We start from the raw sequence: 144,179 nt of genomic DNA, 5'->3' as shown, positions 1-144,179 counted from the left end.
ATCCTTTGAAAACTCCAGAGGTATGCGGAGATCAGTGCCTCCAAAGGAGACGATGCCTGACTCCTCGTGAAACTTGATAGGAGACCCAGGATTCCTGTGGCACGTGGAAAGGGACACTTGGTCTCCCGTCTCAGCTGGAGAGGCGTCCCAATTGCCCTGCAAAGCCTCGAGGAGAATCCCGAGTTGTCCCTCGCAACTAGGCAGGAGTCCTGACGTCGCTGAAGAAACACGTGGGTGGAAGGGCCATTCCCGTCGTAACTCGAGAATATACCCTAGGTTCCCGCCGCAACTCGAGAAAAACCTTGAGACTTCCCCCTTGCCGCTAGATGAGGCCCGATTCCCCTGCACTGCGTGCAGAGCAATTCCGTGTTGCACATCACACATGAAAGGAGCCTTGATTTCCTTGATGGCACTCCAGAGAAACCCCAAGAACACTGTTTCAAGGATAGAGGGATCCTGAGGTCACTGTAGCAACACGAAAGAGCTCCATGGACCAAGAATCAACACGAGATGAGAGGTTAGTCCTTGGCTTCGACTCCTGAGGAATACCACCTTACCACAAGCACCTCAAGAGGAGGCTTCTCTCAGCTCTAGGTATGTGAGAGGGATCCTGAGTTTGCGGCCTCAAGTGGAATGGACACCGCGATGCCCTGACTCGAAATAAGGCCGGATATCCCTGCAGTGACTGGAATGCAGGCTCGTCTTGCATCTCCCAAGAAGAAAGGATGTCTGAATCCCCTGTGGAGACCACAGAGAAAGACCTAGGTCCCCACCTCATCGCGACCGCAGGCCTCACATCCTTTGAAAAGTCCAGAGGTACGCGGAGATCAGTGCCTCTAAAGGAGACGATGCCTGACTCCTCGTGAATCTTGATAGGAGTCCCAGGATTCTTGTGGCACGTGGAAAGGGACCCTTGGTCTCCCGCCTCAGCTGGAGAGGCGTTCCAATTGCCCTGCCAAGCCTCGAGGAGAATCCCGAGTTGTCCCTCGCAACTAGGCAGGAGTCCTGACGTGGCTGAACAAACACGTGGGTGGAAGGGCCATCCCCGTCGTAACTCGAGAATATACCCCAGGTTCCCGCCACAACTCGAGAAAAACCATGAGACTTCCCCCTCGATGCGAGATGAGGCCCGATTCCCCTGTACTGCGTGCAGAGCAATTCCGTCTTGCACATCACACATGAAAGGAGCCTTGATTTCCTTGATGGCACTCCAGAGAAACCCCAAGAACACTGTTTCAAGGCTAGAGGGATCCTGAGGTCACTGTAGCAACACGAAAGAGCTCCGTGGCCCAAGAATCAACACGAGATGAGAGGTTAGTCCCTGGCTTCGACTCCTGAGGAATACCACCTTACCACAAGCACCTCAAGAGGAGGCTTCTCTCAGCTCTAGTTATGTGAGAGGGATCCTGAGTTTGCGGCCTCAAGTGGAATGGACACCGCGATGCCCTGACTCGAAATAAGGCCGGATATCCCTGCAGTGACTTCAATGCAGGCTCGTCTTGCATCTCCCAAGATGAAAGGATGTCTGAATCCCCTGTGGAGACCACAGAGAAAGACCTAGTTCCCCACCTCATCGCGACTGGAGGCCTCACATCCTTTGAAAACTCCAGAGGTACGCGGAGATCAGTGCCTCCAAAGGAGACGATGCCTGACTCCTCGTGAAAATTGATAGGAGTCCCAGGATTCCTGTGGCACGTGGAAAGGGACCCTTGGTCTCCCGCCTCAGCTGGAGAGGCGTCCCAATTGCCTTGCCAAGCCTCGAGGAGAATCCCGAGTTGTGTCTCGCAACTAGGCAGGAGTCCTGACGTGGCTGAACAAACACGTGTGTGGAAGGGCCATCCCCGTCGTTACTCGAGAATATAACCCAGGTTCCCGCCGCAACTCGAGAAAAACCATGAGACTTCCCCCTCGCCGCGAGATGAGGCCCGATTCCCCTGCACTGCGTGCAGAGCAATTCTGTGTTGCACATCACACATGAAAGGAGCCTTGATTTCCTTCATGGCACTCCAGAGAAACCCCAAGAACACTGTTTCAAGGCTAGAGGGATCCTGAGGTCACTGTAGCAACACGAAAGAGCTCCGTGGACCAAAAATCAACTCGAGATGAGAGGTTAGTCCCTGGCTTCGACTCCAGAGGAATACCACCTTACCACAAGCACCTCAAGAGGAGGCTTCTCTCAGCTCTAGGTATGTGAGAGGGACCCTGAGTTTGCGGCCTCAAGTGGATTGGACACCACGATGCCCTGACTCGAAATAAGGCCGGATATCCCTGCAGTGACTGGAATGCAGGCTCCTCTTGCATCTCCCAAGATGAAAGGGTGTCTGAATCCCCTGTGGAGACCACAGAGAAAGACCTAGTTCCCCACCTCATCGCGACAGGAGGCCTCAAATCCTTTGAAAACTCCAGAGGTATGCGGAGATCAGTGCCTCCAAAGGAGACGATGCCTGACTCCTCGTGAATCTTTATAGGAGACCCAGGATTCCTGTGGCACGTGGAAAGGTACCCTTGGTCTCCAGTCTCAGCTGGAGAGGCGTCCCAATTGCCCTGCAAAGCCTCGAGGAGAATCCCGAGATGTCCCTCGCAACTAGGCAGGAGTCCTGACATGGCTGAACACACACGTGTGTGGAAGGGCCATCCCCGTCGTAACTCGAGAATATACCCCAGGTTCCCGCTGCAACTCGAGAAAAACCATGAGACTTCCCCCTCGCCACGAGATGAGGCCCGATTCCCCTGCACTGCGTGCAGAGCAATTCCGTGTTGCACATCACACATGAAAGGAGCCTTGATTTCCTTCATGGCACTCCAGAGAAACCCCAAGAACACTGTTTCAAGGCTAGAGGGATCCTGAGGTCACTGTAGCAACACGAAAGAGCTCCGTGGACCAAAAATCAACACGAGATGAGAGGTTAGTCCCTGGCTTCGACTCCAGAGGAATACCACCTTACCACAAGCACCTCAAGAGGAGGCTTCTCTCAGCTCTAGGTATGTGAGAGGGACCCTGAGTTTGCGGCCTCAAGTGGAATGGACACCGCGATGCCCTGACTCGAAATAAGGCCGGATATCCCTGCAGTGACTGGAATGCAGGCTCGTCTTGCATCTCCCAAGACGAAAGGGTGTCTGAAGCCCCTGTGAAGACCGCAGATAAAGACCTAGTTCCCCACCTCATCGCGACAGGAGGCCTCAAATCCTTTGAAAACTCCAGAGGTATGCGGAGATCAGTGCCTCCAAAGGAGACGATGCCTGACTCCTCGTGAAACTTGATAGGAGACCCAGGATTCCTGTGGCACGTGGAAAGGGACACTTGGTCTCCCGTCTCAGCTGGAGAGGCGTCCCAATTGCCCTGCAAAGCCTCGAGGAGAATCCCGAGTTGTCCCTCGCAACTAGGCAGGAGTCCTGACGTCGCTGAAGAAACACGTGGGTGGAAGGGCCATTCCCGTCGTAACTCGAGAATATACCCTAGGTTCCCGCCGCAACTCGAGAAAAACCATGAGACTTCCCCCTTGCCGCTAGATGAGGCCCGATTCCCCTGCACTGCGTGCAGAGCAATTCCGTGTTGCACATCACACATGAAAGGAGCCTTGATTTCCTTGATGGCACTCCAGAGAAACCCCAAGAACACTGTTTCAAGGCTAGAGGGATCCTGAGGTCACTGTAGCAACACGAAAGAACTCTGTGGACCAAAAATCAACTCGAAAAGATAGGTTAGTCCCTGGATTCGTCTCCAGAGGAATACCACCTTACCACAAGCACCTCAAGAGGAGGCTTCTCTCAGCTCTAGGTATGTGAGAGGGACCCTGAGTTTGCGGCCTCAAGTGGAATGGACACCGCGATGCCCTGACTCGAAATAAGGCCGGATATCCCTGCAGTGACTTCAATGCAGGCTTGTCTTGCATCTCCCAGGACGAAAGGATGGCTGAATCCCCTGTGGAAAGCACAGAGAAAGACTTAGTTCCCCACCTCATCGCGACCGATAGCCTCACATCCTTTGAAAGCTCCAGAGGTACGCGGAGATCAGTGCCTCCAAAGGAGACGATGCCTGACTCCTCGTGAAACTTGATAGGAGTCCCAGGATTCCTGTGGCACTTGGAAAGGGACACTTGGTCTCCCGCCTCAGCTGGAGAGGCGTCCCAATTGCCCTGCCAAGCCTCGAGGAGAATCCAGAGTTGTCCCTCGCAACTAGGCAGGAGTCCTGACGTCGCTGAAGAAACACGTGGGTGGAAGGGCCATCCCCGTCGTAACTCGAGAATATACCCCAGGTTCCCGCCGCAACTCGAGAAAAACCATGAGACTTCCCCCTCGACGCGAGATGAGACCCGATTCCCCTGCACTGCGTGCAGAGCAATTCCGTGTTGCACATCACACATGAAAGGAGCCTTGATTTCCTTGATGGCACTCCAGAGAAACCCCAAGAACACTGTTTCAAGGCTAGAGGGATCCTGAGGTCACTGTAGCAACACGAAAGAGCTCCGTGGGCCAAAAATCAACTCGAGATGAGAGGTTAGTCCCTGGCTTCGACTCCAGAGGAATACCACCTTACCAGAAGCACCTCAAGAGGAGGCTTCTCTCAGCTCTAGGTATGTGAGAGGGACCCTGAGTTTGTGGCCTCAAGTGGAATGGACACCGCGATGCCCTGACGCGAAATAAGGCTTGATATCCCTGCAGTGACTTGAATGCAGGCTCGTCTTGCATCTCCCAAGATGAAAGGATGTCTGAATACCCTGTGGAGACCACAGAGAAAGACCTAGTTCCCCACCTCATCGCGACCGGAGGCCTCACATCCTTTGAAAACTCCAGAGGTACACGGAGATCAGTGCCTCCAAAGGAGATGATGCCTGACTCCTCGTGAAACTTGATAGGAGTCCCAGGATTCCTGTGGCACGTGGAAAGGGACCCTTGGTCTCCCGCCTCAGCTGGAGAGGCGTCCCAATTGCCTTGCCAAGCCTCGAGTAGAATCCCGAGTTGTGTCTCGCAATTAGGCAAAAGTCCTGACGTGGCTGAACAAACACGTGTGTGGAAGGGCCATCCCCGTCGTAACTCGAGAATATACCCCAGGTTCCCGCCGCAACTCGAAAAAACCATGAGACTTCCCCCTCGCCGCGAGATGAGGCCCGATTCCCCTGCACTGCGTGCAGAGCAATTCTGTGTTGCACATCACACATGAAAGGAGCCTTGATTTCCTTCATGGCACTCCAGAGAAACCCCAAGAACACTGTTTCAAGGCTAGAGGGATCCTGAGGTCACTGTAGCAACACGAAAGAGCTCCGTGGACCAAAAATCAACACGAGATGAGAGGTTAGTCCCTGGCTTCGACTCCAGAGGAATACCACCTTACCACAAGCACCTCAAGAGGAGGCTTCTCTCAGCTCTAGGTATGTGAGAGGGACCCTGAGTTTGCGGCCTCAAGTGGAATGGACACCGCGATGCCCTGACTCGAAATAAGGCCGGATATCCCTGCAGTGACTGGAATGCAGGCTCGTCTTGCATCTCCCAAGAAGAAAGGATGTCTGAATCCCCTGTGGAGACCACAGAGAAAGACCTAGTTCCCCACCTCATCGCGACCGGAGGCCTCACATCCTTTGAAAACTCCAGAGGTACGCGGAGATCAGTGCCTCCAAAGGAGACGATGCCTGACTCCTCGTGAATCTTGATAGGAGTCCCAGGATTCTTGTTGCACGTGGAAAGGGACCCTTGGTCTCCCGCCTCAGCTGGAGAGGCGTTCCAATTGCCCTGCCAAGCCTCGAGGAGAATCCCGAGTTGTCCCTCGCAACTAGGCAGGAGTCCTGACGTGGCTGAACAAACACGTGGGTGGAAGGGCCATCCCCGTCGTAACTCGAGAATATACCCCAGGTTCCCGCCACAACTCGAGAAAAACCATGAGACTTCCCCCTCGATGCGAGATGAGGCCCGATTCCCCTGTACTGCGTGCAGAGCAATTCCGTCTTGCACATCACACATGAAAGGAGCCTTGATTTCCTTGATGGCACTCCAGAGAAACCCCAAGAACACTGTTTCAAGGCTAGAGGGATCCTGAGGTCACTGTAGCAACACGAAAGAGCTCCGTGGACCAAGAATCAACACGAGATGAGAGGTTAGTCCCTGGCTTCGACTCCTGAGGAATACCACCTTACCACAAGCACCTCAAGAGGAGGCTTCTCTCAGCTCTAGTTATGTGAGAGGGATCCTGAGTTTGCGGCCTCAAGTGGAATGGACACCGCGATGCCCTGACTCGAAATAAGGCCGGATATCCCTGCAGTGACTTGAATGCAGGCTCGTCTTGCATCTCCCAAGATGAAAGGATGTCTGAATCCCCTGTGGAGACCACAGAGAAAGACCTAGTTCCCCACCTCATCGCGACTGGAGGCCTCACATCCTTTGAAAACTCCAGAGGTACGCGGAGATCAGTGCCTCCAAAGGAGACGATGCCTGACTCCTCGTGAAAATTGATAGGAGTCCCAGGATTCCTGTGGCACGTGGAAAGGGACCCTTGGTCTCCCGCCTCAGCTGGAGAGGCGTCCCAATTGCCTTGCCAAGCCTCGAGGAGAATCCCGAGTTGTGTCTCGCAACTAGGCAGGAGTCCTGACGTGGCTGAACAAACACGTGTGTGGAAGGGCCATCCCCGTCGTTACTCGAGAATATAACCCAGGTTCCCGCCGCAACTCGAGAAAAACCATGAGACTTCCCCCTCGCCGCGAGATGAGGCCCGATTCCCCTGCACTGCGTGCAGAGCAATTCTGTGTTGCACATCACACATGAAAGGAGCCTTGATTTCCTTCATGGCACTCCAGAGAAACCCCAAGAACACTGTTTCAAGGCTAGAGGGATCCTGAGGTCACTGTAGCAACAAGAAAGAGCTCCGTGGACCAAAAATCAACTCGAGATGAGAGGTTAGTCCCTGGCTTCGACTCCAGAGGAATACCACCTTACCACAAGCACCTCAAGAGGAGGCTTCTCTCAGCTCTAGGTATGTGAGAGGGACCCTGAGTTTGCGGCCTCAAGTGGATTGGACACCACGATGCCCTGACTCGAAATAAGGCCGGATATCCCTGCAGTGACTGGAATGCAGGCTCCTCTTACATCTCCCAAGATGAAAGGGTGTCTGAATCCCCTGTGGAGACCACAGAGAAAGACCTAGTTCCCCACCTCATCGCGACAGGAGGCCTCAAATCCTTTGAAAACTCCAGAGGTATGCGGAGATCAGTGCCTCCAAAGGAGACGATGCCTGACTCCTCGTGAATCTTTATAGGAGACCCAGGATTCCTGTGGCACGTGGAAAGGTACCCTTGGTCTCCAGTCTCAGCTGGAGAGGCGTCCCAATTGCCCTGCAAAGCCTCGAGGAGAATCCCGCGATGTCCCTCGCAACTAGGCAGGAGTCCTGACGTGGCTGAACAAACACGTGGGTGGAAGGGCCATCCCCGTCGTAACTCGAGAATATACCCCAGGTTCCCGCCACAACTCGAGAAAAACCATGAGACTTCCCCCTCGATGCGAGATGAGGCCCGATTCCCCTGTACTGCGTGCAGAGCAATTCCGTCTTGCACATCACACATGAAAGGAGCCTTGATTTCCTTGATGGCACTCCAGAGAAACCCCAAGAACACTGTTTCAAGGCTAGAGGGATCCTGAGGTCACTGTAGCAACACGAAAGAGCTCCGTGGACCAAGAATCAACACGAGATGAGAGGTTAGTCCCTGGCTTCGACTCCTGAGGAATACCACCTTACCACAAGCACCTCAAGAGGAGGCTTCTCTCAGCTCTAGTTATGTGAGAGGGATCCTGAGTTTGCGGCCTCAAGTGGAATGGACACCGCGATGCCCTGACTCGAAATAAGGCCGGATATCCCTGCAGTGACTTGAATGCAGGCTCGTCTTGCATCTCCCAAGATGAAAGGATGTCTGAATCCCCTGTGGAGACCACAGAGAAAGACCTAGTTCCCCACCTCATCGCGACTGGAGGCCTCACATCCTTTGAAAACTCCAGAGGTACGCGGAGATCAGTGCCTCCAAAGGAGACGATGCCTGACTCCTCGTGAAAATTGATAGGAGTCCCAGGATTCCTGTGGCACGTGGAAAGGGACCCTTGGTCTCCCGCCTCAGCTGGAGAGGCGTCCCAATTGCCTTGCCAAGCCTCGAGGAGAATCCCGAGTTGTGTCTCGCAACTAGGCAGGAGTCCTGACGTGGCTGAACAAACACGTGTGTGGAAGGGCCATCCCCGTCGTTACTCGAGAATATAACCCAGGTTCCCGCCGCAACTCGAGAAAAACCATGAGACTTCCCCCTCGCCGCGAGATGAGGCCCGATTCCCCTGCACTGCGTGCAGAGCAATTCTGTGTTGCACATCACACATGAAAGGAGCCTTGATTTCCTTCATGGCACTCCAGAGAAACCCCAAGAACACTGTTTCAAGGCTAGAGGGATCCTGAGGTCACTGTAGCAACACGAAAGAGCTCCGTGGACCAAAAATCAACTCGAGATGAGAGGTTAGTCCCTGGCTTCGACTCCAGAGGAATACCACCTTACCACAAGCACCTCAAGAGGAGGCTTCTCTCAGCTCTAGGTATGTGAGAGGGACCCTGAGTTTGCGGCCTCAAGTGGATTGGACACCACGATGCCCTGACTCGAAATAAGGCCGGATATCCCTGCAGTGACTGGAATGCAGGCTCCTCTTACATCTCCCAAGATGAAAGGGTGTCTGAATCCCCTGTGGAGACCACAGAGAAAGACCTAGTTCCCCACCTCATCGCGACAGGAGGCCTCAAATCCTTTGAAAACTCCAGAGGTATGCGGAGATCAGTGCCTCCAAAGGAGACGATGCCTGACTCCTCGTGAATCTTTATAGGAGACCCAGGATTCCTGTGGCACGTGGAAAGGTACCCTTGGTCTCCAGTCTCAGCTGGAGAGGCGTCCCAATTGCCCTGCAAAGCCTCGAGGAGAATCCCGAGATGTCCCTCGCAACTAGGCAGGAGTCCTGACATGGCTGAACACACACGTGTGTGGAAGGGCCATCCCCGTCGTAACTCGAGAATATACCCCAGGTTCCCGCTGCAACTCGAGAAAAACCATGAGACTTCCCCCTCGCCACGAGATGAGGCCCGATTCCCCTGCACTGCGTGCAGAGCAATTCCGTGTTGCACATCACACATGAAAGGAGCCTTGATTTCCTTGATGGCACTCCAGAGAAACCCCAAGAACACTGTTTCAATGCTAGAGGGATCCTGAGGTCACTGTAGCAACACGAAAGAGCTCCGTGGACCAAGAATCAACACGAGATGAGAGGTTAGTCCCTGGCTTCGACTCCTGAGGAATACCACCTTACCACAAGCACCTCAAGAGGAGGCTTCTCTCAGCTCTAGGTATGTGAGAGGGATCCTGAGTTTGCGGCCTCAAGTGGAATGGACACCGCGATGCCCTGACTCGAAATAAGGCCGGATATCCCTGCAGTGACTTCAATGCAGGCTCGTCTTGCATCTCCCAAGAAGAAAGGATGTCTGAATCCCCTGTGGAGACCACAGAGAAACACCTAGGTCCCCACCTCATCGCGACCGCAGGCCTCACATCCTTTGAAAACTCCAGAGGTACGCGGAGATCAGTGCCTCCAAAGGAGACGATGCCTGACTCCTCGTGAAAATTGATAGGAGTCCCAGGATTCCTGTGGCACGTGGAAAGGGACCCTTGGTCTCCCGCCTCAGCTGGAGAGGCGTCCCAATTGCCTTGCCAAGCCTCGAGGAGAATCCCGAGTTGTGTCTCGCAACTAGGCAGGAGTCCTGACGTGGCTGAACAAACACGTGTGTGGAAGGGCCATCCCCGTCGTTACTCGAGAATATAACCCAGGTTCCCGCCGCAACTCGAGAAAAACCATGAGACTTCCCCCTCGCCGCGAGATGAGGCCCGATTCCCCTGCACTGCGTGCAGAGCAATTCTGTGTTGCACATCACACATGAAAGGAGCCTTGATTTCCTTCATGGCACTCCAGAGAAACCCCAAGAACACTGTTTCAAGGCTAGAGGGATCCTGAGGTCACTGTAGCAACACGAAAGAGCTCCGTGGACCAAAAATCAACTCGAGATGAGAGGTTAGTCCCTGGCTTCGACTCCAGAGGAATACCACCTTACCACAAGCACCTCAAGAGGAGGCTTCTCTCAGCTCTAGGTATGAGAGAGGGACCCTGAGTTTGCGGGCTCAAGTGGATTGGACACCACGATGCCCTGACTCGAAATAAGGCCGGATATCCCTGCAGTGACTGGAATGCAGGCTCCTCTTGCATCTCCCAAGATGAAAGGGTGTCTGAATCCCCTGTGGAGACCACAGAGAAAGACCTAGTTCCCCACCTCATCGCGACAGGAGGCCTCAAATCCTTTGAAAACTCCAGAGGTATGCGGAGATCAGTGCCTCCAAAGGAGACGATGCCTGACTCCTCGTGAAACTTTATAGGAGACCCAGGATTCCTGTGGCACGTGGAAAGGACCCTTGGTCTCCCGTCTCAGCTTGAGAGGCGTCCCAATTGCCCTGTAAAGCCTCGAGGAGAATCCCGAGATGTCCCTCGCAACTAGGCAGGAGTCCTGACATGGCTGAACACACACGTGTGTGGAAGGGCCATCCCCGTCGTAACTCGAGAATATACCCCAGGTTCCCGCTGCAACTCGAGAAAAACCATGAGACTTCCCCCTCGCCACGAGATGAGGGCCGATTCCCCTGCACTGCGTGCAGAGCAATTCCGTGTTGCACATCACACATGAAAGGAGCCTTGATTTCCTTGATGGCACTCCAGAGAAACCCCAAGAACACTATTTCAATGCTAGAGGGATCCTGAGGTCACTGTAGCAACAAGAAAGAGCTCCGTGGACCAAGAATCAACATGAGATGAGAGATTAGTCCCTGGCTTCGACTCCTGAGGAATACGACCTTACCACAAGCACCTCAAGAGGAGGCTTCTCTCAGCTCTAGGTATGTGAGAGGGATCCTGAGTTTGCGGCCTCAAGTGGAATGGACACCGCGATGCCCTGACTCGAAATAAGGCCAGATATCCCTGCAGTGACTTCAATGCAGGCTCGTCTTGCATCTCCCAAGAAGAAAGGATGTCTGAATCCCCTGTGGAGACCACAGAGAAACACCTAGGTCCCCACCTCATCGCGACCGCAGGCCTCACATCCTTTGAAAACTCCAGAGGTACGCGGAGATCAGTGCCTCCAAAGGAGACGATGCCTGACTCCTCGTGAAACTTGATAGGAGTCCCAGGATTCTTGTGGCACGTGGAAAGGGACCCTTGGTCTCCCGCCTCAGCTGGAGAGGCGTTCCAATTGCCCTGCCAAGCCTCGAGGAGAATCCCGAGTTGTCCCTAGCAACTAGCTAGGAGTCCTGACGTGGCTGAACAAACACGTGGGTGGAAGGGCCATCCCCGTCGTAACTCGAGAATATACCCCAGGTTCCCGCTGCAACTCGAGAAAAACCATGAGACTTCCCAGTCGACGCGAGATGAGGCCCGATTCCCCTGTACTGCGTGCAGAGCAATTCCGTCTTGCACATCACACATGAAAGAAGCCTTGATTTCCTTGATGGCACTCCAGAGAAACCCCAAGAACACTGTTTCAAGGCTAGAGGGATCCTGAGGTCACTGTAGCAACACGAAAGAACTCTGTGGACCAAAAATCAACTCGAAAAGAGAGGTTAGTCCCTGGATTCGTCTCCAGAGGAATACCACCTTACCACAAGCACCTCAAGAGGAGGCTTCTCTCAGCTCTAGGTATGTGAGAGGGACCCTGAGTTTGCGGCCTCAAGTGGAATGGACACCGCGATGCCCTGACTCGAAATAAGGCCGGATATCCCTGCAGTGACTTCAATGCAGGCTCGTCTTGCATCTCCCAGGACGAAAGGATGTCTGAATCCCCTGTGGAGACCACAGAGAAAGACTTAGTTCCCCTCCTCATCGCGACCGATAGCCTCACATCCTTTGAAAACTCCAGAGGTACGCTTAGATCAGTGCCTCCAAAGGAGACGATGCCTGACTCCTCGTGCAACTTGATAGGAGTCCCAGGATTCCTGTGGCACTTGGAAAGGGACACTTGGTCTCCCGCCTCAGCTGAAGAGGCGTCCCAATTGCCCTGCCAAGCCTCGAGGAGAATCCAGAGTTGTCCCTCGCAACTAGGCAGGAGTCCTGACGTCGCTGAAGAAACACGTGGGTGGAAGGGCCATCCCCGTCGTAACTCGAGAATATACCCCAGGTTCCCGCCGCAACTCGAGAAAAACCATGAGACTTCCCCCTCGCCGTGAGATGAGGCCCGATTCCCCTGCACTGCGTGCAGAGCAATTCCGTGTTGCACATCACACATGAAAGGAGCCTTGATTTCCTTGATGGCACTCCAGAGAAACCCCAAGAACACTGTTTCAAGGCTAGAGGGATCCTGAGGTCACTGTAGCAACACGAAAGAGCTCCGTGGGCCAAAAATCAACTCGAGATGAGAGGTTAGTCCCTGGCTTCGACTCCTGAGGAATACCACCTTACCACAAGCACCTCAAGAGGAGGCTTCTCTCAGCTCTAGGTATGTGAGAGGGACCCTGAGTTTGCGGCCTCAAGTGGAATGGACACCACGATGCCCTGACTCGAAATAAGGCCGGATATCCCTGCAGTGACTGGAGTGCAGGCTCGTCTTGCATCTCCCAAGACGAAAGGTTGTCTGAATCCCCTGTGGAGACCACAGAGAAAGACCTAGTTCCCCACCTCATCGCGACAGGAGGCCTCAAATCCTTTGAAAACTCCAGAGGTATGCGGAGATCAGTGCCTCCAAAGGAGACGATGCCTGACTCCTCGTGAAACTTGATAGGAGACCCAGGATTCCTGTGGCACGTGGAAAGGGACCCTTGGTCTCCCGTCTCAGCTGGAGAGGCGTCCCAATTGCCCTGCCAAGCCTCGAGGAGAATCCCGAGTTGTCCCTCGCAACTAGGCAGGAGTCCTGACATGGCTGAACACACAAGTGTGTGGAAGGGCCATCCCCGTCGTAACTCGAGAATATACCCCAGGTTCCCGCCGCAACTCGAGAAAAACCATGAGACTTCCCCCTCGCCGCGAGATGAGGCCCGATTCCTCTGCACTGCGTGCAGAGCAATTCCGTGTTGCACATCACACATGAAAGGAGCCTTGATTTCCTTGATGGCACTCCAGAGAAACCCCAACAACACTGTTTCAAGGATAGAGGGATCCTGAGGTCACTGTAGCAACACGAAAGAGCTCCGTGGACCAAGAACAACACGAGATGAGAGGTTAGTCCCTGGCTTCGAATCCTGAGGAATACCACCTTACCACAAGCACCTCAAGAGGAGGCTTCTCTCAGCTCTAGGTATGTGAGAGGGATCCTGAGTTTGCGGCCTCAAGTGGAATGGACACCACGATGCCCTGACTCGAAATAAGGCCGGATATCCCTGCAGTGACTTGAATGCAGGCTCGTCTTGCATCTCCCAAGACGAAAGGGTGTCTGAATCCCCTGTGGAGACCACAGAGAAACACCTAGGTCCCCACCTCATCGCGACCGGAGGCCTCACATCCTTTGAAAACTCCAGAGGTACGCGGAGATCAGTGCCTCCAAAGGAGACGATGCCTGACTCCTCGTGAAACTTGATAGGAGTCCCAGGATTCTTGTGGCACGTGGAAAGGGACCCTTGGTCTCCCGCCTCAGCAGGAGAGGCGTTCCAATTGCCCTGCCAAGACTCGAGGAGAATCCCGAGTTGTCCCTCGCAACTAGGCAGGAGTCCTGACGTCGCTGAAGAAACACGTGGATGGAAGGGCCATCCCCGTTGTAACTCGAGAATATACCCCAGGTTCCCGCCGCAACTCGAGAAAAACCATGAGACTTCCCCCTCGATGCGAGATGAGGCCCGATTCCCCTGTACTGCGTGCAGAGCAATTCCGTCTTGCACATCACACATGAAAGGAGCCTTGATTTCCTTGATGGCACTCCAGAGAAACCCCAAGAACACTGTTTCAAGGATAGAGGGATCCTGAGGTCACTGTAGCAACACGAAAAAACTCTGTGGACCAAAAATCAACTCGAAAAGAGAGGTTAGTCCCTGGATTCGTCTCCAGAGGAATACCACCTTACCACAAGCACCTCAAGAGGAGGCTTCTCTCAGCTCTAGGTATGTGAGAGGGACCCTGAGTTTGCGGCCTCAAGTGGAATGGACACCGCGATGCCCTGACTCGAAATAAGGCCGGATATCCCTGCAGTGACTTCAATGCAGGCTCGTCTTGCATCTCCCAGGACGAAAGGATGTCTGAATCCCCTGTGGAAAGCACAGAGAAAGGCTTAGTTCCCACCTCATCGCGACCGATAGCCTCACATCCTTTGAAAATTCCAGAGGTACGCGGAGATCAGTGCCTCCAAAGGAGACGATGCCTGACTCCTCGTGAAACTTGATAGGAGTCCCAGGATTCCTGTGGCACTTGGAAAGGGACCCTTGGTCTCCCGCCTCAGCTGGAGAGGCGTCCCAATTGCCCTGCCAAGCCTCGAGGAGAATCCAGAGTTGTCCCTCGCAACTAGGCAGGAGTCCTGATGTCGCTGAAGAAACACGTGGGTGGAAGGGCCATCCCCGTCGTAACTCGAGAATATACCCCAGGTTCCTGCCGCAACTCGAGAAAAACCATGAGCCTTCCCCCTCGCCGCGAGATGAGGCCCGATTCCCCTGCACTGCGTGCAGAGCAAATCCGTGTTGCACATCACACATGAAAGGAGCCTTGATTTCCTTGATGGCACTCCAGGGAAACCCCAAGAACACTGTTTCAAGGCTAGAGGGATCCTGAGGTCACTGTAGCAACACGAAAGAGCTCCGTGGGCCAAAAATCAACTCGAGATGAGAGGTTAGTCCCTGGCTTCGACTCCAGAGGAATACCACCTTACCACAAGCACCTCAAGAGGAGGCTTCTCTCAGCTCTAGGTATGTGAGAGGGACCCTGAGTTTGCGGCCTCAAGTGGAATGGACACCGCGATGCCCTGACTCGAAATGAGGCCGGATATCCCTGCAGTGACTGGAATGCAGGCTCGTCTTGCATCTCCCAAGACGAAAGGGTGTCTGAATCCCCTGTGGAGACCACAGAGAAAGACCTAGTTCCCCACCTCATCGCGACAGGAGGCCTCAAATCCTTTGAAAACTCCAGAGGTATGCGGAGATCATTGCCTCCAAAGGAGACGATGCCTGACTCCTCGTGAAACTTGATTGGAGACCCAGGATTCCTGTGGCACGTGGAAAGGGACCCTTGGTCTCCCGTCTCAGCTGGAGAGGCTTCCCAATTGCCCTGCAAAGCCTCGAGGAGAATCCCGAGTTGTCCCTCGCAACTAGGCAGGACTCCTGACATGGCTGAACACACACGTGTGTGGAAAGGCCATCCCCGTTGTAACTCGAGAATATACCCCAAGTTCCCGCCGCAACTCTAGAAAAACCATGAGACTTCCCCTTCGCCGCAAAATGAGGCCCGATTCCCCTGGACTGCGTGCAGAGCAATTCCGTCTTGCACATCACACATGAAAGGAGCCTTGATTTCCTTGATGGCACTCCAGAGAAACCCCAAGAACACTGTTTCAAGGCTAGAGGGATCCTGAGGTCACTGTAGCAACACGAAAGAGCTCCGTGGACCAAAAATCAACACGAGATGAGAGGTTAGTCCCTGGCTTCGACTCCTGAGGAATACCACCTTACCACAAGCACCTCAAGAGGAGGCTTCTCTCAGCTCTAGGTATGTGAGAGGGACCCTGAGTTTGCGGCCTCAAGTGGAATGGACACCGCGATGCCCTGACTCGAAATAAGGCCGGATATCCCTGCAGTGACTTGAATGCAGGTTCGTCTTGCATGTCCCAAGAAGAAAGGATGTCTGAATCCCCTGTGGAGACCACAGAGAAACACCTAGTTCCCCACCTCATCGCGACCGGAGGCCTCACATCCTTTGAAAACTCCAGAGGTACGCGGAGATCAGTGCCTCCAAAGGAGACGATGCCTGACTCCTCGTGAAACTTGATAGGAGTCCCAGGATTCTTGTGGCACGTGGAAAGGGACACTTGGTCTCCCGCCTCAGCTGGAGAGGCGTTCCAATTGCCCTGCCAAGCCTCGAGGAGAATCCCTAGTTGTCCCTCGCAACTAGGCAGGAGTCCTGACGTGGCTGAACAAACACGTGGGTGGAAGGGCCATCCCCGTCGTAACTCGAGAATATACCCCAGGGTCCCGCCGCAACTCGAGAAAAACCATGAGACTTCCCCCTCGATGCGAGATGAGGCCCGATTCCCCTGTACTGCGTGCAGAGCAATTCCGTCTTGCACATCACACATGAAAGGAGCCTTGATTTCCTTGATGGCACTCCAGAGAAACCCCAAGAACACTGTTTCAAGGATAGAGGGATCCTGAGGTCACTGTAGCAACACGAAAGAACTCTGTGGACCAAAAATCAACTCGAAAAGAGAGGTTAGTCCCTGGATTCGTCTCCAGAGGAATACCACCTTACCACAAGCACCTCAAGAGGAGGCTTCTCTCAGCTCTAGGTATGTGAGAGGGACCCTGAGTTTGCGGCCTCAAGTGGAATGGACACCGCGATGCCCTGACTCGAAATAAGGCCGGATATCCCTGCAGTGACTTGAATGCAGGCTCGTCTTGCATCTCCCAAGACGAAAGGGTGTCTGAATCCCCTGTGGAGACCACAGAGAAAGACCTAGTTCCCCACCTCATCGCGACAGGAGGCCTCAAATCCTTTGAAAACTCCAGAGGTATGCGGAGATCAGTGCCTCCAAAGGAGACGATGCCTGACTCCTCGTGAAACTTGATAGGAGACCCAGGATTCCTGTGGCACGTGGAAAGGGACCCTTGGTCTCCCGTCTCAGCTGGAGAGGCGTCCCAATTGCACTGCAAAGCCTCGAGGAGAATCCCGAGTTGTCCCTCGCAACTAGGCAGGAGTCCTGACGTGGCTGAAGAAACACGTGGGTGGAAGGGCCATCCCCGTCGTAACTCGAGAATATACCCCAGGTTCCCGCCGCAACTCGAGAAAAACCATGAGACTTCCCCCTCGATGCGAGATGAGGCCCGATTCCCCTGTACTGCGTGCAGAGCAATTCCGTCTTGCACATCACACATGAAAGGAGCCTTGATTTCCTTGATGGCACTCCAGAGAAACCCCAAGAACACTGTTTCAAGGATAGAGGGATCCTGAGGTCACTGTAGCAACACGAAAGAACTCTGTGGACCAAAAATCAACTCGAAAAGAGAGGTTAGTCCCTGGATTCGTCTCCAGAGGAATACCACCTTACCACAAGCACCTCAAGAGGAGGCTTCTCTCAGCTCTAGGTATGTGAGAGGGACCCTGAGTTTGCGGCCTCAAGTGGAATGGACACCGCGATGCCCTGACTCGAAATAAGGCCGGATATCCCTGCAGTGACTTCAATGCAGGCTCGTCTTGCATCTCCCAGGACGAAAGGATGTCTGAATCCCCTGTGGAAAGCACAGAGAAAGACTTAGTTCCCACCTCATCGCGACCGATAGCCTCACATCCTTTGAAAATTCCAGAGGTACGCGGAGATCAGTGCCTCCAAAGGAGACGATGCCTGACTCCTCGTGAAACTTGATAGGAGTCCCAGGATTCCTGTGGCACTTGGAAAGGGACACTTGGTCTCCCGCCTCAGCTGGAGAGGCGTCCCAATTGCCCTGCCAAGCCTCGAGGAGAATCCAGAGTTGTCCCTCGCAACTAGGCAGGAGTCCTGATGTCGCTGAAGAAACACGTGGGTGGAAGGGCCATCCCCGTCGTAACTCGAGAATATACCCCAGGTTCCTGCCGCAACTCGAGAAAAACCATGAGCCTTCCCCCTCGCCGCGAGATGAGGCCCGATTCCCCTGCACTGCGTGCAGAGCAAATCCGTGTTGCACATCACACATGAAAGGAGCCTTGATTTCCTTGATGGCACTCCAGAGAAACCCCAAGAACACTGTTTCAAGGCTAGAGGGATCCTGAGGTCACTGTAGCAACACGAAAGAGCTCCGTGGGCCAAAAATCAACTCGAGATGAGAGGTTAGTCCCTGGCTTCGACTCCAGAGGAATACCACCTTACCACAAGCACCTCAAGAGGAGGCTTCTCTCAGCTCTAGGTATGTGAGAGGGACCCTGAGTTTGCGGCCTCAAGTGGAATGGACACCGCGATGCCCTGACTCGAAATGAGGCCGGATATCCCTGCAGTGACTGGAATGCAGGCTCGTCTTGCATCTCCCAAGACGAAAGGGTGTCTGAATCCCCTGTGGAGACCACAGAGAAAGACCTAGTTCCCCACCTCATCGCGACAGGAGGCCTCAAATCCTTTGAAAACTCCAGAGGTACGCGGAGATCAGTGCCTCCAAAGGAGACGATGCCTGACTCCTCGTGAAACTTGATAGGAGTCCCAGGATTCTTGTGGCACGTGGAAAGGGACACTTGGTCTCCCGCCTCAGCTGGAGAGGCGTTCCAATTGCCCTGCCAAGCCTCGAGGAGAATCCCGAGTTGTCCCTCGCAACTAGGCAGGAGTCCTGACGTGGCTGAACAAACACGTGGGTGGAAGGGCCATCCCCGTCGTAACTCGAGAATATACCCCAGGGTCCCGCCGCAACTCGAGAAAAACCATGAGACTTCCCCCTCGATGCGAGATGAGGCCCGATTCCCCTATACTGCGTGCAGAGCAATTCCGTCTTGCACATCACACATGAAAGGAGCCTTGATTTCCTTGATGGCACTCCAGAGAAACCCCAAGAACACTGTTTCAAGGATAGAGGGATCCTGAGGTCACTGTAGCAACACGAAAGAACTCTGTGGACCAAAAATCAACTCGAAAAGAGAGGTTAGTCCCTGGATTCGTCTCCAGAGGAATACCACCTTACCACAAGCACCTCAAGAGGAGGCTTCTCTCAGCTCTAGGTATGTGAGAGGGACCCTGAGTTTGCGGCCTCAAGTGGAATGGACACCGCGATGCCCTGACTCGAAATAAGGCCGGATATCCCTGCAGTGACTTCAATGCAGGCTCGTCTTGCATCTCCCAAGACGAAAGGATGTCTGAATCCCCTGTGGAAAGCACAGAGAAAGACTTAGTTTCCCACCTCATCGCGACCGATAACCTCACATCCTTTGAAAACTCCAGAGGTATGCGGAGATCAGTGCCTCCAAAGGAGCCGATGCCTGACTTCTCGTGAAACTTGATAGGAGTCCCAGGATTCCTGTGGCACTTGGAAAGGGACACTTGGTCTCCCGCCTCAGCTGGAGAGGCGTCCCAATTGCCCTGCCAAGCCTCGAGGAGAATCCAGAGTTGTCCCTCGCAACTAGGCAGGAGTCCTGACGTTGCTGAAGAAACACGTGGGTGGAAGGGCCATCCCCGTCGTAACTCGAGAATATACCCCAGGTTCCCGCCGCAACTCGAGAAAAACCATGAGACTTCCCCCTCGCCGCGAGATGAGGCCCGATTCCCCTGCACTGCGTGCAGAGCAATTCCGTGTTGCACATCACACATGAAAGGAGCCTTGATTTAATTCATGGCACTCCAGAGAAACCCCAAGAACACTGTTTCAAGGCTAGAGGGATCCTGAGGTCACTGTAGCAACACGAAAGAGCTCCGTGCACCAAAAATCAACTCGAGATGAGAGGTTAGTCCCTGGCTTCGACTCCAGAGGAATACCACCTTACCACAAGCACCTCAAGAGGAGGCTTCTCTCAGCTCTAGGTATGTGAGAGGGACCCTGAGTTTGCGGCCTCAAGTGGAATGGACACCGCGATGCCCTGACGCGAAATAAGGCTGGATATCCCTGCAGTGACTTGAATGCAGGCTCGTCTTGCATCTCCCAAGATGAAAGGATGTCTGAATCCCCTGTGGAGACCACAGAGAAAGACCTAGTTCCCCACCTCATCGCGACCGGAGGCCTCACATCCTTTGAAAACTCCAGAGGTACGCGGAGATCAGTGCCTCCAAAGGAGACGATGCCTGACTCCTCGTGAAACTTGATAGGAGACCCAGGATTCCTGTGGCACGTGGAAAGGGACCCTTGGTCTCCCGTCTCAGCTGGAGAGGCGTCCCAATTGCCCTGCAAAACCTCGAGGAGAATCCCGAGTTGTCCCTCGCAACTAGGCAGGAGTCCTGACGTCGCTGAAGAAACACGTGGGTGGAAGGGCCATCCCCGTCGTAACTCGAGAATATACCCCAGGTTCCCGCCGCAACTCGAGAAAAACCATGAGACTTCCCCCTCGCCGCGAGATGAGGCCCGATTCCCCTGCACTGCGTGCAGAGCAATTCCGTGTTGCACATCACACATGAAAGGAGCCTTGATTTAATTCATGGCACTCCAGAGAAACCCCAAGAACACTGTTTCAAGGCTAGAGGGATCCTGAGGTCACTGTAGCAACACGAAAGAGCTCCGTGGACCAAAAATCAACTCGAGATGAGAGGTTAGTCCCTGGCTTCGACTCCAGAGGAATACCACAATACCACAAGCACCTCAAGAGGAGGCTTCTCTCAGCTCTAGGTATGTGAGAGGGACCCTGAGTTTGCGGCCTCAAGTGGAATGGACACCGCGATGCCCTGACGCGAAATAAGGCTGGATATCCCTGCAGTGACTTGAATGCAGGCTCGTCTTTCATCTCCCAAGATGAAAGGATGTCTGAATCCCCTGTGGAGACCACAGAGAAAGACCTAGTTCCCCACCTCATCGCGACCGGAGGCCTCACATGCTTTGAAAACTCCAGAGGTACGCGGAGATCAGTGCCTCCAAAGGAGACGATGCCTGACTCCTCGTGAAACTTGATAGGAGACCCAGGATTCCTGTGGCACGTGGAAAGGGACCCTTCGTCTCCCGTCTCAGCTGGAGAGGCGTCCCAATTGCCCTGCAAAACCTCGAGGATAATCCCGAGTTGTCCCTCGCAACTAGGCAGGAGTCCTGACGTCGCTGAAGAAACACGTGGGTGGAAGGGCCATCCCCGTCGTAACTCGAGAATATACCCCAGGTTCCCGCCGCAACTCGAGAAAAACCATGAGACTTCCCCCTCGCCGCGAGATGAGGCCAGATTCCCCTGCACTGCGTGCAGAGCAATTCCGTGTTGCACATCACACATGAAAGGAGCCTTGATTTCCTTCATGGCACTCCAGAGAAACCCCAAGAACACTGTTTCAAGGCTAGAGGGATCCTGAGGTCACTGTAGCAACACGAAAGAGCTCCGTGGGCCAAAAATCAACACGAGATGAGAGGTTAGTCCCTGGCTTCGACTCCTGAGGAATACCACCTTACCACAAGCACCTCAAGAGGAGGCTTCTCTCAGCTCTAGGTATGTGAGAGGGACCCTGAGTTTGCGGCCTCAAGTGGAATGGACACCGCGATGCCCTGACTCGAAATAAGGCCGGATATCCCTGCAGTGACTTGAATGCAGGTTCGTCTTGCATGTCCCAAGAAGAAAGGATGTCTGAATCCCCTGTGGAGACCACAGAGAAACACCTAGTTCCCCACCTCATCGCGACCGGAGGCCTCACATCCTTTGAAAACTCCAGAGGTACGCGGAGATCAGTGCCTCCAAAGGAGACGATGCCTGACTCCTCGTGAAACTTGATAGGAGTCCCAGGATTCTTGTGGCACGTGGAAAGGGACACTTGGTCTCCCGCCTCAGCTGGAGAGGCGTTCCAATTGCCCTGCCAAGCCTCGAGGAGAATCCCGAGTTGTCCCTCGCAACTAGGCAGGAGTCCTGACGTGGCTGAACAAACACGTGGGTGGAAGGGCCATCCCCGTCGTAACTCGAGAATATAACCCAGGTTCCCGCCGCAACTCGAGAAAAACCATGAGACTTCCCCCTCGATGCGAGATGAGGCCCGATTCCCCTGTACTGCGTGCAGAGCAATTCCGTCTTGCACATCACACATGAAAGGAGCCTTGATTTCCTTGATGGCACTCCAGAGAAACCCCAAGAACACTGTTTCAAGGATAGAGGGATCCTGAGGTCACTGTAGCAACACGAAAGAACTCTGTGGACCAAAAATCAACTCGAAAAGAGAGGTTAGTCCCTGGATTCGTCTCCAGAGGAATACCACCTTACCACAAGCACCTCAAGAGGAGGCTTCTCTCAGCTCTAGGTATGTGAGAGGGACCCTGAGTTTGCGGCCTCAAGTGGAATGGACACCGCGATGCCCTGACTCGAAATAAGGCCGGATATCCCTGCAGTGACTTCAATGCAGGCTCGTCTTGCATCTCCCAAGACGAAAGGATGTCTGAATCCCCTGTGGAAAGCACAGAGAAAGACTTAGTTTCCCACCTCATCGCGACCGATAGCGTCACATCCTTTGAAAACTCCAGAGGTACGCGGAGATCAGTGCCTGCAAAGGAGCCGATGCCTGACTTCTCGTGAAACTTGATAGGAGTCCCAGGATTCCTGTGGCACTTGGAAAGGGACACTTGGTCTCCCGCCTCAGCTGGAGAGGCGTCCCAATTGCCCTGCCAAGCCTCGAGGAGAATCCAGAGTTGTCCCTCGCAACTAGGCAGGAGTCCTGACGTCGCTGAAGAAACACGTGGGTGGAAGGGCCATCCCCGTCGTAACTCGAGAATATACCCCAGGTTCCCGCCGCAACTCGAGAAAAACCATGAGACTTCCCCCTCGCCGCGAGATGAGGCCCGATTCCTCTGCACTGCGTGCAGAGCAATTCCGTGTTGCACATCACACATGAAAGGAGCCTTGATTTCCTTCATGGCACTCCAGAGAAACCCCAAGAACACTGTTTCAAGGCTAGAGGGATCCTGAGGTCACTGTAGCAACACGAAAGAGCTCCGTGGACCAAAAATCAACTCGAGATGAGAGGTTAGTCCCTGGCTTCGACTCCAGAGGAATACCACCTTACCACAAGCACCTCAAGAGGAGGCTTCTCTCAGCTCTAGGTATGTGAGAGGGATCCTGAGTTTGCGGCCTCAAGTGGAATGGACACCGCGATGCCCTGACGCGAAATAAGGCTGGATATCCCTGCAGTGACTTGAATGCAAGCTCGTCTTGCATCTCCCAAGATGAAAGGATGTCTGAATCCCCTGTGGAGACCACAGAGAAAGACCTAGTTCCCCACCTCATCGCGACCGGAGGCCTCACATCCTTTGAAAACTCCAGAGGTACGCGGAGATCAGTGCCTCCAAAGGAGACGATGCCTGACTCCTCGTGAAACTTGATAGGAGACCCAGGATTCCTGTGGCACGTGGAAAGGGACCCTTGGTCTCCCGTCTCAGCTGGAGAGGCGTCCCAATTGCCCTGCAAAACCTCGAGGAGAATCCCGAGTTGTCCCTCGCAACTAGGCAGGAGTCCTGACGTCGCTGAAGAAACACGTGGGTGGAAGGGCCATCCCCGTCGTAACTCGAGAATATACCCCAGGTTCCCGCCGCAACTCGAGAAAAACCATGAGACTTCCCCCTCGCCGCGAGATGAGGCCCGATTCCCCTGCACTGCGTGCAGAGCAATTCCGTGTTGCACATCACACATGAAAGGAGCCTTGATTTCCTTCATGGCACTCCAGAGAAACCCCAAGAACACTGTTTCAAGGCTAGAGGGATCCTGAGGTCACTGTAGCAACACGAAAGAGCTCCGTGGGCCAAAAATCAACACGAGATGAGAGGTTAGTCCCTGGCTTCGACTCCTGAGGAATACCACCTTACCACAAGCACCTCAAGAGGAGGCTTCTCTCAGCTCTAGGTATGTGAGAGGGATCCTGAGTTTGCGGCCTCAAGTGGAATGGAAACCGCGATGCCCTGACTCGAAATAAGGCCGGATATCCCTGCAGTGACTTGAATGCAGGCTCGTGTTGCATCTCCCAAGAAGAAAGGATGTCTGAATCCCCTGTGGAGACCACAGAGAAAGACCTAGTTCCACACCTCATTGCGACCGGAGCCCTCACATCCTTTGAAAACTCCAGAGGTACGCGGAGATCAGTGCCTTCAAAGGAGATGATGCCTGACTCCTCGTGAAACTTGATAGGAGTCCCAGGATTCTTGTGGCACGTGGAAAGGGACCCTTGGTCTCCCACCTCAGCTGGAGAGGCGTTCCAATTTCCCTGCCAAGCCTCGGGGAGAATCCCTAGTTGTCCCTCGCAACTAGGCAGGAGTCCTGACGTGGCTGAACAAACACGTGGGTGGAAGGGCCATCCCCGTCGTAACACGAGAATATACCCCAGGTTACCGCCGCAACTCGAGAAAAACCATGAGACTTCCCCCTCGATGCGAGATGAGGCCCGATTCCCCTGTACTGCGTGCAGAGCAATTCCGTCTTGCACATCACACATGAAAGGAGCCTTGATTTCCTTGATGGCACTCCAGAGAAACCCCAAGAACACTGTTTCAAGGATAGAGGGATCCTGAGGTCACTGTAGCAACACGAAAGAACTCTGTGGACCAAAAATCAACTCGAAAAGAGAGGTTAGTCCCTGGATTCGTCTCCAGAGGAATACCACCTTACCACAAGCACCTCAAGAGGAGGCTTCTCTCAGCTCTAGGTATGTGAGAGGGACCCTGAGTTTGCGGCCTCAATTGGAATGGACACCGCGATGCCCTGACTCGAAATAAGGCCGGAAATCCCTGCAGTGACTTCAATGCAGGCTCGTCTTGCATCTCCCACGATGAAAGGATGTCTGAATCCCCTGTGGAAAGCACAGAGAAACACTTAGTTCCCCACCTCATCGCGACCGATAGCCTCACATCCTTTGAAAACTCCAGAGGCACGCGGAGATCAGTGCCTCCAAAGGAGACGATGCCTGACTCCTCGTGAAACTTGATAGGAGTCCCAGGATTCCTGTGGCACTTGGAAAGGGACACTTGGTCTCCCGCCTCAGCTGGAGAGGCGTCCCAATTGCCCTGCCAAGCCTCGAGGAAATCCAGAGTTGTCCCTCGCAACTAGGCAGGAGTCCTGACGTCGCTGAAGAAACACGTGGGTGGAAGGGCCATCCCCGTCGTAACTCGAGAATATACCCCAGGTTCCCGCCGCAACTCGAGAAAAACCATGAGACTTCCCCCTCGCCGCGAGATGAGGCCCGATTCCCCTGCACTGCGTGCAGAGCAATTCCGTGTTGCACATCACACATGAAAGGAGCCTTGATTTCCTTGATGGCACTCCAGAGAAACCCCAAGAACACTGTTTCAAGGCTAGAGGGATCCTGAGGTCACTGTAGAAACACGAAAGAGCTCCGTGGGCCAAAAATCAACTCGAGATGAGAGGTTAGTCCCTGGCTTCGACTCCAGAGGAATACCACCTTACCACAAGCACCTCAAGAGGAGGCTTCTCTCAGCTCTAGGTATGTGAGAGGGACCCTGAGTTTGCGGCCTCAAGTGGAATGGACACCGCGATGCCCTGACGCGAAATAAGGCTGGCTATCCCTGCAGTGACTTGAATGCAGGCTCGTCTTGCAACTCCCAAGATGAAAGGATGTCTGAATCCCCTGTGGAGACCACAGAGAAAGACCTAGTTCCCCACCTCATCGCGACCGGAGGCCTCACATCCTTTGAAAACTCCAGAGGTACGCGGAGATCAGTGCCTCCAAAGGAGACGATGCCTGACTCCTCGTGAAACTGGATAGGAGACCCAGGATTCCTGTGGCACGTGGAAAGGGACCCTTGGTCTCCCGCCTCAGCTGGAGAGGCGTCCCAATTGCCTTGCCAAGCCTCGAGGAGAATCCCGAGTTGTGTCTCGCAACTAGGCAAGAGTCCTGACGTGGCTGAACAAACACGTGTGGAAGGGCCATCCCCGTCGTAACTCGAGAATATACCCCAGGTTCCCGCCGCAACTCGAGAAAAACCATGAGACTTCCCCCTCGCCGCAAGATGAGGCCCGATTCCCCTGCACTGCGTGCAGAGCAATTCTGTGTTGCACATCACACATGAAAGGAGCCTTGATTTCCTTCATGGCACTCCAGAGAAACCCCAAGAACACTGTTTCAAGGCTAGAGGGATCCTGAGGTCACTGTAGCAACACGAAAGAGCTCCATGGACCAAAAATCAACTCGAGATGAGAGGTTAGTCCCTGGCTTCGACTCCAGAGGAATACCACCTTACCAGAAGCACCTCAAGAGGAGGCTTCTCTCAGCTCTAGGTATGTGAGAGGGACCCTGAGTTTGCGGCCTCAAGTGGAATGGACACCGCGATGCCCTGACTCGAAATAAGGCCGGATATCCCTGCAGTGACTTCAATGCAGGCTCGTCTTGCATCTCCCAAGATGAAAGGATGTCTGAATCCCCTGTGGAGACCACAGAGAAAAACCTAGTTCCCCACCTCATCGCGACCGGAGGCCTCACATCCTTTGAAAACTCCAGAGGTACGCGGAGATCAGTGCCTCCAAAGGAGACGATGCCTGACTCCTCGTGAAACTTGATAGGAGTCCCAGGATTCTTGTGGCACGTGGAAAGGGACACTTGGTCTCCCGCCTGAGCTGGAGAGGCGTTCCAATTGCCCTGCCAAGCCTCGAGGAGAAGCCCGAGTTGTCCTTCGCAACTAGGCAGGAGTCCTGACGTCGCTGAAGAAACACGTGGGTGGAAGGGCCATCCCCGTCGTAACTCGAGAATATACCCCAGGTTCCCGCCGCAACTCGAGAAAAACCATGAGACTTCCCCCTCGATGCGAGATGAGGCCCGATTCCCCTGTACTGCGTGCAGAGCAATTCTGTGTTGCACATCACACATGAAAGGAGCCTTGATTTCCTTGATGGCACTCCAGAGAAACCCCAAGAACACTGTTTCAAGGATAGAGGGATCCTGAGGTCACTGTAGCAACACGAAAGAACTCTGTGGACCAAAAATCAACTCGAAAAGAGAGGTTAGTCCCTGGATTCGTCTCCAGAGGAATACCACCTTACCACAAGCTCCTCAAGAGGAGGCTTCTCTCAGCTCTAGGTATGTGAGAGGGACCCTGAGTTTGCGGCCTCAAGTGGAATGGACACCGCGATGCCCTGACTCGAAATAAGGCCGGATATCCCTGCAGTAACTTCAATGCAGGCTCGTCTTGCATCTCCCAGGACGAAAGGATGTCTGAATCCCCTGTGGAGACCACAGAGAAAGACTTAGTTCCCCACCTCATCGCGACCGATAGCCTCACATCCTTTGAAAACTCCAGAGGTACGCGGAGATCAGTGCCTCCAAAGGAGACGATGCCTGACTCCTCGTGAAAATTGATAGGAGTCCCAGGATTCCTGTGGCACTTGGAAAGGGACACTTGGTCTCCCGCCTCAGCTGGAGAGGCGTCCCAATTGCCCTGCCAAGCCTCGAGGAGAATCCAGAGTTGTCCCTCGCAACTAGGCAGGAGTCCTGACGTCGCTGAAGAAACACGTGGGTGGAAGGGCCATCACCATCGTAACTCGAGAATATACCCCAGGTTCCCGCCGCAACTCGAGAAAAACCATGAGACTTCCCCCTCGCCGCGAGATGAGGCCCGATTCCCCTGCACTGCGTGCAGAGCAATTCCGTCTTGCACATCACACATGAAAGAAGCCTTGATTTCCTTGATGGCACTCCAGAGAAACCCCAAGAACACTGTTTCAAGGATAGAGGGATCCTGAGGTCACTGTAGCAACACGAAAGAACTCTGTGGACCAAAAATCAACTCGAAAAGAGAGGTTAGTCCCTGGATTCGTCTCCAGAGGAATACCACCTTACCACAAGCACCTCAAGAGGAGGCTTCTCTCAGCTCTAGGTATGTGAGAGGGACCCTGAGTTTGCGGCCTCAAGTGGAATGGACACCGCGATGCCCTGACTCGAAATAAGGCCGGATATCCCTGCAGTGACTTGAATGCAGGCTCGTCTTGCATCTCCCAAGATGAAAGGATGTCTGAATCCCCTGTGGAGACCACAGAGAAAGACCTAGTTCCCCACCTCATCGCGACAGGAGGCCTCACATCCTTTGAAAACTCCAGAGGTACGCGGAGATCAGTGCCTCCAAAGGAGACGATGCCTGACTCCTCGTGAAACTTGATAGGAGTCCCAGGATTCCTGTGGCATGTGGAAAGGGACCCTTGGTCTCCCGCCTCAGCTGGAGAGGCGCCCCAATTGCCTTGCCAAGCCTCGAGGAGAATCCCGAGTTGTGTCTCGCAACTAGGCAAGAGTCCTGACATGGCTGAACAAACACGTGTTTGGAAGGGCCATCCCCGTCGTAACTCGAGAATATACCCCAGGTTCCCGCCGCAACTCGAGAAAAACCATGAGACTTCCCCCTCGCCGCGAGATGAGGCCCGATTCCCCTGCACTGCGTGCAGAGCAATTCTGTGTTGCACATCACACATGAAAGGAGCCTTGATTTCCTTCATGGCACTCCAGAGAAACCCCAAGAACACTGTTTCAAGGCTAGAGGGATCCTGAGGTCACTGTAGCAACACGAAAGAGCTCCGTGGACCCAAAATCAACTCGAGATGAGAGGTTAGTCCCTGGCTTCGACTCCTGAGGAATACCACCTTACCACAAGCACCTCAACAGGAGGCTTCTCTCAGCTCTAGGTATGTGAGAGGGACCCTGAGTTTGCGGCCTCAAGTGGAATGGACACCGCGATGCCCTGACTCGAAATAAGGCCGGATATCCCTGCAGTGACTGGAATGCAGGCTCGTCTTGCATCTCCCAAGACGAAAGGGTGTCTGAATCCCCTGTGGAGACCACAGAGAAAGACCTAGTTCCCCACCTCATCGCGACAGGAGGCCTCAAATACTTTGAAAACTCCAGAGGTATGCGGAGATCAGTGCCTCCAAAGGAGACGATGCCTGACTCCTCGTGAAACTTGATAGGAGACCCAGGATTCCTGTGGCACGTGGAAAGGGACCCTTGGTCTCCCGTCTCAGCTGGAGAGGCGTCCCAATTGCCCTGCAAAGCCTCGAGGAGAAGCCCGAGTTGGCCCTCGCAACTAGGCAGGAGTCCTGACATGGCTGAACACACACGTGTGTGGAAGGGCCATCCCCGTCGTTACTCGAGAATATACCCCAGGTTCCCGCCGCAACTCGAGAAACACCATGAGACTTCTCCCTCGCCGCGAGATGTGGCCCGTTTCCCCTGCACTGCGTGCAGAGCAATTCCGTGTTGCACATCACACATGAAAGGAGCCTTGATTTCCTTGATGGCACTCCAGAGAAACCCCAAGAACACTGTTTCAAGGCTAGAGGGATCCTGAGGTCACTGTAGCAACACGAAAGAGCTCCGTGGACCAAGAATCAACACGAGATGAGAGGTTAGTCCCTGGCGTCGACTCCTGAGGAATACCACCTTACCACAAGCACCTCAAGTGGAGGCTTCTCTCAGCTCTAGGTATGTGAGAGGGATCCTGAGTTTGCGGCCTCAAGTGGAATGGACACCGCGATGCCCTGACTCGAAATAAGGCCGGATATCCCTGCAGTGACTTGAATGCAGGCTCGTCTTGCATCTCCCAAGAAGAAAGGATGTCTGAATCCCCTGTGGAGACCACAGAGAAACACCTAGTTCTCCACCTCATCGCGACCGATAGCCTCACATCCTTTGAAAACTCCAGAGGTACGCGGAGATCAGTGCCTCCAAAGGAGACGATGCCTGACTCCTCGTGAAACTTGATAGGAGTCCCAGGATTCTTGTGGCACGTGGAAAGGGACCCTTGGTCTCCCGCCTCAGCTGGAGAGGCGTCCCAATTGCCCTGCCAAGCCTCGAGGAGAATCCCGAGTTGTCCCTCGCAACTAGGCAGGAGTCCTGACGTCGCTGAAGAAACACGTGGGTGGAAGGGCCATCCCCGTCATAACTCGAGAATATACCCCAGGTTCCCGCCGCAACTCGAGAAAAACCATGAGACTTCCCCCTTGATGCGAGATGAGGCCCGATTCCCCTGTACTGCGTGCAGAGCAATTCTGTGTTGCACATCACACATGAAAGGAGCCTTGATTTCCTTGATGGCACTCCAGAGAAACCCCAAGAACACTGTTTCAAGGATAGAGGGATCCTGAGGTCACTGTAGCAACACGAAAGAACTCTGTGGACCAAAAATCAACTCGAAAAGAGAGGTTAGTCCCTGGATTCGTCTCCAGAGGAATACCACCTTACCACAAGCTCCTCAAGAGGAGGCTTCTCTCAGCTCTAGGTATGTGAGAGGGACCCTGAGATTGCGGCCTCAAGTGGAATGGACACCGCGATGCCCTGACTCGAAATAAGGCCGGATATCCCTGCAGTAACTTCAATGCAGGCTCGTCTTGCATCTCCCAAGATGAAAGGATGTCTGAATCCCCTGTGGAAAGCACAGAGAAAGACTTAGTTCCCCACCTCATCGCGACCGATAGCCTCACATCCTTTGAAAACTCCAGAGGTACGCGGAGATCAGTGCCTCCAAAGGAGACGATGCCTGAATCCTCGTGAAAATTGATAGGAGTCCCAGGATTCCTGTGGCACTTGGAAAGGGACACTTGGTCTCCCGCCTCAGCTGGAGAGGCGTCCCAATTGCCCTGCCAAGCCTCGAGGAGAATCCAGAGTTGTCCCTCGCAACTAGGCAGGAGTCCTGACGTCGCTGAAGAAACACGTGGGTGGAAGGGCCATCCCCGTCGTAACTCGAGAATATACCCCAGGTTCCCGCCGCAACTCGAGAAAAACCATGAGACTTCCCCCTCGCCGCGAGATGAGGCCCGATTCCCCTGCACAGGGTGCAGAGCAATTCCGTGTTGCACATCACACATGAAAGGAGCCTTGATTTCCTTCATGGCACTCCAGAGAAACCCCAAGAACACTGTTTCAAGGCTAGAGGGATTCTGAGGTCACTGTAGCAACACGAAAGAGCTCCGTGGGCCAAAAATCAACTCGAGATGAGAGGTTAGTCCCTGGCTTCGACTCCAGAGGAATACCACCTTACCACAAGAACCGCAAGAGGAGGCTTCTCTCAGCTCTAGGTATGTGAGAGGGACCCTGAGTTTGCGGCCTCAAGTGGAATGGACACCGCGATGCCCTGACGCGAAATAAGGCTGGATATCCCTGCAGTGACTTGAATGCAGGCTCGTCTTGCAACTCCCAAGATGAAAGGATGTCTGAATCCCCTGTGGAGACCACAGAGAAAGACCTAGTTCCCCACCTCATCGCGACCGGAGGCCTCACATCCTTTGAAAACTCCAGAGGTACGCGGAGATCAGTGCCTCCAAAGGAGACGATGCCTGACTCCTCGTGAAACTGGATAGGAGACCCAGGATTCCTGTGGCACGTGGAAAGGGACCCTTGGTCTCCCGCCTCAGCTGGAGAGGCGTCCCAATTGCCTTGCCAAGCCTCGAGGAGAATCCCGAGTTGTGTCTCGCAACTAGGCAAGAGTCCTGACGTGGCTGAACAAACACGTGTGTGGAAGGGCCATCCCCGTCGTAACTCGAGAATATACCCCAGGTTCCCGCCGCAACTCGAGAAAAACCATGAGACTTCCCCCTCGCCGCGAGATGAGGCCCGATTCCCCTGCACTGCGTGCAGAGCAATTCTGTGTTGCACATCACACATGAAAGGAGCCTTGATTTCCTTCATGGCACTCCAGAGAAACCCCAAGAACACTGTTTCAAGGCTAGAGGGATCCTGAGGTCACTGTAGCAACACGAAAGAGCTCCATGGACCAAAAATCAACTCGAGATGAGAGGTTAGTCCCTGGCTTCGACTCCAGAGGAATACCACCTTACCAGAAGCACCTCAAGAGGAGGCTTCTCTCAGCTCTAGGTATGTGAGAGGGACCCTGAGTTTGCGGCCTCAAGTGGAATGGACACCGCGATGCCCTGACTCGAAATAAGGCCGGATATCCCTGCAGTGACTGGAATGCAGGCTCGTCTTGCATCTCCCAAGACGAAAGGGTGTCTGAATCCCCTGTGGAGACCACAGAGAAAGACCTAGTTCCCCACCTCATCGCGACAGGAGGCCTCAAATCCTTTGAAAATTCCAGAGGTATGCGGAGATCAGTGCCTCCAAAGGAGACGATGCCTGACTCCTCGTGAAACTTGATAGGAGACCCAGGATTCCTGTGGCACGTGGAAAGGGACCCTTGGTCTCCCGTCTCAGCTGGAGAGGCGTCCCAATTGCCCTGCAAAGCCTCGAGGAGAATCCCGAGTTGTCCCTCCCAACTAGGAAGGAGTCCTGACGTTGCTGAAGAAACACGTGGGTGGAAGGGCCATCCCCGTCGTAACTCGAGAATATACCCCAGGTTCCCGCCGCAACTCGAGAAAAACCATGAGACTTCCCCCTCGCCGCGAGATGAGGCCCGATTCCCCTGCACTGCGTGCAGAGCAATTCCGTGTTGCACATCACACATGAAAGGAGCCTTGATTTCCTTCATGGCACTCCAGAGAAACCCCAAGAACACTGTTTCAAGGCGAGAGGGATCCTGAGGTCACTGTAGCAACACGAAAGAACTCTGTGGACCAAAAATCAACTCGAGATGAGAGGTAAGTCCCTGGCTTCGACTCCAGAGGAATACCACCTTACCAGAAGCACCTCAAGAGGAGGCTTCTCTCAGCTCTAGGTATGTGAGAGGGACCCTGAGTTTGCGGCCTCAAGTGGAATGGACACCGGGATGCCCTGACTCAAAATAAGGCCGGATATCCCTGCAGTGACTGGAATGCAGGCTCGTCTTGCATCTCCCAAGACGAAAGGGTGTCTGAATCCCCTGTGGAGACCACAGAGAAAGACCTAGTTCCCCACCTCATCGCGACAGGAGGCCTCAAATCCTTTGAAAACTCCAGAGGTATGCGGAGATCAGTGCCTCCAAAGGAGACGATGCCTGACTCCTCGTGAAACTTGATAGGAGACCCAGCATTCCTGTGGCACGTGGAAAGGGACCCTTGGTCTCCCGCCTCAGCTGGAGAGGCGTCCCAATTGCCCTGCCAAGCCTCGAGGAGAATCCCGAGTTGTCCCTCGCAACTAGGCAGGAGTCCTGACATGGCTGAACAAACACGTGTGTGGAAGGGCCATCCCCGTCGTAACTCGAGAATATACCCCAGGTTCCCGCCGCAACTCGAGAAAAACAATGAGTCTTCCCCCTCGTCGCGAGATGAGGCCCGATTCCCCTGCACTGCGTGCAGAGCAATTCCGTGTTGCACATCACACATGAAAGGAGCCTTGATTTCCTTGATGGCACTCCAGAGAAACCCCAAGAACACTGTTTCAGGCTAGAGGGATCCTGAGGTCACTGTAGAAACACGAAAGAGCTCCGTGGACCAAGAATCAACATGAGATGAGAGGTTAGTCCCTGGCTTCGACTCCTGAGGAATACCACCTTATCACAAGCACCTCAAGAGGAGGCTTCTCTCAGCTCTAGGTATGTGAGAGGGATCCTGAGTTTGCGGCCTCAAGTGGAATGGACACCGCGATGCCCTGACTCGAAATAAGGCCGGATATCCCTGCAGTGACTTCAATGCAGGCTCGTCTTGCATCTCCCAAGAAGAAAGGATGTCTGAATCCCCTGTGGAGACCACAGAGAAACACCTAGTTCCCCACCTCATAGCGACCGGAGGCCTCACATCCTTTGAAAACTCCAGAGGTACGCGGAGATCAGTGCCTCCAAAGGAGACGATGCCTGACTCCTCGTGAAACTTGATAGGAGTCCCAGGATTCTTGTGGCACGTGGAAAGGGACCCTTGGTCTCCCGCCTCAGCTGGAGAGGCGTTCCAATTGCCCTGCCAAGCCTCGAGGAGAATCCCGAGTTGTCCCTCGCAACTAGGCAGGAGTCCTGACGTGGCTGAACAAACACGTGGGTGGAAGCGCCATCCCCGTCGTAACTCGAGAATATACCCCAGGTTCCCGCCGCAACTCGAGAAAAACAATGAGACTTCCCCCTCGCCGCGAGATGAGGCCCGATTCCCCTGCACTGCGTGCAGAGCAATTCCGTGTTGCACATCACACATGAAAGGAGCCTTGATTTCCTTGATGGCACTCCAGAGAAAACCCAAGAACACTGTTTCAAGGCTAGAGGGATCCTGAGGTCACTGTAGCAACACGAAAGAGCTCCGTGGGCCAAAAATCAACTCGAGATGAGAGGTTAGTCCCTGGCTTCGACTCCTGAGGAATACCACCTTACCACAAGCACCTCAAGAGGAGGCTTCTCTCAGCTCTAGGTATGTGAGAGGGATCCTGAGTTTTCGGCCTCAACTGGAATGGACACCGCGATGCCCTGACGCGAAATAAGGCCGAATATCCCTGCAGTGACTTCAATGCCGGCTCGTCTTGCATCTCCCAAGAAGAAAGGATGTCTGAATCCCCTGTGGAGACCACAGAGAAACACCTAGTTCCCCACCTCATCGCGACCGGAGGCCTCACATCCTTTGAAAACTCCAGAGGTACGCGGAGATCAGTGCCTCCAAAGGAGACGATGCCTGACTCCTCGTGAAACTTGATAGGAGTCCCAGGATTCTTGTGGCACGTGGAAAGGGACACTTGGTCTCCCGCCTCAGCTGGAGAGGCGTTCCAATTGCCCTGCCAAGCCTCGAGGAGAATCCCGAGTTGTCCTTCGCAACTAGGCAGGAGTCCTGACGTGGCTGAACAAACACGTGGGTGGAAGGGCCATCCCCGTCGTAACTCGAGAATATACCCCAGGTTCCCGCCGCAACTCGAGAAAATCCATGAGACTTCCCCCTCGCCGCGAGATGAGGCCCGATTCCCCTGCACTGCGTGCAGAGCAATTCCGTGTTGCACATCACACATGAAAGGAGCCTTGATTTCCTTGATGGCACTCCAGAGAAACCCCAAGAACACTGTTTCAAGGCTAGAGGGATCCTGAGGTCACTGTAGCAACACGAAAGAGCTCCGTGGGCCAAAAATCAACTCGAGATGAGAGGTTAGTCCCTGGCTTCGACTCCAGAGGAATACCACCTTACCACAAGCACCTCAAGAGGAGGCTTCTCTCAGCTCTAGGTATGTGAGAGGGACCCTGAGTTTGCGGCCTCAAGTGGAATGGACACCGCGATGCCCTGACGCGAAATAAGGCTGGATATCCCTGCAGTGACTTGAATGCAGGCTCGTCTTGCATCTCCCAAGACGAAAGGATGTCTGAATCCCCGGTGGAGACCACAGAGAAACAACTAGTTCCCCACCTCATCGCGACAGGAGGCCTCAAATCCTTTGAAAACTCCAGAGGTACGCGGAGATCAGTGCCTCCAAAGGAGACGATGCCTGACTCCTCGTGAAACTTGATAGGAGACCCAGGATTCCTGTGGCACGTGGAAAGGGACCCTTGGTCTCCCGTCTCAGCTGGAGAGGCGTCCCAATTGCCCTGCAAAGCCTCGAGGAGAATCTCGAGTTGTCCCTCGCAACTAGGCAGGAGTCCTGACATGGCTGAACACACACGTGTTTGGAAGGGCCATCCCCGTCGTAACTCGAGAATATACCCCAGGTTCCCGCCACAACTCGAGAAAAACCATGAGACTTCCCCCTCGCCGCGAGATGAGGCCCGATTCCCCTGCACTGCGTGCAGAGCAATTCCGTGTTGCACATCACACATGAAAGGAGCCTTGATTTCCTTAATGGCACTCCAGAGAAACCCCAAGAACACTGTTTCAAGGCTAGAGGGAACCTGAGGTCACTGTAGCAACACGAAAGAGCTCCGTGGACCAAGAATCAACACGAGATGAGAGGTTAGTCCCTGGCTTCGACTCCTGAGGAATACCACCTTACCACAAGCACCTCAAGAGGAGGCTTCTCTCAGCTCTAGGTATGTGAGAGGGATCCTGAGTTTGCGGCCTCAAGTGGAATGGACACCGCGATGCCCTGACTCGAAATAAGGCCGGATATCCCTGCAGTGACTTCAATGCAGGCTCGTCTTGCATCTCCCAGGACGAAAGGATGTCTGAATCCCCTGTGGAAAGCACAGAGAAAGACTTAGTTCCCCACCTCATCGCGACCGATAGCCTCACATCCTTTGAAAACTCCAGAGGTACGCGGAGATCAGTGCCTCCAAAGGAGACGATGCCTGACTCCTCGTGAAAATTGATAGGAGTCCCAGGATTCCTGTGGCACTTGGAAAGGGACACTTGGTCTCCCGTGTCAGCTGGAGAGGCGTCCCAATTGCCCTGCCAAGCCTCGAGGAGAATCCAGAGTTGTCCCTCGCAACTAGGCAGGAGTCCTGACGTCGCTGAAGAAACACGTGGGTGGAAGGGCCATCACCATCGTAACTCGAGAATATACCCCAGGTTCCCGCCGCAACTCGAGAAAAACCATGAGACTTCCCCCTCGCCGCGAGATGAGGCCCGATTCCCCTGCACTGCGTGCAGAGCAATTCCGTGTTGCACATCACACATGAAAGGAGCCTTGATTTCCTTCATGGCACTCCAGAGAAACCCCAAGAACACTGTTTCAAGGCTAGAGGGATCCTGAGGTCACTGTAGCAACACGAAAGAGCTCCGTGGACCAAAAATCAACTCGAGATGAGAGGTTAGTCCCTGGCTTCGACTCCAGAGGAATACCACCTTACCACAAGCACCTCAAGAGGAGTCTTCTCTCAGCTCTAGGTATGTGAGAGGGACCCTGAGTTTGCGGCCTCAAGTGGAATGGACACCGCGATGCCCTGACGCGAAATAAGGCTGGATATCCCTGAAGTGACTTGAATGCAGGCTCGTCTTGCATTTCCCAAGATGAAAGGATGTCTGAATCCCCTGTGGAGACCACAGAGAAAGACCTAGTTCCCCACCTCATCGCGACCGGAGGCCTCACATCCTTTGAAAACTCCAGAGGTACGCAGAGATCAGTGCCTCCAAAGGAGACGATGCCTGACTCCTCGTGAAACTTGATAGGAGTCCCAGGATTCCTGTGGCACGTGGAAAGGGACCCTTGGTCTCCCGCCTCAGCTGGAGAGGCGTCCCAATTGCCTTGCCAAGCCTCGAGGAGAATCCCGAGTTGTGTCTCGCAACTAGGCAAGAGTCCTGACATGGCTGAACAAACACGTGTGTGGAAGGGCCATCCCCGTCGTAACTCGAGAATATACCCCAGGTTCCCGCCGCAACTCGAGCAAAACCATGAGACTTCCCCCTCGCCGCGAGATGAGGCCCGATTCCCCTGCACTGCGTGCAGAGCAATTCTGTGTTGCACATCACACATGAAAGGAGCCTTCATTTCCTTCATGGCACTCCAGAGAAACCCCAAGAACACTGTTTCAAGGCTAGAGGGATCCTGAGGTCACTGTAGCAACACGAAAGAGCTCCGTGGACCAAAAATCAACTCGAGATGAGAGGTTAGTCCCTGGCTTCGACTCCAGAGGAATACCACCTTACCACAAGCACCTCAAGAGGAGGCTTCTCTCAGCTCTAGGTATGTGAGAGGGACCCTGAGTTTGCGGCCTCAAGTGGAATGGACACCGCGATGCCCTGACTGGAAATAAGGCCGGATATCCCTGCAGTGACTTCAGTGCAGGCTCGTCTTGCATCTCCCAAGAAGAAAGGATGTCTGAAACCCCTGTGAAGACCACAGAGAAAGACTTAGTTCCCCACCTCATCGCGACCGGAGGCCTCACATCCTTTGAAAACTCCAGAGGTACGCGGAGATCAGTGCCTCCAAAGGAGACGATGCCTGACTCCTCGTGAAACTTGATAGGAGTCCCAGGATTCTTGTGGCACGTGGAAAGGGACCCTTGGTCTCCCGCCTCAGCTGGAGAGGCGTTCCAATTGCCCTGCCAAGCCTCGAGGAGAATCCCGAGTTGTCCCTCGCAACTAGGCAGGAATCCTGACGTGGCTGAACAAACACGTGGGTGGAAGGGCCATCCCCGTCGTAACTCGAGAATATACCCCAGGTTCCCGCCGCAACTCGAGAAAAACCATGAGACTTCCCCCTCGATGCGAGATGAAGCCCGATTCCCCTGTACTGCGTGCAGAGCAATTCCGTCTTGCACATCACACATGAAAGGAGCCTTGATTTCCTTGATGGCACTCCAGAGAAACCCCAAGAACACTGTTTCAAGGATAGAGGGATCCTGAGGTCACTGTAGCAACACGAAAGAACTCTGTGGACCAAAAATCAACTCGAAAAGAGAGGTTAGTCCCTGGATTCGTCTCCAGAGGAATACCACCTTACCACAAGAACCGCAGAGGAGGCTTCTCTCAGCTCTAGGTATGTGAGAGGGACCCTGAGTTTGCGGCCTCAAGTGGAATGGACACCGCGATGCCCTGACTCGAAATAAGGCCGGATATCCCTGCAGTGACTTCAATGCAGGCTCGTCTTGCATCTCCCAGGACGAAAGGATGTCTGAATCCCCTGGGGAAAGCACAGAGAAAGACTTAGTTCCCCACCTCATCACGACCGATAGCCTCACATCCTTTGAAAACTCCAGAGGTACGCGGAGATCAGTGCCTCCAAAGGAGACGATGCCTGACAACTCGTGAAAATTGATAGGAGTCCCAGGATTCCTGTGGCACTTGGAAAGGGACACTTGGTCTCCCGCCTCAGCTGCAGAGGCGTCCCAATTTCCCTGCCAAGCCTCGAGGAGAATCCAGAGTTGTCCCTCGCAACTAGGCAGGAGTCCTGACGTCGCTGAAGAAACACGTGGGTGGAAGGGCCATCCCCGTCGTAACTCGAGAATATACCCCAGGTTCCCGCCACAACTCGAGAAAAACCATGAGACTTCCCCCTCGCCGCGAGATGAGGCCCGATTCCCCTGCACTGCGTGCAGAGCAATTCTGTGTTGCACATCACACATGAAAGGAGCCTTGATTTCCTTGATGGCACTCCAGAGAAACCCCAAGAACACTGTTTCAAGGCTAGAGGGATTCTGAGGTCACTGTAGCAACACGAAAGAGCTCCGTGGACCAAAAATCAACTCGAGATGAGAGGTTAGTCCCTGGCTTCGACTCCAGAGGAATACCACCTTACCACAAGCACCTCAAGAGGAGGCTTCTCTCAGCTCTAGGTATGTGAGAGGGACCCTGAGTTTGCGGCCTCAAGTGGAATGGACACCGCAATGCCCTGACGCGAAATAAGGCTGGATATCCCTGCAGTGACTTGAATGCAGGCTCGTCTTGCATCTCCCAAGATGAAAGGATGTCTGAATCCCCTGTGGAGACCACAGAGAAAGACCTAGTTCCCCACCTCATCGCGACCGGAGGCCTCACATCCTTTGAAAACTCCAGAGGTACGCGGAGATCAGTGCCTCCAAAGGAGACGATGCCTGACTCCTCGTGAAACTTGATAGGAGTCCCAGGATTCCTGTGTCACGTGGAAAGGGACCCTTGGTCCTTGGCCGGATATCCCTGCAGTGACTGGAATGCAGGCTCGTCTTGCATCTCCCAAGACGAAAGGATGTCTGAATCCCCTGTGGAGACCACAGAGAAAGACCTAGTTCCCCACCTCATCGCGACAGGAGGCCTCAAATCCTTTGAAAATTCCAGAGGTATGCGGAGATCAGTGCCTCCAAAGGAGACGATGCCTGACTCCTCGTGAAACTTGATAGGAGACCCAGGATTCCTGTGGCACGTGGAAAGGGACCCTTGGTCTCCCGTCTCAGCTGGAGAGGCGTCCCAATTGCCCTGCAAAGCCTCGAGGAGAATCCCGAGTTGTCCCTCGCAACTAGGCAGGAGTCCTGACATGGCTGAACACACACGTGTGTGGAAGGGCCATCCCCGTCGTAACTCGAGAATATACCCCAGGTTCCCGCCGCAACTCGAGAAAAACCATGAGACTTCCCCCTCGCCGCGAGATGAGGCCCGATTCCCCTGCACTGCGTGAAGAGCAATTCCGTGTTGCACATCACACATGAAAGGAGCCTTGATTTCCATGATGGCACTCCAGAGAAACCCCAAGAACACTGTTTCAAGGCTAGAGGGATCCTGAGGTCACTGTAGCAACACGAAAGAGCTCCGTGGACCAAGAGTCAACACGAGATGAGAGGTTAGTCCCTGGCTTCGACTCCTGAGGAATACCACCTTACCAGAAGCACCTCAAGAGGAGGCTTCTCTCAGCTCTAGGTATGTGAGAGGGATCCTGAGTTTGCGGCCTCAAGTGGAATGGACACCGCGATGCCCTGACTCGAAATAAGGCCGGATATCCCTGCAGTGACTTGAATGCAGGCTCGTCTTGCATCTCCCAAGAAGAAAGGATGTCTGAATCCCCTGTGGAGACCACAGAGAAACACCTAGTTCCCCACCTCATCGCGACCGGAGGCCTCACATCCTTTGAAAACTCCAGAGGTACGCGGAGATCAGTGCCTCCAAAGGAGACGATGCCTGACTCCTCGTGAAACTTGATAGGAGTCCCAGGATTCTTGTGGCACGTGGAAAGGGACACTTGGTCTCCCGCCTCAGCTGGAGAGGCGTTCCAATTGCCCTGCCAAGCCTCGAGGAGAATCCCGAGTTGTCCCTCGCAACTAGGCAGGAGTCCTGACGTGGCTGAACAAACACGTGGGTGGAAGGGCCATCCCCGTCGTAACTCGAGAATATACCCCAGGTTCCCGCCGCAACTCGAGAAAAACCATGAGACTTCCCCCTCGATGCGAGATGAGGCCCGATTCCCCTGTACTGCGTGCAGAGCAATTCCGTCTTGCACATCACACATGAAAGGAGCCTTGATTTCCTTGATGGCACTCCAGAGAAACCCCAAGAACACTGTTTCAAGGCTAGAGGGATCCTGAGGTCACTGTAGCAACACGAAAGAACTCTGTGGACCAAAAATCAACTCGAAAAGAGAGGTTAGTCCCTGGATTCGTCTCCAGAGGAATACCACCTTACCACAAGCACCTCAAGAGGAGGCTTCTCTCAGCTCTAGGTATGTGAGAGGGACCCTGAGTTTGCGGCCTCAAGTGGAATGGACACCGCGATGCCCTGACTCGAAATAAGGCCGGATATCCCTGCAGTGACTTCAATGCAGGCTCGTCTTGCATCTCCCAGGACGAAAGGATGTCTGAATCCCCTGGGGAAAGCACAGAGAAAGACTTAGTTCCCCACCTCATCGCGACCGATAGCCTCACATCCTTTGAAAACTCCAGAGGTACGCGGAGATCAGTGCCTCCAAAGGAGACGATGCCTGAATCCTCGTGAAACTTGATAGGAGTCCCAGGATTCCTGTGGCACTTGGAAAGGGACACTTGGTCTCCCGTGTCAGCTGGAGAGGCGTCCCAATTGCCCTGCCAAGCCTCGAGGAGAATCCAGAGTTGTCCCTCGCAACTAGGCAGGAGTCCTGACGTCGCTGAAGAAACACGTGGGTGGAAGGGCCATCACCATCGTAACTCGAGAATATACCCCAGGTTCCCGCCGCAACTCGAGAAAAACCATGAGACTTCCCCCTCGCCGCGAGATGAGGCCCGATTCCCCTGCACTGCGTGCAGAGCAATTCCGTGTTGCACATCACACATGAAAGGAGCCTTGATTTCCTTCATGGCACTCCAGAGAAACCCCAAGAACACTGTTTCAAGGCTAGAGGGATTCTGAGGTCACTGTAGCAACACGAAAGAGCTCCGTGGGCCAAAAATCAACTCGAGATGAGAGGTTAGTCCCTGGCTTCGACTCCAGAGGAATACCACCTTACCAGAAGCACCTCAAGAGGAGGCTTCTCTCAGCTCTAGGTATGTGAGAGGGACCCTGAGTTTGCGGCCTCAAGTGGAATGGACACCGCGATGCCCTGACTCGAAATAAGGCCGGATATCCCTGCAGTGACTGGAATGCAGGCTCGTCTTGCATCTCCCAAGACGAAAGGGTGTCTGAATCCCCTGTGGAGACCACAGAGAAAGACCTAGTTCCCCACCTCATCGCGACAGGAGGCCTCAAATCCTTTGAAAATTCCAGAGGTATGCGGAGATCAGTGCCTCCAAAGGAGACGATGCCTGACTCCTCGTGAAACTTGATAGGAGACCCAGGATTCCTGTGGCACGTGGAAAGGGACCCTTGGTCTCCCGTCTCAGCTGGAGAGGCGTCCCAATTGCCCTGCAAAGCCTCGAGGAGAATCCCGAGTTGTCCCTCCCAACTAGGAAGGAGTCCTGACGTTGCTGAAGAAACACGTGGGTGGAAGGGCCATCCCCGTCGTAACTCGAGAATATACCCCAGGTTCCCGCCGCAACTCGAGAAAAACCATGAGACTTCCCCCTCGCCGCGAGATGAGGCCCGATTCCCCTGCACTGCGTGCAGAGCAATTCCGTGTTGCACATCACACATGAAAGGAGCCTTGATTTCCTTCATGGCACTCCAGAGAAACCCCAAGAACACTGTTTCAAGGCTAGAGGGATCCTGAGGTCACTGTAGCAACACGAAAGAACTCTGTGGACCAAAAATCAACTCGAGATGAGAGGTAAGTCCCTGGCTTCGACTCCAGAGGAATACCACCTTACCAGAAGCACCTCAAGAGGAGGCTTCTCTCAGCTCTAGGTATGTGAGAGGGACCCTGAGTTTGCGGCCTCAAGTGGAATGGACACCGGGATGCCCTGACTCAAAATAAGGCCGGATATCCCTGCAGTGACTGGAATGCAGGCTCGTCTTGCATCTCCCAAGACGAAAGGGTGTCTGAATCCCCTGTGGAGACCACAGAGAAAGACCTAGTTCCCCACCTCATCGCGACAGGAGGCCTCAAATCCTTTGAAAACTCCAGAGGTATGCGGAGATCAGTGCCTCCAAAGGAGACGATGCCTGACTCCTCGTGAAACTTGATAGGAGACCCAGCATTCCTGTGGCACGTGGAAAGGGACCCTTGGTCTCCCGCCTCAGCTGGAGAGGCGTCCCAATTGCCCTGCCAAGCCTCGAGGAGAATCCCGAGTTGTCCCTCGCAACTAGGCAGGAGTCCTGACATGGCTGAACAAACACGTGTGTGGAAGGGCCATCCCCGTCGTAACTCGAGAATATACCCCAGGTTCCCGCCGCAACTCGAGAAAAACAATGAGTCTTCCCCCTCGTCGCGAGATGAGGCCCGATTCCCCTGCACTGCGTGCAGAGCAATTCCGTGTTGCACATCACACATGAAAGGAGCCCTGATTTCCTTGATGGCACTCCAGAGAAACCCCAAGAACACTGTTTCAGGCTAGAGGGATCCTGAGGTCACTGTAGAAACACGAAAGAGCTCCGTGGACCAAGAATCAACATGAGATGAGAGGTTAGTCCCTGGCTTCGACTCCTGAGGAATACCACCTTATCACAAGCACCTCAAGAGGAGGCTTCTCTCAGCTCTAGGTATGTGAGAGGGATCCTGAGTTTGCGGCCTCAAGTGGAATGGACACCGCGATGCCCTGACTCGAAATAAGGCCGGATATCCCTGCAGTGACTTCAATGCAGGCTCGTCTTGCATCTCCCAAGAAGAAAGGATGTCTGAATCCCCTGTGGAGACCACAGAGAAACACCTAGTTCCCCACCTCATAGCGACCGGAGGCCTCACATCCTTTGAAAACTCCAGAGGTACGCGGAGATCAGTGCCTCCAAAGGAGACGATGCCTGACTCCTCGTGAAACTTGATAGGAGTCCCAGGATTCTTGTGGCACGTGGAAAGGGACCCTTGGTCTCCCGCCTCAGCTGGAGAGGCGTTCCAATTGCCCTGCCAAGCCTCGAGGAGAATCCCGAGTTGTCCCTCGCAACTAGGCAGGAGTCCTGACGTGGCTGAACAAACACGTGGGTGGAAGCGCCATCCCCGTCGTAACTCGAGAATATACCCCAGGTTCCCGCCGCAACTCGAGAAAAACAATGAGACTTCCCCCTCGCCGCGAGATGAGGCCCGATTCCCCTGCACTGCGTGCAGAGCAATTCCGTGTTGCACATCACACATGAAAGGAGCCTTGATTTCCTTGATGGCACTCCAGAGAAACCCCAAGAACACTGTTTCAAGGCTAGAGGGATCCTGAGGTCACTGTAGCAACACGAAAGAGCTCCGTGGGCCAAAAATCAACTCGAGATGAGAGGTTAGTCCCTGGCTTCGACTCCTGAGGAATACCACCTTACCACAAGCACCTCAAGAGGAGGCTTCTCTCAGCTCTAGGTATGTGAGAGGGATCCTGAGTTTTCGGCCTCAACTGGAATGGACACCGCGATGCCCTGACGCGAAATAAGGCCGAATATCCCTGCAGTGACTTCAATGCCGGCTCGTCTTGCATCTCCCAAGAAGAAAGGATGTCTGAATCCCCTGTGGAGACCACAGAGAAACACCTAGTTCCCCACCTCATCGCGACCGGAGGCCTCACATCCTTTGAAAACTCCAGAGGTACGCGGAGATCAGTGCCTCCAAAGGAGACGATGCCTGACTCCTCGTGAAACTTGATAGGAGTCCCAGGATTCTTGTGGCACGTGGAAAGGGACACTTGGTCTCCCGCCTCAGCTGGAGAGGCGTTCCAATTGCCCTGCCAAGCCTCGAGGAGAATCCCGAGTTGTCCTTCGCAACTAGGCAGGAGTCCTGACGTGGCTGAACAAACACGTGGGTGGAAGGGCCATCCCCGTCGTAACTCGAGAATATACCCCAGGTTCCCGCCGCAACTCGAGAAAATCCATGAGACTTCCCCCTCGCCGCGAGATGAGGCCCGATTCCCCTGCACTGCGTGCAGAGCAATTCCGTGTTGCACATCACACATGAAAGGAGCCTTGATTTCCTTGATGGCACTCCAGAGAAACCCCAAGAACACTGTTTCAAGGCTAGAGGGATCCTGAGGTCACTGTAGCAACACGAAAGAGCTCCGTGGGCCAAAAATCAACTCGAGATGAGAGGTTAGTCCCTGGATTCGTCTCCAGAGGAATACCACCTTACCACAAGCACCTCAAGAGGAGGCTTCTCTCAGCTCTAGGTATGTGAGAGGGACCCTGAGTTTGCGGCCTCAAGTGGAATGGACACCGCGATGCCCTGACGCGAAATAAGGCTGGATATCCCTGCAGTGACTTGAATGCAGGCTCGTCTTGCATCTCCCAAGACGAAAGGATGTCTGAATCCCCGGTGGAGACCACAGAGAAACAACTAGTTCCCCACCTCATCGCGACAGGAGGCCTCAAATCCTTTGAAAACTCCAGAGGTACGCGGAGATCAGTGCCTCCAAAGGAGACGATGCCTGACTCCTCGTGAAACTTGATAGGAGACCCAGGATTCCTGTGGCACGTGGAAAGGGACCCTTGGTCTCCCGTCTCAGCTGGAGAGGCGTCCCAATTGCCCTGCAAAGCCTCGAGGAGAATCTCGAGTTGTCCCTCGCAACTAGGCAGGAGTCCTGACATGGCTGAACACACACGTGTTTGGAAGGGCCATCCCCGTCGTAACTCGAGAATATACCCCAGGTTCCCGCCACAACTCGAGAAAAACCATGAGACTTCCCCCTCGCCGCGAGATGAGGCCCGATTCCCCTGCACTGCGTGCAGAGCAATTCCGTGTTGCACATCACACATGAAAGGAGCCTTGATTTCCTTAATGGCACTCCAGAGAAACCCCAAGAACACTGTTTCAAGGCTAGAGGGAACCTGAGGTCACTGTAGCAACACGAAAGAGCTCCGTGGACCAAGAATCAACACGAGATGAGAGGTTAGTCCCTGGCTTCGACTCCTGAGGAATACCACCTTACCACAAGCACCTCAAGAGGAGGCTTCTCTCAGCTCTAGGTATGTGAGAGGGATCCTGAGTTTGCGGCCTCAAGTGGAATGGACACCGCGATGCCCTGACTCGAAATAAGGCCGGATATCCCTGCAGTGACTTCAATGCAGGCTCGTCTTGCATCTCCCAGGACGAAAGGATGTCTGAATCCCCTGTGGAAAGCACAGAGAAAGACTTAGTTCCCCACCTCATCGCGACCGATAGCCTCACATCCTTTGAAAACTCCAGAGGTACGCGGAGATCAGTGCCTCCAAAGGAGACGATGCCTGACTCCTCGTGAAAATTGATAGGAGTCCCAGGATTCCTGTGGCACTTGGAAAGGGACACTTGGTCTCCCGTGTCAGCTGGAGAGGCGTCCCAATTGCCCTGCCAAGCCTCGAGGAGAATCCAGAGTTGTCCCTCGCAACTAGGCAGGAGTCCTGACGTCGCTGAAGAAACACGTGGGTGGAAGGGCCATCACCATCGTAACTCGAGAATATACCCCAGGTTCCCGCCGCAACTCGAGAAAAACCATGAGACTTCCCCCTCGCCGCGAGATGAGGCCCGATTCCCCTGCACTGCGTGCAGAGCAATTCCGTGTTGCACATCACACATGAAAGGAGCCTTGATTTCCTTCATGGCACTCCAGAGAAACCCCAAGAACACTGTTTCAAGGCTAGAGGGATCCTGAGGTCACTGTAGCAACACGAAAGAGCTCCGTGGACCAAAAATCAACTCGAGATGAGAGGTTAGTCCCTGGCTTCGACTCCAGAGGAATACCACCTTACCACAAGCACCTCAAGAGGAGTCTTCTCTCAGCTCTAGGTATGTGAGAGGGACCCTGAGTTTGCGGCCTCAAGTGGAATGGACACCGCGATGCCCTGACGCGAAATAAGGCTGGATATCCCTGAAGTGACTTGAATGCAGGCTCGTCTTGCATTTCCCAAGATGAAAGGATGTCTGAATCCCCTGTGGAGACCACAGAGAAAGACCTAGTTCCCCACCTCATCGCGACCGGAGGCCTCACATCCTTTGAAAACTCCAGAGGTACGCAGAGATCAGTGCCTCCAAAGGAGACGATGCCTGACTCCTCGTGAAACTTGATAGGAGTCCCAGGATTCCTGTGGCACGTGGAAAGGGACCCTTGGTCTCCCGCCTCAGCTGGAGAGGCGTCCCAATTGCCTTGCCAAGCCTCGAGGAGAATCCCGAGTTGTGTCTCGCAACTAGGCAAGAGTCCTGACATGGCTGAACAAACACGTGTGTGGAAGGGCCATCCCCGTCGTAACTCGAGAATATACCCCAGGTTCCCGCCGCAACTCGAGCAAAACCATGAGACTTCCCCCTCGCCGCGAGATGAGGCCCGATTCCCCTGCACTGCGTGCAGAGCAATTCTGTGTTGCACATCACACATGAAAGGAGCCTTCATTTCCTTCATGGCACTCCAGAGAAACCCCAAGAACACTGTTTCAAGGCTAGAGGGATCCTGAGGTCACTGTAGCAACACGAAAGAGCTCCGTGGACCAAAAATCAACTCGAGATGAGAGGTTAGTCCCTGGCTTCGACTCCAGAGGAATACCACCTTACCACAAGCACCTCAAGAGGAGGCTTCTCTCAGCTCTAGGTATGTGAGAGGGACCCTGAGTTTGCGGCCTCAAGTGGAATGGACACCGCGATGCCCTGACTGGAAATAAGGCCGGATATCCCTGCAGTGACTTCAGTGCAGGCTCGTCTTGCATCTCCCAAGAAGAAAGGATGTCTGAAACCCCTGTGAAGACCACAGAGAAAGACTTAGTTCCCCACCTCATCGCGACCGGAGGCCTCACATCCTTTGAAAACTCCAGAGGTACGCGGAGATCAGTGCCTCCAAAGGAGACGATGCCTGACTCCTCGTGAAACTTGATAGGAGTCCCAGGATTCTTGTGGCACGTGGAAAGGGACCCTTGGTCTCCCGCCTCAGCTGGAGAGGCGTTCCAATTGCCCTGCCAAGCCTCGAGGAGAATCCCGAGTTGTCCCTCGCAACTAGGCAGGAATCCTGACGTGGCTGAACAAACACGTGGGTGGAAGGGCCATCCCCGTCGTAACTCGAGAATATACCCCAGGTTCCCGCCGCAACTCGAGAAAAACCATGAGACTTCCCCCTCGATGCGAGATGAAGCCCGATTCCCCTGTACTGCGTGCAGCGCAATTCCGTCTTGCACATCACACATGAAAGGAGCCTTGATTTCCTTGATGGCACTCCAGAGAAACCCCAAGAACACTGTTTCAAGGATAGAGGGATCCTGAGGTCACTGTAGCAACACGAAAGAACTCTGTGGACCAAAAATCAACTCGAAAAGAGAGGTTAGTCCCTGGATTCGTCTCCAGAGGAATACCACCTTACCACAAGAACCGCAGAGGAGGCTTCTCTCAGCTCTAGGTATGTGAGAGGGACCCTGAGTTTGCGGCCTCAAGTGGAATGGACACCGCGATGCCCTGACTCGAAATAAGGCCGGATATCCCTGCAGTGACTTCAATGCAGGCTCGTCTTGCATCTCCCAGGACGAAAGGATGTCTGAATCCCCTGGGGAAAGCACAGAGAAAGACTTAGTTCCCCACCTCATCACGACCGATAGCCTCACATCCTTTGAAAACTCCAGAGGTACGCGGAGATCAGTGCCTCCAAAGGAGACGATGCCTGACAACTCGTGAAAATTGATAGGAGTCCCAGGATTCCTGTGGCACTTGGAAAGGGACACTTGGTCTCCCGCCTCAGCTGCAGAGGCGTCCCAATTTCCCTGCCAAGCCTCGAGGAGAATCCAGAGTTGTCCCTCGCAACTAGGCAGGAGTCCTGACGTCGCTGAAGAAACACGTGGGTGGAAGGGCCATTCCCGTCGTAACTCGAGAATATACCCTAGGTTCCCGCCGCAACTCGAGAAAAACCATGAGACTTCCCCCTCGCCGCGAGATGAGGCCCGATTCCCCTGCACTGCGTGCAGAGCAATTCTGTGTTGCACATCACACATGAAAGGAGCCTTGATTTCCTTGATGGCACTCCAGAGAAACCCCAAGAACACTGTTTCAAGGCTAGAGGGATTCTGAGGTCACTGTAGCAACACGAAAGAGCTCCGTGGACCAAAAATCAACTCGAGATGAGAGGTTAGTCCCTGGCTTCGACTCCAGAGGAATACCACCTTACCACAAGCACCTCAAGAGGAGGCTTCTCTCAGCTCTAGGTATGTGAGAGGGACCCTGAGTTTGCGGCCTCAAGTGGAATGGACACCGCAATGCCCTGACGCGAAATAAGGCTGGATATCCCTGCAGTGACTTGAATGCAGGCTCGTCTTGCATCTCCCAAGATGAAAGGATGTCTGAATCCCCTGTGGAGACCACAGAGAAAGACCTAGTTCCCCACCTCATCGCGACCGGAGGCCTCACATCCTTTGAAAACTCCAGAGGTACGCGGAGATCAGTGCCTCCAAAGGAGACGATGCCTGACTCCTCGTGAAACTTGATAGGAGTCCCAGGATTCCTGTGTCACGTGGAAAGGGACCCTTGGTCCTTGGCCGGATATCCCTGCAGTGACTGGAATGCAGGCTCGTCTTGCATCTCCCAAGACGAAAGGGTGTCTGAATCCCCTGTGGAGACCACAGAGAAAGACCTAGTTCCCCACCTCATCGCGACAGGAGGCCTCAAATCCTTTGAAAATTCCAGAGGTATGCGGAGATCAGTGCCTCCAAAGGAGACGATGCCTGACTCCTCGTGAAACTTGATAGGAGACCCAGGATTCCTGTGGCACGTGGAAAGGGACCCTTGGTCTCCCGTCTCAGCTGGAGAGGCGTCCCAATTGCCCTGCAAAGCCTCGAGGAGAATCCCGAGTTGTCCCTCGCAACTAGGCAGGAGTCCTGACATGGCTGAACACACACGTGTGTGGAAGGGCCATCCCCGTCGTAACTCGAGAATATACCCCAGGTTCCCGCCGCAACTCGAGAAAAACCATGAGACTTCCCCCTCGCCGCGAGATGAGGCCCGATTCCCCTGCACTGCGTGAAGAGCAATTCCGTGTTGCACATCACACATGAAAGGAGCCTTGATTTCCATGATGGCACTCCAGAGAAACCCCAAGAACACTGTTTCAAGGCTAGAGGGATCCTGAGGTCACTGTAGCAACACGAAAGAGCTCCGTGGACCAAGAGTCAACACGAGATGAGAGGTTAGTCCCTGGCTTCGACTCCTGAGGAATACCACCTTACCAGAAGCACCTCAAGAGGAGGCTTCTCTCAGCTCTAGGTATGTGAGAGGGATCCTGAGTTTGCGGCCTCAAGTGGAATGGACACCGCGATGCCCTGACTCGAAATAAGGCCGGATATCCCTGCAGTGACTTGAATGCAGGCTCGTCTTGCATCTCCCAAGAAGAAAGGATGTCTGAATCCCCTGTGGAGACCACAGAGAAACACCTAGTTCCCCACCTCATCGCGACCGGAGGCCTCACATCCTTTGAAAACTCCAGAGGTACGCGGAGATCAGTGCCTCCAAAGGAGACGATGCCTGACTCCTCGTGAAACTTGATAGGAGTCCCAGGATTCTTGTGGCACGTGGAAAGGGACACTTGGTCTCCCGCCTCAGCTGGAGAGGCGTTCCAATTGCCCTGCCAAGCCTCGAGGAGAATCCCGAGTTGTCCCTCGCAACTAGGCAGGAGTCCTGACGTGGCTGAACAAACACGTGGGTGGAAGGGCCATCCCCGTCGTAACTCGAGAATATACCCCAGGTTCCCGCCGCAACTCGAGAAAAACCATGAGACTTCCCCCTCGATGCGAGATGAGGCCCGATTCCCCTGTACTGCGTGCAGAGCAATTCCGTCTTGCACATCACACATGAAAGGAGCCTTGATTTCCTTGATGGCACTCCAGAGAAACCCCAAGAACACTGTTTCAAGGATAGAGGGATCCTGAGGTCACTGTAGCAACACGAAAGAACTCTGTGGACCAAAAATCAACTCGAAAAGAGAGGTTAGTCCCTGGATTCGTCTCCAGAGGAATACCACCTTACCACAAGCACCTCAAGAGGAGGCTTCTCTCAGCTCTAGGTATGTGAGAGGGACCCTGAGTTTGCGGCCTCAAGTGGAATGGACACCGCGATGCCCTGACTCGAAATAAGGCCGGATATCCCTGCAGTGACTTCAATGCAGGCTCGTCTTGCATCTCCCAGGACGAAAGGATGTCTGAATCCCCTGGGGAAAGCACAGAGAAAGACTTAGTTCCCCACCTCATCGCGACCGATAGCCTCACATCCTTTGAAAACTCCAGAGGTACGCGGAGATCAGTGCCTCCAAAGGAGACGATGCCTGAATCCTCGTGAAACTTGATAGGAGTCCCAGGATTCCTGTGGCACTTGGAAAGGGACACTTGGTCTCCCGCCTCAGCTGGAGAGGCGTCCCAATTGCCCTGCCAAGCCTCGAGGAGAATCCAGCGTTGTCCCTCGCAACTAGGCAGGAGTCCTGACGTCGCTGAAGAAACACGTGGGTGGAAGGGCCATCCCCGTCGTAACTCGAGAATATACCCCAGGTTCCCGCCGCAACTCGAGAAAAACCATGAGACTTCCCCCTCGCCGCGAGATGAGGCCCGATTCCCCTGCACTGCGTGCAGAGCAATTCCGTGTTGCACATCACACATGAAAGGAGCCTTGATTTCCTTGATGGCACTCCACAGAAACCCCAAGAACACTGTTTCAAGGCTAGAGGGATCCTGAGGTCACTGTAGCAACACGAAAGAGCTCCGTGGACCAAAAATCAACTCGAAATGAGAGGTTAGTCCCTGGCTTCGACTCCAGAGGAATACCACCTTACCACAAGCACCTCAAGAGGAGGCTACTCTCAGCTCTAGGTATGTGAGAGGGACCCTGAGTTTGCGGCCTCAAGTGGAATGGACACCGCGATGCCCTGACTCGAAATAAGGCCGGATATCTGTGCAGTGACTGAAATGCAGGCTCGTCTTGCATCTCCCAAGACGAAAGGGTGTCTGAATCCCCTGTGGAGACCACAGAGAAAGACCTAGTTCCCCACCTCATCGCGACAGGAGGCCTCAAATCCTTTGAAAATTCCAGAGGTATGCGGAGATCAGTGCCTCCAAAGGAGACGATGCCTGACTCCTCGTGAAACTTGATAGGAGACCCAGGATTCCTGTGGCACGTGGAAAGGGACCCTTGGTCTCCCGTCTCAGCTGGAGAGGCGTCCCAATTGCCCTGCAAAGCCTCGAGGAGAATCCCGAGTTGTCCCTCGCAACTAGGCAGGAGTCCTGACATGGCTGAACACACACGTGTGTGGAAGGGCCATCCCCGTCGTAACTCGAGAATATACCCCAGGTTCCCGCCGCAACTCGAGAAAAACCATGAGACTTCCCCCTCGCCGCGAGATGAGGCCCGATTCCCCTGCACTGCGTGAAGAGCAATTCCGTGTTGCACATCACACATGAAAGGAGCCTTGATTTCCATGATGGCACTCCAGAGAAACCCCAAGAACACTGTTTCAAGGCTAGAGGGATCCTGAGGTCACTGTAGCAACACGAAAGAGCTCCGTGGACCAAGAGTCAACACGAGATGAGAGGTTAGTCCCTGGCTTCGACTCCTGAGGAATACCACCTTACCACAAGCACCTCAAGAGGAGGCTTCTCTCAGCTCTAGGTATGTGAGAGGGATCCTGAGTTTGCGGCCTCAAGTGGAATGGACACCGCGATGCCCTGACTCGAAATAAGGCCGGATATCCCTGCAGTGACTTGAATGCAGGCTCGTCTTGCATCTCCCAAGAAGAAAGGATGTCTGAATCCCCTGTGGAGACCACAGAGAAAGACCTAGTTCCCCACCTCATCGCGACCGGAGGCCTCACATCCTTTGAAAACTCCAGAGGTACACGGAGATCAGTGCCTCCAAAGGAGACGATGCCTGACTCCTCGTGAAACTTGATAGGTGTCCCAGGATTCTTGTGGCACGTGGAAAGGGACACTTGGTCTCCCGCCTCAGCTGGAGAGGCGTTCCAATTGCCCTGCCAAGCCTCGAGGAGAATCCCGAGTTGTCCCTCGCAACTAGGCAGGAGTCCTGACGTGGCTGAACAAACACGTGGGTGGAAGGGCCATCCCCGTCGTAACTCGAGAATATACCCCAGGTTCCCGCCGCAACTCGAGAAAAACCATGAGACTTCCCCCTCGATGCGAGATGAGGCCCAATTCCCCTGTACTGCGTGCAGAGCAATTCCGTCTTGCACATCACACATGAAAGGAGCCTTGATTTCCTTGATGGCACTCCAGAGAAACCCCAAGAACACTGTTTCAAGGCTAGAGGGATCCTGAGGTCACTGTAGCAACACGAAAGAACTCTGTGGACCAAAAATCAACTCGAAAAGAGAGGTTAGTCCCTGGATTCGTCTCCAGAGGAATACCACCTTACCACAAGCACCTCAAGAGGAGGCTTCTCTCAGCTCTAGGTATGTGAGAGGGACCCTGAGTTTGCGGCCTCAAGTGGAATGGACACCGCGATGCCCTGACTCGAAATAAGGCCGGATATCCCTGCAGTGACTTCAATGCAGGCTCGTCTTGCATCTCCCAGGACGAAAGGATGTCTGAATCCCCTGGGGAAAGCACAGAGAAAGACTTAGTTCCCCACCTCATCGCGACCGATAGCCTCACATCCTTTGAAAACTCCAGAGGTACGCGGAGATCAGTGCCTCCAAAGGAGACGATGCCTGACTCCTCGTGAAACTTGATAGGAGTCCCAGGATTCCTGTGGCACTTGGAAAGGGACACTTGGTCTCCCGCCTGAGCTGGAGAGGCGTCCCAATTGCCCTGCCAAGCCTCGAGGAGAATCCAGAGTTGTCCCTCGCAACTAGGCAGGAGTCCTGACGTCGCTGAAGAAACACGTGGGTGGAAGGGCCATCCCCGTCGTAACTCGAGAATATACCCCAGGTTCCCGCCACAACTCGAGAAAAACCATGAGACTTCCCCCTCGCCGCGAGATGAGGCCCGATTCCCCTGCACTGCGTGCAGAGCAATTCCGTGTTGCACATCACACATGAAAGGAGCCTTGATTTCCTTGATGGCACTCCAGAGAAACCCCAAGAACACTGTTTCAAGGCTAGAGGGATCCTGAGGTCACTGTAGCAACACGAAAGAGCTCCGTGGGCCAAAAATCAACTCGAAAAGAGAGGTTAGTCCCTGGATTCGTCTCCAGAGGAATACCACCTTACCAGAAGCACCTCAAGAGGAGGCTTCTCTCAGCTCTAGGTATGTGAGAGGGACCCTGAGTTTGCGGCCTCAAGTGGAATGGACACCGCGATGCCCTGACGCGAAATAAGGCTGGATATCCCTGCAGTGACTTGAATGCAGGCTCGTCTTGCATCTCCCAAGATGAAAGGATGTCTGAATCCCCTGTGGAGACCACAGAGAAAGACCTAGTTCCACACCTCATCACGACCGGAGGCCTCACATCCTTTGAAAACTCCAGAGGTACGCGGAGATCAGTGCCTCCAAAGGAGACGATGCCTGACTCCTCGTGAAACTTGATAGGAGTCCCAGGATTCCTGTGGCACGTGGAAAGGGACCCTTGGTCTCCCGCCTCAGCTGGAGAGGTGTCCCAATTGCCCTGCCAAGCCTCGAGGAGAATCCAGAGTTGTCCCTCGCAACTAGGCAGGAGTCCTGACGTCACTGAAGAAACACGTGGGTGGAAGGGCCATCCCCGTCGTAACTCGAGAATATACCCCAGGTTCCCGCCGCAACTCGAGAAAAACTATGAGACTTCCCCGTCGCCGAGAGATGAGGCCCGATTCCCCTGCACTGCGTGCAGAGCAATTCTGTGTTGCACATCACACATGAAAGGAGCCTTGATTTCCTTGATGGCACTCCAGAGAAACCCCAAGAACACTGTTTCAAGGCTAGAGGGATCCTGAGGTCACTGTAGCAACACGAAAGAGCTCCGTGGGCCAAAAATCAACTCGAGATGAGATGTTAGTCCCTGGCTTCGACTCCAGAGGAATACCACCTTACCACAAGCACCTCAAGAGGACGCTTCTCTCAGCTCTAGGTATGTGAGAGTGACCCTGAGTTTGCGGCCTCAAGTGGAATGGACACCGCGATGCCCTGACTCGAAATAAGGCCGGAGATCCCTGCAGTGACTGGAATGCAGGCTCGTCTTGCATCTCACAAGACGAAAGGGTGTCTGAATCCCCTGTGGAGACCACAGAGAAAGACCTAGTTCCCCACCTCATCGCGACAGGAGGCCTCAAATCCTTTGAAAATTCCAGAGGTATGCGGAGATCAGTGCCTCCAAAGGAGACGATGCCTGACTCCTCGTGAAACTTGATAGGAGACCCAGGATTCCTGTGGCACGTGGAAAGGGACCCTTGGTCTCCCGTCTCAGCTGGAGAGGCGTCCCAATTGCCCTGCAAAGCCTCGAGGAGAATCCCGAGTTGTCCCTCGCAACTAGGCAGGAGTCCTGACATGGCTGAACACACACGTGTGTGGAAGGGCCATCCCCGTCGTAACTCGAGAATATACCCCAGGTTCCCGCCGCAACTCGAGAAAAACCATGAGACTTCCCCCTCGCCGCGAGATGAGGCCCGATTCCCCTGCACTGCGTGAAGAGCAATTCCGTGTTGCACATCACACATGAAAGGAGCCTTGATTTCCATGATGGCACTCCAGAGAAACCCCAAGAACACTGTTTCAAGGCGAGAGGGATCCTGAGGTCACTGTAGCAACACGAAAGAGCTCCGTGGACCAAGAGTCAACACGAGATGAGAGGTTAGTCCCTGGCTTCGACTCCTGAGGAATACCACCTTACCACAAGCACCTCAAGAGGAGGCTTCTCTCAGCTCTAGGTATGTGAGAGGGATCCTGAGTTTGCGGCCTCAAGTGGAATGGACACCGCGATGCCCTGACTCGAAATAAGGCCGGATATCCCTGCAGTGACTTGAATGCAGGCTCGTCTTGCATCTCCCAAGAAGAAAGGATGTCTGAATCCCCTGTGGAGACCACAGAGAAACACCTAGTTCCCCACCTCATCGCGACCGGAGGCCTCACATCCTTTGAAAACTCCAGAGGTACGCGGAGATCAGTGCCTCCAAAGGAGACGATGCCTGACTCCTCGTGAAACTTGATAGGAGTCCCAGGATTCTTGTGGCACGTGGAAAGGGACCCGTGGTCTCCCGCCTCAGCTGGAGAGGCGTTCCAATTGCCCTGCCAAGCCTCGAGGAGAATCCCGAGTTGTCCCTCGCAACTAGGCAGGAGTCCTGACGTGGCTGAACAAACACGTGGGTGGAAGGGCCATCCCCGTCGTAACTCGAGAATATACCCCAGGTTCCCGCCGCAACTCGAGAAAAACCATGAGACTTCCCCCTCGATGCGAGATGAGGCCCGATTCCCCTGTACTGCGTGCAGAGCAATTCTGTCTTGCACATCACACATGAAAGGAGCCTTGATTTCCTTGATGGCACTCCAGAGAAACCCCAAGAACACTGTTTCAAGGATAGAGGGATCCTGAGGTCACTGTAGCAACACGAAAGAACTCTGTGGACCAAAAATCAACTCGAAAAGAGAGGTTAGTCCCTGGATTCGTCTCCAGAGGAATACCACCTTACCACAAGCACCTCAAGAGGAGGCTTCTCTCAGCTCTAGGTATGTGAGAGGGACCCTGAGTTTGCGGCCTCAAGTGGAATGGACACCGCGATGCCCTGACTCGAAATAAGGCCGGAAATCCCTGCAGTGACTTCAATGCAGGCTCGTCTTGCATCTCCCAGGACGAAAGGATGTCTGAATCCCCTGTGGAAAGCACAGAGAAAGACTTAGTTCCCCACCTCATCGCGACCGATAGCCTCACATCCTTTGAAAACTCCAGAGGTACGCGGAGATCAGTGCCTCCAATGGAGACGATGCCTGGCTCCTCGTGAAACTTGATAGGAGTCCCAGGATTCCTGTGGCACTTGGAAAGGGACACTTGGTCTCCCGCCTCAGCTGGAGAGGCGTCCCAATTTCCCTGCCAAGCCTCGAGGAGAATCCACCGTTGTCCCTCGCAACTAGGCAGGAGTCCTGACGTCGCTGAAGAAACACGTGGGTGGAAGGGCCATCCCCGTCGTAACTCGAGAATATACCCCAGGTTCCCGCCGCAACTCGAGAAAAACCATGAGACTTCCCCCTCGCCGCGAGATGAGGCCCGATTCCCCTGCACTGCGTGCAGAGCAATTCCGTGTTGCACATCACACATGAAAGGAGCCTTGATTTCCTTGATGGCACTCCAGAGAAACCCCAAGAACACTGTTTCAAGGCTAGAGGGATCCTGAGGTCACTGTAGCAAGACGAAAGAGCTCCGTGGGCCAAAAATCAACTCGAGATGAGAGGTTAGTCCCTGGCTTCGACTCCAGAGGAATACCACCTTACCACAAGCACCTCAAGAGGAGGCTTCTCTCAGCTCTAGGTATGTGAGAGGGACCCTGAGTTTGCGGCCTCAAGTGGAATGGACACCGCGATGCCCTGACTCGAAATAAGGCCGGATATCACTGCAGTGACTTCAATGCAGGCTCGTCTTGCATCTCCCACGACGAAAGGATGTCTGAATCCCCTGTGGAAAGCACAGAGAAAGACTTAGTTCCCCACCTCTTTGCGACCGATAGCCTCACATCCTTTGAAAACTCCAGAGGTACGCGGAGATCAGTGCCTCCAAAGGAGACGATGCCTGACTCCTCGTGAAACTTGATAGGAGTCCCAGGATTCCTGTGGCACTTGGAAAGGGACACTTGGTCTCCCGCCTCAGCTGGAGAGGTGTCCCAGTTGCCCTGCCAAGCCTCGAGGAGAATCCAGAGTTGTCCCTCGCAAATAGGCAGGAGTCCTGACGTCGCTGAAGAAACACGTGGGTGGAAGGGCCATCCCCGTCGTAACTCGAGAATATACCCCAGGTTCCCGCCGCAACTCGAGAAAAACCATGAGACTTCCCCCTTGCCGCGAGATGAGGCCCGATTCCCCTGCACTACGTGCAGAGCAATTCCGTGTTGCACATCACACATGAAAGGAGCCTTGATTTCCTTGATGGCACTCCAGAGAAACCCCAAGAACACTGTTTCAAGGCTAGAGGGATCCTGAGGTCACTGTAGCAACAAGAAAGAGCTCCGTGGGCCAAAAATCAACTCGAGATGAGAGGTTAGTCCCTGGCTTTGACTCCAGAGGAATACCACCTTACCACAAGCACCTCAAGAGGAGGCTTCTCTCAGCTCTAGGTATGTGAGAGGGACCCTGAGTTTGCGGCCTCAAGTGGAATGGACACCGCGATGCCCTGACTCGAAATAAGGCCGGATATCCCTGCAGTGACTGGAATGCAGGCTCGTCTTGCATCTCCCAAGACGAAAGGGTGTCTGAATCCCCTGTGGAGACCACAGAGAAAGACCTAGTTCCCCACCTCATCGCGACAGGAGGCCTCAAATCCTTTGAAAACTCCAGAGGTATGCGGAGATCAGTGCCTCCAAAGGAGACGATGCCTGACTCCTCGTGAAACTTGATAGGAGACCCAGGATTCCTGTGGCACGTGGAAAGGGACCCTTGGTCTCCCGCCTCAGCTGGAGAGGCGTCCCAATTGCCCTGCAAAGCCTCGAGGAGAATCCCGAGTTGTCCCTCGCAACTAGGCAGGAGTCCTGACATGGCTGAACAAACACGTGTGTGGAAGGGCCATCCCCGTCGTAACTCGAGAATATACCCCAGGTTCCCGCCGCAACTCGAGAAAAACCATGAGACTTCCCCCTCGCCGCGAGATGTGGCCCGTTTCCCCTGCACTGCGTGCAGAGGAATTCCGTGTTGCACATCACACATGAAAGGAGCCTTGATTTCCTTGATGCACTCCAGAGAAACCCCAAGAACACTGTTTCAAGGCGAGAGGGATCCTGAGGTCACTGTAGCAACACGAAAGAGCTCCGTGGACCAAGAATCAACACGAGATGAGAGGTTAGTCCCTGGCTTCGACTCCTGAGGAATACCACCTTACCACAAGCACCTCAAGAGGAGGCTTCTCTCAATTCTAGGTATGTGAGAGGGATCCTGAGTTTGCGGCCTCAAGTGGAATGGACACCGCGATGCCCTGACTCGAAATAAGGCCGGATATCCCTGCAGTGACTTGAATGCAGGCTCGTCTTGCATCTCCCAAGAAGAAAGGATGTCTGAATCCCCTGTGGAGACCACAGAGAAACACCTAGTTCCCCACCTCATCGCGACCGGAGGCCTGACATCCTTTGAAAACTCCAGAGGTACGAGGAGATCAGTGCCTCCAAAGGAGACGATGCCTGACTCCTCGTGAAAATTGATAGGAGTCCCAGGATTCTTGTGGCACGTGGAAAGGGACCCTTGGTCTCCCGCCTCAGCTGGAGAGGCGTTCCAATTGCCCTGCCAAGCCTCGAGGAGAATTCCGAGTTGTCCCTCGCAACTAGGCAGGAGTCCTGACGTGGCTGAACAAACACGTGGGTGGAAGGGCCATCCCCGTCGTAACTCGAGAATATACCCCAGGTTCCCGCCGCAACTCGAGAAAAACCATGAGACTTCCCCCTCGATGCGAGATGAGGCCCGATTCCCCTGTACTGCGTGCAGAGCAATTCCATCTTGCACATCACACATGAAAGGAGCCTTGATTTCCTTGATGGCACTCCAGAGAAACCCCAAGAACACTGTTTCAAGGATAGAGGGATCCTGAGGTCACTGTAGCAACACGAAAGAGCTCCGTGGGCCAAAAATCAACTCGAGATGAGAGGTTAGTCCCTGGAATCGTCTCCAGAGGAATACCACCTTACCACAAGCACCTCAAGAGGAGGCTTCTCTCAGCTCTAGGTATGTGAGAGGGACCCTGAGTTTGCGGCCTCAAGTGGAATGGACACCGCGATGCCCTGACTCGAAATAAGGCCGGATATCCCTGCTGTGACTTCAATACAGGCTCGTCTTGCATCTCCCAGGACGAAAGGATGTCTGAATCCCCTGTGGAAAGCACAGAGAAAGACTTAGTTCCCCACCTCATCGCGACCGATAGCCTCACATCCTTTGAAATTTCCAGAGGTACGCGGAGATCAGTGCCTCCAAAGGAGACGATGCCTGACTCCTCGTGAAACTTGATAGGAGTCCCAGGATTCCTGTGGCACTTGGAAAGGGACACTTGGTCTCCCGCCTCAGCTGGAGAGGCGTCCCAATTGCCCTGCCAAGCCTCGAGGAGAATCCCGAGTTGTCCCTCGCAACTAGGCAGGAGTCCTAACGTGGCTGAACAAACACGTGGGTGGAAGGGCCATCCCCGTCGTAACTCGAGAATATACCCCAGGTTCCCACCGCAACTCGAGAAAAACCATGAGACTTCCCCCTCGCCGCGAGATGAGGCCCGATTCCCCTGCACTGCGTGCAGAGCAATTCCGTGTTGCACATCACACATGAAAGGAGCCTTGATTTCCTTGATGGCACTCCAGAGAAACTCCAAGAACACTGTTTCAAGGCTAGAGGGATCCTGAGGTCACTGTAGCAACACGAAAGAGCTCCGTGGGCCAAAAATCAACTCGAGATGAGAGGTTAGTCCCTGGCTTCGACTCCAGAGGAATACCACCTTACCACAAGCACCTCAAGAGGAGGCTTCTCTCAGCTTTAGGTATGTGAGAGGGACCCTGAGTTTGCGGCCTCAAGTGGAATGGACACCGCGATGCCCTGACTCGAAATAAGGCCGGATATCCCTGCAGTGACTTCAATACAGGCTCGTCTTGCATCTCCCAGGACGAAAGGATGTCTGAATCCCCTGTGGAAAGCACAGAGAAAGACTTAGTTCCCCACCTCATCGCGACCGATAGCCTCACATCCTTTGAAATTTCCAGAGGTACGCGGAGATCAGTGCCTCCAAAGGAGACGATGCCTGACTCCTCGTGAAACTTGATAGGAGTCCCAGGATTCCTGTGGCACTTGGAAAGGGACCCTTGGTCTCCCGCGTCAGCTGGAGAGGCGTCCCAATTGCCTTGCCAAGCCTCGAGGAGAATCCCGAGTTGTGTCTCGCAACTAGGCAAGAGTCCTGACATGGCTGAACAAACACGTGTGTGGAAGGGCCATCCCCGTCGTAACTCGAGAATATACCCCATGTTCCCGCCGCAACTCGAGAAAAACCATGAGACTTCCCCCTCGCCACGAGATGAGGCCCGATTCCCCTGCACTGCGTGCACAGCAATTTTGTGTTGCACATCACACATGAAAGGAGCCTTGATTTCCTTCATGGCACTCCAGAGAAACCCCAAGAACACTGTTTCAAGGCTAGAGGGATCCTGAGGTCACTGTAGCAACACGATAGAACTCTGTGGACCAAAAATCAACTCGAGATGAGAGGTAAGTCCCTGGCGTCGACTCCAGAGGAATAAGACCTTACCAGAAGCACCTCAAGAGGAGGCTTCTCTCAGCTCTAGGTATGTGAGAGGGACCCTGAGTTTGCGGCCTCAAGTGGAATGGACACCGCGATGCTCTGACTCGAAATAAGGCCGGATATCCCTGCAGTGACTGGAATGCAGTCTCGTCTTGCATCTCCCAAGACGAAAGGGTGTCTGAATCCCCTGTGGAGACCACAGAGAAAGACCTAGTTCCCCACCTCATCGCGACAGGAGGCCTCAAATCCTTTGAAAACTCCAGAGGTATGCGGAGATCAGTGCCTCCAAAGGAGACGATGCCTGACTCCTCGTGAAACTTGATAGGAGACCCAGGATTCCTGTGGCACGTGGAAAGGGACCCTTGGTCTCCCGCCTCAGCTGGAGAGGCGTCCCAATTGCCCTGTAAAGCCTCGAGGAGAATCCCGAGTTGTCCCTCGCAACTAGGCAGGAGTCCTGACATGGCTGAACAAACACGTGTGTGAAAGGGCCATCCCCGTCGTAACTCGAGAATATACCCCAGGTTCCCGCCGCAACTCGAGAAAAACCATGAGACTTCCCCCTCGCCGCGAGATGTGGCCCGTTTCCCCTGCACTGCGTGCAGAGCAATTCCGTGTTGCACATCACACATGAAAGGAGCCTTGATTTCCTTGATGGCACTCCAGAGAAACCCCAAGAACACTGTTTCAAGGCTAGAGGGATCCTGAGGTCACTGTAGAAACACGAAAGAGCTCCGTGGACCAAGAATCAACACGAGATGAGAGGTTAGTCCCTGGCTTCGACTCCTGAGGAATACCACCTTACCACAAGCACCTCAAGAGGAGGCTTCTCTCAGCTCTAGGTATGTGAGAGGGATCCTGAGTTTGCGGCCTCAAGTGGAATGGACACCGCGATGCCCTGACTCGAAATAAGGCCGGATATCCCTGCAGTGACTTGAATGCAGGCTCGTCTTGCATCTCCCAAGAAGAAAGGATGTCTGAATCCCCTGTGGAGACCACAGAGAAACACCTAGTTCCCCACCTCATCCCGACCGGAGGCCTCACATCCTTTGAAAACTCCAGAGGTACGCGGAGATCAGTGCCTCCAAAGGAGACGATGCCTGACTCCTCGTGAAACTTGATAGGAGTCCCAGGATTCTTGTGGCACGTGGAAAGGGACACTTGGTCTCCCGCCTCAGCTGGAGAGGCTTTCCAATTGCCCTGCCAAGCCTCGAGGAGAATCCCGAGTTGTCCCTCGCAACTAGGCAGGAGTCCTGACGTGGCTGAACAAACACGTGGGTGGAAGGGCCATCCCCGTCGTAACTCGAGAATATACCCCAGGTTCCCGCTGCAACTCGAGAAAAACCATGAGACTTCCCCCTCGCCGCGAGATGAGGCCCGATTCCCCTGCACTGCGTGCAGAGCAATTCCGTGTTGCACATCACACATGAAAGGAGCCTTGATTTCCTTGATGGCACTCCAGAGAAATCCCAAGAACACTGTTTCAAGGCTAGAGGGATCCTGAGGTCACTGTAGCAAAACGAAAGAGCTCCGTGGGCCAAAAATCAACTCGAGATGACAGGTTAGTCCCTGGCTTCGACTCCAGAGGAATACCACCTTACCACAAGCACCTCAAGAGGAGGCTTCTCTCAGCTCTAGGTATGTGAGAGGGACCCTGAGTTTGCGGCCTCAAGTGGAATGGACACCGCGATGCCCTGACGCGAAATAAGGCTGGATATCCCTGCAGGGACTTGAATGCAGGCTCGTCTTGCATCTCCCAAGATGAAAGGATGTCTGAATCCCCTGTGGAGACCACAGAGAAAGACCTAGTTCCCCACCTCATCGCGACCGGAGGCCTCACATCCTTTGAAAACTCCAGAGGTACGCGGAAATCAGTGCCTCCAAAGGAGACGATGCCTGACTCCTCGTGAAACTTGATAGGAGTCCCAGGATTCCTGTGGCACGTGGAAAGGGACACTTGGTCTCCCGCCTCAGCTGGAGACGCGTCTCAATTGCCTTGCCAAGCCTCGAGGAGAATCCCGAGTTGTGTCTCGCAACTAGGCAGGAGTCCTGACGTGGCTGAACAAACACGTGTGTGGAAGGGAGATCCCCGTCGTAACTCGAGAATATACCCTAGGTTCCCGCCGCAACTCGAGAAAAACCATGAGACTTGCCCCTCGCCGCGAGATGAGGCCCGATTCCCCTGCACTGCGTGCAGAGCAATTCTGTGTTGCACATCACACATGAAAGGAGCCTTGATTTCCTTCATGGCATTCCAGAGAAACCCCAAGAACACTGTTTCAAGGCTAGAGGGATCCTGAGGTCACTGTAGCAACACGAAAGAGCTCCGTGGACCAAAAATCAACTCGAGATGAGAGGTTAGTCCCTGGCTTCGACTCCAGAGGAATACCACCTTACCACAAGCACCTCAAGAGGAGGCTTCTCTCAGCTCTAGGTATGTGAGAGGGACCCTGAGTTTGCGGCCTCAAGGGGAATGGACACCGCGATGCCCTGACTCGAAATAAGGCCGGATATCCCTGCAGTGACTGGAATGCAGGCTCGTCTTGCATCTCCCAAGACAAAAGGGTGTCTGAATCCCCTGTGGAGACCACAGAGAAAGACCTAGTTCCCCACCTCATCGCGACAGGAGGCCTCAAATCCTTTGAAAACTTCAGAGGTATGCGGAGATCAGTGCCTCCAAAGGAGACGATGCCTGACTCCTCGTGAAACTTGATAGGAGACCCAGAATTCCTGTGGCACGTGGAAAGGGACCCTTGGTCTCCCGCCTCAGCTGGAGAGGCGTTCCAATTGCCCTGCCAAGCCACGAGGAGAATCCCGAGTTGTCCCTCGCAACTAGGCAGAGGTCATGACGTGGCTGAACAAACACGTGGGTGGAAGGGCCATCCCCGTCGTAACTCGAGAATATACCCCAGGTTCCCGCCGCAACTCGAGAAAAACCATGAGACTTCCCCCTCGCCGCGAGATGAGGCCCGATTACCCTGCACTGCGTGCAGAGCAATTCTGTGTTGCACATCACACATGAAAGGAGCCTTGATTTCCTTGATGGCACTCCAGAGAAACCCCAAGAACACTGTTTCAAGGCTAGAGGGATCCTGAGGTCACTGTAGCAACACGAAAGAGCTCCGTGGGCCAAAAATCAACTCGAGATGAGAGGTTAGTCCCTGGCTTCGACTCCAGAGGAATACCACCTTACCACAAGCACCTCAAGAGAAGGCTTCTCTCAGCTCTAGGTATGTGAGAGGGACCCTGAGTTTGCGGCCTCAAGTGGAATGGACACGGCGATGCCCTGACGCGAAATAAGGCTGGATATCCCTGCAGTGACTTGAATGTAGGCTCGTCTTGCATCTCCCAAGATGAAAGGATGTCTGAATCCCCTGTGGAGACCACAGAGAAAGACCTAGTTCCCCACCTCATCGCGACCGGAGGCCTCACATCCTTTGAAAACTCCAGAGGTACGCGGAGATCAGTGCCTCCAAAGGAGACGATGCCTGACTCCTCGTGAAACTTGATAGGAGTCCCAGGATTCCTGTGGCACGTGGAAAGGGACCCTTGGTCTCCCGCCTCAGCTGGAGAGGCGTCCCAATTGCCTTGCCAAGCCTCGAGGAGAATCCCGAGTTGTGTCTCGCAACTAGGCAAGAGTCCTGACGTGGCTGAACAAACACGTGTGTGGAAGGGCCATCCCCGTCGTAACTCGAGAATATACACCAGGTTCCCGCCGCAACTCGAGAAAAACCATGAGACTTCCCCCTCGCCGCGAGATGAGGCCCGATTCCCCTGCACTGCGTGCAGAGCAATTCTGTGTTGCACATCACACATGAAAGGAGCCTTGATTTCCTTGATGGCACTCCAGAGAAACCCCAAGAACACTGTTTCAAGGCTAGAGGGATCCTGAGGTCACTGTAGCAACACGAAAGAACTCTGTGGACCAAAAATCAACTCGAGATGATAGGTAAGTCCCTGGCTTCGACTCCAGAGGAATACCCCCTTACCAGAAGCACCTCAAGAGGAGGCTTCTCTCAGCTCTAGGTATGTGAGAGGGACGCTGAGTTTGCGGCCTCAAGTGGAATGGACACCGCGATGCTCTGACTCGAAATAAGGCCGGATATCCCTGCAGTGACTGGAAAGCAGGCTCGTCTTGCATCTCCCAAGACGAAAGGGTGTCTGAATCCCCTGTGGAGACCACAGAGAAACACCTAGTTCCCCACCTCATCGCGACAGGAGGCCTCAAATCCTTTGAAAACTCCAGAGGTATGCGGAGATCAGTGCCTCCAAAGGAGACGATGCCTGACTCCTCGTGAAACTTGATAGGAGACCCAGGATTCCTGTGGCACGTGGAAAGGGACCCTTGGTCTCCCGCCTCAGCTGGAGAGGCGTTCCAATTGCCCTGCCAAGCCTCGAGGAGAATCCCGAGTTGTCCCTCACAACTAGGCAAAGGTCCTGACGTCGCTGAAGAAACACGTGGGTGGAAGGGCCATCCCCGTCGTAACTCGAGAATATACCCCAGGTTCCCGCCGCAACTCGAGAAAAACCATGAGACTTCCCCCTCGCCTCGAGATGAGGCCCGATTCCCCTGCACTGCGTGCAGAGCAATTCCGTGTTGCACATCACACATGAAAGGAGCCTTGATTTCCTTGATGGCACTCCAGAGAAACCCCAAGAACACTGTTTCAAGGCTAGAGGGATCCTGAGGTCACTGTAGCAACACGAAAGAACTCTGTGGACCAAAAATCAACTCGAGATGAGAGGTAAGTCCCTGGCTTCGACTCCAGAGGAATACCACCTTACCAGAAGCACCTCAAGAGGAGGCTTCTCTCAGCTCTAGGTATGTGAGAGGGACCCTGATTTTGCGGCCTCAAGTGGAATGGACACCGCGATGCTCTGACTCGAAATAAGGCCGCATATCCCTGCAGTGACTGGAATGCAGGCTCGCCTTGCATCTCCCAAGACGAAAGGGTGTCTGAATCCCCTGTGGAGACCACAGAGAAACACCTAGTTCCCCACCTCATCGCGACCGGAGGCCTCACATCCTTTGAAAACTCCAGAGGTACGCGGAGATCAGTGCCTCCAAAGGAGACGATGCCTGACTCCTCGTGAAACTTGATAGGAGTCCCAGGATTCTTGTGGCACGTGGAAAGGGACCCTTGGTCTCCCGCCTCAGCTGGAGAGGCGTTCCAATTGCCCTGCCAAGCCTCGAGGAGAATCCCGAGTTGTCCCTCGCAACTAGGCAGAGGTCCTGACGTGGCTGAACAAACACGTGGGTGGAAGGGCCATCCCCGTCGTAACTCGAGAATATACCCCAGGTTCCCGCCGCAACTCGAGAAAAACCATGAGACTTCCCCCTCCCCGCGAGATGAGGCCCGATTCCCCTGCACTGCGTGCAGAGCAATTCCGTGTTGCACATCACACATGAAAGGAGCCTTGATTTCCTTGATGGCACTCCACAGAAACCCCAAGAACACTGTTTCAAGGCTAGAGGGATCCTGAGGTCACTGTAGCAACACGAAAGAGCTCCGTGGACCAAGAATCAACACGAGATGAGAGGTTAGTCCCTGGCTTCGACTCCTGACGAATACCACCTTACCACATGCACCTCAAGAGGAGGCTTCTCTCAGCTCTAGGTATGTGAGAGGGACCCTGAGTTTGCGGCCTCAAGTGGAATGGACACCGCGATGCCCTGACGCGAAATAAGGCTGGATATCCCTGCAGTGACTTGAATGCAGGCTCGTCTTGCATCTCCCAAGATGAAAGGATGTCTGAATCCCCTGTGGAGACCACAGAGAAACACCTAGTTCCCCACCTCATCGCGACCGGAGGCCTCACATCCTTTGAAAACTCCAGAGGTACGCGGAGATCAGTGCCTCCAAAGGAGACGATGCCTGACTCCTCGTGAAACTTGATAGGAGTCCCAGGATTCTTGTGGCACGTGGAAAGGGACCCTTGGTCTCCCGCCTCAGCTGGAGAGGCGTTCCAATTGCCCTGCAAAGCCTCGAGGAGAATCCAGAGTTGTCCCTCGCAACTAGGCAGGAGTCCTGACGTGGCTGAACAAACACGTGGGTGGAAGGGCCATCCCCGTCGTAACTCGAGAATATACCCCAGGTTCCCGCCGCAACTCGAGAAAAACCATGAGACTTCCCCCTCGCCGCGAGATGAGGCCCGATTCCCCTGCACTGCGTGCAGAGCAATTCCGTGTTGCACATCACACATGAAAGGAGCCTTGATTTCCTTGATGGCACTCCAGAGAAACCCCAAGAACACTGTTTCAAGGCTAGAGGGATCCTGAGGTCACTGTAGCAACACGAAAGAGCTCCGTGGGCCAAAAATCAACTCGAGATGAGAGGTTAGTCCCTGGCTTCGACTCCAGAGGAATACCACCTTACCACAAGCACCTCAAGAGGAGGCTTCTCTCAGCTCTAGGTATGTGAGAGGGACCCTGAGTTTGCGGCCTCAAGTGGAATGGACACCGCGATGCCCTGACGCGAAATAAGGCTGGATATCCCTGCAGTTACTTGAATGCAGGCTCGTCTTGCATCTCCCAAGATGAAAGGATATCTGAATCCCCTGTGGAGACCACAGAGAAAGACCTAGTTCCCCACCTCATCGCGACCGGAGGCCTCACATCCTTTGAAAACTCCAGAGGTACGCGGAGATCAGTGCCTCCAAAGGAGACGATGCCTGACTCCTCGTGAAACTTGATAGGAGTCCCAGGATTCCTGTGGCACGTGGAAAGGGACTCTTGGTCTCCCGCCTCAGCTGGAGAGGCGTCCCAATTGCCTTGCCAAGCCTCGAGGAGAATCCCGAGTTGTGCCTCGCAACTAGGCAAGAGTCCTGACATGGCTGAACAAACACGTGTGTGGAAGGGCCATCCCCGTCGTAACTCGAGAATATACCCCAGGTTCCCGCCGCCACTCGAGAAAAACCATGAGACTTCCCCCTCGCCGCGAGATGAGGCCCGATTCCCCTGCACTGCGTGCAGAGCAATTCCGTGTGCACATCACACATGAAAGGAGCCTTGATTTCCTTGATGGCACTCCAGAGAAACCCCAAGAACACTGTTTCAAGGCTAGAGGGATCCTGAGGTCACTGTAGCAACACGAAAGAGCTCCGTGGGCCAAAAATCAACTCGAGATGAGAGGTTAGTCCCTGGCTTCGACTCCAGAGGAATACCACCTTACCACAAGCACCTCAAGAGGAGGCTTCTCACAGCTCTAGGTATGTGAGAGGGACCCTGAGTTTGCGGCCTCAAGTGGAATGGACACCGCGATGCCCTGACTCGAAATAAGGCCGGATATCCCTGCAGTGACTGGAATGCAAGCTCGTCTTGCATCTCCCAAGACGAAAGGGTGTCTGAATCCCCTGTGGAGACCACAGAGAAAGACCTAGTTCCCCACCTCATCGCGACAGGAGGCCTCAAATCCTTTGAAACTCCAGAGGTATGCGGAGATCAGTGCCTCCAAAGGAGACGATGCCTGACTCCTCGTGAAACTTGATAGGAGACCCAGGATTCCTGTGGCACGTGGAAAGGGACACTTGGTCTCCCGCCTCAGCTGGAGAGGCGTTCCAATTGCCCTGCCAAGCCTCGAGGAGAATCCCGAGTTGTCCCTCGCAACTAGGCAGGAGTCCTGACATGGCTGAACAAACACGTGGGTGGAAGGGCCATCCCCGTCGTAACTCGAGAATATACCCCAGGTTCCCGCCGCAACTCGAGAAAAACCATGAGACTTACCCCTCGCCGCGAGATGAGGCCCGATTCCCCTGCACTGCGTGCAGAGCAATTCCGTGTTGCATATCACACATGAAAGGAGCCTTGATTTCCTTGATGGCACTCCAGAGAAACCCCAAGAACACTGTTTCAAGGCGAGAGGGATCCTGAGGTCACTGTAGCAACACGAAAGAGCTCCGTGGGCCAAAAATCAACTCGAGATGAGAGGTTAGTCCCTGGCTTCGACTCCAAAGGAATACCACCTTACCAGAAGCACCTCAAGAGGAGGCTTCTCTCAGCTCTAGGTATGTGAGAGGGACCCTGAGTTTGCGGCCTCAAGTGGAATGGACACCGCTATGCCCTGACGCGAAATAAGGCTGGATATCCCTGCAGTTACTTGAATGCAGGCTCGTCTTGCATCTCCCAAGATGAAAGGATGTCTGAATCCCCTGTGGAGACCACAGAGAAAGACCTAGTTCCCCACCTCATCGCGACCGGAGGCCTCACATCCTTTGAAAACTCCAGAGGTACGCGGAGATCAGTGCCTCCAAAGGAGACGATGCCTGACTCCTAGTGAAACTTGATAGGAGTCCCAGGATTCCTGTGGCACGTGGAAAGGGACACTTGGTCTCCCGCCTCAGCTGGAGAGGCGTCCCAATTGCCTTGCCAAGCCTCGAGGAGAATGCCGAGTTGTGTCTCGCAACTAGGAAAGAGTCCTGACGTGGCTGAACAAACACGTGTGTGGAAGGGCCATCCCCGTCGTAACTCGAGAATATACCCCAGGTTCCCGCCGCAACTCGAGAAAAACCATGAGACTTCCCCCTCGCCGCGAGATGAGGCCCGATTCCCCTGCACTGTGTGCAGAGCAATTCTGTGTTGCACATCACACATGAAAGGAGCCTTGATTTCCTTGATGGCACTCCAGAGAAACCCCAAGAACACTGTTTCAAGGCTAGAGGGATCCTGAGGTCACTGTAGCAACACGAAAGAGCTCCGTGGACCAAAAATCAACTCGAGATGAGAGGTTAGTCCCTGGCTTCGACTCCAGAGGAATACCACCTTACCACAAGCACCTCAAGAGGAGGCTTCTCTCAGCTCTAGGTATGTGAGAGGGACCCTGAATTTGGGGCCTCAAGTGGAATGGACACCGCGATGCCCTGACTCGAAATAAGGCCGGATATCCCTGCAGTGACTGGAATGCAGGCTCGTCTTGCATCTCCCAAGACGAAAGGTTGTCTGAATCCCCTGTGGAGACCACAGAGAAAGACCTAGTTCCCCACCTCATCGCGACAGGAGGCCTCAAATCCTTTGAAAACTCCAGAGGTATGCGGAGATCAGTGCCTCCAAAGGAGACGATGCCTGACTCCTCGTGAAACTTGATAGGAGACCCAGGATTCCTGTGGCACGTGGAAAGGGACACTTGGTCTCCCGCCTCAGCTGGAGAGGCGTCCCAATTGCCCTGCCAAGCCTCGAGGAGAATCCAGAGTTGTCCCTCGCAACTAGGCAGGAGTCCTGACGTGGCTGAACAAACACGTGGGTGGAAGGGCCATCGCGTCGTAACTCGAGAATATACCCCAGGTTCCCGCCGCAACTCGAGAAAAACCATGAGACTTCCCCCTCGCCGCGAGATGAGGCCAGATTCCCCTGCATTGCGTGCAGAGCAATTCCGTGTTGCACATCACACATGAAAGGAGCCTTGATTTCCTTGATGGCACTCCAGAGAAACCCCAAGAACACTGTTTCAAGGCTAGAGGGATCCTGAGGTCACTGTAGCAACACGAAAGAGCTCCGTGGGCCAAAAATCAACTCGAGATGAGAGGTTAGTCCCTGGCTTCGACTCCAGAGGAATACCACCTTACCACAAGCACCTCAAGAGGAGGCTTCTCTCAGCTCTAGGTATGTGAGAGGGACCCTGAGTTTGCAGCCTCAAGTGGAATGGACACCGCAATGCCCTGACGTGAAATAAGGCTGGATATCCCTGCAGTGACTTGAATGCAGGCTCGTCTTGCATCTCCCAAGATGAAAGGATGTCTGAATCCCCTGTGGAGACCACAGAGAAAGACCTAGTTCCCCACCTCATCGCGACCGGAGGCCTCACATCCTTTGAAAACTCCAGAGGTACACGGAGATCAGTGCCTCCAAAGGAGACGATGCCTGACTCCTCGTGAAACTTGATAGGAGTCCCAGGATTCCTGTGGCACGTGGAAAGGGACTCTTGGTCTCCCGCCTCAGCTGGAGAGGCGTCCCAATTGCCTTGCCAAGCCTCGAGGAGAATCCCGAGTTGTGCCTCGCAACTAGGCAAGAGTCCTGACATGGCTGAACAAACACGTGTGTGGAAGGGCCATCCCCGTCGTAACTCGAGAATATACCCCAGGTTCCCGCCGCCACTCGAGAAAAACCATGAGACTTCCCCCTCGCCGCGAGATGAGGCCCGATTCCCCTGCACTGCGTGCAGAGCAATTCTGTGTTGCACATCACACATGAAAGGAGCCTTGATTTCCTTGATGGCACTCCAGAGAAACCCCAAGAACACTGTTTCAAGGCTAGAGGGATCCTGAGGTCACTGTAGCAACACGAAAGAGCTCCGTGGGCCAAAAATCAACTCGAGATGAGAGGTTAGTCCCTGGCTTCGACTCCAGAGGAATACCACCTTACCACAAGCACCTCAAGAGGAGGCTTCTCTCAGCTCAAGGTATGTGAGAGGGACCCTGAGTTTGCGGCCTCAAGTGGAATGGACACCGCGATGCCCTGACTCGAAATAAGGCCGGATATCCCTGCAGTGACTGGAATGCAGGCTCGTCTTGCATCTCCCAAGACGAAAGGGTGTCTGAATCCCCTGTGGAGACCACAGAGAAAGACCTAGTTCCCCACCTCATCGCGACCGGAGGCCTCAAATCCTTTGAAAACTCCAGAGGTATGCGGAGATCAGTGCTTCCAAAGGAGACGATGCCTGACTCCTCGTGAAACTTGATAGGAGACCCAGGATTCCTGTGGCACGTGGAAAGGGACCCTTGGTCTCCCGTCTCAGCTGGAGAGGCATCCCAATTGCCCTGCAAAGCCTCGAGGAGAATCCCGAGTTGTCCCTCGCAACTAGGCAGGAGTCCTGACATGGCTGAACAAACACGTGTGTGGAAGGGCCATCCCCGTCGTAACTCGAGAATATACCCCAGGTTCCCGCCGCAACTCGAGAAAAACCATGAGACTTCCCCCTCGCCGCGAGATGAGGCCCGATTCCCCTGCACTGCGTGCAGAGCAATTCTGTGTTGCACATCACACATGAAAGGAGCCTTGATTTCCTTGATGGCACTCCAGAGAAACCCCAAGAACACTGTTTGAAGGCTAGAGGGTTCCTGAGGTCACTGTAGCAACACGAAAGAGCTCCGTGGACCAAGAATCAACACGAGATGAGAGGTTAGTCCCTGGCTTCGACTCCAGAGGAATACCACCTTACCACAAGCACCTCAAGTGGAGGCTTCTCTCAGCTCTAGGTATGTGAGAGGGATCCTGAGTTTGCGGCCTCAAGTGGAATGGACACCGCGATGCCCTGACTCGAAATAAGGCCGGATATCCCTGCAGTGACTTGAATGCAGGCTCGTCTTGCATCTCCCAAGAAGAAAGGATGTCTGAATCCCCTGTGGAGACCACAGAGAAACACCTAGTTCCCCACCTCATCGCGACCGGAGGCCTCACATCCTTTGAAAACTCCAGAGGTACGCGGAGTTCAGTGCCTCCAAAGGAGACGATGCCTGACTCCTCGTGAAACTTGATAGGAGTCCCAGGATTCCTGTGGCACTTGGAAAGGGACACTTGGTCTCCCGCCTCAGCTGGAGAGGCGTCCCAATTGCCCTGCCAAGCCTCGAGGAGAATCCAGAGTTGTCCCTCGCAACTAGGCAGGAGTCATGACGTGGCTGAACAAACACGTGGGTGGAAGGGCCATCCCCGTCGTAACTCGAGAATATACCCCAGGTTCCCGCCGCAACTCGAGAAAAACCATGAGACTTCCCCCTTGCCGCGAGATGAGGCCCGATTCCCCTGCACTGCGTGCAGAGCAATTCCGTGTTGCACATCACACATGAAAGGAGCCTTGATTTCCTTGATGGCACTCCAGAGAAACCCCAAGAACACTGTTTCAAGGCTAGAGGGATCCTGAGGTCACTGTAGCAACACGAAAGAGCTCTGTGGGCCAAAAATCAACTCGAGATGAGAGGTTAGTCCCTGGCTTCGACTCCAGAGGAATACCACCTTACCACAAGCACCTCAAGAGGAGGCTTCTCTCAGCTCTAGGTATGTGAGAGGGACCCTGAGTTTGCGGCCTCAAGTGGAATGGACACCGCGATGCCCTGACGCGAAATAAGGCTGGATATCCCTGCAGTGACTTGAATGCAGGCTCGTCTTGCATCTCCCAAGATGAAAGGATGTCTGAATCCCCTGTGGAGACCACAGAGAAAGACCTAGTTCCCCACCTCATCGCGACCGGAGGCCTCACATCCTTTGAAAACTCCAGAGGTACGCGGAGATCAGTGCCTCCAAAGGAGACGATGCCTGACTCCTCGTGAAACTTGATAGGAGTCACAGGATTCTTGTGGCGCGTGGAAAGGGACCCTTGGTCTCCCGCCTCAGCTGGAGAGGCGTCCCAATTGCCCTGCCAAGCCTCGAGGAGAATCCCGAGTTGTCCCTCGCAACTAGGCAGGAGTCCTGACGTGGCTTAACAAACACGTGGGTGGAAGGGCCATCCCCGTCGTAACTCGAGAATATACCCCAGGTTCCCGCCGTAACTCGAGAAAAACCATGAGACTTCCCCCTTGATGCGAGATGAGGCCCGATTCCCCTGTATTGCGTGCAGAGCAATTCCGTGTTGCACATCACACATGAAAGGAGCCTTGATTTCCTTGATGGCACTCCAGAGAAACCCCAAGAACACTGTTTCAAGGATAGAGGGATCCTGAGGTCACTGTAGCAACACGAAAGAACACTGTGGACCAAAAATCAACTCGAAAAGAGAGGTTAGTCCCTGGATTCGTCTCCAGAGGAATACCACCTTACCACAAGCACCTCAAGAGGAGGCTTCTCTCAGCTCTAGGTATGTGAGAAGAACCCTGAGTTTGCGGCCTCAAGTGGAATGGACACCGCGATGCCCTGACTCGAAATAAGGCCGGATATCCCTGCAGTGACTTCAATGCAGGCTCGTCTTGCATCTCCCAGGACGAAAGGATGTCTGAATCCCCTGTGGAAAGCACAGAGAAAGACTTAGTTCCCCACCTCATCGCGACCGATAGCCTCACATCCTTTGAAAACTCCAGAGGTACGCGGAGATCAGTGCCTCCAAAGGAGACGATGCCTGACTCCTCGTGAAACTTGATAGGAGTCCCAGGATTCCTGTGGCACTTGGAAAGGGACACGTGGTCTCCCGCCTCAGCTGGAGAGGCGTCCCAATTGCCCTGCCAAGCCTCGAGGAGAATCCCGAGTTGTGTCTCGCAACTAGGCAAGAGTCCTGACGTGGCTCAACAAACACGTTTGTGGAAGGGCCATCCCCGTCGTAACTCGAGAATATACCCCAGGTTCCCGCCGCAACTCGAGAAAAACCATGAGACTTCCCCCTCGCCGCGAGATGAGGCCCGATTCCCCTGCACTGCGTGCAGAGCAATTCCGTGTTGCACATCACACATGAAAGGAGCCTTGATTTCCTTGATGGCACTCCAGAGAAACCCCAAGAACACTGTTTCAAGGCTAGAGGGATCCTGAGGTCACTGTAGCAACACGAAAGAGCTCCGTGGGCCAAAAATCAACTCGAGATGAGAGGTTAGTCCCTGGCTTCGACTCCTGAGGAATACCACCTTACCACAAGCACCTCAAGAGGAGGCTTCTCTCAGCTCTAGGTATGTGAGACGGACCCTGAGTTTGCGGCCTCAAGTGGAATGGACACCGCGACGCCCTGACGCGAAATAAGGCTGGATATCCCTGCAGTGACTTGAATGCAGGCTCGTCTTGCATCTCCCAAGACGAAAGGGTGTCTGAATCCCCTGTGGAGACCACAGAGAAAGACCTAGTTCCCCACCTCATCGCGACAGGAGGCCTCAAATCCTTTGAAAACTCCAGAGGTATGCGGAGATCAGTGCCTCCAAAGGAGACGATGCCTGACTCCTCGTGAAACTTGATAGGAGACCCAGGATTCCTGTGGCACGTGGAAAGGGACCCTTGGTCTCCCGTCTCAGCTGGAGAGGCGTCCCAATTGCCCTGCCAAGCCTAGAGGAGAATCCCGAGTTGTCCCTCGCAACTAGGCAGGAGTCCTGACATGGCTGAACACACACGTGTGTGGAAGGGCCATCCCCGTCGTAACTCGAGAATATACCCCAGGTTCCCGCCGCAACTCGAGAAAAACCATGAGACTTCCCCCTCCCCGTGAGATGAGGCCCGATTCCCCTGCACTGCGTGCAGAGCAATTCCGTGTTGCACATCACACATGAAAGGAGCCTTGATTTCCTTGATGGCACTCCACAGAAACCCCAAGAACACTGTTTCAAGGCTAGAGGGATCCTGAGGTCACTGTAGCAACACGAAAGAGCTCCGTGGACCAAGAATCAACACGAGATGAGAGGTTAGTCCCTGGCTTCGACTCCTGACGAATACCACCTTACCACAAGCACCTCAAGAGGAGGCTTCTCTCAGCTCTAGGTATGTGAGAGGGACCCTGAGTTTGCGGCCTCAAGTGGAATGGACACCGCGATGCCCTGACGCGAAATAAGGCTGGATATCCCTGCAGTGACTTGAATGCAGGCTCGTCTTGCATCTCCCAAGAAGAAAGGATGTCTGAATCCCCTGTGGAGACCACAGAGAAACACCTAGTTCCCCACCTCATCGCGACCGGAGGCCTCACATCCTTTGAAAACTCCAGAGGTACGCGGAGATCAGTGCCTCCAAAGGAGACGATGCCTGACTCCTCGTGAAACTTGATAGGAGTCCCAGGATTCTTGTGGCACGTGGAAAGGGACCCTTGGTCTCCCGCCTCAGCTGGAGAGGCGTTCCAATTGCCCTGCCAAGCCTCGAGGAGAATCCCGAGTTGTCCCTCGCAACTAGGCAGGAGTCCTGACGTGGCTGAACAAACACGTGGGTGGAAGGGCCATCCCCGTCGTAACTCGAGAATATACCCCAGGTTCCCGCCGCAACTCGAGAAAAACCATGAGACTTACCCCTCGCCGCGAGATGAGGCCCGATTCCCCTGCACTGCGTGCAGAGCAATTCCGGGTTGCACATCACACATGAAAGGAGCCTTGATTTCCTTGATGGCACTCCAGAGAAACCCCAAGAACACTGTTTCAAGGCTAGAGGGATCCTGAGGTCACTGTAGCAACACGAAAGAGCTCCGTGGGCCAAAAATCAACTCGAGATGAGAGGTTAATCCCTGGCTTCGACTCCAGAGGAATACCACCTTACCACAAGCACCTCAAGAGGAGGCTTCTCTCAGCTCTAGGTATGTGAGAGGGATCCTGAGTTTGCGGCCTCAAGTGGAATGGACACCGCGATGCCCTGACTCGAAATAAGGCCGGATATCCCTGCAGTGACTTCAATGCAGGCTCGTCTTGCATCTCCCAGGAAGAAAGGATGTCTGAATCCCCTGTGGAGACCACAGAGAAACACCTAGTTCCCCACCTCATCGCGACCGATAGCCTCACATCCTTTGAAAACTCCAGAGGTACGCGGAGATCAGTGCCTCCAAAGGAGACGATGCCTGACTCCTCGTGAAACTTGATAGGAGTCCCAGGATTCCTGTGGCACTTGGAAAGGGACACTTGGTCTCCCGCCTCAGCTGGAGAGGCGTCCCAATTGCCCTGCCAAGCCTCGAGGAGAATCCCGAGTTGTCCCTCGCAACTAGGCAGGAGTCCTGACGTGGCTGAACAAACACGTGGGTGGAAGGGCCATCCCCGTCGTAACTCGAGAATATACCCCAGGTTCCCGCCGCAACTCGAGAAAAACCATGAGACTTCCCCCTCACCGCGAGATGAGGCCCGATTCCCCTGCACTGCGTGCAGAGCAATTCCGTGTTGCACATCACACATGAAAGGAGCCGTGATTTCCTTGATGGCACTACAGAGAAGCCCCAAGAACACTGTTTCAAGGCTAGAGGGATCCTGAGGTCACTGTAGCAACACGAAAGAGCTCCGTGGGCCAAAAATCAACTCGAGATGAGAGGTTAGTCCCTGGCTTCGACTCCAGAGGAATACCACCTTACCACAAGCACCTCAAGAGGAGGCTTCTCTCAGCTCTAGGTATGTGAGACGGACCCTGAGTTTGCGGCCTCAAGTGGAATGGACACCGCGACGCCCTGACGCGAAATAAGGCTGGATATCCCTGCAGTGACTTGAATGCAGGCTCGTCTTGCATCTCCCAAGACGAAAGGGTGTCTGAATCCCCTGTGGAGACCACAGAGAAAGACCTAGTTCCCCACCTCATCGCGACAGGAGGCCTCAAATCCTTTGAAAACTCCAGAGGTATGCGGAGATCAGTGCCTCCAAAGGAGACGATGCCTGACTCCTCGTGAAACTTGATAGGAGACCCAGGATTCCTGTGGCACGTGGAAAGGGACCCTTGGTCTCCCGTCTCAGCTGGAGAGGCGTCCCAATTGCCCTGCCAAGCCTAGAGGAGAATCCCGAGTTGTCCCTCGCAACTAGGCAGGAGTCCTGACATGGCTGAACACACACGTGTGTGGAAGGGCCATCCCCGTCGTAACTCGAGAATATACCCCAGGTTCCCGCCGCAACTCGAGAAAAACCATGAGACTTCCCCTCCCCGCGAGATGAGGCCCGATTCCCCTGCACTGCGTGCAGAGCAATTCCGTGTTGCACATCACACATGAAAGGAGCCTTGATTTCCTTGATGGCACTCCACAGAAACCCCAAGAACACTGTTTCAAGGCTAGAGGGATCCTGAGGTCACTGTAGCAACACGAAAGAGCTCCGTGGACCAAGAATCAACACGAGATGAGAGGTTAGTCCCTGGCTTCGACTCCTGACGAATACCACCTTACCACATGCACCTCAAGAGGAGGCTTCTCTCAGCTCTAGGTATGTGAGAGGGACCCTGAGTTTGCGGCCTCAAGTGGAATGGACACCGCGATGCCCTGACGCGAAATAAGGCTGGATATCCCTGCAGTGACTTGAATGCAGGCTCGTCTTGCATCTCCCAAGAAGAAAGGATGTCTGAATCCCCTGTGGAGACCACAGAGAAACACCTAGTTCCCCACCTCATCGCGACCGGAGGCCTCACATCCTTTGAAAACTCCAGAGGTACGCGGAGATCAGTGCCTCCAAAGGAGACGATGCCTGACTCCTCGTGAAACTTGATAGGAGTCCCAGGATTCTTGTGGCACGTGGAAAGGGACCCTTGGTCTCCCGCCTCAGCTGGAGAGGCGTTCCAATTGCCCTGCCAAGCCTCGAGGAGAATCCCGAGTTGTCCCTCGCAACTAGGCAGGAGTCCTGACGTGGCTGAACAAACACGTGGGTGGAAGGGCCATCCCCGTCGTAACTCGAGAATATACCCCAGGTTCCCGCCGCAACTCGAGAAAAACCATGAGACTTACCCCTCGCCGCGAGATGAGGCCCGATTCCCCTGCACTGCTTGCAGAGCAATTCCGGGTTGCACATCACACATGAAAGGAGCCTTGATTTCCTTGATGGCACTCCAGAGAAACCCCAAGAACACTGTTTCAAGGCTAGAGGGATCCTGAGGTCACTGTAGCAACACGAAAGAGCTCCGTGGGCCAAAAATCAACTCGAGATGAGAGGTTAATCCCTGGCTTCGACTCCAGAGGAATACCACCTTACCACAAGCACCTCAAGAGGAGGCTTCTCTCAGCTCTAGGTATGTGAGAGGGATCCTGAGTTTGCGGCCTCAAGTGGAATGGACACCGCGATGCCCTGACTCGAAATAAGGCCGGATATCCCTGCAGTGACTTGAATGCAGGCTCGTCTTGCATCTCCCAGGAAGAAAGGATGTCTGAATCCCCTGTGGAGACCACAGAGAAACACCTAGTTCCCCACCTCATCGCGACTGATAGCCTCACATCCTTTGAAAACTCCAGAGGTACGCGGAGATCAGTGCCTCCAAAGGAGACGATGCCTGACTCCTCGTGAAACTTGATAGGAGTCCCAGGATTCCTGTGGCACTTGGAAAGGGACACTTGGTCTCCCGCCTCAGCTGGAGAGGCGTCCCAATTGCCCTGCCAAGCCTCGAGGAGAATCCCGAGTTGTCCCTCGCAACTAGGCAGGAGTCCTGACGTGGCTGAACAAACACGTGGGTGGAAGGGCCATCCCCGTCGTAACTCGAGAATATACCCCAGGTTCCCGCCGCAACTCGAGAAAAACCATGAGACTTCCCCCTCACCGCGAGATGAGGCCCGATTCCCCTGCACTGCGTGCAGAGCAATTCCGTGTTGCACATCACACATGAAAGGAGCCTTGATTTCCTTGATGGCACTACAGAGAAGCCCCAAGAACACTGTTTCAAGGCTAGAGGGATCCTGAAGTCACTGTAGCAACACGAAAGAGCTCCGTGGGCCAAAAATCAACTCGAGATGAGAGGTTAGTCCCTGGCTTCGACTCCTGAGGAATACCACCTTACCACAAGCACCTCAAGAGGAGGCTTCTCTCAGCTCTAGGTATGTGAGACGGACCCTGAGTTTGCGGCCTCAAGTGGAATGGACACCGCGACGCCCTGACGCGAAATAAGGCTGGATATCCCTGCAGTGACTTGAATGCAGGCTCGTCTTGCATCTCCCAAGACGAAAGGGTGTCTGAATCCCCTGTGGAGACCACAGAGAAAGACCTAGTTCCCCACCTCATCGCGACAGGAGGCCTCAAATCCTTTGAAAACTCCAGAGGTATGCGGAGATCAGTGCCTCCAAAGGAGACGATGCCTGACTCCTCGTGAAACTTGATAGGAGACCCACGATTCCTGTGGCACGTGGAAAGGGACCCTTGGTCTCCCGTCTCAGCTGGAGAGGCGTCCCAATTGCCCTGCCAAGCCTAGAGGAGAATCCCGAGTTGTCCCTCGCAACTAGGCAGGAGTCCTGACATGGCTGAACACACACGTGTGTGGAAGGGCCATCCCCGTCGTAACTCGAGAATATACCCCAGGTTCCCGCCGCAACTCGAGAAAAACCATGAGACTTCCCCCTCCCCGCGAGATGAGGCCCGATTCCCCTGCACTGCGTGCAGAGCAATTCCGTGTTGCACATCACACATGAAAGGAGCCTTGATTTCCTTGATGGCACTCCACAGAAACCCCAAGAACACTGTTTCAAGGCTAGAGGGATCCTGAGGTCACTGTAGCAACACGAAAGAGCTCCGTGGACCAAGAATCAACACGAGATGAGAGGTTAGTCCCTGGCTTCGACTCCTGACGAATACCACCTTACCACATGCACCTCAAGAGGAGGCTTCTCTCAGCTCTAGGTATGTGAGAGGGACCCTGAGTTTGCGGCCTCAAGTGGAATGGACACCGCGATGCCCTGACGCGAAATAAGGCTGGATATCCCTGCAGTGACTGGAATGCAGGCTCGTCTTGCATCTCCCAAGAAGAAAGGATGTCTGAATCCCCTGTGGAGACCACAGAGAAACACCTAGTTCCCCACCTCATCGCGACCGGAGGCCTCACATCCTTTGAAAACTCCAGAGGTACGCGGAGATCAGTGCCTCCAAAGGAGACGATGCCTGACTCCTCGTGAAACTTGATAGGAGTCCCAGGATTCTTGTGGCACGTGGAAAGGGACCCTTGGTCTCCCGCCTCAGCTGGAGAGGCGTTCCAATTGCCCTGCCAAGCCTCGAGGAGAATCCCGAGTTGTCCCTCGCAACTAGGCAGGAGTCCTGACGTGGCTGAACAAACACGTGGGTGGAAGGGCCATCCCCGTCGTAACTCGAGAATATACCCCAGGTTCCCGCCGCAACTCGAGAAAAACCATGAGACTTACCCCTCGCCGCGAGATGAGGCCCGATTCCCCTGCACTGCTTGCAGAGCAATTCCGGGTTGCACATCACACATGAAAGGAGCCTTGATTTCCTTGATGGCACTCCAGAGAAACCCCAAGAACACTGTTTCAAGGCTAGAGGGATCCTGAGGTCACTGTAGCAACACGAAAGAGCTCCGTGGGCCAAAAAAATCAACTCGAGATGAGAGGTTAATCCCTGGCTTCGACTCCAGAGGAATACCACCTTACCACAAGCACCTCAAGAGGAGGCTTCTCTCAGCTCTAGGTATGTGAGAGGGATCCTGAGTTTGCGGCCTCAAGTGGAATGGACACCGCGATGCCCTGACTCGAAATAAGGCCGGATATCCCTGCAGTGACTTGAATGCAGGCTCGTCTTGCATCTCCCAGGAAGAAAGGATGTCTGAATCCCCTGTGGAGACCACAGAGAAACACCTAGTTCCCCACCTCATCGCGACTGATAGCCTCACATCCTTTGAAAACTCCAGAGGTACGAGGAGATCAGTGCCTCCAAAGGAGACGATGCCTGACTCCTCGTGAAACTTGATAGGAGTCCCAGGATTCCTGTGGCACTTGGAAAGGGACACTTGGTCTCCCGCCTCAGCTGGAGAGGCGTCCCAATTGCCCTGCCAAGCCTCGAGGAGAATCCCGAGTTGTCCCTCGCAACTAGGCAGGAGTCCTGACGTGGCTGAACAAACACGTGGGTGGAAGGGCCATCCCCGTCGTAACTCGAGAATATACCCCAGGTTCCCGCCGCAACTCGAGAAAAACCATGAGACTTCCCCCTCACCGCGAGATGAGGCCCGATTCCCCTGCACTGCGTGCAGAGCAATTCCGTGTTGCACATCACACATGAAAGGAGCCTTGATTTCCTTGATGGCACTACAGAGAAGCCCAAGAACACTGTTTCAAGGCTAGAGGGATCCTGAGGTCACTGTAGCAACACGAAAGAGCTCCGTGGGCCAATAATCAACTCGAGATGAGAGGTTAGTCCCTGGCTTCGACTCCTGAGGAATACCACCTTACCACAAGCACCTCAAGAGGAGGCTTCTCTCAGCTCTAGGTATGTGAGAGGGACCCTGAGTTTGCGGCCTCAAGTGGAATGGACACCGCGATGCCCTGAAGCGAAATAAGGCTGGATATCCCTGCAGTGACTGGAATGCAGGCTCGTCTTGCATCTCCCAAGAAGAAAGGATGTCTGAATCCCCTGTGGAGACCACAGAGAAACACCTAGTTCCCCACCTCATCGCGACCGGAGGCCTCACATCCTTTGAAAACTCCAGAGGTATGCGGAGATCAGTGCCTCCAAAGGAGACGATGCCTGACTCCTCGTGAAACTTGATAGGAGTCCCAGGATTCCTGTGGCACGTGGAAAGGGACCCTTGGTCTCCCGCCTCAGCTGGAGAGGCGTCCCAATTGCCTTGCCAAGCCTCGAGGAGAATCCCGAGTTGTGTCTCGCAACTAGGCAAGAGTCCTGAGGTGGCTGAACACACACGTGTGTGGAAGGGCCATCCCCGTCATAACTCGAAAATATACCTCAGGTTCCCGCCGCAACTCGAGAAAAACCATGAGACTTCCCCCTCGCCGCGAGATGAGGCCCGATTCCCCTGCACTGCGTGCAGAGCAATTCTGTGTTGCACATCACACATGAAAGGAGCCTTGATTTCCTTCATGGCACTCCAGAGAAACCCCAAGAACACTGTTTCAAGGCTAGAGGGATCCTGAGGTCACTGTAGCAACACGAAAGAGCTCCGTGGACCAAAAATCAACTCGAGATGAGAGGTTAGTCCCTGGCTTCGACTCCAGAGGAATACCACCTTACCACAAGCACCTCAAGAGGAGGCTTCTCTCAGCTCTAGGTATGTGAGAGGGACCCTGAGTTTGCGGCCTCAAGTGGAATGGACACCGCGATGCCCTGACTCGAAATAAGGCCGGATATCACTGCCGTGACTGGAATGCAGGCTCGTCTTGCATCTCCCAAGACGAAAGGGTGTCTGAATCCCCTGTGGAGACCACAGAGAAAGACCTAGTTCCCCACCTCATCGCGACAGGAGGCCTCAAATCCTTTGAAAACTCCAGAGGTATGCGGAGATCAGTGCCTCCAAAGGAGACGATGCCTGACTCCTCGTGAAACTTGATAGGAGACCCAGGATTCCTGTGGCACGTGGAAAGGGACCCTTGGTCTCCCGTCTCAGCTGGAGAGGCGTCCCAATTGCCCAGCCAAGCCTCGAGGAGAATCCCGAGTTGTCCCTCGCAACTAGGCAGGAATCCTGACATGGCTGAACACACACGTGTGTGGAAGGGCCATCCCCGTCGTAACTCGAGAATATACCCCAGGTTCCCGCCGCAACTCGAGAAAAACCATGAGACTTCCCCCTCGCCGCGAGATGAGGCCCGATTCCCCTGCACTGCGTGCAGAGCAATTCCGTGTTGCACATCACACATGAAAGGAGCCTTGATTTCCTTCATGGCACTCCAGAGAAACCCCAAGAACACTGTTTCAAGGCTAGAGGGATCCTGAGGTCACTGTAGCAACACGAAAAAGCTCCGTGGGTCAAAAATCAACTCGAGATGAGAGGTTAGTCCCTGGCTTCGACTCCAGAGGAATACCACCTTACCACAAGCACCTCAAGAGGAGGCTTCGCTCAGCTCTAGGTATGTGAGAGGGACCCTGAGTTTGCGGCCTCAAGTGGAATGGACACCGCGATGCCCTGACGTGAAATAAGGCTGGATATCCCTGCAGTGACTTGAATGCAGGCTCGTCTTGCATCTCCCAAGATGAAAGGATGTCTGTATCCCCTGTGGAGACCACAGAGATACACTTAGTTCTCCACCTCATCGCGACCGGAGGCCTCACATCCTTTGAAAACTCCAGAGGTACGCGGAGATCAGTGCCTCCAAAGGAGACGATGCCTGACTCCTCGTGAAACTTGATAGGAGTCCCAGGATTCCTGTGGCACGTGGAAAGGGACCCTTGGTCTCCCGCCTCAGCTGGAGAGGCGTCCCAATTGCCTTGCCAAGCCTCGAGGAGAATCCCGAGTTGTCCCTCGCAACTAGGCAGGAGTCCTGACGTGGCTGAAGAAACACGTGGGTCGAAGGGCCATCCCCGTCGTAACTCGAGAATATACCCCAGGTTCCCGCCGCAACTCGAGAAAAACCATGAGACTTCCCCCTCGATGAGAGATGAGGCCCGATTCCCCTGTACTGCGTGCAGAGCAATTCCGTCTTGCACATCGCACATGAAAGGAGCCTTGATTTCCTTGATGGCACTCCAGAGAAACCCCAAGAACACTGTTACAAGGATAGAGGGATCCTGAGGTCACTGTAGCAAGACGAAAGAACTCTGTGGACCAAAAATCAACTAGAAAAGACAGGTTAGTCCCTGGATTCGTCTCCAGAGGAATACCACCTTACCACAAGCATCTCAAGAGGAGGCTTCTCTCAGCTCTAGGTATGTGAGAGGGACCCTGAGTTTGCGGCCTCAAGTGGAATGGACACCGCGATGCCCTGACTCGAAATAAGGCCGGATATCCCTGCAGTGACTTCAATGCAGGCTCGTCTTGCATCTCCCAGGACGAAAGGATATCTGAATCCCGTGTGGAAAGCACAGAGAAAGACTTAGTTCCCCACCTCATCGCGACCGATAGCCTCACATCCTTTGAAAACTCCAGAGGTACGCGGAGATCAGTGCCTCCAAAGGAGACGATGCCTGACTCCTCGTGAAACTTGATAGGAGACCCAGGATTCCTGTGGCACGTGGAAAGGGACCCTTGGTCTCCCGTCTCAGCTGGAGAGGCGTCCCAATTGCCCTGCCAAGCCTCGAGGAGAATCCCGAGTTGTCCCTCTCAACTAGGCAGGAATCCTGACATGGCTGAACACACACGTGTGTGGAAGGGCCATCCCCGTCGTAACTCGAGAATATACCCCAGGTTCCCGCCGCAACTCGAGAAAAACCATGAGACTTCCCCCTCGCCGCGAGATGAGGCCCGATTCCCCTGCACTGCGTGCAGAGCAATTCCGTGTTGCACATCACACATGAAAGGAGCCTTGATTTCCTTCATGGCACTCCAGAGAAACCCCAAGAACACTGTTTCAAGGCTAGAGGGATCCTGAGGTCACTGTAGCAACACGAAAAAGCTCCGTGGGTCAAAAATCAACTCGAGATGAGAGGTTAGTCCCTGGCTTCGACTCCAGAGTAATACCACCTTACCACAAGCACCTCAAGAGGAGGCTTCGCTCAGCTCTAGGTATGTGAGAGGGACCCTGAGTTTGCGGCCTCAAGTGGAATGGACACCGCGATGCCCTGACGTGAAATAAGGCTGGATATCCCTGCAGTGACTTGAATGCAGGCTCGTCTTGCATCTCCCAAGATGAAAGGATGTCTGTATCCCCTGTGGAGACCACAGAGATACACTTAGTTCTCCACCTCATCGCGACCGGAGGCCTCACATCCTTTGAAAACTCCAGAGGTACGCGGAGATCAGTGCCTCCAAAGGAGACGATGCCTGACTCCTCGTGAAACTTGATAGGAGTCCCAGGATTCCTGTGGCACGTGGAAAGGGACCCTTGGTCTCCCGCCTCAGCTGGAGAGGCGTCCCAATTGCCTTGCCAAGCCTCGAGGAGAATCCCGAGTTGTCCCTCGCAACTAGGCAGGAGTCCTGACGTGGCTGAAGAAACACGTGGGTCGAAGGGCCATCCCCGTCGTAACTCGAGAATATACCCCAGGTTCCCGCCGCAACTCGAGAAAAACCATGAGACTTCCCCCTCGATGAGAGATGAGGCCCGATTCCCCTGTACTGCGTGCAGAGCAATTCCGTCTTGCACATCGCACATGAAAGGAGCCTTGATTTCCTTGATGGCACTCCAGAGAAACCCCAAGAACACTGTTACAAGGATAGAGGGATCCTGAGGTCACTGTAGCAAGACGAAAGAACTCTGTGGACCAAAAATCAACTCGAAAAGAGAGGTTAGTCCCTGGATTCGTCTCCAGAGGAATACCACCTTACCACAAGCATCTCAAGAGGAGGCTTCTCTCAGCTCTAGGTATGTGAGAGGGACCCTGAGTTTGCGGCCTCAAGTGGAATGGACACCGCGATGCCCTGACTCGAAATAAGGCCGGATATCCCTGCAGTGACTTCAATGCAGGCTCGTCTTGCATCTCCCAGGACGAAAGGATATCTGAATCCCGTGTGGAAAGCACAGAGAAAGACTTAGTTCCCCACCTCATCGCGACCGATAGCCTCACATCCTTTGAAAACTCCAGAGGTACGCGGAGATCAGTGCCTCCAAAGGAGACGATGCCTGACTCCTCGTGAAACTTGATAGGAGACCCAGGATTCCTGTGGCACGTGGAAAGGGACCCTTGGTCTCCCGTCTCAGCTGGAGAGGCGTCCCAATTGCCCTGCCAAGCCTCGAGGAGAATCCCGAGTTGTCCCTCTCAACTAGGCAGGAATCCTGACATGGCTGAACACACACGTGTGTGGAAGGGCCATCCCCGTCGTAACTCGAGAATATACCACAGGTTCCCGCCGCAACTCGAGAAAAACCATGAGACTTCCCCCTCGCCGCGAGATGAGGCCCGATTCCCCTGCACTGCGTGCAGAGCAATTCCGTGTTGCACATCACACATGAAAGGAGCCTTGATTTCCTTCATGGCACTCCAGAGAAACCCCAAGAACACTGTTTCAAGGCTAGAGGGATCCTGAGGTCACTGTAGCAACACGAAAAAGCTCCGTGGGTCAAAAATCAACTCGAGATGAGAGGTTAGTCCCTGGCTTCGACTCCAGAGGAATACCACCTTACCACAAGCACCTCAAGAGGAGGCTTCGCTCAGCTCTAGGTATGTGAGAGGGACCCTGAGTTTGCGGCCTCAAGTGGAATGGACACCGCGATGCCCTGACTCGAAATAAGGCCGGATATCCCTGCAGTGACTTGAATGCAGGCTCGTCTTGCATCTCCCAAGATGAAAGGATGTCTGTATCCCCTGTGGAGACCACAGAGAAACACTTAGTTCTCCACCTCATCGCGACCGGAGGCCTCACATCCTTTGAAAACTCCAGAGGTACGCGGAGATCAGTGCCTCCAAAGGAGACGATGCCTGACTCCTCGTGAAACTTGATAGGAGTCCCAGGATTCCTGTGGCACGTGGAAAGGGACCCTTGGTCTCCCGCCTCAGCTGGAGAGGCGTCCCAATTGCCTTGCCAAGCCTCGAGGAGAATCCCGAGTTGTCCCTCGCAACTAGGCAGGAGTCCTGACGTGGCTGAAGAAACACGTGGGTCGAAGGGCCATCCCCGTCGTAACTCGAGAATATACCCCAGGTTCCCGCCGCAACTCGAGAAAAACCATGAGACTTCCCCCTCGATGAGAGATGAGGCCCGATTCCCCTGTACTGCGTGCAGAGCAATTCCGTCTTGCACATCGCACATGAAAGGAGCCTTGATTTCCTTGATGGCACTCCAGAGAAACCCCAAGAACACTGTTTCAAGGATAGAGGGATCCTGAGGTCACTGTAGCAAGACGAAAGAACTCTGTGGACCAAAAATCAACTAGAAAAGACAGGTTAGTCCCTGGATTCGTCTCCAGAGGAATACCACCTTACCACAAGCATCTCAAGAGGAGGCTTCTCTCAGCTCTAGGTATGTGAGAGGGACCCTGAGTTTGCGGCCTCAAGTGGAATGGACACCGCGATGCCCTGACTCGAAATAAGGCCGGATATCCCTGCAGTGACTTCAATGCAGGCTCGTCTTGCATCTCCCAGGACGAAAGGATATCTGAATCCCGTGTGGAAAGCACAGAGAAAGACTTAGTTCCCCACCTCATCGCGACCGATAGCCTCACATCCTTTGAAAACTCCAGAGGTACGCGGAGATCAGTGCCTCCAAAGGAGACGATGCCTGACTCCTCGTGAAACTTGATAGGAGTCCCAGGATTCCTGTGGCACTTGGAAAGGGACACTTGGTCTCCCGCCTCAGCTGGAGAGGCGTCCCAGTTGCCCTGCCAAGCCTCGAGGAGAATCCAGAGTTTTCCCTCGCAACTTGGCAGGAGTCCTGACGTCGCTGAAGAAACACGTGGGTGGAAGGGCCATCCCAGTCGTAACTCGAGAATATACCCCAGGTTCCCGCCGCAACTCGAGAAAAACCATGAGACTTCCCCCTCGCCGCGAGATAAGGCCCGATTCCCCTGCACTGCGTGCAGAGCAATTGCGTGTTGCACATCACACATGAAAGGAGCCTTGATTTCCTTGATGGCACTCCAGAGAAACCCCAAGAACACTGTTTCAAGGCTAGAGGGATCCTGAGGTCACTGTAGCAACACGAAAGAGCTCTGTGGGCCAAAAATCAACTCGAGGTGAGAGGTTAGTCCCTGGCTTCGACTCCTGAGGAATACCACCTTACCACAAGCACCTCAAGAGGAGGCTTCTCTCAGCTCTAGGTATGTGAGAGGGACCCTGAGTTTGCGGCCTCAAGTGGAATGGACACCGCGATGCCCTGACGCGAGATAAGCCTGGATATCCCTGCAGTGACTTGAATGCAGGCTCGCCTTGCATCTCCCAAGATGAAAGGATGTCTGTATCCCCTGTGGAGACCACAGAGAAACACCTAGTTCCCCACCTCATCGCGACCGGAGGCCTCACATCCTTTGAAAACTCCAGAGGTACGCGGAGATCAGTGCCTCCAAAGGAGACGATGCCTGACTCCTCGTGAAACTTGATAGGAGTCCCAGGATTCCTGTGGCACGTGGAAAGGGACCCTTGGTCTCCCGCCTCAGCTTGAGAGGCGTCCCAATTGCCTTGCCAAGCCTCGAGGAGAATCCCGAGTTGTGTCTCGCAACTAGGCAAGAGTCCTGACGTGGCTGAACAAACACGTGTGTGGAAGGGCCATCCCCGTCGTAACTCGAGAATATACCCCAGGTTCCCGCCGCAACTCGAGAAAAACCATGAGACTTCCCCCTCGCTGCGAGATGAGGCCCGATTCCCCTGCACTGCGTGCAGAGCAATTCTGTGTTGCACATCACACATGAAAGGAGCCTTGATTTCCTTCATGGCACTCCAGAGAAACCCCAAGAACACTGTTTCAAGGCTAGAGGGATCCTGAGGTCACTGTAGCAACACGAAAGAGCTCCGTGGACCAAAAATCAACTCGAGATGAGAGGTTAGTCCCTGGCTTCGACTCCAGAGGAATACCACCTTACCACAAGCACCTCAAGAGGAGGCTTCTCTCAGCTCTAGGTATGTGAGAGGGACCCTGAGTTTGCGGCCTCAAGTGGAGTGGACACCGCGATGCCCTGACTCGAAATAAGGCCGGATATCCCTGCAGTGACTGGAATGCAGGCTCGTCTTGCATCTCCCAAGACGAAAGGGTGACTGAATCCCCTGTGGAGACCACAGAGAAAGACCTAGTTCCCCACCTCATCGCGACCGGAGGCCTCACATCCCTTGAAAACTCCAGAGGTATGCGGAGATCAGTGCCTCCAAAGGAGACGATGCCTGACTCCTTGTGAAACTTGATAGGAGTCCCAGGATTCCTGTGGCACGTGGAAAGGGACCCTTGGTCTCCCGCCTCAGCTGGAGAGGCGTCCCAATTGCCTTGCCAAGCCTCGAGGAGAATCCCGAGTTGTGTCTCGCAACTAGGCAGGAGTCCTGACGTGGCTGAACAAACACGTGTGTGGAAGGGCCATCCCCGTCGTAACTCGAGAATATACCCCAGGTTCCCGCCGCAACTCGAGAAAAACCAAGAGACTTCCCTCTCGCCGCGAGATGAGGCCCGATTCCCCTGCACTGCGTGCAGAGCAATTCTGTGTTGCACATCACACATGAAAGGAGCCTTGATTTCCTTCATGGCACTCCAGAGAAACCCCAAGAACACTGTTTCAAGTCTAGAGGGATCCTGAGGTCACTGTAGCAACACGAAAGAGCTTCGTGGGCCAAAAATCAACTCGAGATGAGAGGTTAGTCCCTGGCTTCGACTCCAGAGGAATACCACCTTACCACAAGCACCTCAAGAGGAGGCTTCTCTCAGCTCTAGGTATGTGAGAGGGACCCTGAGTTTGCGGCCTCAAGTGGAATGGACACCGCGATGCCCTGACTCGAAATAAGGCCGGATATCCCTGCAGTGACTGGAATGCAGGCTCGTCTTGCATCTCCCAAGACGAAAGGGTGTCTGAATCCCCAGTGGAGACCACAGAGAAACACCTAGTTCCCCACCTCATCGCGACTGATAGCCTCACATCCTTTGAAAACTCCAGAGGTACGCGGAGATCAGTGCCTCCAAAGGAGACGATGCCTGACTCCTCGTGAAACTTGATAGGAGTCCCAGGATTCCTGTGGCACTTGGAAAGGGACACTTGGTCTCCCGCCTCAGCTGGAGAGGCGTCCCAATTGCCCTGCCAAGCCTCGAGGAGAATCCCGAGTTGTCCCTCGCAACTAGGCAGGAGTCCTGACGTGGCTGAACAAACACGTGGGTGGAAGGGCCATCCCCGTCGTAACTCGAGAATATACCCCAGGTTCCCGCCGCAACTCGAGAAAAACCATGAGACTTCCCCCTCACCGCGAGATGAGGCCCGATTCCCCTGCACTGCGTGCAGAGCAATTCCGTGTTGCACATCACACATGAAAGGAGCCTTGATTTCCTTGATGGCACTACAGAGAAGCCCCAAGAACACTGTTTCAAGGCTAGAGGGATCCTGAGGTCACTGTAGCAACACGAAAGAGCTCCGTGGGCCAATAATCAACTCGAGATGAGAGGTTAGTCCCTGGCTTCGACTCCTGAGGAATACCACCTTACCACAAGCACCTCAAGAGGAGGCTTCTCTCAGCTCTAGGTATGTGAGAGGGACCCTGAGTTTGCGGCCTCAAGTGGAATGGACACCGCGATGCCCTGACGCGAAATAAGGCTGGATATCCCTGCAGTGACTGGAATGCAGGCTCGTCTTGCATCTCCCAAGAAGAAAGGATGTCTGAATCCCCTGTGGAGACCACAGAGAAACACCTAGTTCCCCACCTCATCGCGACCGGAGGCCTCACATCCTTTGAAAACTCCAGAGGTATGCGGAGATCAGTGCCTCCAAAGGAGACGATGCCTGACTCCTCGTGAAACTTGATAGGAGTCCCAGGATTCCTGTGGCACGTGGAAAGGGACCCTTGGTCTCCCGCCTCAGCTGGAGAGGCGTCCCAATTGCCTTGCCAAGCCTCGAGGAGAATCCCGAGTTGTGTCTCGCAACTAGGCAAGAGTCCTGAGGTGGCTGAACACACACGTGTGTGGAAGGGCCATCCCCGTCATAACTCGAAAATATACCTCAGGTTCCCGCCGCAACTCGAGAAAAACCATGAGACTTCCCCCTCGCCGCGAGATGAGGCCCGATTCCCCTGCACTGCGTGCAGAGCAATTCTGTGTTGCACATCACACATGAAAGGAGCCTTGATTTCCTTCATGGCACTCCAGAGAAACCCCAAGAACACTGTTTCAAGGCTAGAGGGATCCTGAGGTCACTGTAGCAACACGAAAGAGCTCCGTGGACCAAAAATCAACTCGAGATGAGAGGTTAGTCCCTGGCTTCGACTCCAGAGGAATACCACCTTACCACAAGCACCTCAAGAGGAGGCTTCTCTCAGCTCTAGGTATGTGAGAGGGACCCTGAGTTTGCGGCCTCAAGTGGAATGGACACCGCGATGCCCTGACTCGAAATAAGGCCGGATATCACTGCCGTGACTGGAATGCAGGCTCGTCTTGCATCTCCCAAGACGAAAGGGTGTCTGAATCCCCTGTGGAGACCACAGAGAAAGACCTAGTTCCCCACCTCATCGCGACAGGAGGCCTCAAATCCTTTGAAAACTCCAGAGGTATGCGGAGATCAGTGCCTCCAAAGGAGACGATGCCTGACTCCTCGTGAAACTTGATAGGAGACCCAGGATTCCTGTGGCACGTGGAAAGGGACCCTTGGTCTCCCGTCTCAGCTGGAGAGGCGTCCCAATTGCCCAGCCAAGCCTCGAGGAGAATCCCGAGTTGTCCCTCGCAACTAGGCAGGAGTCCTGACATGGCTGAACACACACGTGTGTGGAAGGGCCATCCCCGTCGTAACTCGAGAATATACCCCAGGTTCCCGCCGCAACTCGAGAAAAACCATGAGACTTCCCCCTCGCCGCGAGATGAGGCCCGATTCCCCTGCACTGCGTGCAGAGCAATTCCGTGTTGCACATCACACATGAAAGGAGCCTTGATTTCCTTGATGGCACTCCAGAGAAACCCCAAGAACACTGTTTCAAGGCTAGAGGGATCCTGAGGTCACTGTAGCAACACGAAAAAGCTCCGTGGGTCAAAAATCAACTCGAGATGAGAGGTTAGTCCCTGGCTTCGACTCCAGAGGAATACCACCTTACCACAAGCACCTCAAGAGGAGGCTTCGCTCAGCTCTAGGTATGTGAGAGGGACCCTGAGTTTGCGGCCTCAAGTGGAATGGACACCGCGATGCCCTGACGTGAAATAAGGCTGGATATCCCTGCAGTGACTTGAATGCAGGCTCGTCTTGCATCTCCCAAGATGAAAGGATGTCTGTATCCCCTGTGGAGACCACAGAGAAACACTTAGTTCTCCATCTCATCGCGACCGGAGGCCTCACATCCTTTGAAAACTCCAGAGGTATGCGGAGATCAGTGCCTCCAAAGGAGACGATGCCTGACTCCTCGTGAAACTTGATAGGAGTCCCAGGATTCCTGTGGCACGTGGAAAGGGACCCTTGGTCTCCCGCCTCAGCTGGAGAGGCGTCCCAATTGCCTTGCCAAGCCTCGAGGAGAATCCCGAGTTGTCCCTCGCAACTAGGCAGGAGTCCTGACGTGGCTGAAGAAACACGTGGGTCGAAGGGCCATCCCCGTCGTAACTCGAGAATATACCCCAGGTTCCCGCCGCAACTCGAGAAAAACCATGAGACTTCCCCCTCGATGAGAGATGAGGCCCGATTCCCCTGTACTGCGTGCAGAGCAATTCCGTCTTGCACATCGCACATGAAAGGAGCCTTGATTTCCTTGATGGCACTCCAGAGAAACCCCAAGAACACTGTTACAAGGATAGAGGGATCCTGAGGTCACTGTAGCAAGACGAAAGAACTCTGTGGACCAAAAATCAACTAGAAAAGACAGGTTAGTCCCTGGATTCGTCTCCAGAGGAATACCACCTTACCACAAGCATCTCAAGAGGAGGCTTCTCTCAGCTCTAGGTATGTGAGAGGGACCCTGAGTTTGCGGCCTCAAGTGGAATGGACACCGCGATGCCCTGACTCGAAATAAGGCCGGATATCCCTGCAGTGACTTCAATGCAGGCTCGTCTTGCATCTCCCAGGACGAAAGGGTATCTGAATCCCGTGTGGAAAGCACAGAGAAAGACTTAGTTCCCCACCTCATCGCGACCGATAGCCTCACATCCTTTGAAAACTCCAGAGGTACGCGGAGATCAGTGCCTCCAAAGGAGACGATGCCTGACTCCTCGTGAAACTTGATAGGAGACCCAGGATTCCTGTGGCACGTGGAAAGGGACCCTTGGTCTCCCGTCTCAGCTGGAGAGGCGTCCCAATTGCCCTGCAAAGCCTCGAGGAGAATCCCGAGTTGTCCCTCTCAACTAGGCAGGAATCCTGACATGGCTGAACACACACGTGTGTGGAAGGGCCATCCCCGTCGTAACTCGAGAATATACCACAGGTTCCCGCCGCAACTCGAGAAAAACCATGAGACTTCCCCCTCGCCGCGAGATGAGGCCCGATTCCCCTGCACTGCGTGCAGAGCAATTCCGTGTTGCACATCACACATGAAAGGAGCCTTGATTTCCTTCATGGCACTCCAGAGAAACCCCAAGAACACTGTTTCAAGGCTAGAGGGATCCTGAGGTCACTGTAGCAACACGAAAAAGCTCCGTGGGTCAAAAATCAACTCGAGATGAGAGGTTAGTCCCTGGCTTCGACTCCAGAGGAATACCACCTTACCACAAGCACCTCAAGAGGAGGCTTCGCTCAGCTCTAGGTATGTGAGAGGGACCCTGAGTTTGCGGCCTCAAGTGGAATGGACACCGCGATGCCCTGACTCGAAATAAGGCCGGATATCCCTGCAGTGACTTGAATGCAGGCTCGTCTTGCATCTCCCAAGATGAAAGGATGTCTGTATCCCCTGTGGAGACCACAGAGAAACACTTAGTTCTCCACCTCAACGCGACCGGAGGCCTCACATCCTTTGAAAACTCCAGAGGTACGCGGAGATCAGTGCCTCCAAAGGAGACGATGCCTGACTCCTCGTGAAACTTGATAGGAGTCCCAGGATTCCTGTGGCACGTGGAAAGGGACCCTTGGTCTCCCGCCTCAGCTGGAGAGGCGTCCCAATTGCCTTGCCAAGCCTCGAGGAGAATCCCGAGTTGTCCCTCGCAACTAGGCAGGAGTCCTGACGTGGCTGAAGAAACACGTGGGTCGAAGGGCCATCCCCGTCGTAACTCGAGAATATACCCCAGGTTCCCGCCGCAACTCGAGAAAAACCATGAGACTTCCCCCTCGATGAGAGATGAGGCCCGATTCCCCTGTACTGCGTGCAGAGCAATTCCGTCTTGCACATCGCACATGAAAGGAGCCTTGATTTCCTTGATGGCACTCCAGAGAAACCCCAAGAACACTGTTTCAAGGATAGAGGGATCCTGAGGTCACTGTAGCAAGACGAAAGAACTCTGTGGACCAAAAATCAACTAGAAAAGACAGGTTAGTCCCTGGATTCGTCTCCAGAGGAATACCACCTTACCACAAGCATCTCAAGAGGAGGCTTCTCTCAGCTCTAGGTATGTGAGAGGGACCCTGAGTTTGCGGCCTCAAGTGGAATGGACACCGCGATGCCCTGACTCGAAATAAGGCCGGATATCCCTGCAGTGACTTCAATGCAGGCTCGTCTTGCATCTCCCAGGACGAAAGGATATCTGAATCCCGTGTGGAAAGCACAGAGAAAGACTTAGTTCCCCACCTCATCGCGACCGATAGCCTCACATCCTTTGAAAACTCCAGAGGTACGCGGAGATCAGTGCCTCCAAAGGAGACGATGCCTGACTCCTCGTGAAACTTGATAGGAGTCCCAGGATTCCTGTGGCACTTGGAAAGGGACACTTGGTCTCCCGCCTCAGCTGGAGAGGCGTCCCAGTTGCCCTGCCAAGCCTCGAGGAGAATCCAGAGTTTTCCCTCGCAACTTGGCAGGAGTCCTGACGTCGCTGAAGAAACACGTGGGTGGAAGGGCCATCCCAATCGTAACTCGAGAATATACCCCAGGTTCCCGCCGCAACTCGAGAAAAACCATGAGACTTCCCCCTCGCCGCGAGATAAGGCCCGATTCCCCTGCACTGCGTGCAGAGCAATTCCGTGTTGCACATCACACATGAAAGGAGCCTTGATTTCCTTGATGGCACTCCAGAGAAACCCCAAGAACACTGTTTCAAGGCTAGAGGGATCCTGAGGTCACTGTAGCAACACGAAAGAGCTCTGTCGGCCAAAAATCAACTCGAGGTGAGAGGTTAGTCCCTGGCTTCGACTCCTGAGGAATACCACCTTACCACAAGCACCTCAAGAGGAGGCTTCTCTCAGCTCTAGGTATGTGAGAGGGACCCTGAGTTTGCGGCCTCAAGTGGAATGGACACCGCGATGCCCTGACGCGAGATAAGCCTGGATATCCCTGCAGTGACTTGAATGCAGGCTCGCCTTGCATCTCCCAAGATGAAAGGATGTCTGTATCCCCTGTGGAGACCACAGAGAAACACCTAGTTCCCCACCTCATCGCGACCGGAGGCCTCACATCCTTTGAAAACTCCAGAGGTACGCGGAGATCAGTGCCTCCAAAGGAGACGATGCCTGACTCCTCGTGAAACTTGATAGGAGTCCCAGGATTCCTGTGGCACGTGGAAAGGGACCCTTGGTCTCCCGCCTCAGCTTGAGAGGCGTCCCAATTGCCTTGCCAAGCCTCGAGGAGAATCCCGAGTTGTGTCTCGCAACTAGGCAAGAGTCCTGACGTGGCTGAACAAACACGTGTGTGGAAGGGCCATCCCCGTCGTAACTCGAGAATATACCCCAGGTTCCCGCCGCAACTCGAGAAAAACCATGAGACTTCCCCCTCGCTGCGAGATGAGGCCCGATTCCCCTGCACTGCGTGCAGAGCAATTCTGTGTTGCACATCACACATGAAAGGAGCCTTGATTTCCTTCATGGCACTCCAGAGAAACCCCAAGAACACTGTTTCAAGGCTAGAGGGATCCTGAGGTCACTGTAGCAACACGAAAGAGCTCCGTGGACCAAAAATCAACTCGAGATGAGAGGTTAGTCCCTGGCTTCGACTCCAGAGGAATACCACCTTACCACAAGCACCTCAAGAGGAGGCTTCTCTCAGCTCTAGGTATGTGAGAGGGACCCTGAGTTTGCGGCCTCAAGTGGAGTGGACACCGCGATGCCCTGACTCGAAATAAGGCCGGATATCCCTGCAGTGACTGGAATGCAGGCTCGTCTTGCATCTCCCAAGACGAAAGGGTGACTGAATCCCCTGTGGAGACCACAGAGAAAGACCTAGTTCCCCACCTCATCGCGACCGGAGGCCTCACATCCCTTGAAAACTCCAGAGGTATGCGGAGATCAGTGCCTCCAAAGGAGACGATGCCTGACTCCTTGTGAAACTTGATAGGAGTCCCAGGATTCCTGTGGCACGTGGAAAGGGACCCTTGGTCTCCCGCCTCAGCTGGAGAGGCGTCCCAATTGCCTTGCCAAGCCTCGAGGAGAATCCCGAGTTGTGTCTCGCAACTAGGCAGGAGTCCTGACGTGGCTGAACAAACACGTGTGTGGAAGGGCCATCCCCGTCGTAACTCGAGAATATACCCCAGGTTCCCGCCGCAACTCGAGAAAAACCAAGAGACTTCCCTCTCGCCGCGAGATGAGGCCCGATTCCCCTGCACTGCGTGCAGAGCAATTCTGTGTTGCACATCACACATGAAAGGAGCCTTGATTTCCTTCATGGCACTCCAGAGAAACCCCAAGAACACTGTTTCAAGTCTAGAGGGATCCTGAGGTCACTGTAGCAACACGAAAGAGCTTCGTGGGCCAAAAATCAACTCGAGATGAGAGGTTAGTCCCTGGCTTCGACTCCAGAGGAATACCACCTTACCACAAGCACCTCAAGAGGAGGCTTCTCTCAGCTCTAGGTATGTGAGAGGGACCCTGAGTTTGCGGCCTCAAGTGGAATGGACACCGCGATGCCCTGACTCGAAATAAGGCCGGATATCCCTGCAGTGACTGGAATGCAGGCTCGTCTTGCATCTCCCAAGACGAAAGGGTGTCTGAATCCCCTGTGGAGACCACAGAGAAAGACCTAGTTCCCCACCTCATCGCGACCGGAGGCCTCACATCCTTTGAAAACTCCAGAGGTACGCGGAGATCAGTGCCTCCAAAGGAGACGATGCCTGACTCCTCGTGAAACTTGATAGGAGACCCAGGATTCCTGTGGCACGTGGAAAGGGACCCTTGGTCTCCCGCCTCAGCTGGAGAGGCGTCCCAATTGCCTTGCCAAGCCTCGAGGAGAATCCCGAGTTGTGTCTCGCAACTAGGCAAGAGTCCTGACGTGGCTGAACAAACACGTGTGTGGAAGGGCCATCCCCGTCGTAACTGGAGAATATACCCCAGGTTCCCGCCGCAACTCGAGAAAAACCATGAGACTTCCCCCTCGCCGCGAGATGAGGCCCGATTCCCCTGCACTGCGTGCAGAGCAATTCCGTGTTGCACATCACACGTGAAAGGAGCCTTGATTTCCTTGATGGCACTACAGAGAAACCCCAAGAACACTGTTTCAAGGCTAGAGGGATCCTGAGGTCACTGTAGCAACACGAAAGAGCTCCGTGGGCCAAAAATCAACTCGAGATGAGAGGTTAGTCCCTGGCTTCGACTCCAGAGGAATACCACCTTACCACAAGCACCTCAAGAGGAGGCTTCTCTCAGCTCTAGGTATGTGAGAGGGACCCTGAGTTTGCGGCCTCAAGTGGAGTGGACACCGCGATGCCCTGACGCGAAATAAAGCTGGATATCCCTGCAGTGACTGGAATGCAGGCTCGTCTTGCATCTCCCAAGAAGAAAGGATGTCTGAATCCCCTGTGGAGACCACAGAGAAACACCTAGTTCCCCACCTCATCGCGACCGGAGGCCTCACATCCTCTGAAAACTCCAGAGGTATGCGGAGATCAGTGCCTCCAAAGGAGACGATGCCTGACTCCTCGTGAAACTTGATAGGAGTCCCAGGATTCCTGTGGCACGTGGAAAGGGACCCTTGGTCTCCCGCCTCAGCGGGAGAGGCGTCCCAATTGCCTTGCCAAGCCTCGAGGAGAATCCCGAGTTGTGTCTCGCAACTAGGCAAGAGTCCTGACGTGGCTGAACAAACACGTGTGTGGAAGGGCCATCCCCGTCGTAACTCGAGAATATACCCCAGGTTCCCGCCGTAACTCGAGAAAAACCATGAGACTTCCCCCTCGCCGCGAGATGAGGCCCGATTCCCCTGCACTGCGTGCAGAGCAATTCTGTGTTGCACATCACACATGAAAGGAGCCTTGATTTCCTTGATGGCACTCCAGAGAAACCCCAAGAACACTGTTTCAAGGCTAGAGGGATCCTGAGGTCACTGTAGCAACACGAAAGAGCTCCGTGGACCAAAAATCAACTCGAGATGAGAGGTTAGTCCCTGGCTTCGACTCCAGAGGAATACCACCTTACCACAAGCACCTCAAGAGGAGGCTTCTCTCAGCTCTAGGTATGTGAGAGGGACCCTGAGTTTGCGGCCTCAAGTGGAATGGACACCGCGATGCCCTGACTCGAAATAAGGCCGGATATCCCTGCAGTGACTGGAATGCAGGCTCGTCTTGCATCTCCCAAGACGAAAGGGTGTCTGAATCCCTTGTGGAGACCACAGAGAAAGACCTAGTTCCCCACCTCATGGCGACCGGAGGCCTCACATCCTTTGAAAACTCCAGAGGTACGCGGAGATCAGTGCCTCCAAAGGAGACGATGCCTGACTCCTCGTGAAACTTGATAGGAGTCCCAGGATTCCTGTGGCACGTGGAAAGGGACCCTTGGTCTCCCGCCTCAGCTGGAGAGGCGTCCCAATTGCCTTGCCAAGCCTCGAGGAGAATCCCGAGTTGTGTCTCGTAACTAGGCAAGAGTCCTGACGTGGCTGAACAAACACGTGTGTGGAAGGGCCATCCCCGTCGTAACTCGAGAATATACCATAGGTTCCCGCCGCAACTCGAGAAAAACCATGAGACTTCCCCCTCGCCGCGAGATGAGGCCCGATTCCCCTGCACTGCGTGCAGAGCAATTCCGTGTTGCACATCAAACATGAAAGGAGCCTTGATTTCCTTGATGGCACTCCAGAGAAACCCCAAGAACACTGTTTCAAGGCTAGAGGGATCCTGAGGTCACTGTAGCAACACGAAAGAGCTCCGTTGACCAAGAATCAACACGAGATGAGAGGTTAGTCCCTGGCTTCGACTCCTGAGGAATACCACCTTACCACAAGCACCTCAAGAGGAGGCTTCTCTCAGCTCTAGGTATGTGAGAGGGATCCTGAGTTTGCGGCCTCAAGTGGAATGGACACCGCGATGCCCTGACTCGAAATAAGGCCGGATATCCCTGCTGTGACTTGAATGCAGGCTCGTCTTCCATCTCCCAAGAAGAAAGGATGTCTGAATCCCCTGTGGAGACCACAGAGAAACACCTAGTTCCCCACCTCATCGCGACCGGAGGCCTCACATCCTTTGAAAATTCCAGAGGTACGCGGAGATCAGTGCCTCCAAAGGAGACGATGCCTGACTCCTCGTGAAACTTGATAGGAGTCCCAGGATTCTTGTGGCACGTGGAAAGGGACCCTTGGTCTCCCGCCTCAGCTGGAGAGGCGTTCCAATTGCCCTGCCAAGCCTCGAGGAGAATCCCGAGTTGTCCCTCGCAACTAGGCAGGAGTCCTGACGTGGCTGAACAAACACGTGGGTGGAAGGGCCATCCCCGTCGTAACTCGAGAATATACCCCAGGTTCCCGCCGCAACTCGAGAAAAACCATGAGACTTCCCCCTCGATGCGAGATGAGGCCCGATTCCCCTGTACTGCGTGCAGAGCAATTCCGTCTTGCACATCACACATGAAAGGAGCCTTGATTTCCTTGATGGCACTCCAGAGAAAACCCGAGAACACTGTTTCAAGGATAGAGGGATCCTGAGGTCACAGTAGCAACACGAAAGAACTCTGTGGACCAAAAATCAACTCGAAAAGAGAGGTTAGTCCCTGGATTCGTCTCCAGAGGAATACCAACTTACCACAAGCACCTCAAGAGGAGGCTTCTCTCAGCTCTAGGTATGTGAGAGGGACCCTGAGTTTGCGGCCTCAAGTGGAATGAACACCGCGATGCCCTGACTCGAAATAAGGCCGGATATCCCTGCAGTGACTTCAATGCAGGCTCGTCTTGCATCTCCCAGGACGAAAGGATGTCTGAATCCCCTGAGGAAAGCACAGAGAAAGACTTAGTTCCCCACCTCATCGCGACCGATAGCCTCACATCCTTTGAAAACTCCAGAGGTACGCGGAGATCAGTGCCTCCAAAGGAGACGATGCCTGACTCCTCGTGAAACTTGATAGGAGTCCCAGGATTCCTGTGGCACTTGGAAAGGGACCCTTGGTCTCCCGCCTCAGCTGGAGAGGCGTCCCAATTGCCCTGCCAAGCCTCGAGGAGAATCCAGAGTTGTCCCTCTCAAGTAGGCAGGAGTCCTGACGTCGCTGAAGAAACACGTGGGTGGAAGGGCCATCCCCATCGTAACTCGAGAATATACCCCAGGTTCCCGCCGCAACTCGAGAAAAACCATGAAACTTCCCCCTCGCCGCGAGATGAGGCCCGATTCCCCTACACTGCGTGCAGAGCAATTCCGTGTTGCACATCACACATGAAAGCAGCCTTGATTTCCTTGATGGCACTCCAGAGAAACCACAAGAACACTGTTTCAAGGCTAGAGGGATCCTGAGGTCACTGTAGCAACACGAAAGAGCTCCGTGGGCCAAAAATCAACTCGAGATGAGAGGTTAGTTCCTGGCTTCGACTCCAGAGGAATACCACCTTTCCACAAGCACCTCAAGAGGAGGCTTCTCTCAGCTCTAGGTATGTGAGAGGGACCCTGAGTTTGCGGCCTCAAGTGGAATGGACACCGCGATGCCCTGACGCGACATAAGGCTGGATATCCCTGCAGTGACTTGAATGCAGGCTCGTCTTGCATCTCCCAAGATGAAAGGGTGTCTGAATCCCCTGTGGAGACCACAGAGAAAGACCTAGTTCCCCACCTCATCGCGTCCGGAGGCCTCACATCCTTTGAAAACTCCAGAGGTACGCGGAGATCAGTGCCTCCAAAGGAGACCATGCCTGACTCCTCGTGAAACTTGGTAGGAGTCCCAGGATTCCTGTGGCACGTGGAAAGGGACCCTTGGTCTCCCGCTTCAGCTGGAGAGGCGTCCCAATTGCCTTGCCAAGCCTCGAGGAAAATCCCGAGTTGTGTCTCGCAATTAGGCAAGAGTCCTGAAGTGGCTGAACAAACACGTGTGTGGAAGGGCCATCCCCGTCGTAACTGGAGAATATACCCCAGGTTCTCGCCGCAACTCGAGAAAAACCATGAGACTTCCCCCTCGCCGCGAGATGAGGCCCGATTCCCCTGTACTGCGTGCAGAGCAATTCCGTGTTGCACATCACACATGAAAGGAGCCTTGATTTCCTTCATGGCACTCCAAAGAAACCCCAAGAACACTGTTTCAAGGCTAGAGGGATCCTGAGGTCACTGTAGCAACACGAAAGAGCTCCGTGGGCCAAAAATAAACTCGAGATGAAAGGTTAGTCCCTGGCTTCGACTCCAGAGGAATACCACCTTACCACAAGCACCTCAAGAGGAGGCTTCTCTCAGCTCTAGGTATGTGAGAGGGACCCTGAGTTTGCGGCCTCAAGTGGAATGGACACCACGATGCCCTGACTCGAAATAAGGCCGGATATCCCTGCAGTGACTGGAATGCAGGCTCGTCTTGCATCTCCCAAGACGAAAGGGTGTCTGAATCCCCTCTGGAGACCACAGAGAAAGACCTAGTTCCCCACCTCATCGCGACAGGAGGCCTCACATCCTTTGAAAACTCCAGAGGTATGCGGAGATCAGTGCCTCCAAAGGAGACGATGCCTGACTCCTCGTGAAACTTGATAGGAGACCCAGGATTCCTGTGGCACGTGGAAAGGGACCCTTGGTCTCCCGTCTCAGCTGGAGAGGCGTCCCAATTGCCCTGCAAAGCCTCGAGGAGAATTCCGAGTTGTCCCTCGCAAGTAGGCAGGAGTCCTGACGTCGCTGAAGAAACACGTGGGTGGAAGGGCCATCCCCGTCGTAACTCGAGAATATACCCCAGGTTCCCGCCGCAACTCGAGAAAAACCATGAGACTTCCCCCTCGCCGCGAGATGAGGCCCGATTCCCCTGCACTGCGTGCAGAGCAATTCCGTGTTGCACATCACACATGAAAGGAGCCTTGATTTCCTTGATGGCACTCCAGAGAAACCCCAAGAACACTGTTTCAAGGCTAGAGGGATCCTGAGGTCAATGTAGCAACACGAAAGAGCTCCGTGGGCCAAAAATCAACTCGAGATGAGAGGTTAGTCCCTGGCTTCGACTCCAGAGGAATACCACCTTACCACAAGCACCTCAAGAGGAGGCTTCTCTCAGCTCTAGGTATGTGAGAGGGACCCTGAGTTTGCGGCCTCAAGTGGAATGGACACCGCGATGCCCTGACGCGAAATAAGGCTGGATATCCCTGCAGTGACTTGAATGCAGGCTCGTCTTGCATCTCCCAAGATGAAAGGATGTCTGAATCCCCTGTGGAGACCACAGAGAAAGACCTAGTTCCCCACCTCATCGCGACCGGAGGCCTCACATCCTTTGAAAACTCCAGAGGTACGCGGAGATCAGTGCCTCCAAAGGAGACGATGCCTGACTCCTCGTGAAACTTGATAGGAGTCCCAGGATTCTTGTGGCACGTGGAAAGGGACCCTTGGTCTCCCGCCTCAGCTGGAGAGGCGTCCCAATTGCCTTGCCAAGACTCGAGGAGAATCCCGAGTTGTGTCTCGCAACTAGGCAAGAGTCCTGACGTGGCTGAACAAACACGTGTGTGGAAGGGCCATCCCCGTCGTAACTCGAGAATATACCCCAGGTTCCCGCCGCAACTCGAGAAAAACCATGAGACTTCCCCCTCGCCGCGAGATGAGGCCCGATTCCCCTGCACTGCGTGCAGAGCAATTCTGTGTTGCACATCACACATGAAAGGAGCCTTGATTTCCTTCATGGCACTCCAGAGAAACCCCAAGAACACTGTTTCAAGGCTAGAGGGATCCTGAGGTCACTGTAGCAACACGAAAGAGCTCCGTGGGCCAAAAATCAACTCGAGATGAGAGGTTAGTCCCTGGATTCGACTCCAGAGGAATACCACCTTACCACAAGCACCTCAAGAGGAGGCTTCTCTCAGCTCTAGGTATGTGAGAGGGACCCTGAGTTTGCGGCCTCAAGTGGAATGGACACCGCGATGCCCTGACTCGAAATAAGGCCGGATATCCCTGCAGTGACTTGAATGCAGGCTCGTCTTGCATCTCCCAAGACGAAAGGGTGTCTGAATCCCCTGTGGAGTCCACAGAGAAAGACCAAGTTCCCCAGCTCATCGCGACAGGAGGCCTCAAATCATTTGAAAACTCCAGAGGTATGCGGAGATCAGTGCCTCCAAAGGAGACGATGCCTGACTCCTCGTGAAACTTGATAGGAGACCCAGGATTCCTGTGGCACGTGGAAAGGGACTCTTGGTCTCCCGTCTCAGCTGGAGAGGCGTCCCAATTGCCCTGCAAAGCCTCGAGGAGAATCCCGAGTTGTCCCTCGCAACTAGGCAGGAGTCCTGACGTCGCTGAAGAAACACGTGGGTGGAAGGGCCATCCCCGTCGTAACTCGAGAATATACCCCAGGTTCCCGCCGCAACTCGAGAAAAACCATGAGACTTCCCCCTCACCGCGAGATGAGGCCCGATTCCCCTGCACTGCGTGCAGAGCAATTCCGTGTTGCACATCACACATGAAAGGAGCCTTGATTTCCTTGATGGCACTTCAGAGAAACCCCAAGAACACTGTTTCAAGGCTAGAGGGATCCTGAGGTCACTGTAGCAACACGAAAGAGCTCCGTGGACCAAGAATCAACACGAGATGAGAGGTTAGTCCCTGGCTTCGACTCCAGAGGAATACCACCTTACCACAAGCACCTCAAGAGGAGGCTTCTCTCAGCTCTAGGTATGTGAGAGGGACCCTGAGTTTGCGGCCTCAAGTGGAATGGACACCGCGATGCCCTGACGTGAAATAAGGCCGGATATCCCTGCAGTGACTTGAATGCCGGCTCGTCTTGCATGTCCCAAGAAGAAAGGATGTCTGAATCCCCTGTGGAGACCACAGAGAAAGACCTAGTAACCCACCTCATCGCGACCGGAGGCCTCACATCCTTTGAAAACTCCAGAGGTACGCGGAGATCAGTGCCTCCAAAGGAGACGATGCCTGACTCCTCGTGAAACTTGATAGGAGTCCCAGGATTCTTGTGGCACGTGGAAAGGGACCCTTGGTCTCCCGCCTCAGCTGGAGAGGCGTTCCAATTGCCCTGCCACGCCTCGAGGAGAATCCCGAGTTGTGTCTCGCAACTAGGCAGGAGTCCTGACGTGGCTGAACAAACACGTGGGTGGAAGGGCCATCCCCGTCGTAACTCGAAAATATACCCCAGGTTCCCGCCGCAACTCGAGAAAAACCATGAGACTTCCCCCTCGATGCGAGATGAGGCCCGATTCCCCTGTACTGAGTGCAGAGCAATTCCGTCTTGCACATCACACATGAAAGGAGCCTTGATTTCCTTGATGGCACTCCAGAGAAACCCCAAGAACACTGTTTCAAGGCTAGAGGGATCCTGAGGTCACTGTAGCAACACAAAAGAGCTCCGTGGACCAAGAATCAACACGAGATGAGAGGTTAGTCCCTGGCTTCGACTCCTGAGGAATACCACCTTACCACAAGCACCTCAAGAGGAGGCTTCTCTCAGCTCTAGGTATGTGAGAGGTATCCTGAGTTTGCGGCCTCAAGTGGAATGGACACCGCGATGCCCTGACTCGAAATAAGGCCGGATATCCCTGCAGTGACTTTAATGCAGGCTCGTCTTGCATCTCCCAGGACGAAAGGATGTCTGAATCCCCTGTGGAAAGCACAGAGAAAGACTTAGTTCCCCACCTCATCGCGACTGATAGCCTCACATCCTTTGAAAACTCCAGAAGTACGTGGAGATCAGTGCCTCCAAAGGAGACGATGCCTGACTCCTCGTGAAACTTGATAGGAGTCCCAGGATTCCTGTGGCACTTGGAAAGGGACCCTTGGTCTCCCGCCTCAGCTGGAGAGGCGTCCCAATTGCCCTGCCAAGCCTCGAGGAGAATCCAGAGTTGTCCCTCGCAAGTAGGCAGGAGTCCTGACGTCGCTGAAGAAACACGTGGGTGGAAGGGCCATCCCCATCGTAACTCGAGAATATACCCCAGGTTCCCGCCGCAACTCGAGAAAAACCATGAGACTTCCCCCTCGCCGCGAGATGAGGCCCGATTCCCCTGCACTGCGTGCAGAGCAATTCCGTGTTGCACATCACACATGAAAGGAGCCTTGATTTCCTTGATGGCACTCCAGAGAAACCCCAAGAACACTGTTTCAAGGCTAGAGGGATCCTGAGGTCACTGTAGCAACACGAAAGAGCTCCGTGGGCCAAAAATCAACTCGAGATGAGAGGTTAGTCCCTGGCTTCGACTCCAGAGGAATACCACCTTACCACAAGCACCTCAAGAGGAGGCTTCTCTCAGCTCTAGGTATGTGAGAGGGACCCTGAGTTTGCGGCCTCAAGTGGAATGGACACCGCGATGCCCTGACGCGAAATAAGGCTGGATATCCCTGCAGTTACTTGAATGCAGGCTCGTCTTGCATCTCCCAAGATGAAAGGATGTCTGAATCCCCTGTGGAGACCACAGAGAAAGACCTAGTTCCCCACCTCATCGCGACCGGAGGCCTCACATCCTTTGAAAACTCCAGAGGTACGCGGAGATCAGTGCCTCCAAAGGAGACGATGCCTGACTCCTCGTGAAACTTGATAGGAGACCCAGGATTCCTGTGGCACGTGGAAAGGGACCCTTGGTCTCCCGCCTCAGCTGGAGAGGCGTCCCAATTGCCTTGCCAAGCCTCGAGGAGAATCCCGAGTTGTGTCTCGCAACTAGGCAAGAGTCCTGACGTGGCTGAACAAACACGTGTGTGGAAGGGCCATCCCCGTCGTAACTCGAGAATATACCCCAAGTTCCCGCCGCAACTCGAGAAAAACCATGAGACTTCCCCCTCGCCGCGAGATGAGGCCCGGTTCCCCTGCACTGTGTGCAGAGCAATTCCGTGTTGCACATCACACATGAAAGGAGCCTTGATTTCCTTCATGGCACTCCAGAGAAACCCCAAGAACACTGTTTCAAGGCTAGAGGGATCCTGAGGTCACTGTAACAACACGAAAGAGCTCCGTGGACCAAAAATCAACTCGAGATGAGAGGTTAGTCCCTGGCTTCGACTCCAGAGGAATACCACCTTACCACAAGCACCTCAAGAGGAGGCTTCTCTCAGCTCTAGGTATGTGAGAGGGACCCTGAGTTTGCGGCCTCAAGTGGAATGGACACCGCGATGCCCTGACTCGAAATAAGGCCGGATATCCCTGCAGTGACTGGAATGCAGGCTCGTCTTGCATCTCCCAAGACGAAAGGGTGTCTGAATCCCCTGTGGAGACCACAGAGAAAGACCTAGTTCCCCACCTCATCGCGACAGGAGGCCTCAAATCCTTTGAAAACTCCAGAGGTATGCGGACATCAGTGCCTCCAAAGGAGACGATGCCTGACTCCTCGTGAAACTTGATAGGAGACCCAGGATTCCTGTGGCACGTGGAAAGGGACCCTTGGTCTCCCGTCTCAGCTGGAGAGGCGTCCCAATTGCCCTGCAAAGCCTCGAGGAGAATCCCGAGTTGTCCCTCGCAAGTAGGCAGGAATCCTGACGTCGCTGAAGAAGCACGTGGTTGGAAGGGCCATCCCCGTCGTAACTCGAGAATATACCCCAGGTTCCCGCCGCAACTCGAGAAAAACCGTGAGACTTCCCCTTCGCCGCGAGATGAGGCCCGATTCCCCTGCACTGCGTGCAGAGCAATTCCGTGTTGCACATCACACATGAAAGGAGCCTTGATTTCCTTGATGGCACTCCAGAGAAACCACAAGAACACTGTTTCAAGGCTAGAGGGATCCTGAGGTCACTGTAGCAACACGAAAGTGCTCCGTGGACCAAGAATCAACACGAGATGAGAGGTTAGTCCCTGGCTTCGACTCCTGAGGAATCCCACCTTACCACAAGCACCTCAAGAGGAGGCTTCTCTCAGCTCTAGGTATGTGAGAGGGATCCTGAGTTTGCGGCCTCAAGTGGAATGGACACCGTGATGCCCTGACTCGAAATAAGGCGGGATATCCCTGCAGTGACTGGAATGCAGGCTCGTCTTGCATCTCCCAAGAAGAAAGGATGTCTGAATCCAGTGTGGAGACCACAGAGAAAGACCTAGTTCCCCACCTCATCGCGACCGGAGGCCTCACATCCTTTGAAAACTCCAGAGGTACGCGGAGATCAGTGCCTCCAAAGGAGACGATGCCTGACTCCTCGTGAAACTTGATAGGAGTCCCAGGATTCTTGTGGCACGTGGAAAGGGACCCTTGGGCTCCCGCCTCAGCTGGAGAGGCGTTCCAATTGCCCTGCCAAGCCTCGAGGAGAATCCCGAGTTGTCCCACGCAACTAGGCAGGAGTCCTGACGTGGCTGAACAAACACGTGGGTGGAAGGGCCATCCCCGTCGTAACTCGAGAATATACCCCAGGTTCCCGCCGCAACTCGAGAAAAACCATGAGACTTCCCCCTCGATGCGAGATGAGGCCCGATTCCCCTGTACTGCGTGCAGAGCAATTCCGTCTTGCACATCACACATGAAAGGAGCCTTGATTTCCTTGATGGCACTCCAGAGAAACCCCAAGAACACTGTTTCAAGGCTAGAGGGATCCTGAGGTCACTGTAGCAACACGAAAGAACTCTGTGGACCAAAAATCAACTCGAAAAGAGAGGTTAGTCCCTGGATTCGTCTCCAGAGGAATACCACCTTACCACAAGCACCTCAAGAGGAGGCTTCTCTCAGCTCTAGGTATGTGAGAGGGACCCTGAGTTTGCGGCCTCAAGTGGAATGGACACCGCGATGCCCTGACTCGAAATAAGGCCGGATATCCCTGCAGTGACTGGAATGCAGGCTCGTCTTGCATCTCCCAAGACGAAAGGGTGTCTGAATCCCCTGTGGAGACCACAGAGAAAGACCTAGTTCCCCACCTCATCGCGACAGGAGGCCTCAAATCCTTTGGAAACTTCAGAGGTATGCGGAGATCAGTGCCTCCAAAGGAGACGATGCCTGACTCCTCGTGAAACTTGATAGGAGACCCAGGATTCCTGTGGCACGTGGAAAGGGACCCTTGGTCTCCCGTCTCAGCTGGAGAGGCGTCCCAATTGCCCTGCAAAGCCTCGAGGAGAATCGCGAGTTGTCCCTCATAACTAGGCAGGAGTCCTGACATGGCTGAACACACACGTGGGTGGAAGGGCCATCCCCGTCGTAACTCGAGAATATACCCCAGGTTCCCGCCGCAACTCGAGAAAAACCATGAGACTTCCCCCTCGCCGCGAGATGAGGCCCGATTCCCCTGCACTGCGTGCAGAGCAATTCCGTGTTGCACATCACACATGAAAGGAGCCTTGATTTCCTTGATGGCACTCCAGAGAAACCCCAAGAACACTGTTTCAAGGCTAGAGGGATCCTGAGGTCACTGTAGCAACACGAAAGAGCTCCGTGGACCAAGAATCAACACGAGATGAGAGGTTAGTCCCTGGCTTCGACTCCTGAGGAATACCACCTTACCAAAAGCACCTCAAGAGGAGGCTTCTCTCAGCTCTAGGTATGTGAGAGGGATCCTGAGTTTGCGGCCTCAAGTGGAATGGACACCGCGATGCCCTGACTCGAAATAAGGTCGGATATCCCTCCAGTGACTTGAGCGCAGGCTCGTCTTGCATCTCCCAAGAAGAAAGGATGTCTGAATCCCCTGTGAAGACCACAGAGAAACACCTAGTTCCCCACCTCATCGCGACCGGAGGCCTCACATCCTTTGAAAACTCCAGAGGTACGCGGAGATCAGTGCCTCCAAACGAGACGATGCCTGACTCCTCGTGAAACTTGATAGGAGTCCCAGGATTCTTGTGGCACGTGGAAAGGGACCCTTGGTCTCCCGCCTCAGCTGGAGAGGCGTTCCAATTGCCCTGCCAAGCCTCGAGGAGAATCCCGAGTTGTCCCTCGCAACTAGGCAGGAGTCCTGACGTGGCTGAACAAACACGTGGGTGGAAGGGCCATCCCCGTCGTAACTCGAGAATATACCCCATGTTCCCGCCGCAACTCGAGAAAAACCATGAGACTTCCCCCTCGCCGCGAGATGGGGCCCGATTCCCCTGAACTGCGTGCAGAGCAATTCCGTGTTGCACATCACACATGAAAGCAGCCTTGATTTCCTTGATGGCACTCCAGAGAAACCCCAAGAACACTGTTTCAAGGCTAGAGGGATCCTGAGGTCACTGTAGCAACACGAAAGAGCTCCGTGGACCAAGAATCAACACGAGATGAGAGGTTAGTCCCTGGCTTCGACTCCTGAGGAACACCACCTGACCATAAGCACCTCAAGAGGAGGCTTCTCTCAGCTCTAGGTATGTGAGAGGGACCCTGAGTTTGCGGCCTCAAGTGGAATGGACACCGCGATGCCCTGACTCGAAATAAGGCCGGATATCCCTGCATTGACTTGAATGCAGGCTCGTCTTGCATCTCCCAAGAAGAAAGGATGTCTGAATCCCCTGTGGAGACCACAGAGAAACACCTAGTTCCCCACCTCATCGCGACCGGAGGCCTCACATCCTTTGAAAACTCCAGAGGTACGCGGAGATCAGTGCCTCCAAAGGAGACGATGCCTGACTCCTCGTGAAACTTGATAGGAGTCCCAGGATTCTGTGGCACGTGGAAAGGGACCCTTGGTCTCCCACCTCAGCTGGAGAGGCGTTCCAATTGCCCTGCCAAGCCTCGAGGAGAATCCCGAGTTGTCCCTCGCAACTAGGCAGGAGTCCTGACGTGGCTGAACAAACACGTGGGTGGAAGGGCCATCCCCGTCGTAACTCGAGAATATACCCCAGGTTCCCGCCGCAACTCGAGAAAAACCATGAGACTTCCCCCTCGATGCGAGATGAGGCCCGATTCCCCTGTACTGCGTGCAGAGCAATTCCGTGTTGCACATCACACATGAAAGGAGCCTTTATTTCCTTGATGGCACTCCAGAAAAACCCCAAGAACACTGTTTCAAGGATAGAGGGATCCTGAGGTCACTGTAGCAACACGAAAGAATTCTGTGGACCAAAAATCAACTCGAAAAGAGAGGTTAGTCCCTGGATTCGTCTCCAGAGGAATACCACCTTACCACAAGCACCTCAAGAGGAGGCTTCTCTCAGCTCTAGGTATGTGAGAGGGACCCTGAGTTTGCGGCCTCAAGTGGAATGGACACCGCGATGCCCTGACTCGAAATAAGGCCGGATATCCCTGCAGTGACATGAATGCAGGCTCGTCTTGCATCTCCCAGGACGAAAGGATGTCTGAATCCCCTGTGGAAAGCACAGAGAAAGACTTAGTTCCCCACCTCATCGCGACCGATAGCCTCACATCCTTTGAAAACTCCAGAGGTACGCGGAGATCAGTGCCTCCAAAGGAGACGATGCCTGACTCCTCGTGAAACTTGATAGGAGTCCCAGGATTCCTGTGGCACTTGGAAAGGGACCCTTGGTCTCCCGCCTCAGCTGGAGAGGCGTCCCAATTGCCCTGCCAAGCCTCGAGGAGAATCCCGAGTTGTCCCTCGCAACTAGGCAGGAGTCCTGACATCGCTGAAGAAACACGTGGGTGGAAGGGCCATCCCCGTCGTAACTCGAGAATATACCCCAGGTTCCCGCCGCAACTCGAGAAAAACCATGAGACTTCCCCCTCGATGCGAGATGAGGCCCGATTCCCCTGCACTGCGTGCAGAGCAATTCCCTCTTGCACATCACACATGAAAGGAGGCTTGATTTCCTTGATGGCACTCCAGAGAAACCCCAAGAACACTGTTTCAAGGCTAGAGGGATCCTGAGGTCACTGTAGCAACACGAAAGGATTCTGTGGACCAAAAATCAACTCGAAAAGAGAGGTTAGTCCCTGGATTCGTCTCCAGAGGAATACCACCTTACCACAAGCACCTCAAGAGGAGGCTTCTCTCAGCTCTAGGTATGTGAGAGGGACCCTGAGTTTGCGGCCTCAAGTGGAATGGACACCGCGATGCCCTGACTCGAAATAAGGCCGGATATCCCTGCAGTGACATGAATGCAGGCTCGTCTTGCATCTCCCAGGACGAAAGGATGTCTGAATCCCCTGTGGAAAGCACAGAGAAAGACTTAATTCCCCACCTCATCGCGACCGATAGCCTCACATCCTTTGAAAACTCCAGAGGTACGCGGAGATCAGTGCCTCCAAAGGAGACGATGCCTGACTCCTCGTGAAACTTGATAGGAGTCCCAGGATTCCTGTGGCACTTGGAAAGGGACCCTTGGTCTCCCGCCTCAGCTGGAGAGGCGTCCCAATTTCCCTGCCAAGCCTCGAGGAGAATCCAGAGTTGTCCCTCGCAACTAGGCAGGAGTCCTGACATCGCTGAAGAAACACGTGGGTGGAAGGGCCATCCCCGTCGTAACTCGAGAATATACCCCAGGTTCCCGCCGCAACTCGAGAAAAACCATGAGACTTCCCCCTCGCCGCGAGGTGAGGCCCGATTCCCCTGCACTGCGTGCAGAGCAATTCCGTGTTGCACATCACACATGAAAGGAGCCTTGATTTCCTTGATGGCACTCCAGAGAAACCCCAAGAACACTGTTTCAAGGCTAGAGGGATCCTGAGGTCACTGTAGCAACACGAAAGAGCTCCGTGGGCCAAAAATCAACTCGAGATGAGAGGTTAGTCCCTGGCTTCGACTCCAGAGGAATACCACCTTACCACAAGCACCTCAAGAGGAGGCTTCTCTCAGCTCTAGGTATGTGAGAGGGACCCTGAGTTTGCGGCCTCAAGTGGAATGGACACCGCGATGCCCTGACGCGAAATAAGGCTGGATATCCCTGCAGTGACTTGAATGCAGGCTCTTCTTGCATCTCCCAAGATGAAAGGATGTCTGAATCCCCTGTGGAGACCACAGAGAAAGACCTAGTTCCCCACCTCATCGCGACCGGAGGCCTCACATCCTTTGAAAACTCCAGAGGTACGCGGAGATCAGTGCCTCCAAAGGAGACGATGCCTGACTCCTCGTGAAACTTGATAGGAGTCCCAGGATTCCTGTGGCACGTGGAAAGGGACCCTTGGTCTCCCGCCTCAGCTGGAGAGGCGTCCCAATTGCCTTGCCAAGCCTCGAGGAGAATCCCGAGTTGTGTCTCGCAACTAGGCAAGAGTCCTGACATGGCTGAGCAAACACGTGTGTGGAAGGGCCATCCCCGTCGTAAGTCGAGAATATACCCCAGGTTCCCGCCGCAACTCGAGCAAAACCATGAGACTTCCCCCTCGCCGCGAGATGAGGCCCGATTCCCCTGCACTGCGTGCAGAGCAATTCTGTGTTGCACATCACACATGAAAGGAACCTTGATTTCCTTCATGGCACTCCAGAGAATCCCCAAGAACACTGTTTCAAGGCTAGAGGGATCCTGAGGTCCCTGTAGCAACACGAAAGAGCTCCGTGGACCAAAAATCAACTCGAGATGAGAGGTTAGTCCCTGGCTTCGACTCCAGAGGAATACCACCTTTCCACACGCACCTCAATAGGAGGCTTCTCTCAGCTCTAGGTATGTGAGAGGGACCCTGAGTTTGCGGCCTCAAGTGGAATGGACACCGCGATGCCCTGACTCGAAATAAGGCCGGATATCCCTGCAGTGACTGGAATACAGGCTCGTCTTGCATCTCCCAAGACGAAAGGGTGTCTGAATCCCCTGTGGAGACCACAGAGAAAGACCTAGTTCCCCACCTCATCGCGACAGGAGGCCTCAAATCCTTTGAAAACTCCAGAGGTATGCGGAGATCAGTGCCTCCAAAGGAGACGATGCCTGACTCCTCGTGAAACTTGATTGGAGACCCAGGATTCCTGTGGCACGTGGAAAGGGACCCTTGGTCTCCCGTCTCAGCTGGAGAGGCGTCCCAATTGCCCTGCAAAGCCTCGAGGAGAATCCCGAGTTGTCCCTCGCAACTAGGCAGGAGTCCTGACATGGCTGAACACACACGTGTGTGGAAGGGCCATCCCCGTCGTAACTCGAGAATATACCCCAGTTTCCCGCCGCAACTCGAGAAAAACCATGAGACTTCCCCCTCGCCGCGAGATGAGGCCCGATTCCCCTGCACTGCGTGCAGAGCAATTCCGTGTTGCACATCACACATGAAAGGAGCCTTGATTTCCTTGATGGCACTCCAGAGAAACCCCAAGAACACTGTTTCAAGGCTAGAGGGATCCTGAGGTCACTGTAGCAACACGAAAGAACACTGTGGACCAAAAATCAACTCGAAAAGAGAGGTTAGTCCCTGGATTCGTCTCCAGAGGAATACAACCTTACCACAAGCACCTCAAGAGGAGGCTTCTCTCAGCTCTAGGTATGTGAGAGGGACCCTGAGTTTGCGGCCTCAAGTGGAATGGACACCGCGATGCCCTGACTCGAAATAAGGCCGGATATCCCTGCAGTGACTTCAATGCAGGCTCGTCTTGCATCTCCCAGGACGAAAGGATGTCTGAATCCCCTGTGGAAAGCACAGAGAAAGACTTAGTTCCCCACCTCATCGCGACCGATAGCCTCACATCCTTTGAAAACTCCAGAGGTACGCGGAGATCAGTGCCTCCAAAGGCGACGATGCCTGACTCCTCGTGAAACTTGATAGGAGTCCCAGGATTCCTGTGGCACGTGGAAAGGGACCCTTGGTCTCCCGCCTCAGCTGGAGAGGCGTCCCAATTGCCTTGCCAAGCCTCGAGGAGAATCCCGAGTTGTGTCTCGCAACTAGGCAAGAGTCCTGACGTGGCTGAACAAACACGTGTGTGGAAGGGCCATCCCCGTCGTAACTCGAGAATATACCCCAGGTTCCCGCCGCAACTCGAGAAAAACCATGAGACTTCCCCCTCGCCGCGAGATGAGGCCCGATTCCCCTGCACTACGTGCAGAGCAATTCTGTGTTGCACATCACAGATGAAAGGAGACATGATTTCCTTCATGGCACTCCAGAGAATCCCCAAGAACACTGTTTCAAGGCTAGAGGGATCCTGAGGTCACTGTAGCAACACGAAAGAGCTCCGTGGACCAAAAATCAACTCGAGATGAGAGGTTAGTCCCTGGCTTCGACTCCAGAGGAATACCACCTTACCACAAGCACCTCAAGAGGAGGCTTCTCTCAGCTCTAGGTATGTGAGAGGGACCCTGAGTTTGCGGCCTCAAGTGGAATGGACACCGCGATGCCCTGACTCGAAATAAGGCCGGATATCCCTGCAGTGACTGGAATGCAGGCTCGTCTTGCATCTCCCAAGACGAAAGGGTGTCTGAATCCCCTGTGGAGACCACAGAGAAAGACCTAGTTCCCCACCTCATCGCGACAGGAGGCCTCAAATCCTTTGAAAACTCCAGAGGTATGCGGAGATCAGTGCCTCCAAAGGAGACGATGCCTGACTCCTCGTGAAACTTGATAGGAGACCCAGGATTCCTGTGGCACGTGGAAAGGGACCCTTGGTCTCCCGTCTCAGCTGGAGAGGCGTCCCAATTGCCCTGCAAAGCCTCGAGGAGAATCCCGAGTTTTCCCTCATAACTAGGCAGGAGTCCTGACATGGCTGAACACACACGTGTGTGGAAGGGCCATCCCCGTCGTAACTCGAGAATATACCCCAGGTTCCCGCCGCAACTCGAGAAAAACCATGAGACTTCCCCCTCGCCGCGAGATGAGGCCCGATTCCCCTGCACTGCGTGCAGAGCAATTCCGTGTTGCACATCACACATGAAAGGAGCCTTGATTTCCTTGATGGCACTCCAGAGAAACCCCAAGAACACTGTTTCAAGGCTAGAGGGATCCTGAGGTCACTGTAGCAACACGAAAGAGCTCCGTGGACCAAGAATCAACACGAGATGAGAGGTTAGTCCCTGGCTTCGACTCCTGAGGAATACCACCTTACCACAAGCACCTCAAGAGGAGGCTTCTCTCAGCTCTAGGTATGTGAGAGGGATCCTGAGTTTGCGGCCTCAAGTGGAATGGACACCGCGATGCCCTGACTCGAAATAAGGCCGGATATCCCTGCAGTGACTTGAATGCAGGCTCGTCTTGCATCTCCCAAGAAGAAAGGATGTCTGAATCCCCTGTGGAGACCACAGAGAAAGACCTAGTTCCCCACCTCATCGCGACCGGAGGCCTCACATCCTTTGAAAACTCCAGAGGTACGCGGAGATCAGTGCCTCCAAAGGAGACGATGCCTGACTCCTCGTGAAACTTGATAGGAGTCCGAGGATTCTTGTGGCACGTGGAAAGGGACCCTTGGTCTCCCGCCTCAGCTGGAGAGGCGTTCCAATTGCCCTGCCAAGCCTCGAGGAGAATCCCGAGTTGTCCCTCGCAACTAGGCAGGAGTCCTGACGTGGCTGAACAAACACGTGGGTGGAAGGGCCATCCCCGTCGTAACTCGAGAATATACCCCAGGTTCCCGTCGCAACTCGAGAAAAACCATGAGACTTCCCCCTCGATGCGAGATGAGGCCCGATTCCCCTGTACTGCGTGCAGAGCAATTCCGTGTTGCACATCACACATGAAAGGAGCCTTGATTTCCTTCATGGCACTCCAGAGAAACCCGAAGAACACTGTTTCAAGGATAGAGGGATCCTGAGGTCACTGTAGCAACACGAAAGAACTCTGTGGACCAAAAATCAACTCGAAAAGAGAGGTTAGTCCCTGGATTCGTCTCCAGAGGAATACCACCTTACCACAAGCACCTCAAGAGGAGGCTTCTCTCAGCTCTAGGTATGTGAGAGGGACCCTGAGTTTGCGGCCTCAAGTGGAATGGACACCGCGATGCCCTGACTCGAAATAAGGCCGGATATCCCTGCAGTGACTTCAATGCAGGCTCGTCTTGCATCTCCCAGGACGAAAGGATGTCTGAATCCACTGTGGAAAGCACAGAGAAAGACTTAGTTCCCCACCTCATCGCGACCGATAGCCTCACATCCTTTGAAAACTCCAGAGGTACGCGGAGATCAGTGCCTCCAAAGGAGACGATGCCTGACTCCTCGTGAAACTTGATAGGAGTCCCAGGATTCCTGTGGCACTTGGAAAGGGACCCTTGGTCTCCCGCCTCAGCTGGAGAGGCGTCCCAATTGCCCTGCCAAGCCTCGAGGATAATCCAGATTTGTCCCTCGCAACTAGGCAGGAGTCCTGACGTCGCTGAAGAAACACGTGGGTGGAAGGGCCATCCCCCTCGTAACTCGAGAATATACCCCAGGTTCCCGCCACAACTCGAGAAAAACCATGAGACTTCCCCCTCGCCGCGAGATGAGGCCCGATTCCCCTGCACTGCGTGCAGAGCAATTCCGTGTTGCACATCACACATGAAAGGATCCTTGATTTCCTTGATGGCACTCCAGAGAAACCCCAAGAACACTGTTTCAAGGCTAGAGGGATCCTGAGGTCACTGTAGCAACACGAAAGAGCTCCGTGGGCCAAAAATCAACTCGAGATGTGAGGCTAGTCCCTGGCTTCGACTCCAGAGGAATACCACCTTACCACAAGCACCTCAAGAGGAGGCTTCTCTCAGCTCTAGGTATGTGAGAGGGACCCTGAGTTTGCGGTCTCAAGTGGAATGGACACCGCGATGCCCTGACGCGAAATAAGGCTGGATATCCCTGCAGTGACTTGAATGCAGGCTCGTGTTGCATCTCCCAAGATGAAAGGATGTCTGAATCCCCTGTGGAGACCACAGAGAAAGACCTAGTTCCCCACCTCATCGCGACCGGAGGCCTCACATCCTTTGAAAACTCCAGAGGTACGCGGAGATCAGTGCCTCCAAAGGAGACGATGCCTGACTCCTCGTGAAACTTGATAGGAGTCCCAGGATTCCTGTGGCAGGTGGAAAGGGAACCTTGGTCTCCCGCCTCAGCTCAGAGGCCTCCCAATTGCCTTGCCAAGCCTCGAGGAGAATCCCGAGTTGTGTCTCGTAATTAGGCAAGAGTCCTGACGTGGCTGAACAAACACGTGTGTGGAAGGGACATCCTCATCGTAACTCGAGAATATACCCCAGGTTCCCGCCGCAACTCGAGAAAAACCTTGAGACTTCCCCCTCGCCGCGAGATGAGGCCCGATTCCCCTGCACTGCGTGCAGAGCAATTCTGTGTTGCACATCACACATGAAAGGAGCCTTGATTTCCTTCATGGGACTCCAGAGAAACCCCAAGAACACTGTTTCAAGGCTAGAGGGATCCTGAGGTCACTGTAGCAACACGAAAGAGCTCCGTGGACCAAAAATCAACACGAGATGAGAGGTTAGTCCCTGGCTTCGACTCCAGAGGAATACCACCTTACCACAAGCAGCTCATGAGGAGGCTTCTCTCAGCTCTAGGTATGTGAGAGGGACCCTGAGTTTGCGGCTTCAAGTGGAATGGACACCGCGATGCCCTGACTCGAAATAAGGCCGGATATCCCTGCAGTGACTTGAATGCAGGCTCGTCTTGCATCTCCCAAGATGAAAGGATGTCTGAATCCCCTGTGGAGACCACAGAGAAAGACCTAGTTCCCCACCTCATCGCGACCGGAGGCCTCAAATCCTTTGAAAACTCCAGAGGTATGCGGAGATCAGTGCCTCCAAAGGAGACGATGCCTGACTCCTCGTGAAACTTGATAGGAGACCCAGGATTCCTGTGGCACGTGGAAAGGGACCCTTGGTCTCCCGTCTCAGCTGGAGAGGCGTCCCAATTGCCCTGCAAAGCCTCGAGGAGAATCCTGAGTTGGCCCTCGCAACTAGGCAGGAGTCCTGACATGGCTGAACACACACGTGTGTGGAAGGGCCATCCCCGTCGTAACTCGAGAATATACCCCAGGTTCCCGCCGCAACTCGAGAAAAACCATGAGACTTCCCCCTCGATGCTAGATGAGGCCCGATTCCCCTGCACTGCGTGCAGAGCAATTCCGTGTTGCACATCACACATGAAAGGAGCCTTGATTTCCTTGATGGCACTCCAGAGAATCCCCAAGAACACTGTTTCAAGGCTAGAGGGATCCTGAGGTCACTGTAGCAACACGAAAGAGCTCCGTGGACCAAGAATCAACACGAGATGAGAGGTTAGTCCCTGGCTTCGACTCCTGAGGAATACCACCTTACCACAAGCACCTCAAGAGGAGGCTTCTCTCAGCTCTAGGTATGTGAGAGGGATCCTGAGTTTGCGGCCTCAAGTGGAATGGACACCGCGATGCCCTGACTCGAAATAAGGCCGGATATCCCTGCAGTGACTTGAATGCAGGCTCGTCTTGCATCTCCCAAGAAGAAAGGATGTCTGAATCCCCTGTGGAGACCACAGAGAAACACCTAGTTCCCCACCTCATCGCGACCGGAGGCCTCACATCCTTTGAAAACTCCAGAGGTACGCGGAGATCACTGCCTCCAAAGGAGACGATGCCTGACTCCTCGTGAAACTTGATAGGAGTCCCAGGATTCTTGTGGCACGTGGAAAGGGACCCTTGGTCTCCCGCCTCAGCTGGAGAGGCGTTCCAATTGCCCTGCCAAGCCTCGAGGAGAATCCCGAGTTGTCCCTCGCAACTAGGCAGGAGTCCTGACGTGGCTGAACAAACACGTGGGTGGAAGGGCCATCCACGTCGTAACTCGAGAATATACCCCAGGTTCCCGCCGCAACTCGAGAAAAAACATGAGACTTCCCCCTCGATGCGAGATGAGGCCCGATTCCCCTGTACTGCGTGCAGAGCAATTCCGTCTTGCACATCACACATGAAAGGAGCCTTGATTTCCTTGATGGCACTCCAGAGAAACCCCAAGAACACTGTTTCAAGGATAGAGGGATCCTGAGGTCACTGTAGCAACACGAAAGAACTCTGTGGACCAAAAATCAACTCGAAAAGAGAGGTTAGTCCCTGGATTCGTCTCCAGAGGAATACCACCTTACCACAAGCACCTCAAGAGGAGGCTTCTCTCAGCTCTAGGTATGTGAGAGGGACCCTGAGTTTGCGGCCTCAAGTGGAATAGACACCGCGATGCCCTGACTCGAAATAAGGACGGATATCCCTGCAGTGACTTCAATGCAGGCTCGTCTTGCATCTCCCAGGATGAAAGGATGTCTGAATCCCCTGTGGAAAGCACAGAGAAAGACTTAGTTCCCCACCTCATCGCGACCGATAGCCTCACATCCTTTGAAAACTCCAGAGGTACGCGGAGATCAGTGCCTCCAAAGGAGACGATGCCTGACTCCTCGTGAAACTTGATAGGAGTCCCAGGATTCCTGTGGCACTTGGAAAGGGACACTTGGTCTCCCGCCTCAGCTGGAGAGGCGTCCCAACTGCCCTGCCAAGCCTCGAGGAGAATCCAGAGTTGTCCCTCGCAACTAGGCAGGAGTCCTGACGTCGCTGAGGAAACACGTGGGTGGAAGGGCCATCCCCGTCGTAACTCGAGAATATACCCAAGGTTCCCGCCGCAACTCGAGAAAAACCATGAGACTTCCCCTCGATGCCAGATGAGGCCCGATTCCCCTGTACTGCGTGCAGAGCAATTCCGTCTTGCACATCACACATGAAAGGAGCCTTGATTTCCTTGATGGCACTCCAGAGAAACCCCAAGAACACTGTTTCAAGGCTAGAGGGATCCTGAGGTCACTGTAGCAACACGAAAGAACTCTGTGGACCAAAAATCAACTCGAAAAGAGAGGTTAGTCCCTGGATTCGTCTCCAGAGGAATACCACCTTACCACAAGCACCTCAAGAGGAGGCTTCTCTCAGCTCTAGGTATGTGAGAGGGACCCTGAGTTTGCGGCCTCAAGTGGAATGGACACCGCGATGCCCTGACTCGAAATAAGGCCGAATATCCCTGCTGTGACTTCAATGCAGGCTCGTTTTGCATCTCCCAAGACGAAAGGATGTCTGAATCCCCTGTGGAAAGCACAGAGAAAGACTTAGTTCCCCACCTCATCGCGACCGATAGCCTCACATCCTTTGAAAACTCCAGAGGTACGCGGAGATCAGTGCCTCCAAAGGAGACGATGCCTGACTCCTCGTGAAACTTGATAGGAGTCCCAGGATTCCTGTGGCACTTGGAAAGGGACACTTGGTCTCCCGCCTCAGCTGGAGAGGCGTCCCAATTGCCCTGCCAAGCCTCCAGGGGAATCCAGAGTTTTCCCTCGCAACTAGGCAGGAGTCCTGACGTCGCTGAAGAAACACGTGGGTGGAAGGGCCATCCCCGTCGTAACTCGAGAATATACCCCAGGTTCCCGCCGCAACTCGAGAAAAACCATGAGACTTCCCCCTCGCCGCGAGATGAGGCCCGATTCCCCTGCACTGCGTGCAGAGCAATTCCGTGTTGCACATCACACATGAAAGGAGCCTTGATTTCCTTGATGGCACTCCAGAGAAACCCCAAGAACACTGTTTCAAGGCTAGAGGGATCCTGAGGTCACTGTAGCAACACGAAAGAGCTCCGTGGGCCAAAAATCAACTCGAGATGAGAGGTTAGTCCCTGGCTTCGACTCCAGAGGAATACCACCTTACCACAAGAACCGCAAGAGGAGGCTTCTCTCAGCTCTAGGTATGTGAGAGGGACCCTGAGTTTGCGGCCTCAAGTGGAATGGACACCGCGATGCCCTGACGCGAAATAAGGCTGGATATCCCTGCAGGGACTTGAATGCAGGCTCGTCTTGCATCTCCCAAGATGAAAGGATGTCTGAATCCCCTGTGGAGACCACAGAGAAAGACCTAGCTCCCCACCTCATCGCGACCGGAGGCCTCACATCCTTTGAAAACTCCAGAGGTACGCGGAGATCAGTGCCTCCAAAGGAGACAATGCCTGACTCCTCGTGAAACTTGATAAGAGTCCCAGGATTCCTGTGGCACGTGGAAAGGGACCCTTGGTCTCCCGCCTCAGCTGGAGAGGGGTCCCAATTGCCTTGCCAAGCCTCGAGAAGAATCCCGAGTTGTGTCTCGCAACTAGGCAAGAGTCCTGACGTGGCTGAACAAACACGTGTGTGGAAGGGCCATCCCCGTCGTAACTCCAGAATATACCCCAGGTTCCCGCCGCAACTCGAGAAAAACCATGAGACTTCCCCCTCGATGCGAGATGAGGCCCGATTCCCCTGTACTGCGTGCAGAGCAATTCCGTCTTGCACATCACACATGAAAGGAGCCTTGATTTCCTTGATGGCACTCCAGAGAAACCCCAAGAACACTGTTTCAAGGATAGAGGGATCCTGAGGTCACTGTAGCAACACGAAAGAACTCTGTGGACCAAAAATCAACTCGAAAAGAGAGGTTAGTCCCTGGATTCGTCTCCAGAGGAATACCACCTTACCACAAGCACCTCAAGAGGAGGCTTCTCTCAGCTCTAGGTATGTGAGAGGGACCCTGAGTTTGCGGCCTCAAGTGGAATGGACACCGCGATGCCCTGACTCGAAATAAGGCCGGATATCCCTGCAGTGACTTCAATGCAGGCTCGTCTTGCATCTCCCAGGATGAAAGGATGTCTGAATCCCCTGTGGAAAGCACAGAGAAAGACTTAGTTCCCCACCTCATCGCGACCGATAGCCTCACATCCTTTGAAAACTCCAGAGGTACGCGGAGATCAGTGCCTCCAAAGGAGACGATGCCTGACTCCTCGTGAAACTTGATAGGAGTCCCAGGATTCCTGTGGCACTTGGAAAGGGACACTTGGTCTCCCGCCTCAGCTGGAGAGGCGTCCCAACTGCCCTGCCAAGCCTCGAGGAGAATCCAGAGTTGTCCCTCGCAACTAGGCAGGAGTCCTGACGTCGCTGAGGAAACACGTGGGTGGAAGGGCCATCCCCGTCGTAACTCGAGAATATACCCAAGGTTCCCGCCGCAACTCGAGAAAAACCATGAGACTTCCCCTCGATGCGAGATGAGGCCCGATTCCCCTGTACTGCGTGCAGAGCAATTCCGTCTTGCACATCACACATGAAAGGAGCCTTGATTTCCTTGATGGCACTCCAGAGAAACCCCAAGAACACTGTTTCAAGGATAGAGGGATCCTGAGGTCACTGTAGCAACACGAAAGAACTCTGTGGACCAAAAATCAACTCGAAAAGAGAGGTTAGTCCCTGGATTCGTCTCCAGAGGAATACCACCTTACCACAAGCACCTCAAGAGGAGGCTTCTCTCAGCTCTAGGTATGTGAGAGGGACCCTGAGTTTGCGGCCTCAAGTGGAATGGACACCGCGATGCCCTGACTCGAAATAAGGCCGAATATCCCTGCAGTGACTTCAATGCAGGCTCGTTTTGCATCTCCCAAGACGAAAGGATGTCTGAATCCCCTGTGGAAAGCACAGAGAAAGACTTAGTTCCCCACCTCATCGCGACCGATAGCCTCACATCCTTTGAAAACTCCAGAGGTACGCGGAGATCAGTGCCTCCAAAGGAGACGATGCCTGACTCCTCGTGAAACTTGATAGGAGTCCCAGGATTCCTGTGGCACTTGGAAAGGGACACTTGGTCTCCCGCCTCAGCTGGAGAGGCGTCCCAATTGCCCTGCCAAGCCTCCAGGGGAATCCAGAGTTTTCCCTCGCAACTAGGCAGGAGTCCTGACGTCGCTGAAGAAACACGTGGGTGGAAGGGCCATCCCCGTCGTAACTCGAGAATATACCCCAGGTTCCCGCCGCAACTCGAGAAAAACCATGAGACTTCCCCCTCGCCGCGAGATGAGGCCCGATTCCCCTGCACTGCGTGCAGAGCAATTCCGTGTTGCACATCACACATGAAAGGAGCCTTGATTTCCTTGATGGCACTCCAGAGAAACCCCAAGAACACTGTTTCAAGGCTAGAGGGATCCTGAGGTCACTGTAGCAACACGAAAGAGCTCCGTGGGCCAAAAATCAACTCGAGATGAGAGGTTAGTCCCTGGCTTCGACTCCAGAGGAATACCACCTTACCACAAGAACCGCAAGAGGAGGCTTCTCTCAGCTCTAGGTATGTGAGAGGGACCCTGAGTTTGCGGCCTCAAGTGGAATGGACACCGCTATGCCCTGACGCGAAATAAGGCTGGATATCCCTGCAGGGACTTGAATGCAGGCTCGTCTTGCATCTCCCAAGATGAAAGGATGTCTGAATCCCCTGTGGAGACCACAGAGAAAGACCTAGCTCCCCACCTCATCGCGACCGGAGGCCTCACATCCTTTGAAAACTCCAGAGGTACGCGGAGATCAGTGCCTCCAAAGGAGACAATGCCTGACTCCTCGTGAAACTTGATAAGAGTCCCAGGATTCCTGTGGCACGTGGAAAGGGACCCTTGGTCTCCCGCCTCAGCTGGAGAGGGGTCCCAATTGCCTTGCCAAGCCTCGAGGAGAATCCCGAGTTGTGTCTCGCAACTAGGCAAGAGTCCTGACGTGGCTGAACAAACACGTGTGTGGAAGGGCCATCCCCGTCGTAACTCCAGAATATACCCCAGGTTCCCGCCGCAACTCGAGAAAAACCATGAGACTTCCCCCTCGCCGCGAGATGAGGCCCGATTCCCCTGCACTGCGTGCAGAGCAATTCCGTGTTGCACATCACACATGAAAGGAGCCTTGATTTCCTTGATGGCACTCCAGAGAAACCCCAAGAACACTGTTTCAAGGCTAGAGGGATCCTGAGGTCACTGTAGCAACACGAAAGAGCTCCGTGGGCCAAAAATCAACTCGAGATGAGAGGTTAGTCCCTGGCTTCGACTCCAGAGGAATACCACCTTACCACAAGCACCTCAAGAGGAGGCTTCTCTCAGCTCTAGGTATGTGAGAGGGACCCTGAGTTTGCGGCCTCAAGTGGAATGGACACCGCGATGCCCTGACGCGAAATAAGGCTGGATATCCCTGCAGTGACTTGAATGCAGGCTCGTCTTGCATCTCCCAAGATGAAAGGATGTCTGAATCCCCTGTGGAGACCACAGAGAAAGACCTAGTTCCCCACCTCATCGCGACCGGAGGCCTCACATCCTTTGAAAACTCCAGAGGTACGCGGAGATCAGTGCCTCCAAAGGAGACGATGCCTGACTCCTCGTGAAACTTGATAGGAGTCCCAGGATTCCTGTGGCACGTGGAAAGGGACACTTGGTCTCCCGCCTCAGCTGGAGAGGCGTCCCAATTGCCTTGCCAAGCCTCGAGGAGAATCCCGAATTGTGTCTCGCAACTAGGCAAGAGTCCTGACGTGGCTGAACAAACACGAGTGTGGAAGGGCCATCCCCGTCGTAACTCGAGAATATACCCCAGGTTCCCGCCGCAACTCGAGAAAAACCATGAGACTTCCCCCTCGCCACGAGATGAGGCCCGATTCCCCTGCACTGCGTGCAGAGCAATTCCGTGTTGCACATCACACATGAAAGGAGCCTTGATTTCCTTGATGGCACTCCAGAGAAACCCCAAGAACACTGTTTCAAGGCTAGAGGGATCCTGAGGTCACTGTAGCAACACGAAAGAGCTCCGTGGACCAAGAATCAACACGAGATGAGAGGTTAGTCCCTGGCTTCGACTCCTGAGGAATGCCACCTTACCACAAGCACCTCAAGAGGAGGCTTCTCTCAGCTCTAGGTATGTGAGAGGGACCCTGAGTTTGCGGTCTCAAGTGGAATGGACAACGCGATGCCCTGACGCGAAATAAGGCTGGATATCCCTGCAGTGACTTGAATGCAGGCTCGTCTTGCATCTCCCAAGATGAAAGGATGTCTGAATCCCCTGTGGAGACCACAGAGAAAGACCTAGTTCCCCATCTCATCGCGACCGGAGGCCTCACATCCTTTGAAAACTCCAGAGGTACGTGGAGATCAGTGCCTCCAAAGGAGACGATGCCTGACTCCTCGTGAAACTTGATAGGAGTCCCAGGATTCTTGTGGCACGTGGAAAGGGACCCTTGGTCTCCCGCCTCAGCTGGAGAGGCGTTCCAATTGCCCTGTCAAGCCTCGAGGAGAATCCCGAGTTGTCCCTCGCAACTAGGCAGGAGTCCTGACGTGGCTGAACAAACACGTGGGTGGAAGGGCCATCCCCGTCGTAAGTCGAGAATATACCCCAGGTTCCCGCCGCAACTCGAGAAAAACCATGAGACTTCCCCCTCGATGCGAGATGAGGCCCGATTCCCCTGTACTGCGTGCAGAGCAATTCCGTCTTGCACATCACACATGAAAGGAGCCTTGATTTCCTTGATGGCACTCCAGAGAAAACCCAAGAACACTGTTTCAAGGATAGAGGGATCCTGAGGTCACTGTAGCAACAAGAAAGAACTCTGTGGACCAAAAATCAACTCGAAAAGAGAGGTTAGTCCCTGGATTCGTCTCCAGAGGAATACCAACTTACCACAAGCACCTCAAGAGGAGGCTTCTCTCAGCTCTAGGTATGTGAGAGGGACCCTGAGTTTGCGGCCTCAAATGGAATGGACACCGCGATGCCCCGACTCGAAATAAGGCCGGATATCCCTGCAGTGACTTGAATGCAGGCTCGTCTTGCATCTCCCAGGACGAAAGGATGTCTGAATCCCCTGTGGAAAGCACAGAGAAAGACTTAGTTCCCCACCTCATCGCGACCGATAGCCTCACATCCTTTGAAAACTCCAGAGGTACGCGGAGATCAGTGCCTCCAAAGGAGACGATGCCTGACTCCTCGTGAAACTTGATAGGAGACCCAGGATTCCTGTGGCACTTGGAAAGGGACTCTTGGTCTCCCGCCTCAGCTGGAGAGGCGTCCCAATTGCCCTGCCAAGCCTCGAGGAGAATCCAGATTTGTCCCTCGCAAGTAGGCAGGAGTCCTAACGTCGCTGAAGAAACACGTGGGTGGAAGGGCCATCCCCGTCGTAACTCGAGAATATACCCCAGGTTCCCGCCGCAACTCGATAAAAAACATGAGACTTCCCCCTCGCCGCGAGATGAGGCCCGATTCCCCTGCACTGCGTGCAGAGCAATTCTGTGTTGCACATCACACATGAAAGGAGCCTTGATTTCCTTCATGGCACTCCAGAGAAACCCCAAGAACACTGTTTCAAGGATAGAGGGATCCTGAGGTCACTGTAGCAACACGAAAGAGCTCCGTGGACCAAAAATCAACTCGAGATGAGAGGTTAGTCCCTGGCTTCGATTCCAGAGGAATACCACCTTACCACAAGCACCTCAAGAGGAGGCTTCTCTCAGCTCTAGGTATGTGAGAGGGACCCTGAGTTTGCGGCCTCAAGTGGAATGGACACCGCGATGCCCTGACTCGAAATAAGGCCGGATATCCCTGCAGTGACTGGAATGCAGGCTCGTCTTGCATCTCCCAAGACGAAAGGGTGTCTGAATACCCTGTGGAGACCACAGAGAAAGACCTAGTTCCCCACCTCATCGCGACAGGAGGCCTCACATCCTTTGAAAACTCCAGAGGTACGCGGAGATCAGTGCCTCCAAAGGAGACGATGCCTGACTCCTCGTGAAACTTGATAGGAGACCCAGGATTCCTGTGGCACTTGGAAAGGGATCCTTGGTCTCCCGTCTCAGCTGGAGAGGCGTCCCAATTGCCCTGCCAAGCCTCGAGGAGAATCCCGAGTTGTCCCTCGCAAGTAGGCAGGAGTCCTGACGTCGCTGAAGAAACACGTGGGTGGAAGGGCCATCCCCGTCGTAACTCGAGAATATACCCCAGGTTCCCGCCGCAACTCGAGAAAAACCATGAGACTTCCCCCTCGCCGCGAGATGAGGCCCGATTCCCCTGCACTGCGTGCAGAGCAATTCCCTCTTGCACATCACACATGAAAGGAGGCTTGATTTCCTTGATGGCACTCCAGAGAAACCCCAAGAACACTGTTTCAAGGATAGAGGGATCCTGAGGTCACTGTAGCAACACGAAAGAACTCTGTGGACCAAAAATCAACTCGAAAAGAGAGGTTAGTCCCTGGATTCGTCTCCAGAGGAATACCACCTTACCACAAGCACCTCAAGAGGAGGCTTCTCTCAGCTCTAGGTATGTGAGAGGGACCCTGAGTTTGCGGCCTCAAGTGGAATGGACACCGCGATGCCCTGACTCGAAATAAGGCCGGATATCCCTGCAGTGACTTCAATGCAGGCTCGTCTTGCATCTCCCAGGATGAAAGGATGTCTGAATCCCCTGTGGAAAGCACAGAGAAAGACTTAGTTCCCCACCTCATCGCGACCGATAGCCTCACATCCTTTGAAAACTCCAGAGGTACGCGGAGATCAGTGCCTCCAAAGGAGACGATGCCTGACTCCTCGTGAAACTTGATAGGAGTCCCAGGATTCCTGTGGCACTTGGAAAGGGACACTTGGTCTCCCGCCTCAGCTGGAGAGGCGTCCCAACTGCCCTGCCAAGCCTCGAGGAGAATCCAGAGTTGTCCCTCGCAACTAGGCAGGAGTCCTGACGTCGCTGAGGAAACACGTGGGTGGAAGGGCCATCCCCGTCGTAACTCGAGAATATACCCAAGGTTCCCGCCGCAACTCGAGAAAAACCATGAGACTTCCCCTCGATGCGAGATCAGGCCCGATTCCCCTGTACTGCGTGCAGAGCAATTCCGTCTTGCACATCACACATGAAAGGAGCCTTGATTTCCTTGATGGCACTCCAGAGAAACCCCAAGAACACTGTTTCAAGGATAGAGGGATCCTGAGGTCACTGTAGCAACACGAAAGAACTCTGTGGACCAAAAATCAACTCGAAAAGAGAGGTTAGTCCCTGGATTCGTCTCCAGAGGAATACCACCTTACCACAAGCACCTCAAGAGGAGGCTTCTCTCAGCTCTAGGTATGTGAGAGGGACCCTGAGTTTGCGGCCTCAAGTGGAATGGACACCGCGATGCCCTGACTCGAAATAAGGCCGAATATCCCTGCAGTGACTTCAATGCAGGCTCGTTTTGCATCTCCCAAGACGAAAGGATGTCTGAATCCCCTGTGGAAAGCACAGAGAAAGACTTAGTTCCCCACCTCATCGCGACCGATAGCCTCACATCCTTTGAAAACTCCAGAGGTACGCGGAGATCAGTGCCTCCAAAGGAGACGATGCCTGACTCCTCGTGAAACTTGATAGGAGTCCCAGGATTCCTGTGGCACTTGGAAAGGGACACTTGGTCTCCCGCCTCAGCTGGAGAGGCGTCCCAATTGCCCTGCCAAGCCTCCAGGGGAATCCAGAGTTTTCCCTCGCAACTAGGCAGGAGTCCTGACGTCGCTGAAGAAACACGTGGGTGGAAGGGCCATCCCCGTCGTAACTCGAGAATATACCCCAGGTTCCCGCCGCAACTCGAGAAAAACCATGAGACTTCCCCCTCGCCGCGAGATGAGGCCCGATTCCCCTGCACTGCGTGCAGAGCAATTCCGTGTTGCACATCACACATGAAAGGAGCCTTGATTTCCTTGATGGCACTCCAGAGAAACCCCAAGAACACTGTTTCAAGGCTAGAGGGATCCTGAGGTCACTGTAGCAACACGAAAGAGCTCCGTGGGCCAAAAATCAACTCGAGATGAGAGGTTAGTCCCTGGCTTCGACTCCAGAGGAATACCACCTTACCACAAGAACCGCAAGAGGAGGCTTCTCTCAGCTCTAGGTATGTGAGAGGGACCCTGAGTTTGCGGCCTCAAGTGGAATGGACACCGCTATGCCCTGACGCGAAATAAGGCTGGATATCCCTGCAGGGACTTGAATGCAGGCTCGTCTTGCATCTCCCAAGATGAAAGGATGTCTGAATCCCCTGTGGAGACCACAGAGAAAGACCTAGCTCCCCACCTCATCGCGACCGGAGGCCTCACATCCTTTGAAAACTCCAGAGGTACGCGGAGATCAGTGCCTCCAAAGGAGACAATGCCTGACTCCTCGTGAAACTTGATAAGAGTCCCAGGATTCCTGTGGCACGTGGAAAGGGACCCTTGGTCTCCCGCCTCAGCTGGAGAGGGGTCCCAATTGCCTTGCCAAGCCTCGAGGAGAATCCCGAGTTGTGTCTCGCAACTAGGCAAGAGTCCTGACGTGGCTGAACAAACACGTGTGTGGAAGGGCCATCCCCGTCGTAACTCCAGAATATACCCCAGGTTCCCGCCGCAACTCGAGAAAAACCATGAGACTTCCCCCTCGCCGCGAGATGAGGCCCGATTCCCCTGCACTGCGTGCAGAGCAATTCCGTGTTGCACATCACACATGAAAGGAGCCTTGATTTCCTTGATGGCACTCCAGAGAAACCCCAAGAACACTGTTTCAAGGCTAGAGGGATCCTGAGGTCACTGTAGCAACACGAAAGAGCTCCGTGGGCCAAAAATCAACTCGAGATGAGAGGTTAGTCCCTGGCTTCGACTCCAGAGGAATACCACCTTACCACAAGCACCTCAAGAGGAGGCTTCTCTCAGCTCTAGGTATGTGAGAGGGACCCTGAGTTTGCGGCCTCAAGTGGAATGGACACCGCGATGCCCTGACGCGAAATAAGGCTGGATATCCCTGCAGTGACTTGAATGCAGGCTCGTCTTGCATCTCCCAAGATGAAAGGATGTCTGAATCCCCTGTGGAGACCACAGAGAAAGACCTAGTTCCCCACCTCATCGCGACCGGAGGCCTCACATCCTTTGAAAACTCCAGAGGTACGCGGAGATCAGTGCCTCCAAAGGAGACGATGCCTGACTCCTCGTGAAACTTGATAGGAGTCCCAGGATTCCTGTGGCACGTGGAAAGGGACACTTGGTCTCCCGCCTCAGCTGGAGAGGCGTCCCAATTGCCTTGCCAAGCCTCGAGGAGAATCCCGAATTGTGTCTCGCAACTAGGCAAGAGTCCTGACGTGGCTGAACAAACACGAGTGTGGAAGGGCCATCCCCGTCGTAACTCGAGAATATACCCCAGGTTCCCGCCGCAACTCGAGAAAAACCATGAGACTTCCCCCTCGCCACGAGATGAGGCCCGATTCCCCTGCACTGCGTGCAGAGCAATTCCGTGTTGCACATCACACATGAAAGGAGCCTTGATTTCCTTGATGGCACTCCAGAGAAACCCCAAGAACACTGTTTCAAGGCTAGAGGGATCCTGAGGTCACTGTAGCAACACGAAAGAGCTCCGTGGACCAAGAATCAACACGAGATGAGAGGTTAGTCCCTGGCTTCGACTCCTGAGGAATGCCACCTTACCACAAGCACCTCAAGAGGAGGCTTCTCTCAGCTCTAGGTATGTGAGAGGGACCCTGAGTTTGCGGTCTCAAGTGGAATGGACAACGCGATGCCCTGACGCGAAATAAGGCTGGATATCCCTGCAGTGACTTGAATGCAGGCTCGTCTTGCATCTCCCAAGATGAAAGGATGTCTGAATCCCCTGTGGAGACCACAGAGAAAGACCTAGTTCCCCATCTCATCGCGACCGGAGGCCTCACATCCTTTGAAAACTCCAGAGGTACGTGGAGATCAGTGCCTCCAAAGGAGACGATGCCTGACTCCTCGTGAAACTTGATAGGAGTCCCAGGATTCTTGTGGCACGTGGAAAGGGACCCTTGGTCTCCCGCCTCAGCTGGAGAGGCGTTCCAATTGCCCTGTCAAGCCTCGAGGAGAATCCCGAGTTGTCCCTCGCAACTAGGCAGGAGTCCTGACGTGGCTGAACAAACACGTGGGTGGAAGGGCCATCCCCGTCGTAAGTCGAGAATATACCCCAGGTTCCCGCCGCAACTCGAGAAAAACCATGAGACTTCCCCCTCGATGCGAGATGAGGCCCGATTCCCCTGTACTGCGTGCAGAGCAATTCCGTCTTGCACATCACACATGAAAGGAGCCTTGATTTCCTTGATGGCACTCCAGAGAAAACCCAAGAACACTGTTTCAAGGATAGAGGGATCCTGAGGTCACTGTAGCAACAAGAAAGAACTCTGTGGACCAAAAATCAACTCGAAAAGAGAGGTTAGTCCCTGGATTCGTCTCCAGAGGAATACCAACTTACCACAAGCACCTCAAGAGGAGGCTTCTCTCAGCTCTAGGTATGTGAGAGGGACCCTGAGTTTGCGGCCTCAAATGGAATGGACACCGCGATGCCCCGACTCGAAATAAGGCCGGATATCCCTGCAGTGACTTGAATGCAGGCTCGTCTTGCATCTCCCAGGACGAAAGGATGTCTGAATCCCCTGTGGAAAGCACAGAGAAAGACTTAGTTCCCCACCTCATCGCGACCGATAGCCTCACATCCTTTGAAAACTCCAGAGGTACGCGGAGATCAGTGCCTCCAAAGGAGACGATGCCTGACTCCTCGTGAAACTTGATAGGAGACCCAGGATTCCTGTGGCACTTGGAAAGGGACTCTTGGTCTCCCGCCTCAGCTGGAGAGGCGTCCCAATTGCCCTGCCAAGCCTCGAGGAGAATCCAGATTTGTCCCTCGCAAGTAGGCAGGAGTCCTAACGTCGCTGAAGAAACACGTGGGTGGAAGGGCCATCCCCGTCGTAACTCGAGAATATACCCCAGGTTCCCGCCGCAACTCGATAAAAAACATGAGACTTCCCCCTCGCCGCGAGATGAGGCCCGATTCCCCTGCACTGCGTGCAGAGCAATTCTGTGTTGCACATCACACATGAAAGGAGCCTTGATTTCCTTCATGGCACTCCAGAGAAACCCCAAGAACACTGTTTCAAGGCTAGAGGGATCCTGAGGTCACTGTAGCAACACGAAAGAGCTCCGTGGACCAAAAATCAACTCGAGATGAGAGGTTAGTCCCTGGCTTCGATTCCAGAGGAATACCACCTTACCACAAGCACCTCAAGAGGAGGCTTCTCTCAGCTCTAGGTATGTGAGAGGGACCCTGAGTTTGCGGCCTCAAGTGGAATGGACACCGCGATGCCCTGACTCGAAATAAGGCCGGATATCCCTGCAGTGACTGGAATGCAGGCTCGTCTTGCATCTCCCAAGACGAAAGGGTGTCTGAATACCCTGTGGAGACCACAGAGAAAGACCTAGTTCCCCACCTCATCGCGACAGGAGGCCTCACATCCTTTGAAAACTCCAGAGGTACGCGGAGATCAGTGCCTCCAAAGGAGACGATGCCTGACTCCTCGTGAAACTTGATAGGAGACCCAGGATTCCTGTGGCACTTGGAAAGGGATCCTTGGTCTCCCGTCTCAGCTGGAGAGGCGTCCCAATTGCCCTGCCAAGCCTCGAGGAGAATCCCGAGTTGTCCCTCGCAAGTAGGCAGGAGTCCTGACGTCGCTGAAGAAACACGTGGGTGGAAGGGCCATCCCCGTCGTAACTCGAGAATATACCCCAGGTTCCCGCCGCAACTCGAGAAAAACCATGAGACTTCCCCCTCGCCGCGAGATGAGGCCCGATTCCCCTGCACTGCGTGCAGAGCAATTCCCTCTTGCACATCACACATGAAAGGAGGCTTGATTTCCTTGATGGCACTCCAGAGAAACCCCAAGAACACTGTTTCAAGGATAGAGGGATCCTGAGGTCACTGTAGCAACACGAAAGAACTCTGTGGACCAAAAATCAACTCGAAAAGAGAGGTTAGTCCCTGGATTCGTCTCCAGAGGAATACCACCTTACCACAAGCACCTCAAGAGGAGGCTTCTCTCAGCTCTAGGTATGTGAGAGGGACCCTGAGTTTGCGGCCTCAAGTGGAATGGACACCGCGATGCCCTGACTCGAAATAAGGCCGGATAACCCTGCAGTGACTTCAATGCAGGCTCGTCTTGCATCTCCCAGGATGAAAGGATGTCTGAATCCCCTGTGGAAAGCACAGAGAAAGACTTAGTTCCCCACCTCATCGCGACCAATAGCCTCACCTTCTTTGAAAACTCCAGAGGTACGCGGAGATCAGTGCCTCCAAAGGAGACGATGCCTGACTCCTCGTGAAAATTGATAGGAGTCCCAGGATTCCTGTGGCACTTGGAAAGGGACACTTGGTCTCCCGCCTCAGCTGGAGAGGCGTCCCAATTGCCCTGCCAAGCCTCGAGGAGAATCCAGAGTTGTCCCTCGCAACTAGGCAGGAGTCCTGACGTCGCTGAAGAAACACGTGGGTGGAAGGGCCATCCCCGTCGTAACTCGAGAATATACCCCAGGTTCCCGCCGCAACTCGAGAAAAACCATGAGACTTCCCCCTCGCCGCGAGATGAGGCCCGATTCCCCTGCACTGCGTGCAGAGCAATTCCGTGTTGCACATCACACATGAAAGGAGCCTTGATTTCCTTGATGGCACTCCAGAGAAACCCCAAGAACACTGTTTCAAGGCTAGAGGGATCCTGAGGTCACTGTAGCAACACGAAAGAGCTCCGTGGGCCAAAAATCAACTCGAGATGAGAGGTTAGTCCCTGGCTTCGACTCCAGGGGAATACCACCTTACCACAAGCACCTCAAGAGGAGGCTTCTCTCAGCTCTAGGTATGTGAGAGGGACCCTGAGTTTGCGGCCTCAAGTGGAATGGACACCGCGATGCCATGACGCGAAATAAGGCTGGATATCCCTGCAGTGACTTGAATGCAGGCTCGTCTTGCATCTCCCAAGACGAAAGGATGTCTGAATCCCCTGTGGAGACCATAGAGAAAGAACCAGTTCACCACCTCATCGCGACCGGAGGCCTCACATCCTTTGAAAACTCCAGAGGTACGCGGAGATCAGTGCCTCCAAAGGAGACGATGCCTGACTCCTCGTGAAACTTGATAGGAGTCCCAGGATTCCTGTGGCACGTGGAAAGGGACCCTTGGTCTCCCGCCTCAGCTGGAGAGGCGTCCCAATTGCCTTGCCAAGCCTCGAGGAGAATCCCGAGTTGTGTCTCGCAACTAGGCAAGAGTCCTGACGTGGCTGAACAAACACGTGTGTGGAAGGGCCATCCCCGTCGTAACTCGAGAATATACCCCAGGTTCCCGCCGCAACTCGAGAAAAACCATGAGACTTCCCCCTCACCGCGAGATGAGGCCCGATTCCCCTGCATTGCGTGCAGAGCAATTCTGTGTTGCACATCACACATGAAAGGAGCCTTGATTTCCTTCATGGCACTCCAGAGAAACCCCAAAAACACTGTTTCAAGGCTAGAGGGATCCTGAGGTCACTGTAGCAACAAGAAAGAGCTCCGTGGACGAAAAATCAACTCGAGATGAGAGGTTAGTCCCTGGCTTCGACTCCAGAGGAATACCACCTTACCACAAGCACCTCAAGAGGAGGCTTCTCTCAGCTCTAGTTATGTGAGAGGGACCCTGAGTTTGCGGCCTCAAGTGGAATGGACACCGCGATGCCCTGACTCGAAATAAGGCCGGATATCCCTGCAGTGACTTGAATGCAGGCTCGTCTTGCATCTCCCAAGACGAAAGGGTGTCTGAATCCCCTGTGGAGACCACAGAGAAAGACCTAGTTCCCCACCTCATCGCGACAGGAGGCCTCAAATCCTTTGAAAACTCCAGAGGTATGCGGAGATGAGTGCCTGCCAAAGGAGACGATGCCTGACTCCTCGTGAAACTTGATAGGAGACCCAGGATTCCTGTGGCACGTGGAAAGGGACCCTTGGTCTCCCGTCTCAGCTGGAGAGGCGTCCCAATTGCCCTGCAAAGCCTCGAGGAGAATCCCGAGTTGTCCCTCGCAACTAGGCAGGAGTCCTGACATGGCTGAACACACACGTGTGTGGAAGGGCCATCCCCGTCGTAACTCGAGAATATACCCCAGGTTCCCGCCGCAACTCGAGAAAAACCATGAGACTTCCCCCTCGCCGCGAGATGAGGCCCGATTCCCCTGCACTGCGTGCAGAGCAATTCTGTGTTGCACATCACACATGAAAGGAGCCTTGATTTTCTTGATGGCACTTCAGAGAAACCCCAAGAACACTGTTTCAAGGCTAGAGGGAACCTGAGGTCACTGTAGCAACACGAAGGAGCTCCGTGGACCAAGAATCAACACGAGATGAGAGGTTAGTCCCTGGCTTCGACTCCTGAGGAATACCACCTTACCACAAGCACCTCAAGAGGAGGCTTCTCTCAGCTCTAGGTATGTGAGAGGGATCCTGAGTTTGCGGCCTCAAGTGGAATGGACACCGCGATCCCCTGACTCGAAATAAGGCCGGATATCCCTGCAGTGACTTGAATGCAGGCTCGTCTTGCATCTCCCAAGAAGAAAGGATGTCTGAATCCCCTGTGGAGACCACAGAGAAACACCTAGTTCCCCACCTCATCGAGACCGGAGGCCTCACATCCTTTGAAAACTCCAGAGGTACGCGGAGATCAGTGCCTCCAAAGGAGACGATGCCTGACTCCTCGTGAAACTTGATAGGAGTCCCAGGATTCTTGTGGCACGTGGAAAGGGACCCTTGGTCTCCCGCCTCAGCTGGAGAGGCGTTCCAATTGCCCTGCCAAGCCTCGAGGAGAATCCCGAGTTGTCCCTCGCAACTAGGCAGGAGTCCTGACGTGGCTGAACAAACACGTGGGTGGAAGGGCCATCCCCGTCGTAACTCGAGAATATACCCCAGGTTCCCGCCGCAACTCGAGAAAAACCATGAGACTTCCCCCTCGATGCGAGATGAGGCCCGATTCCCCTGTACTGCGTGCAGAGCAATTCCCTCTTGCACATCACACATGAAAGGAGCCTTGATTTCCTTGATGGCACTCCAGAGAAACCCCAAGAACACTGTTTCAAGGATAGAGGGATCCTGAGGTCACTGTAGCAACAAGAAAGAACTCTGTGGACCAAAAATCAACTCGAAAAGAGAGGTTAGTCCCTGGATTCGTCTCCAGAGGAATACCACCTTACCACAAGCACCTCAAGAGGAGGCGTCTCTCAGCTCTAGTTATGTGAGAGGGACCCTGAGTTTGCGGCCTCAAGTGGAATGGACACCGCGATGCCCTGACTCGAAATAAGGCCGGATATCCCTGCAGTGACTTCAATGCAGGCTCGTCTTGCATCTCCCAGGACGAAAGGATGTCTGAATCCCCTGTGGAAAGCACAGAGAAAGACTTAGTTCCCCACCTCATCGCGACCAATAGCCTCACATTCTTTGAAAACTCCAGAGGTACGCGGAGATCAGTGCCTCCAAAGGAGACGATGCCTGACTCCTCGTGAAACTTGATAGGAGTCCCAGGATTCCTGTGGCACTTGGAAAGGGACACCTGGTCTCCCGCCTTAGCTGGAGAGGCGTCCCAATTGCCCTGCCAAGCCTCGAGGAGAATCCAGAGTTGTCCCTCGCAACTAGGCAGGAGTCCTGACGTCGCTGAAGAAACACGTGGGTGGAAGGGCCATCCCCGTCGTAACTCGAGAATATACCCCAGGTTCCCGCCGCAACTCGAGAAAAACCATGAGACTTCCCCCTCGCCGCGAGGTGAGGCCCGATTCCCCTGCACTGCGTGCAGAGCAATTCCGTGTTGCACATCACACATGAAAGGAGCCTTGATTTCCTTGATGGCACTCCAGAGAAACCCCAAGAACACTGTTTCAAGGCTAGAGGGATCCTGAGGTCACTGTAGCAACACGAAAGAGCTCCGTGGGCCAAAAATCAACTCGAGATGAGAGGTTAGTCCCTGGCTTCGACTCCAGGGGAATACCACCTTACCACAAGCACCTCAAGAGGAGGCTTCTCTCAGCTCTAGGTATGTGAGAGGGACCCTGAGTTTGCGGCCTCAAGTGGAATGGACACCGCGATGCCCTGACGCGAAATAAGGCTGGATATCCCTGCAGTGACTTGAATGCAGGCTCGTCTTGCATCTCCCAAGATGAAAGGATGTCTGAATCCCCTGTGGAGACCACAGAGAAAGAACCAGTTCCCCACCTCATCGCGACCGGAGGCCTCACATCCTTTGAAAACTCCAGAGGTACGCGGAGATCAGTGCCTCCAAAGGAGACGATGCCTGACTCCTCGTGAAACTTGATAGGAGTCCCAGGATTCCTGTGGCACGTGGAAAGGGACCCTTGGTCTCCCGCCTCAGCTGGAGAGGCGTCCCAATTGCCTTGCCAAGCCTCGAGGAGAATACCGAGTTGTGTCTCGCAACTAGGCAAGAGTCCTGACGTGGCTGAACAAACACGTGTGTGGAAGGGCCATCCCCGTCGTAACTCGAGAATATACCCCAGGTTCCCGCCGCAACTCGAGAAAAACCATGAGACTTCCCCCTCACCTCGAGATGAGGCCCGATTCCCCTGCACTGCGTGCAGAGCAATTCCGTGTTGCACATCACACATGAAAGGAGCCTTGATTTCCTTGATGGCCCTCCAGAGAAACCCCAAGACCACTGTTTCAAGGCTAGAGGGATCCTGAGGTCACTGTAGCAACACGAAAGAGCTCCGTGGACCAAAAATCAACTCGAGATGAGAGGTTAGTCCCTGGCTTCGACTCCAGAGGAATTCCACCTTACCACAAGCACCTCAAGAGGAGGCTTCTCTCAGCTCTAGGTATGTGAGAGGGACCCTGAGTTTGCGGCCTCAAGTGGAATGGACACCGCGATGCCCTGACTCGAAATAAGGCTGGATATCCCTGCAGTGACTGGAATGCAGGCTCGTCTTGCATCTCCCAAGATGAAAGGGTGTCTGAATCCCCTGTGGAGACCACAGAGAAAGACCTAGTTCCCCACCTCATCGCGACAGGAGGCCTCAAATCCTTTGAAAACTCCAGAGGTACGCGGAGATCAGTGCCTCCAAAGGAGACGATGCCTGACTCCTCGTGAAACTTGATAGGAGACCCAGGATTCCTGTGGCACGTGGAAAGGGACACTTGGTCTCCCGTCTCAGCTGGAGAGGCGTCCCAATTGCCCTGCAAAGCCTCGAGGAGAATCCCGAGTTGTCCCTCGCAACTAGGCAGGAGTCCTGACATGTTTGAACACACACGTGTGTGGAAGGGCCATCCCCGTCGTAACTCGAGAATATACCCCAGGTTCCCGCCGCAACTCGAGAAAAACCATGAGACTTCCCCCTCGCCTCGAGATGAGGCCCGATTCCCCTGCACTGCGTGCAGAGCAATTCCGTGTTGCACATCACACATGAAAGGAGCCTTGATTTCCTTGATGGCACTCCAGAGAAACCCCAAGAACACTGTTTCAAGGCTAGAGGGATCCTGAGGTCACTGTACCAACACGAAAGAGCTCCGTGGACCAAGAATCAACTCGAGATGAGAGGTTATTCCCTGGCTTCGTCTCCAGAGGAATACCACCTTACCACAAGCACCTCAAGAGGAGGCTTCTCTCAGCTCTAGGTATGTGAGAGGGACCCTGAGTTTGCGGCCTCAAGTGGAATGGACACCGCGATGCCCTGACTCGAAATAAGGCCGGATATCCCTGCAGTGACTTCAATGCAGGATCGTCTTGCATCTCCCAGGACGAAAGGATCTCTGAATCCCCTGTGGAAAGCACAGAGAAAGACTTAGTTCCCCACCTCATCGCGACCAATAGCCTCACATTCTTTGAAAACTCCAGAGGTACGCGGAGATCAGTGCCTCCAAAGGAGACGATGCCTGACTCCTCGTGAAACTTGATAGGAGTCCCAGGATTCTTGTGGCACGTGGAAAGGGACCCTTGGTCTCCCGCCTCAGCTGGAGAGGCGTTCCAATTGCCCTGCCAAGCCTCGAGGAGAATCCCGAGTTGTCCCTCGCAACTAGGCAGGAGTCCTGACGTGGCTGAACAAACACGTGGGTGGAAGGGCCATCCCCGTCGTAACTCGAGAATATACCCCAGGTTCCCGCCGCAACTCGAGAAAAACCATGAGACTTCCCCCTCGATGCGAGATGAGGCCCGATTCCCCTGTACTGCGTGCAGTGCAATTCCCTCTTGCACATCACACATGAAAGGAGCCTTGATTTCCTTGATGGCACTCCAGAGAAACCCCAAGAACACTGTTTCAAGGATAGAGGGATCCTGAGGTCACTGTAGCAACAAGAAAGAACTCTGTGGACCAAAAATCAACTCGAAAAGAGAGGTTAGTCCCTGGATTCGTCTCCAGAGGAATACCACCTTACCACAAGCACCTCAAGAGGAGGCTTCTCTCAGCTCTAGGTATGTGAGAGGGACCCTGAGTTTGCGGCCTCAAGTGGAATGGACACCGCAATGCCCTGACTCGAAATAAGGCCGGATATCCCTGCAGTGACTTCAATGCAGGCTCGTCTTGCATCTCCCAGGACGAAAGGATGTCTGAATCCCCTGTGGAAAGCACAGAGAAAGACTTAGTTCCCCACCTCATCGCGACCAATAGCCTCACATTCTTTGAAAACTCCAGAGGTACGCGGAGATCAGTGCCTCCAAAGGAGACGATGCCTGACTCCTCGTGAAACTTGATAGGAGTCCCAGGATTCCTGTGGCACTTGGAAAGGGACACTTGGTCTCCCACCTTAGCTGGAGAGGCGTCCCAATTGCCCTGCCAAGCCTCGAGGAGAATCCAGAGTTGTCCCTCGCAACTAGGCAGGAGTCCTGACGTCGCTGAAGAAACACGTGGGTGGAAGGGCCATCCCCGTCGTAACTCGAGAATATACCCCAGGTTCCCGCCGCAACTCGAGAAAAACCATGAGACTTCCCCCTCGCCGCGAGATGAGGCCCGATTCCCCTGCACTGCGTGCAGAGCAATTCCGTGTTGCACATCACACATGAAAGGAGCCTTGATTTCCTTGATGGCACTCCAGAGAAACCCCAAGAACACTGTTTCAAGGCTAGAGGGATCCTGAGGTCACTGTAGCAACACGAAAGAGCTCCGTGGGCCAAAAATCAACTCGAGATGAGAGGTTAGTCCCTGGCTTCGACTCCAGGGGAATACCACCTTACCACAAGCAGCTCAAGAGGAGGCTTCTCTCAGCTCTAGGTATGTGAGAGGGACCCTGAGTTTGCGGCCTCAAGTGGAATGGACACCGCGATGCCCTGACGCGAAATAAGGCTGGATATCCCTGCAGTGACTTGAATGCAGGCTCGTCTTGCATCTCCCAAGATGAAAGGATGTCTGAATCCCCTGTGGAGACCACAGAGAAAGAACCAGTTCCCCACCTCATCGCGACCGGAGGCCTCACATCCTTTGAAAACTCCAGAGGTACGCGGAGATCAGTGCCTCCAAAGGAGACGATGCCTGACTCCTCGTGAAACTTGATAGGAGTCCCAGGATTCCTGTGGCACGTGGAAAGGGACCCTTGGTCTCCCGCCTCAGCTGGAGAGGCGTCCCAATTGCCTTGCCAAGCCTCGAGGAGAATCCCGAGTTGTGTCTCGCAACTAGGCAAGAGTCCTGACGTGGCTGAACAAACACGTGTGTGGAAGGGCCATCCCCGTCGTAACTCGAGAATATACCCCAGGTTCCCGCCGCAACTCGAGAAAAACCATGAGACTTCCCCCTCACCTCGAGATGAGGCCCGATTCCCCTGCACTGCGTGCAGAGCAATTCCGTGTTGCACATCACACATGAAAGGAGCCTTGATTTCCTTGATGGCACTCCAGAGAAACCCCAAGAACACTGTTTCAAGGCTAGAGGGATCCTGAGGTCACTGTAGCAACACGAAAGAGCTCCGTGGACCAAGAATCAACACAAGATGAGAGGTTAGTCCCTGGCTTCGACTCCTGAGGAATACCACCTTACCACAAGCACCTCAAGAGGAGGCTTCTCTCAGCTCTAGGTATGTGAAAGGGATCCTGAGTTTGCGGCCTCAAGTGGAATGGACACCGCGATGCCCTGACTCGAAATAAGGCCGGATATTCCTGCAGTGACTGGAATGCAGGCTCGTCTTGCATCTCCCAAGAAGAAAGGATGTCTGAATCCCCTGTGGAGACCACAGAGAAACACCTAGTTCCCCAACTCATCGCGACCGGAGGCCTCACATCCTTTGAAAACTCCAGAGGTACGCGGAGATCAGTGCCTCCAAAGGAGACGATGCCTGACTCCTCGTGAAAATTGATAGGAGTCCCAGGATTCTTGTGGCACGTGGAAAGGGACCCTTGGTCTCCCGCCTCAGCTGGAGAGGCGTTCCAATTGCCCTGCCAAGCCTCGAGGTGAATCCCAAGTTGTCCCTCGCAACTAGGCAGGAGTCCTGACGTGGCTGAAGAAACACGTGGGTGGAAGGCCCATCCCCGTCGTAACTCGAGAATATACCCCAGGTTCCCGCCGCAACTCGAGAAAAACCATGAGACTTCCCCCTCAAAGCGAGATGAAGCCCGATTCCCCTGTACTGCGTGCAGAGCAATTCCGTCTTGCACATCACACATGAAAGGAGCCTTGATTTCCTTGATGGCCCTCCAGAGAAACCCCAAGACCACTGTTTCAAGGCTAGAGGGATCCTGAGGTCACTGTAGCAACACGAAAGAGCTCCGTGGGCCAAAAATCAACTCGAGATGAGAGGTTAGTCCCTGGCTTCGACTCCAGAGGAATTCCACCTTACCACAAGCACCTCAAGAGGAGGCTTCTCTCAGCTCTAGGTATGTGAGAGGGACCCTGAGTTTGCGGCCTCAAGTGGAATGGACACCGCGATGCCCTGACTCGAAATAAGGCTGGATATCCCTGCAGTGACTGGAATGCAGGCTCGTCTTGCATCTCCCAAGATGAAAGGGTGTCTGAATCCCCTGTGGAGACCACAGAGAAAGACCTAGTTCCCCACCTCATCGCGACAGGAGGCCTCAAATCCTTTGAAAACTCCAGAGGTATGCGGAGATCAGTGCCTCCAAAGGAGACGATGCCTGACTCCTCGTGAAACTTGATAGGAGACCCAGGATTCCTGTGGCACGTGGAAAGGGACACTTGGTCTCCCGTCTCAGCTGGAGAGGCGTCCCAATTGCCCTGCAAAGCCTCGAGGAGAATCCCGAGTTGTCCCTCGCAACTAGGCAGGAGTCCTGACATGGTTGAACACACACGTGTGTGGAAGGGCCATCCCCGTCGTAACTCGAGAATATACCCCAGGTTCCCGCCGCAACTCGAGAAAAACCATGAGACTTCCCCCTCGCCTCGAGATGAGGCCCGATTCCCCTGCACTGCGTGCAGAGCAATTCCGTGTTGCACATCACACATGAAAGGAGCCTTGATTTCCTTGATGGCACTCCAGAGAAACCCCAAGAACACTGTTTCAAGGCTAGAGGGATCCTGAGGTCACTGTAGCAACACGAAAGAGCTCCGTGGACCAAGAATCAACACGAGATGAGAGGTTAGTCCCTGGCTTCGACTCCTGAGGAATACCACCTTACCACAAGAACCTCAAGAGGAGGCTTCTCTCAGCTCTAGGTATGTGAGAGGGATCCTGAGTTTGCGGCCTCAAGTGGAATGGACACCGCGATGCCCTGACTCGAAATAAGGCCGGATATCCCTGCAGTGACTTGAATGCAGGCTCGTCTTGCATCTCCCAAGAAGAAAGGATGTCTGAATCCCCTGTGGAGACCACAGAGAAACAACTAGTTCCCCACCTCAACGCGACCGGAGGCCTCACATCATTTGAAAACTCCAGAGGTACGCGGAGATCAGTGCCTCCAAAGGAGACAATGCCTGACTCCTCGTGAAACTTGATAGGAGTCCCAGGATTCCTGTGGCACGTGGAAAGGGACCCTTGGTCTCCCGTCTCAGGTGGAGAGGCGTCCCAATTGCCTTGCCAAGCCTCGAGGAGAATCCCGAGTTGTGTCTCGCAACTAGGCAAGAGTCCTGACATGGCTGAACAAACACGTGGGTGGAAGGGCCATCCCCGTCGTAACTCGAGAATATACCCCAGGTTCCCGCCGCAACTCGAGAAAAACCATGAGACTTCCCCCTCGCCGCGAGATGAGGCCCGATTCCCCTGCACTGCGTGCAGAGCAATTCTGTGTTGCACATCACACATGAAAGGAGCCTTGATTTCCTTCATGGCACTCCAGAGAAACCCCAAGAACACTGTTTCAAGGCTAGAGGGATCCTGAGGTCACTGTAGCAACACGAAAGAGCTCCGTGGACCAAAAATCAACTCGAGATGAGAGGTTAGTCCCTGGCTTCGACTCCAGAGGAATACCACCTTACCACAAGCACCTCAAGAGGAGGCTTCTCTCAGCTCTAGGTATGTGAGAGGGACCCTGAGTTTGCGGCCTCAAGTGGAATGGACACCGCGATGCCCTGACTCGAAATAAGGCTGGATATCCCTGCAGTGACTGGAATGCAGGCTCGTCTTGCATCTCCCAAGACGAAAGGGTGTCTGAATCCCATGTGGAGACCACAGAGAAAGACCTAGTTCCCCACCTCATCGCAACAGGAGGCCTCAAATCCTTTGAACACTCCAGAGGTATGCGGAGATCAGTGCCTCCAAAGGAGACGATGCCTGACTCCTCGTGAAACTTGATAGGGGACCCAGGATTCCTGTGGCACGTGGAAAGGGACCCTTGGTCTTCCGCCTCAGTTGGAGAGGCGTCCCAATTGCCTTGCCAAGCCTCGAGGAGAATCCCGAGTTGTGTCTCGCAAATAGGCAAGAGTCCTGACGTGGCTGAACAAACACGTGTGTGGAAGGGCCATCCCCGTCGTAACTGGAGAATATACCCCAGGTTCCCGCCGCAACTCGAGAAAAACCATGAGACTTCCCCCTCGCCGCGAGATGAGGCCCGATTCCCCTGCACTGCGTGCAGAGCAATTCCGTGTTGCACATCACACATGAAAGGAGCCTTGATTTCCTTGATGGCACTCCAGAGAAACCCCAAGAACACTGTTTCAAGGCTAGAGGGATCCTGAGGTCACTGTAGCAACACGAAAGAGCTCCGTGGGCCAATAATCAACTCGAAATGAGAGGTTATTCCCTGGCTTCGACTCCTGAGGAATACCACCTTACCACAAGCACCTCAAGAGGAGGCTTCTCTCAGCTCTAGGTATGTGAGAGGGACCCTGAGTTTGCGGCCTCAAGTGGAATGGACACCGCGATGCCCTGACGGGAGATAAGGCTGGATATCCCTGCAGTGACTGGAATGCAGGCTCGTCTTGCATCTCCCAAGAAGAAAGGATGTCTGAATCCCCGGTGTAGACCACAGAGAAACACCTAGTTCCCCACCTCATCGCGACAGGAGGCCTCACATCCTTTGAAAACTCCAGAGGTATGCGGAGATCAGTGCCTCCAAAGGAGACGATGCCTGACTCCTCCTGAAACTTGATAGGAGTCCCAGGATTCCTGTGGCACGTGGAAAGGGACCCTTGGTCTCCCGCCTCAGCTGGAGAGGCATTCCAATTGCCCTGCCAAGCCTCGAGGAGAATCCCGAGTTGTCCCTCGCAACTAGGCAGGAGTCCTGACGTGGCTGAACAAACACGTGGGTGGAAGGGCCATCCCCGTCGTAACTCGAGAATATACCCCAGGTTCCCGCCGCAACTCGAGAAAAACCATGAGACTTCCCCCTCGATGCGAGATGAGGCCCGATTCCCCTGTACTGCGTGCAGAGCAATTCCGTCTTGCACATCACACATGAAAGGAGCCTTGATTTCC

Source organism: Cervus elaphus, chromosome 18 (genome assembly GCF_910594005.1).
Source record: "Cervus elaphus chromosome 18, mCerEla1.1, whole genome shotgun sequence".
NCBI lineage: Eukaryota > Metazoa > Chordata > Mammalia > Artiodactyla > Cervidae > Cervus > Cervus elaphus.
This window is presented reverse-complemented; position numbering follows the sequence as displayed.